The sequence below is a fragment of the Sorex fumeus genome, unplaced genomic scaffold (genome assembly GCF_029834395.1).
Source record: "Sorex fumeus unplaced genomic scaffold, SorFum_2.1 ptg000128l, whole genome shotgun sequence".
Lineage (NCBI taxonomy): Eukaryota > Metazoa > Chordata > Mammalia > Eulipotyphla > Soricidae > Sorex > Sorex fumeus.
In genome coordinates, this window is record NW_026606185.1 from 1,773,528 (window position 1) to 1,911,483 (window position 137,956).

The following is a 137,956-nucleotide window of genomic DNA, read 5'->3' on the forward strand; positions in this document are numbered from 1 at the left end:
CCTTTGGTCTTTGCACCCAGCAGTGCTCAGGGGCCACTCCTGAAAGACACCCTAGAAGGGGACTAGAAGGGGTACCAAGGATAAAATTCAGGTGAATCACTTGTAAGATGCCTTACCCACAGTCCTATCTCTCCGCCTGTTTTGAGACTTAATTATTTCATTACATTGCTAAGCATGGTGAATATGGCCATCCCCATAGGCCAGTATCACAATTAAACTAACATTTACACACGTGACCTGGATTACCTCAAAGTCAAATTAAGTATGCATCTAGAGCTGGAGAGATAAGCACAGCGATTAGGGTGTCTGCCTTGCATGCAGCCGACCCAGGTTCCCCAGGTTCGATTCCCAGCATACCATATGGTCCCCTGAGCACCACCAGAAATAATTCCTGAGTGCAGAGCCAGGAATAACCCCTGAATATCGTTGGGTGTGACCCAAAAAGTACATACACACAAAAAAAATTAAGTATGCATCTGTCCGGGTTATATCACTGCACTGCAAAAAGGCAGATCACTGTCACTGAGGCACTGCTCAAAAACTCCTGTATTTTTTTCCTTTAATTTTATTTTTTATACTGGTGCCACATCTAGTGATGCTCAGAGATTACTCCTGGCTGTGCATGGGGACAGTATGAAATGCCAGGTCATCGAATCTGGGTCAGCTGCAAGCAAGGCAAGTGCCCTACTCGGGCCCAAGGATTCCTTTTCTCTTAGGACTTATCTGTCTCTGAGGTTGAGGACATAGCTCCACAGGGGTGGCAAGGTAGAATGCAAAGCACCTGGTGCAATCCCAGCTACCACGTGTACCCCAGGTCTTGTAAGCATTACCTTGCCGTGCCCTAGCACTGAACCCACAACTGAGCCAAATGCTGCCAGGAATGCACCTCAGGCCTGAGGAATACTGGGAAGCACTCCCCATCCCAAACATAAACATATGAATGCAAAACCAAGAGTATGGTTAAGTGATGGAGGAGGTGCCTTGACATGTGAGGCCCTGGATTTGATTCCTGGCACCATACTAAAAACTAGCGAAGAAAAATTCTATCACGTGACAATTCTTAGACTTAAAAACTAACAGGGGGATGGGGTGGGTCAGAGTGATAGTATAGCAGATCAGGTGCTCACCTTGCACACAGCTAACCCAGGTTCGATCCCTGACATCCCATATGCTTCTTGAAGCACGGCCAGGAATGATTCCTGAATGCAGAGCCAGGAGTACCCCCTGAGCACTGCCAGGTGCAACCCAAAACCAAAGCAAAAAAAAAAAAGGTGGGGCGGGGATGGGTATCAGAGATAGTACAGAGAGTATAAGGGTTAAGTCATATGCCCTGCACACAGCCAATAATTGCACCAGTCACGTGAGCACCTTCAGGAGTGAATCCCCAAGCACAGGGTCCCTGAGCACTGCTGGGTGTTGTCCAAAACTGCCCTTCCTCCCCTGCAGACGAACAGAAATCAGGTTAATCTTAAAAATTACACACTGAGCCAAGTATCAATATGCTACAATGTACTATGGCAGAGCTCTTTCCACACCTTTGTCTCTGTCTTTAACAATTCCAAGTTTTCCTATAAAGTAACTGGCAAATGCTCAGATGACGTTAGTTAATTCCTCTAACTTGCATGGTTAGAGAAAATCAAATTTAAGTTCAAAATCAAGTTCTCAGGCTTGTTTTTCAATACTAAATTTTGGACATCGCAAAATTCCATTATTAATAGTATCTAAAGTAATTAAGAGGTGGAAGGAGAGTATAGTCAACTAGAGCACATGCGTCCATGCAAGAAGTCCAGGTTAGATCCCTGACACCATGTTCGACTTTGAGCATCACCAGATATGGCCCCAAAACAGAGAAATGTACTTATCTGATCTCATCAAGGAATTCTGCAGGAGTCCCACTTTTGCTTATAAATTATGGAAATAAATTGGTAATGCTATATCCACAGGAAAATAAAAGTTCAGTTGATTCAAAAAATTCAGAGCAGCCTGGGAGAGAGTACAAAGGGTAGGGAGCTTGCCTTGCACATACCTGACCCTGGTTCAATCCCAGCACCCCACAGGGTCTCTTGAACCCTGCCATAAGTGATTCCTGAAGACAGAGCCAGGAGTAAGCTCTGAGAACTATAAGGTGTGGCAAAAAGAAATTAATTAAAAAACCAGGTATCTTAAGGCAAAATTCAAAGGACTCCTGCTTTCTTTGAGGAAGCTCATTCACCAGACTAGTCAGTATGTTAAGAACAAAACCAAAAAACACTGGACTGGAGAGATAGTAAAGTGGGTAGAGTACTTGCCTTGCACGCAGCCAACCCCAACTTGATTCCTGGCACCCAATATGGTCCCCCAAGCCCAGTAGAGGTAATTCCTGAGTAGAGCCAGAAGTAACCCCTGAGCTTTGCAGAGTGTGCCTCCCCGCCACCAAAAAAAACAAAAACAAAAAAAAACCCAACCATATTGCAACAAAGGAAGTGAATTAATAAAGCATATTGGTAGTGAATTGACAAAGTGTAACAGTTCATCAGTCAAAATGATAAAATGATGTAAGAGGGGCTGGAGTGATGGCACAGCGAGTAGGGCGTTTGCCTTGCACGCTGCTGATCCAGGTTTGATTCCTAGCATCCCATATGGTCCCCCAAGCACCGCCAGGAGTAATTCCTGTGCATCGCTGGATATGACCCAAAAAGAAAAAAAAAAAAAAGATGTTAAGAGGGCCCCGAGCAGGACTACAGCAGTTAGGGCGTTTGCCTTGCACACGGCTGACCTGGGTTTAATCCTTGGCATCCCATACAGTCCCCCGAGCACCGCCAGGAATACCTGAGTCACTGCCAAGTATGATACAATTTTTTTCTAAAATCCTTAAGAAAAATCTAAGTGGGATTTGGTTTCTTCGACATTGAAGAATACCACAGATACCTGCTTCCTCATCTCGGATTAAAATCCCATCATCTTCATCTTTCCCGCTCCAGTATTCCACTTACTGGTGCTATTACTGTGACCCTTCCCCACACCTCTGTATTTTTCTAAACTAGGGCCATTCCTACAGCACTCCAGGCCTGACAGACCAACTCTGCTGGTGCCAGTGGCTCATAGGCCAAGGGAGGAGAGTGCATGGGCCGTAAGGGACCACAAATGGGGCCTGACTATGCTTGGCATGTTTACTGCTTGAATTGTCTCCACCATCCCAATATATACAGTAATTTTAAAATGCTAGTGGCCTGTATATATTTAATACTGTGAAAACACATGTAGCATTTGTATTATTTCAGTTTTTGGCCACTCAGTGATGCTCAGGGGACCCTAGGGGATGCTGGGCATCGAACCTGAGTTGGCCTTGTGCAAGGCAAACACCCTACCTGATATACTATCAACTCCGGCCCCAGTAATATTTTCTAACCTAAAATTAAAATGTTTCTGGGGCTGGAGCGGTAGGTAGCGCAGCAGGTAGGGTATTTGCCTTGCACGCAGCCAACCCAGGAATAATTCGAGTGCAGGAGTAACCCTGTGCATTGCCAGGTGTGACCCAAGAACAAAAAATAAATAAAATTAAATAAAATGCTTCATAGAAGTTAGGGAGTATGAACTGGTCAAATGGTTAGATTTTCAATAGGGTTGGTAAAATTACCTTTCCCAAATTCCACGTTTTACCCCATTGTACCTCAAACAGTGATTATAGAAAAGTGTAAGGAGTTAAGTCCGCAAGAAAATATATTCAAAACATTATGACCCAGTTTCCTTTTGCAAATCAAGCTGCACATTTGGAACTGCCTAAGCTTTGTGAACAAAGAGGCCTTGCTTCTTCCTTGAAATGTTACTTCTGCTTCTTCCTTAAAATGTTACTTTTAGCAGACCTATCCTTGTCATTTCCCCCCCACTAAACTTCAACTTTCTTAGTATTTCTCAGAATAAAGAAAACAGCTCATTTTAAACAAGAAGTTTATTTAAACAACAAGACGCTTGACTTGAAGGGAAAACTATCTAGGATTCATTTCTTTTAGAGTAATTTATCCCTACTTAAAGACAGATTGCCCTACATGTAACAGCTACGTACAAAAAAGTTATAAAATTGTCCTTGGTTTTACAATGATAAATGAAAAACATTAAAATTCTCCAATCAAACAAGGTATGCAAGAATTTTTATGTTGTTCTTTTTTTGTTAAACATTGAGAGCAAAATAACTTACTGGAATATAAAGATAAGAGCTGAATGAGCATGCCACTAATGGAGAAAGGGGGTATTTTCACAGAACCAATATTTTTTCCCCATCCCATCTCCATCTGATGTCAATCAAAACATACCATTGGCCATTTAGTTAAAAAAAAAAATGCAATGCTTGTGCACATACACCAGTTACTTTATGTACAATAAAGGAATGGGGAAGGGGAGAATGAAAGAATAGAGAAAACTATACTGTAGTAGTCAGGATGTGGTGGAACCAAATTGCGGTTTTCGAATTGCGAATGTCTTCCTGGTCTGGAGGAGCTGAGTTCTGGAGGAGAGTCGTGGGCTCTGTTAGTAGACACCTCCTGTCTGCTGCTGGAACACATCAATTGTATCTTCATCCTCCATTTCCAACTGCGTGAAAGAGAACAAAGGTGAAGAGCCCGGACTATTGGGCATTATACACGAGATCACTATGTTAAATTTTTTCTGGTTTTCCTCATTCAGGGGAGGGCCACTCTTAGCTTATGACTGAACCCAGGGCCTTCCATGCATGGTATATGCAGGCTCTGTAATTCGAACGTCCCTAGCACCCTCACTAAGAAATGACTCCATCTAAGGGGCCAGAGTTGATAATACAGCAGGTAAGGTGCTTGCCTTCTAACTCTGGCATCTAATATACCCAACAAACAAATCCCCCACCCCACAAAACAGACAAAGGAATATTTCAAGGGCCAGAAAACAAGAACTCAATAGAAGCTCGTGCTTTGCATGCAGGTCACCTGCATCACATGGTCCCTCAATCAACGCAGGGAGCATCCTCTGTGTAGAGCAGTAGGTGTCCCCAACCACCACCAGGTATAGCCGCGAATAATCAAGGTTCTCCCACCACTCCACTACTTTTGTGCTCGGGATGTACTCAAGAGCTCCCACAAACAAAGCATGAGCACAGGTCCTTGAAGTCATTCTCGTGGCCCTCATTCTATGTATTTTTTGAGATTCGGAATGGCAAGTTAGAAGTTAAAAAGCTGAGTATGCCTTCAAAGGATAAACAAGCTTTTATTCTCATTTGTGAAAAGAATTCAGCTCCTCCTTGTGGCTATTGAGGGAGTTGCTGCTTTTCTTCCTTTTCTTTGGCCTCCCCATTAATCCCAACAGGTCAGTTATATCTCTGGGAAGCATAATAGGGCCTCACTCAAGGTGTAAGTTCCAGGCATTTGAATTTTCTTCCAAGGTCTGTAATTTTTCCTTTGGATTTTGGGACACACAAGGAGATGCTCATGGTTCATTCCTGTCTCTGTACTCGGGGATCTCTCGACAGGCTCATGAAACCATATGGGGGTGCTGGGGATAACCCTGGATTGACTGTGTATAAGGCCAATACCCAATCCACTGGCCCCTCAAAGTCTACAATTTTTTTCTTTTCTGTTTTGTTTTTGGTTTGGGGCCATACCCGACAATGCTCAGGTTACTACTGGCTCTGCACTCCAGAATTACTCCTGGTGGTGCTTGGGGATCGTACGGTCAGCTGATGATTGAGGTTGACCTTGGGAAAGGCAAACACCCTCCCCTATTTCTCTGGCTCCTCAAAGTCTGTAATTTCTTAAGAGAAATTCAAAGGTGACTTCTTCAAAATAATCTTTCAAGTATAATTCAGACATAAAAAATTTGTTCTAAAACACCCCTCCCAAGATTAAGTACATCTAAGACCAAAACAATGACCATGAAAAAAAGAACTCACAGCCAGGTTTACAAAGGAACAGAACTCATATGATAAGAAGTGATTAAGGCATCAGACAGGTTTCAATTTTGCATAGTTGATTTTAGAAAGCTGCCTGTTCAGTTCAGCTATCAAGACTCTTGTTACAGGGCCAGAGATAGCACAGCGGAGCGATAGTATAGCTGGTAGGGCGCTTGCCTTACACGTGGTCAACCTGGGTTCCATCTCCGGCACCTTATATGGTCCAGAGACCCTTCAGGAGTGATCCCTGAGTGCAGAGCTACGAATAAGCCCCGAGCACCATCACGTGTCCTCCCCAAACCAAAACCTCAGAGCAAGAGGGTTAGAGTAAACCGAGTAAGGCACTTGGTCTGATGTGGCCAATCCAGGTTCAAACTCTGGTATCCCATATGGTCCCCTAAGGCCACCAAAAGTAATTCCTGAGTACAGAGCCAGGAGCTACCCCCTGAGCACCAAGGGGCGTGGCTCCTCCCCCACATACACCCAAAAATAAACCCCAGATCATCACAGGGTTTCTCTAGAGTGGAAATAAGCAGAGAAAAGAAATACGCGTCGAATAAAGAACACAGGCTTGAAAAGTGTGCAAGCTGGGGCTGGAGAGACAGTAGAGGGTAGGGTGCCTGCCTTGCACACTGCCCACCAGGGTTCAATCCCTGGCATGCCATGCAGGCATGGTCCCCCAAGCCCTCTGATAGTGATTCCTTCTTTTGTTTTTTTTGGGCCACACCCAAAATGCTCAGGGGAACATATGGGATGCCAGTGACTGAACCCAGTGCAAGGCAAAATGTCCTACCCACTGTACAGTCTCTCTGGTCCCTGACTGGGAATGATTCCTGAAGTGCAAAGCCCGGAATAAACCCCTGAGTATTGCCAGGTGTGGCCCAGAAAAAAAGCAAAAGAAAAGCAAACAAGCAAGCCAGATACTAGAGTTCTTAATTATTATTCTCTAATAATAGTAATAGGTTGGGGGGAACGAAACAGGGCAACTAATGATTAGCTTTACTGAGTGATAGCCAAATTATTTCAAAACTGTTGGCATTCTGGGGCTGGAGATAGTACAGTAGGTAGGATGTTTACCTTGCACACAGGTGACCTGGGTTTGATCCCCAGCATCCCAGATAGTCCCCCAAGCACAGCCAGGAGTGATTCCTGAATACAGAGCCAGGAGCAACCATTTGGGCACTGCTGGGTATGACACAAAAGCCAAAAAGCACTGATTGCATTTTGGGGCTCGAGAGATAGTGGGTAGGGTGTTTGCTTCGCAATCAGCCTGGTGTTAATTTCCAGCATCCCATATGGTCCCTGGAGCACCAGGAGTTACCCCTGAACATCGCCAGAAAAAAAAAAAATCGGCATTTTGAGAATTTAACCCTATTTTCATCTTAACTTCCGCTCTGGTTATATTCCCTTAAACTATGAAGGAAAAACACTCCAAAAGCCCCAGTGACAGTCTCCAAGGCCCTGGATTCAACCTTCCCTCAGGCCCCACAACGATCCCCTCAACAAGAAAAACACATTCCAAATATGATAATCCACAAATTCATCAACAAAACAGTTTCATTTCGCTAATAAATATATTTACCTGTGCAGGTGTATCTGTTTCATTGATTGGCTGCCCGTCAAATCGGAATCTGATCTGCCTCATTGACAAACCCTGTATAAGTTTCAAATAAGCATGCAAAGAAAATAAAAAGACAGAAAGAACCATGTTTAGATAAAACTATGTATATTCAGTTCAAAATACATTGAGTTGTTTTAATTTGGGGGGGCACTGGGGTGATCACACCAAGGTGCTGGGTGACTCCATGTGGTGCCAGGAACCCAACTAAGGTCATTCACATGCGAGCCAACCCCTTAGCCCCATACTACTTATTTGGTCCCCTGTAAAAACATTTCCAATAAATTTCTGGGCTACAACTGGTGATGCTCAGAGCTTACTCCTGACTCGGCTCAGAGGACCTTATGGGGTGCCAGGGACCAAACCTAGGTCAAGCTCTGGGCAAGCCAAGAGCCACATTATGCAAAGCTGGGAGCAGCTCCCGTGCACCACCAGAGGCAACTCAGCCCAGCTCGCCTCCCAATTCTAGAACCCTAACCTGGGAAGTGTGATCACAAACTGAAAAATGTTAATTCAGTTTCAATAAATTTCTATATGCATTTTAGGAGACAAATTAACCCAAACAGGTACTTTCTGCAAGGTGTTTCTAACATATTACTTTTCAAACACTACCTAACTTAACACAGGACTGGGTAGTAAAGGTAAAAGGTAAAGGCCCTCCCGTTGATCGTCAATTTGCTCGAGCGGGCCCAGTAACGTCTCCATTGGAGACTTTGTTGTTACTGTGTCTGGCATATCGAATACTCTCGGTAGCTTGCCGGGCTCTCCGAGAGGGGCGGAGGAATCGAACTCGGGTCGGCCATGTTGGCCGCGTGTAAGGCGAACGCCCTACCCACTGTGCTATCGGTATGTGAAAGTAAAGGCCCTCCCGTTGATCATCGACTTGCTCGAGCGGGCCCAGTAACGTCTCCATTGGAGACTTTGTTGTTACTGTGTTTGGGGACTGGGTAGTATTAACCTGCAAATTGCTTTCTAAGAGCCATTTTATATTCCTCATACTCTGTGCAATGATCAAAATGACTAACTTATAATTGCTTTAAACATTATCTGCCACAAATAAGAATTTTTTTTTTTCTTTTTTTGGGATCATACCCGGCAATGCACAGGGGTTACTCCTGGCTCTGCACTCAGGAATTACTCCAGGCGGTGCTCAGGGGACCATATGGGATGCTGGGAATAGAACCTGGTTCTGAGACTAAAAATACTGATGCAGTGTTCAATGTACACTTTCTTAAAAACAAACAAACAAACAAAAACACCCAGAGTGCTCAGGGCTTATCCCTGGCTCTGCACTTGGGGAATCACTCCTTGTAGGCTTGGGAGACGATATAGGGTGCTGGGATCAAACTGGTGTCTGCCCTCTACAAGGCATTAATGCCTTAGCCACTGTACTGTGGCCCCTAAACACTTGTATTATTTCCCTCATGTAATGGATGTACAGAATCTACCTTTAAACCTCCAGAAGCTAGACAGATAGTACAAAGGTAAGGTGCTTGCCTGGCAGGGGACAAACCTGGGTTTGATCCCCAGCACTGGTTATGGTCCAGACCCAGCAGGAGCGATTCCTGAGCAGAGGCAGGAGTAAGCCCTGAACACAGTTGGGTGTGGCCAAAAACTGAAGTAAAAACAAAACAAATTTACCTAGTAGGGTGGGACATATAATAGATATTGAGAGTTGCTCACTACTAGATTAAGTTAAGGACTGAGAGCTGAGCACAATGCTAGGAGAAACTGAGTACTGTTGGATGAGGCACCCGGCCCCAAAGGAAATTAATTAAAAAATGAAACTCCTGGGTAAATATATATGGGCTGGGTAGATAACTCAAAGGGTTGAGAGTATGCTTTGCATTTGGGCATCCTGGGTTAGATCCTCAGCACTCAAAACACTGCCCAGAGCAATGTCATTCCCCTCAGCTATTATATCAAACTCCTAGTGTTTACATGGCATATGAGGATCACAGCGCTCTCCTTTAAAACTTTAGTCTTGGGGGCTGGAGAGATAGCACAGTGGGTAGGGCGTTTGCCTTGCATGAGGCTGACCCGGGTTCAATTCCCAGCACCCCATATGGTCCCCTGAGCACCGCCAGGAGTAACTCCTGAGTGCAGAGCCAGGAGTAACCCCTGTGCATGGCCAGGTGTGACCCAAAAAGAAAAAAAAAAACTTTAGTCTCGGGGCTGGAGCAATAGCACAGCGGGTAGGGTGTTTGCCTTGCACGCGGCCGACCTGGGTTCAATTCCCAGCATCCCATATGGTCCCCTGAGCACCGCCAGGGGTAATTCCTGAGTGAAGAGCCAGGAGTAACCCCTGTGCATTGCCAGGTGTAACCCAAAAAGCAAAAAAACAAACGAACAAAAAAAAAAACCCCAACTTTAGTCTTGGACTCAAAATAGTGCTCAACAGTTCAATCGTATTTTGTGATGTCTAGTTTGATTACTGACATTATACGGTCCCTGAGAACCACTTGTGTGTGACCCCAGTAACAAAAATAGCACCAGTCGTGAGGCCAAAGAAATAAGTCAACACGCTGAACATAGGCTTTTCTTGTGCCCCAATTCTGAACGGTCTCTATGCACTGCTGGGAGCGACCCCAGGCACTGGACCAGAAATGCCCTGGGTAATTCCAACCAACTACCTGTCAATTCCTCTAGGATTCAAGTTTGCAGACACAATGCAAAGATCCTAATTACTTTATTTATAAACATAAAGTAAAGTAAAGGCCCTCCCGTTGCTCATCGATTTGCTCGAGCGGGCCCAGTAACGTCTCCTTTGGAGACTTTGTTACTGTGTCTGGCATATCGAATACTCTCGGTAGCTTGCTGGGCTCTCCGAGAGGGGCGGAGGAATCGAACTCGGGTCGGCCATGTTGGCTGCATGTAAGGCAGCCGCCCTACCCGCTGTGCTATCGCTCCAGCCCCATTTCTACATTTATAAACATACTACTAAAAAATTCTTTGGGCCACAATACCACACAGAGGGCACTTGCCTTGCATGCAGCCAGCCCAGGTTCGATCCCTGGCATCCCAACACCGTCAGGAGTGATTCCTGAGTGCAGAGCTACAAGTTACCCCCCAGTTACCCCTGAGCATCGCCAGGTGTGGCACACACAGACACACGCGCACTCACACACACTTATAATACGCTAACACCTGGACTCTAACACATAAAGTGGATTCTGAGGGCCAGGTAATAGTACAGCAGGTAGGACTTTTCTTTGCACAGCCCCCACCTCCCACCCCCCACCCCCAAACAGAACCAAAGCAATCAACTTGTGTGCTCCAAAACCACCTGACACCTGCAAGAAATAGGATCAATTTGGGGTCAGAGAGAGAAAATGGGGGTTAAGGCACTTACTAGCCTTGCATGCAGCCGACCCTGGCTGGATTCCCTAGCATCGCATATGGTGTCCTAAGCATCACCAGGAATGACCACAGCATAGAAATAGCCTGAATGCTAGGTGTGGTGCAACACCCTTCACAAACAAACATACATGTAAAAAAACCTGCGCCGCGGGCTGAAGAGATATTATAGCAGGTAGGGAGCCTGCCTTGCATGCAGCCACCCCTAGTACCTCATATGGTTTCTGAGCCAGGAGTGAATCCTGAGCACAGAGATAGCAGTCAGGCCTGAGCACTGCCAGTCTGACCTCAAAACAATCAACCTGGGCTGGAGAAACAGCTTGCCAGCCTTCGCAAATGCTTCACATACAGGAACCCGGGGTTTGATCCCTAGTACCACAAGAATTCCCCATGCACCACCACCAGAGGTTTGGCCCCAAACAAAAAGTTACAAACTGGTAAAAACTGAGGCTGGAGTGATAGTACAGTGGGTAGGGCGCATTTGCTTGCACGTGGCGATCTAGGTTCAATTCCCTGTATCACATATGGTCCCCCAAGCATCACTAGATGTGATTCCTGAATGCGGAGCCAGGAGTAACCCCTGAGCATCAACAGGTGTGACCCACAATATAAAAAGGGAAAAAATAAAAACTGGTTAAAGCTACGGTCATATTTCAAGAGATAATTACACGTGGATCACGACTACTCTATCAGAAGCATAGGGTAGAGAATAGAATCACTGTCACTGTCCTCCCGTTGTTCATCGATTTTCTCAAGTGGGCCCAGTAACATCTCCACTGTGAGACTTTGTTGTTACTGTGTTTGGCATACCAAATATATCATGGGTAGCTTGCCAGGCTTTGCTGTGCAGGCGAGATACTCTCGGTAGCTTGCTGGGCTCTCCAAGAGGGGCGGAGGAATCAAACTCGGGTCAGCCATGTTGGCTGTGTACAAGGCAAACGCCCTACCCGCTGTGCTATTGCTCCAGCCCTGAGAACAGAATACGCTGATGAATTTTGTGAAGCCCCATGTATCAAGGATAACGCCACAGGTTGTTCTTTTATGACAGTTTTGAACTCACAAGTAGATTTAGAATAGTGGTAATTAGTGAAAAGGGACACCAGAGAAAGATTTCTAGATAGAGGCCTCTGAGATACCTATTAGGACATCCAACATCTACCAGAACTTCAAAAATATACTACCAAACTCACTATTTAATGAACCTTGATAGGAAATCTTTGGTCGATTATTCTCAACCATAGTAAATCACAGTGCCTAAATTAAAAAAGTTCACGAGAGCTGAGATAGGGCTGGCGAGACTTAAAAAGCACTGGCCTCAGCGGTGGGGTTCTGGCTGGATCTTAGGCACAGCACCATACAGTCACCCAAGCACCACCAGGGGTCACTCCTGAGCAGAGCCAGCAGTAGTGTGAGTACTACTGGGTGTGGCCCTAACCTCCCTGCCCCCCACAAAACTAATTTGTAATCAGATGAATTCTTTTGTCTCTTGCATTGGGTAGAAGTGCATGCTTTAGTAAACTATGGAGCAGGGTTTCATCCACAAGCACAATCAACTGGTACTGTGCTTTCAACCACCCTCATTGGTAATGGGTGACCAAAAACCAAAACTGAAAGAGACATTTCAGGGCTGAAGCAATAGCAGAGGGTAGGGCGTTTGCCTTGCATGCAGTTGACCTGGGTTTGAGTTCAAGCATCCCATACGGTCCCCTGAGCACTGCAAAATTCCTGAGTGCAGAGCCAGGAGTAACCCCTGTGCATCGCCAGGTATGACCCAAAAAGCAAAAACCAAAACAAAACAAAAAACCAAAACAAACAAAAAACAAAGAGACATTCCAGTCTCCTGATAGCCTAGTACTTAAACCTAGAGACGGGGAATTGGGAGCTGGAGAGAGTGCAAGAAAAGAGCTTGGCAACTGACCCATGTTCAATGCCCAACACTGTCAGTAGTGATCCCTAAGAACTAGGGCTAAGACCCAGCACACCTGAGCATGCCCCCCACCCCCGCCGCCAAAAAAGACAGGGAATTGGCCTAATTATGTAACACTTCCAATTCCCTTTCCCTGGATTCCACACCAATGTGTGACCCCAAGATGTTTGAACAACTGTAAACATCTGCACAAGAAAAATCCGAGAAAAGGTTCAGGTTGGGGGCCAATCAGTGATGCTCCCACATGCACTCCAGCCCTTTGAGCAACCCCCCCAGTCCCAAGGAAAATCTTACACTAGGAAGGACCACTAAATTTAACAAAGCAGTAGGTACCCCTCTCGGAGAGCCCGGCAAGCTACCTGTGATGTATTCGATATGCCAAACACAGTAACAACAAAGTCTCCAACGGAGACGTTACTGAGCCCGCTAGAGCAAATCGATGAACGGGAGGACAGTGATACAGTGATTAGGGGCTAGAGCAACAGTACAGCAGGGAGGGCATTTGCCTTGCACCTGACATGGATTCCATCCCCAGCATACCATATGGTCCCCAAGCACCTTCAGGAGTAATTTCTGAGTGCAGAGCCAGGAGTAACCCCTGAGCATCTCTGGGTGTGACCCAAAAATTAAAAAAAAAAAAAGCAAAATCACTGAAGTGTTCTGGATCTAATAAGTCAATCTTAGAAACCAAACTTTCTAAGGGCCATCAGAAGTACAGAAGTTGTGCAGTCTGCTTTCCTGACACTGTGCAGTGCCCCAGTACATGGTGGGTATGTATGTGGCAACCATCACACCAAACTTTGAGGTCCTCACCAAGAAAAATACAGTATCTATTTCTATAGAACCTGGTCCAATAGTCCCAAGCACCACCAGGATCAATTCCTGAATACAGATCCAGGAGTAACCCCTGATCATCAGTGGATACCCCTCCACTCCCCAAAAATTCGTATCAACTAAAGTTAAAGATATGCAAAGATTCTAGTTGAAAAGCCTTAAATCTAAGTCATGTCTTTCTGTTTTGTCTAAGGTTTGACTGCCTAACTCTACAAAAAACCTTTACAAATCCCCAGTAACCTGAAGGGGCGCTATTGTTCAAATACGGGAGATGCTAGTGCAAGAATTCTTCAGCACCTCTACTAAAGTTCATTTTCACTTCTTAGTAAATTGATTTCACTAAAATTCTTCAAACTGTGGAATGAGATTATATCTTTGTCAGGAAGTCTAAATTATATTGCAAATTTAATATAAACCAGACTGAGTCCAGAGCAATACAGCGACAGGGCGCTTGTCTTATCAACCAAGTCAGGTTCCATCCCGGGCATCCCATATGGTCCTCCTAAGCACTGCCAGGAGTGATTCAAGTGAAGAGCCAGGAATAACCCCTGAGCACCATCGGGTGTGGACCAAAACCACAAACTCCTCCCCCCCAAAATTTTTAATACTTTTAAACAAAAGTTTTTATTTTTGGTTTATTTCAAATGCTTTTATGTTCCCTGGTATAAGCCGAGAATCAATTCAAACCCTATACTGTATAGGTCTAGCTTTTATCTATTCTGAGTCTATTTTGGACAACTTTTAATGTAGATAAATTATCTTACACTTTTTTTTCTTTTTGGAAGTATCAGGAGGAACTGCACCTAGAGCCTCACAGATAGAAAGCCATACGCTGGCCCTATTTTTATTATAAAATCATGTACACAACTCATCAATTATACATCCAGACAGATCAAGAAAAGCATTTCTGTACCAGAAATAGTATAGATTTTAATGTGCACTTCTTGTATTTGACCTACATTCTTCTCACCCCCAAAACCTACAAAAAAAAAAATCTAAAGTATATCAAGTTATTGCTGAACGGATCTAAATGCCTTCTCAATTCCTTACAAAATATCTAGTTAAAGTTGCATTTGTATAGATTTAGAAGCAGAAGCACTATTGTTATTTTAAGGTTTACATTTACCTCCCAGAATCTGCTTTTTCCTATTTTCTTTTCTTGAAGTCTACTACATTACCCAGTGAAATTTTTTTTTGAGTAAAATGACATCCATTTGAGTACAAACCAAGTGTGGAAAAAGTTTGACACATTTATGGCACAGGATTAGAATCATAGAACATTATCCAAACCCTTCATATACAAAACATAAAATAAAAGCTATGCCAAAAAAAAAATTAAACAAAAGCTCTATCAATTACCACAAATACACATCACTCTACTAGAGATAGTCAATTCTAATACTAGGCTTCTCTAGTTCTATTAACGGAAATGTTTGTCTTCCTTAAATTTTTATTTCGTGGAAAAGCACGTGTGCGTTCCTCACCTGTCGTTCACAATAGGCTTTCATTAGTTTACTAAGTGGTGTATGCCTCTTAATCTTAAACTGCACCACAGAACCATCCTGACCCGCCACCTTCAAATTAATATGATCGTTGTTCTCGGTCTTGACGCCTTCCTGTTGAAAGAAAAATAAAAGTGCAATTTTGAAAATGTGGGAGTGGGAGGTGAAGGAAAATAATAATAAAACATGGTAATAATGATGAAACGAGTTTTAAAGCGGCAGTCCAAGTTTGTTCCCGAATTCAACAGGTTCCTCGTTCAGCTGTTTCCAGCGGCTGAGCCCACGTGAGAGGAGACATCCCAGAGCCCCAGCACCCCAGAGCTGTCAGCGACGGGGCATGGGTGGGCACCCCCGTCAGCAGCGTCGGCGTGCCTCCTTCACCCCACACCTCCTCAAACGGCCCCTCGCCGCCCGCCCCAAGCATTGCCCTCCTCCCGGGAGGGCTCCAACGAGCGTGTTCCCTCCCGCCGGCGCGCTGGGTGCGCGGACACCCAGGGGCGGGGAAGAGAGCGGGGGGAACTCGCCATTCAAAACTCATCCGTCTCGGATTCAAAAGTTCCCCAGCACCGAGGACGCTCCCGACTCTCCGGCGACGCGCGGGAGCAGGAGCGCCCGGTGCCCGCTGCAGCGGCGGCCGTTGACTCGGAATCCCGAGCCCCGAGCGAGCCCCCGGGAGCCCCGGGAGCCGCAGCCTCATTTTGTTTATTTTCAGCTCGGGCCTCCCCTCCCCTCCCCTTTGTTGTCATGGGGCACTGGCACCATTTCCACCCACCCCCCCTCCCCAAGTCTCCCTCCGGGCCGACGCCGACCCCGACCCGAAGTTCCCCAGAACCGAGGGGGCGGAAGAAAGCGCGTCCCGGGGCCCCGAAAACCCTCTCTTGGCCCGGGCGGGGAAGGCGGGCGGGGGGCGCGCCCCCCACGCCCCTCCGCGCCAGCGACCCGAGGGCCCCGGGCCCCTCCGCCAGCCCGCCCGAGAAAGTTGTGCCCGACAAAGTGTCCGGCCGCGCATCTGCCCCAGCCCGCGAAGCCGCATGGCCCGCGCGGGGCCGGGGTGCCGCCGCCGCCGCCCCTCCCCCCCGCCCGGGACCCCGGGGGTGCCCCCCGGAAAGCCCCGCTCCCGCGCCCCCGCCGCGGGTCCCCGCCCGCCGCCCCGCGATGGACCGGCCGGAGCCCGCTCGCGGCCGAGCGGCTCGATCCGGGGGTCCCCGAGCGGGGGAAACCCCGGGCGGGAAGGCGGGGGGCCGGCGGGGGGAGGGGACTTCCCGCCACGGCGGAGGCGGCAACCCCCGGCGCAGGGTCCGCGGCCGGCGGCGACCCCGCGCGCCCTAACGCCCCTCGGCACGCGCGCCCAGCCGGGCCCGACCCGCTCCGCTCCGCTCGCGCCCCGCGGGCCCGAGGCGCGGCGCCCGCGACCCGCCCGACCCACTCGCGACGGCCGGGGGCGGGGGAGGGCGGCGGGGCCGCGGCGGGCGCGGGAGCGGGGAAAATGGCGCGGAGCGTCCGGGCCCGAGACGCGGCCGGCCCCGCGGGGGGCCCAGGAAGGCGCGGGGAGTCCGCGGGCGGGCTCGGGCCGACCCCAGCCCGCGCCGGGACCCGGGCCGCGCGGCGAGGCGGCCGCCGCGGCGCTCACCTTGGGCTTTTCGTCGGCCATGGCGAACGCCGGAAATCTCCTCAGCGACCGCTTCACAAAAGAGGTACCAGGTCCGCACCGAACGCGCACACAAGCAGCACCAGGAGCGGCAGAAGAAGGAGGCGGCCGCGCTGGAGAGGCGGAGGGCGCGCGCACGTCGTGCGCTCCTTCCCCCCGCCCTGCGTGCGCGAGCACGAGCGACCGGCGCTTCCCATTGGCCGCCGCCTCGCGGGAGCGCGCAACGCTTACATAACCACCCCCCGCCCCCGCCCCGCGCCGCCGCGGCCGGGGCCTGGCGCCCGCCCGAGCGGCGGGAAGACGCGCGGACACGCGCACCCGGCCCGCCGCGGGGGCGCGCCTGGCTCTGGGCGGGGCTGTATTGTCCTCCTTCGGTGGTGGAGCTTAATCAAAATGGCTTCCAGCTGGTCCTCGGTGGGGACGAGGAGGCCCGAGGCCTAGACGTGAGGCACGGGCCCCGCGAGGCCTCCTGTCCGGCCGCACGGGGGGATGCCGAGATCAAAGGCCCAGCGTGAGCTTCTGCCTCGAAAAGGCCCCGCGTCCAGTGGCCCCACTGTGTGGCTTCCCGCTCTGAGGCACCTCAAGCTCCCCTCGGCCTTTGAATTGCAAAGCCCCCGCCTCGACCCGCTTCCCACGGGGCTCTCGCCGTGGGGACGCCTTCCGGCACTCGCGACCCCCAGCCCCAGCCCCGGAGGCGCGACCCGGCACGGGGCCACACACCCGGGGACAGCCGGGAGGCCCCGCCAGCCAGCAGGCAGTGCCTTGGCCATGCACGCGGCCGACCTAAGTTCGATCCCCGAGCACCCCCGGGACCGATGATCCCCGAGCACGGCGCCCAAGAGCCAGAGCAGATCTAAACGGGGGTCGGTCCCTGAATCCCAGAGAGGATCCCGTCCCGGCTGCTCCGGCTGTGGGATGACTTTCCATCTTTTCTCTCTTCTCCTGACAGAAAAATTCTTAAGTTCCCCTCTATTCCACTCTCCATTCCCGGCCAAACATCTTGGGGAAAACGCCCATGCCAGATGCCTGTGCTCGCCCACCTCCCCGCTCGACCCGCCGCAATCTGTCGTATTCCCGGGGAATCCCGCAAAACTGGGCCCCCGTGGGGGGGGGGGGGACGCGGGCCGCGGCAGAGTCCTGTGCTTCCAGCTCCTGGGACGCCTCTGGCCCGTGATCCTGGCCTGTCCTTGAACCCTTTGCCATATGTATTTTTTCCCCTTTTTGTGTTTTATTTTGCGTTTTGTTCCCCATTCTTTTTTTTAATTTGTATTTTTTGGGGGTTTGGAGCCACAACCGGCCATGCTTAGCGCTGACCTCTGACTATGCACTTAGAAATTACTACTGGTGATTCTCTGGAGGACAGAGGGATGCTGAAGATCAAACCTATGGCTGCATGGAAGAGAAGCACACTATCAGCTGCACTATCGCTCCAGCTCTTGTTCCTCAGCCTTATCACCACCAAGTTGCTATTTCTCTGAGCTCCCAACTCCTAAATCCTACTGACTTCAGTTTTCTTTTGGAGAGGGGCCTTGTCTTCAAGAATGACCCCTGGTAGTGCCCAAGGAGTCATATGAGGTGTTAAGGATTTGAACCATAATTGAGGCAGACAGAGCCATTTTCAAGGCAAAAGCTTTACCACACCCTACAGTACTCAGGGCCTAATCCTAGCTCTCTGCTCAAGAATGACCCCCAGTGATGGTCAGGGAAACTTATGAAGTGCCGGGAATCAAGCCCAGGTTGGCGGCATGCAAAGCAAGCTTCCCCATCACACTATTACTCCAGCTTCACTACTCACTACTTTTTTTTTTTTTGGCTTTTTGAATCTGGGGATTGTAGCCAGATCTCGTGTATTCAAGGTAAGAGAGCTCTACCGCTGAGACACAACCCTGGCCCCCTACTACTGACTTATAACTTACTGTGTGTATGTGAAAAGTAATAAAGGGAGGGAAGGTGAGAAGTAGATAAACACAGTAGAACACAGGCTTCTCAAAAGTGGGGATGGGGCTGGAGCGATAGCACAGCGGGTAGGGCGTTTGCCTTGCACGCAGCCAACATAGCCGACACAGGTTTGATTCCCAGCACCCCATATGGTCCCCTGAGCACTGCCAGGAGCAATTCCTGAGTTCATGAGCCAGGAGTAACCCCTGAGCATAGCTGGGTGTGACCCAAAAAGCAAAAAAAAAAAAAAAAAAAAAGTGGGGAAAGCCAGTCCTTATCTCAAACATGGATGAGCATGCCATTTCCCAGAATGAGGAAACCTGTCTTTTTTTTTCCTTTTGGGGTCACACCCGGCGATGCACAGGGATTACTCCTGGCTCTGCACTCAGGAATTACCATATGGGGTGCTGGGAATCGAACCGCGGTTGGCCATGTGCAAGGCAAACGTCCTACCCATTGTGCTATCGCTCCAGCCCCGGAAACATCTCAAACTCTGAAAGTTCACACATCCCTGGGGTTGGAGAGATAGCACAGCAGGTAGGGCATCTGCCTTGTATATGGCCAACCCATCGATCCCCAGAATCCCTCCTTGCTCCCCAGCACCACCAGAAGTAATTGCTGAGTGCAGAGCCATGAGTTACCCCTGAGAATGACCAGGATGACCCCGAAAACAAAAAAACAGAGAAGATGAAGGCATATTCTCCACTACTGACCTCTGAACATGTCCCCTTGGATGGCCCCAAGACACCTGCAATTCAGGAAATCTCCAATGAAATTCCTTGGTTTACCTCATTCCACTTGCTTCTCTTGGAGTTCCTGGTTCTCTGAAGGTTGACAAGGAGGGCTACTGGTCAGGAGTGGCTGGGAAGCCTCATATTTAAATGAGTTCTCTTCAGAGTAAAGAAACAGCCTTCAAACTGGTTTGATGTATTTTTTTTTTTCATTCCCCTGTGGTTCAAATCCTGTAAATTCATCTTTTTTTCACTTTCTGCCTTTGATAGGAATCAAATCCAGGGCCTCACACCTCACACTGGGTGTAGCTCAAAAAAACAAATAGGGGGCCCGGAGCGATAGTACAACGGGTCGGTGTTTGCCTTACACTCGGCCAACCCAAATTCAATCCCCGACATCTCATATGGTCCCCCAAGCACCACCAGGAGTAATTCCTGAGTATAGAGCCAGGAGTAACCCCTGAGCATTGCTGGGTGTGATCCAAAGAGCAAAAAAAATAACAAAAAACAATATATATATATATATATATATATATACATATATATATGATCATTAGTAGTAGGTAGTAGTAGTATATATTATTCCCACAGCCTAATTGCCAAAAAGATACATTTGGTGTGTGTGGGGGGGGAGCACACCTGGTGGCATATACTCCTGACTCTGTACTCATGGATCACTCCTGATGGTGCTTAATCCCAGGTTGGCCACATGCAAGGCAAGTGTCTTGCCTACGCTATTATCTTTCCAGCTCCCACTGGTAAATTTTTTTGTTGGTTTGGTTTAGTGACCACACAGCTATGCTCAGGGATTACTCCTGGCTCTGCACTCAGGAATTACTCCCACAGTGCTAGGGGAATCCCATTGGATGCCAGGGATTGAACCCAGGTCAGCTGTGTGCAAGGCAAGCATCCTACGCCACTATACTATAGTTCTGACCCCACTTAGAGATTTTAAATGCACTTTGGGCCTCCCCAGTAACACCAAGGGACCCGGGGATCCCTCCCAGCTGTGCTGAGCACAGACATGCAGGCCTGATGAATCATGCTCCAAGTCCATTGGTCCTTTCAGAGGCCACCTGGGCCATACCTGAGGTGCTGGGTGGGACCCCTAGGGTGGCAGGGATTTTGAACTCAGGACCTGCACTCCACCCCTGTGAGCTATCACATTTTCTGGGAGTCTCCTTTTCTGTTGGATTTTGAGCTACACGCCACACTAAATGGTCCCAGGCCTCCTGCACGCATGCGCCACACAAGCTCTTGGAGCTCTCTCTTCCGCTGCAGAATCCTCCTTTTACAATTTCCCTGTTGATTCTTTGTTCCTTTCTTTTCCTTTTTCTTTTTTTTTTCCCCCTGGGGGTGTTGGGTTCGGGGAGGACATACCCAGCACTGCTGGAGGGAAGGGATTACTCCTGGCTCAGTGCTGTGGGGAGGCGGGTGTGTGGATTGGGGGAGAGGATGATGGGGTAGGGGACCGTGCCAGGGGTTAAATCTGGGACTCCTGCATGCAAGGAATGCACTCGAGATGCTGAGTTATCTCCCCAGCCCCTCCCTAGCGATTTAGCACACTAAAATCCGAGAGGCACAAACATTCCAAAATAACAATAAGTTTCTGTCTCTCCTTGGTTCCAGCGGCAAGCCTTCATCCTTCCAGGAGAAAGTCCAAAATTCTTATAAGCCAAACAAGTATCTTTGAGAATGAATCTGGCCAACTGTTCTAGTTCATATCTCATCATTGCTTCCCGGAAGCATCTACTTGTCTACTTCTTGTCTACTTCTTTTTGTTGATTTTTTTTTGGCTCTTTTGGGGTCACACCTGGTGATGCACAGGGGTTACTCCTGGCTCATGCACTTAGGAATTATTCCTGTCAGTGCTCAGGGGACCATATGGGATGCTGAGAATCGAATCCAGGTCAGTTGCGTGCAAGGCAAATGCCCTACCCGCTGTGCTATCGCTCCAGCCCCACAAGTACTTGGACTTCTGGGATATGCCTGCTCTCTTTTCTTCTTCTTTATCTTTTTTCTTTTTCTTTTTTTGAGGGGGAACATCACTTGGTGATGCTCAGTGGTTACTCCTGACTCTGCACTCAGGGATCACTTTCGGTGTGCTCATGGGGACCATGTGGGTTGTGGGGGATGTAACCAGGCAAGTGCCTTAGCATTGTACTGTTGTTCCTGGCCCTCTGCCCGCTCTCTTGACGTCATATTTCTGTCCAGTGTAGGAACTCAAAGATACGCTGGAGGAGAGAGGAGAGGACGCTCAGGGTGCTGGAAGGTCTGCTTCATATGCGGGACACCAGGCAAGGGTCGGTCCCCCACAACGCAGAGATTCAGTAGGCCAGATGATCATACCTGGGGTGACCCCAAGAAGCTAGTCAGGAGAAGCCCTGAGGCAGGCTTAATGGGTAGTAGAGAAAATTGGAGATAACGGTGGTGGGAAGGTGGAATGGTGGTGGGATTGGTGTTGGTGTGTTGAATGTCTGTAACAAACGGTCACAAATAACTTTGTGAACCACAGTGTTTATATAAGGGGAGAATAAAATTTTTTAAAAAAAGAAAAAAAAGGAAAAAAAGGAGAAGCCCCTGAGCACAGCTGGGTGTGGGCCAACGGCCAAAAGCAAAGCACTGAATGAGCCAAGAAATGGAAACTTTAGCTAAGTCTAGCATCAATGTGGAGGCTTTGGGAGGACAAAGAAGGGAGGGACAAAGTCCTTGACCCCAGTCCTTATCAGTGGGCAAGGAGGCAAGGTGCGAAATACAGGAGGAGTCCAAGGGACAGAGAAGCAATGGCCAACCATCAGGACAGAGCTGAGTGGCTTTACTAATATTAGCGCCTTTCTCCTGAGACAAGCCCTCTCAGGTGGGCGGGGTTTACTTGCTACTGAAGCTCAAGGGAGTTAAGGCACTTGCCCAATGTCACACACCTGGCGAGGAGCGTTGATTGAGTGCCTTCTGGGTGCCAAGGCATGAATCTGCTGGACTTGGTGCCAAGTTGTGGTGAGGAAGAGCAAGTGATGCTTCCCGTCCTTCCCTCTCCTGCATCCCGTCTCTCCTCGGACTACAGAGCCACCAGCCGGAGATCACTTCAGCACACCCCCATTCATACATGGGGGCCCTTTGAGGACCTGCAAGGAGCAAAGAACTGTGGAGTTATGGTCGAGTGAGCATCGACCAATGTGCCCCACCTCCTCCCCCACTGCTAAAGTCATGCTAAGTCGCAAAATCATTTTGGACAAGGGCTGAGTTCCTAAAAATAGCAATTAAACACACATACACATACATGCTCACACACATTCACACACACATATATGTTTATATTTGTTTTTTGACCACACCTACTGTGCTCAGGGCTGACGCCTGCTCTGAGCTCAGGGATCACATCAGGCAGAGCTCAGGAACCATCTGGGACACCAGGATCACCAGGGTCAGCTACATGTAAGGTAAGTGCCCTATGTCTGTGGCCCCTAAACTTTTGTTTTTTTGGCTTTTAGTAGTCACACCCAGCAATGCTCAGGGGTTTTTCATTCATTTCATTTCATCATCCTGTTATTCGTCGATTGCCTCGAGCAGGCTCAGGGGTTACTCCTGACTTTGCACTCAGAAATTACTCTTGGGGACCATACAGGATGCTGGTTGGCCTCATGCAAGGCAAACACCATACCCACTATACTATGGCTCCGGCCCCCCCTAAACATATTTAAAGGTGTGAGCAACAAAGGGAAATTGGAATTCCGAGTTGAGCCTTGAGAATCTACTGAAATTGTATCATGTGTACAGTTCCCTGGGGAGAAAATGAAAACACCCAAATTTCCCAGCATCCTTTGCCCCAGCGCCAGTTCCCCTTCCTACATGGCTGCGCACACGGAGGCCACAAGCACATTGCCTTATGTGAAGGACCGTTGTTCTACCACTGGGACTCTGCCATAGTTTTATTTGGGAGTGTCATGTCCAGTAGTGCTGAGGGGTTACTCTGGGCTCTCTGCTTGGAGGTCAGTCCTGGCAGCGTTAGGGAGTGGTGCTGGGGTTAGCTGCATTGGCTGCATGCCTGGCAGCACCATAAGCCCTGGGCTCCTTCCGGCCCCTGGAACCCAGAACTTCTTACTGAGGAACTAGGAGAGAGGCAGCTATGGACAGCTACAGAGAGAGAGAGAGAGAAAAAAAAACCCACGGGAATGGCACTGGAAGGGCCACTCAAGGTTTCAAGGGTTTTAATCTTTTTTGGGTTTCTTTTCTTTTTTGGTGAGGGGGACTAGAAGGGGGGTTTGCTTTGGTTTGGAGGCCACACCCAACTGTGCTCAAGGCTTACTCCTGGTTCTGTGCTCAGGAGCACTCCTGGCAGAGCTCAGGGGTCCATATGTGGTGTTGACGATCAAACCTAGGTCACCCACATGAAAGGCAAGTAACCTACCCACTATACTATCTCTTTGGCCCTCCTTTTTGTTCTTTGTTTGGGTGGGTGGGGACGGATTGTACCCAGTGGTGCTCAGAGGTGACTCCTGGTGATGCTCAGGGGACCAAATGTGATACCAGGGACTGAATTGGGCTCAGCCACTTGAAAGGCAAGTGCCTCACCCCTTTGCTATCTATCCCTCTGCTTTTAGATTTTTTTTGGGGGGGGCACACAGCCCATAATCAAACCTAGATTCACCTACATAATTGATAGGCCGTCTACTACTGAACTGCAGTCCTGTTCTCATCAAATTTATATTTTTGATTGCTGGGGGCCAGAGAGATAGTACAGCAAGGAGGCTCTTGCCTTGCACACAGCTGACCTGGGTTCAATTCTTAGTATTCTGTATGGTCCCCTGAGCCCACCAGGAATGATCCCTGAGTACAGGGCCAGAATTTAGCCCTAAGGACGACCGAGTGTTCCCCCAACTGTTTTTTGATGATCTTTCTTAACAGAATGGACTTTTCATCAAACCAGAGATGCATCTCATTCAAAGGTTCTTCTCAGCACCTACCCCCGTTCCTAAATCTTAAATGGCTGGGGAAGGAATGAAAGAGCAGGAGGGACTTGTACAGGAAGCCAGCTAGGAGTTAATTAGATTTAGTTTGGGGGCACATCAGCTGTGCTCAGGAATTACACCTATGCTCGGAGATCACTACAGATGATGCTCAGTTGACTGTATGTAGTACCAGGTTTGATTTTTTTGTTTGTTTGTTTCTGGCCTTTTGCCCACAGCTGGTGGTACTCAGGGCTTACTCCTGGCTCTGTGCTCAGGAATCACTGCAAGTAGGAGTCGGGATCACAAAGTCATGTGCAGTACTGGGGATCAAACACAGGATTATTGCATGCTAAACAGCACCTATATGCTCTATTTTCTCTCTAACCCAAGGAATTAAATAGAAACTTGAACCAGAAAAGCCTAATTTGGGCCAGAGCTGTGATGGTACAGTGAGTAGAGCATTTGCCTTGCATGCATCCAACCCAGGGTCGATCACCAATGCCCCATATGGACCCTGAGCACTGCCAGGTGTGATTCCTGAGCAGAGAATCAAGAGTCATCCCTGAGCACCGCTGGGTGTAACTCAGAAGCAATTTTATTTTATTTTTTTTGCTTTTGGGGTCACACCCAGCAATGCTAAGGGGTTACCCCTGGCTCTGCACTCAGGAATTACTCCTGGTGGTGCTTGGGGGACCATATGGGATGCCGGGGATTGAACCCAGGTCAGCCGCATGCAAGGCAAACGCCCTCCCAGCTGTGCTACTGCTCGGGCCCCAAACAAGCAAGTTAAAAAAAGAATTTTTTTCCTAATTCTTCTAAAACTTAAACTCGGTATCAATCATAGGCATTAGGAGTAGAAAATGAAAATACATCAAGTGAGCTGGCCAGAAAATACTCCCCCGGGGCCACGTCTGAGGAGGAAACATCATTCTAAAATGGGGAGGAAATTAAGAATCACAGTGTTTGAATCACCGGGTCTGCAAGAATCAGAGGTCTACACCCTTGCCAGAACCTCTCAGAAGCATGTAAGTAAATTTATATCTCAGGCAGCTAAACCGCATCAGCAGCCATGGGACCAAGATGAGTTGAGCACTTGAGCAGCCTCTGTGAATCCTGGAGCTGGGAATAATGACCAACTGCAGGAAGCCTGGAGGCCCAGCGGAGACGCACAGGAACCTCCAACTTGCTTCTTTTGGGTCATGGGAATGAAGATGGCACTGAAGTTTGTATCAGTCACACCAGGAACCTACTACATGTAGCAATTGAACTGAGTCAATGGGGGCATCAGAGAGAAGCAAACACTCTCATTTCACAATGCTTGAACTGAGCATTAACAGGCATATTGCACAAGCATGATTTAGAGCGAGCATTTTAAGGGCCAGTATCACCACTGTATTTTTGTTTCTTTTTTGGGCCACACCCAGCAATACTCAGGGCTTGGTCCTGCTCTTAGGAATAACTCCTAGCAGTGCTTGGGGACCATATGAAATGTCAGGGAGCAAATCCTGGTTGCTTGGGCAAAGCAAGCACCCTACTTTGTACTATGCTGTGGCCCAACCACTGTTCTCTCTCTCTCCTCCCCTCTTTTCTTTTTTCTTTCTTTCTTTCTTTCCTTTTTTTTTTTTTTGCTTTTTGTGTCACACCCGGCGATGCACGAGGGTTGCTCCTGGCTCTGCACTCAGGAATCACTCCTGGCAGTGCTCAGGGGACCATATGGGATGCTGGAAATCAAACCTGGGCCGGCTGCGTGCAAGGCAAACGCCCTACCCGCTGTGCTATCTCTCCAGCCCCTCTTTCTTTCTTTTCTTTCTTTCCTTCCTTTGATGAGACTGGTAAGATCTGAGATACTCAGAAGCTATTCTTTTTCTTTTTTTAAATAATGTAGGAGTACTGCTATTTGTTTAGTTATTGATTAAGCTGATTGAATTGGGCATGAAATACACATTGCTTTTTTATTTTATTGTATCACCGTGGGATAGAGTTACAAAGCTTTCATGTTTGAGATTCAGCCATACAATGATGGAACACCCATCCCTCCACCGGTGCATGTTTTCCACCACCAATGTCCCCAGTGTCCCCCCACCCCCCATCCCAGTCCTCACTTTGCCTCCTTGGCAGACAATTTCCCCAATACTCTCACTCTAATTTTGGGCATTATGTTTTGCTTGAATTTTCCCACCACCATTCAAGCCTACCTGCACAGGCAGACACTAGATAATTTATTTTCCATAGCTCATTTTGAATATCACAAGAGCACGCGTAGCCGCAATTGTAAATGTAAATTTCTAGATTGTAAATGGTTGGGTTCCAGAGATATCTCTGTATGGCACTAGTTCATTTTAGGATTCAATTGGAAATCTCTAGGCCAGGGCTGTTGGCGCGCTATGATGGCACCTGGAGGCAAATGGTGGGTGTGACAGTCAGAGACTATGCTTGACTCTGTGCTTGGGAATGATCCCTGATGCTGCTTGGGCGACAATATACGACTCTGGGGATCAAATCCAACTAGCTGCATATAAGACCTTAGCCTGTGTACTATCTCTTGACTCCAGATCCAATAATTCTGACTCCAACAATGCTCCATATCCTTTCTATTATTGAATTCAGATAGAGTCTAGTGACTTCAGACTGTTACTCAAAAAAAGCATAGAAATAGGGACTGGAGAGAATACAGCAAGCAGGTTGCTTGCCTTGCACATGGCTGACCCGGGTTCAATCCCAAGCATGCTGTAGGGTCCCTGAGCATCACCAGGAATGATTCCTGAGGGCACAGCCAGGAGTAACCTCCAGCATCACCTAGTGTGGCCTTCCCCTCCCCCCCAAAAAAGGAATGAAAAAAGAACAGAAGTAAATAGCACAAAACTTGCTTATGTTGAAGAAACATTTAACTGGGTTGTCCCAGATATGCCTGGTCTCTGGGCTGACATTTCTGGAATCTTTTATTTAATTTTTATAAAGTTGCTCACAATAATGTATTATGTTCAGGGCTGGAGCGATAGCACAGCGGGTAGAGCATTTGCCTTGCATGTGGCCAACCCAAATTCAATTCCGAGCATCCCATATGGTCCCCCGAGCACTGCCAGGAGTAATTTCTGAGTGCATGAGCCAGGAGTAACCCCTGTGCATCGCCAGGTGTGACCCAAAAAGAAAAAAAAAGTAATAATAATAATAATAGTAATGTATTACATTCAATATTACAACACCAATCCCTCTACCATTACACTTTCTTACCATCATTATTTCAAATTTTCCCACCACTACCCAAGCCTTCCCCAAAAGTAGGTCCTAAATGATTTATTTTGTATTGCTTGTTATGAATGATCTGCTAAAAATGATCCAAAAATGTTTTCTTAGAGAAAAGTGTGTGAAGATTGTTGTATTTCACCCTGGAGCCATTAAGCCCTTGTATAAGAGATTACTAGCATGTTGTACAGGTTGAGCCTTGTGTGCTAATATTCTTTTTAATCAAGATTGGTTGCCATCTACTTCATACCCCATGAAATTTGGTGTGCTACTCTTGGTACAACGGTGGCATAAAGTATGAGATGTTGTGTGGCTGTGTGGCCACGTGCTCCAGGAATTCTAGAATTGTAAATAGGGTGCTACAGCTGGAGTTAAATTCTTTTTCTATTTCTTTTTTTTTCTTTTTGGGTCACACCCAGCAATGCTCAAGGGTCACTCCTGATTATGCACTCAGGAATTACTCCTGGTGGTGCTCTGGGGACCATATAGGATGCTGGGAATCGAACCCAGGTCAGCTGCGTGCAAGGCAAATACCCTACCGTCTGTACTATCACTCCAGCCCCTGGAGTTAAATTCTTAACTAGATGGTGACTTTGGGTTCTGGAGCCATCTATGAAGCTTATTTCTCTCTTCAGAGATTTATTTATGAGTCTCTGGATCATGGATATTAATGGTATGTAGCACCAAAGGCGGTTTGTGGGCATGACCGCCAGGCTCCCAGAAGAACAGGGAGATGGGGAGAGGTCACCCACTCTGACCTCATAAGAGCCTAGAGGTTTCAGTCACAAAACCCATATATCTGAGTTTTTCAGCAGATTCATTCTCAGACCTGAGGCTTGTCCTGAGCCTGTGGAGATTGGCCATGAGTATGGCGGCAATTGGGTCGGAGGCTTTTGGCTTCCCTCTCTGGAGTCTTTTTTGGGATGAGGTCAGGCCAAGTCCCTGGCCCGCCTGAAGGTCCAGCACCCTGCTACACCTGATTTCCTCCAGCCCAGCTCCAGAGCTAATCTTAAAGAACTGCCAAGCTGCTGAGTCATCCAGCTCCACAACTGGAGTGTGCTGCCGCCTATGTGGCCGCTTGACATCTCTAAAATTCAAGGTACAAAAAAAAAAAAATTCAAGGTACTGACATCCCAGTAGGAGCACACAAAATTAGATGGTAAAGTTGTATAGCCCAGGGAGGTCAATGAGCAAAAAAATAACACAGAGATCTTGGACTAGTGCAATAGTACAGTAGTAGGTTGCTTGCTTTAGATGTGGCAGACCTGGGTTTGATACCAGGCATCCCTGAGCCTGCCCGGTGTGATCCCTGAGTGGAGAGCCAGGAGCCAGCCCTGAGCATTCCCAGGTATGGCCTCAAAACAAACCAAACAAAAGCAAACAAACAAAAACCACCCTACCTTCTGTGCTGTTGCTTTGGCCCATTTATTTATTTATTTATTTGCTTTTGGGGTCACACCTAACCATTTTCAGGGAATACTCCTGACTCTGCACTTAGGAATTACTCCTGGCAGTGCTTGTGGGACCATATGGCCTGCTGGTGATCAAACCCGGGTCAGCTGCATGCAAGGCAAACACCCTCCCTGCTGTACTATTGCTCCGGCCCTTTATTTTTAAATTTTATTTGATTAAAGTACTATGACTTACAAAGTTATTCATTGTTGGGTTTTAGACACACAATGTTCCAGCCCCGACCCACCACCATTGTCAACTTTCCTCCACCAATGTCCTCAGGTTCCCTGCCACACAACTCTTCCCGTTGAACCTGCTATTTGGTTGCCTTTTTAAGTTTGGTTGTTAAAATTAGGGTCTCATGAATTCAGTGCTGGTGACACTGTGTTTTGGATATTTAGCTCTACCATTCCTTAACACCACCAATGTACCCTTGCACTCTGTTACCTCTTTCCTTCCTTCCTTCCTTCCTTCCTTCCTTCCTTCCTTCCTTCCTTCCTTCCTTTCTTCCTTCCTTCTTTCCTCCCTCCCTCCCTCCCTCCCTCCCTCCCTCCCTCCCTCCCTCCCTCTCTGGCTCTGCACTTGGGGAACCATGTAGGATGCAAGGGATCAAACCCGGGTTTGTTGATCCGGGTCTGCTGCATGGAAGGCAAACATCCTACCTGCTTTACTTATTGCTCACCAGCCCCCGCCCCCCGCCTTTCCTCTCCCCCATTGCTTTTCTTTTTTTTTCTTTTTTCTTTTTGGGTCATACCCAGCAATGCACAGGGGTTACTCCTGGCTCTGCACTCAGGAATTAATCTTGGCAGTGCTCAGGAACCATATGGGATGCTGGGAATCGAATCCAGTTCAGCCTCTTGCAAGGCAACTGCCCTACCGACTGTACTATCGCTCCAGCCCTGCCCCCTGTTGCTTTTCAACTGCCTCTTCTCCCCCTCCCCACTCTGACACTCAATTTCTTTTGTTATTCTCCCTATACTCTGGGGTCAAGAGTGATTTAGGGGGGCCGGAGAAATAGTACAGCGGGTAAGACTTTTGCCTTGCACATGGCCAACCCGGGTTCAATCCTTGACATTCTATATGGTCTCTGGAGTCCCACCAGCAGTAATTCCTGAGTGCAGAGCCAGAAGTAATCCCAGAGCATTGCCAGGATATGACCAAAAAAACCAAAAAACATAATATTTATTCACCCAGCTATTCTAAATATCACATGTTAAGTAATACCATTCTGTGTTTATCTTCCTCCTGGTTTACTTCATTTAACATAATATCTTCCAGTTCCATCCATGTTGCAGTGATTGCATGATTTATCATACCTCACAGCGGTGTAGCATTCCATTGTGTATATATGCCACATCTTCATGATTCATTTATCTGTTATTGGACATCTAGGTTGAAGGGCTAGAGGGATAATGCAGCGGGGAGGGTGTTTTCTTTGCATGTGGCTGATCTGGCTTCGATCCCTGACATCCCATATGGTCTTCGAGCAGTGCCCAGAGTGATCCCTGAGTACAGAGTTAAGAGTATCCTTGAGGACCACCAGGATATGACCCTAAACAAATAAAATAACCCCACAAAAACAGAAAGACATCTAGGTTGATTTCAAATCTTAGGTATTGGATTGAGGAATCAGTATTTTAATAAACCCTGTAATACTGAAATTTACCAAAGAGTATCCTGGAGTTAAAGGTTTTGTTTTTTTTTTTTCTTTTTGGGTCACACCCAGTGATGGTCAGGAGTTACTCCTGGCTCTGCACTCAAGAATTACTCCTGGTGGTGCTCAGTTAGGGCACCATATGGGATGCTGGGACTTTTATTTTTTCTTTTTGGGTCACACCTGGCGGTGCATAGGGATTACTCCTGGCCCTACACTCAGGAATTACTCCTGGCGGCGCTCAGGGGACCATATGGGATGCTGGGAATCGAACCTGGGTCGGCCGCGTGCAAGGCAAACGCCCTACCCGCTGTGCTATCACTCCAGCCCCATGGGATGCTGGGAATTAAACCTAGGTCAGCTGCATGCAAGGCAAATGCCCTACCCGCTGTGCTATGGCTCCAGCCCCATCTATTTTAATTTATTTCTGTGTCACTCTTGGGGGCTTCTCCTCCCATGGTCCCCAGGGGTCACTGCCACTAATTTTCACAGGGCATCCCATAGGGTCCCTTGTTTTATCTCCCCAGTCCCTCAACCTTTTTTTATATGTGTTTTCTTGGGTGATGATCAGGGGCTACTCCGGACTCTGTGCTCATGAGTGACCCCCGGTGGTGCTCAGGGAACCATTATGTGATGCCAGGGAATTGAACTGATTTAACTGCATCTTGCAAGGCAAGCACCTTACTCCAGTACTATCTCTCAGCCCTATCTCTCAACTTTAATTCCCAATCCGTATCCAACTTTAGTCTTGTTTGACTTTTTATTTTATAGAACTGGGGATGGAACCCATGAGCAAACACATACAGGGCAAAAATCTCAGCTGTTGGGCTATATCCCTTAGCCCATCTGCAAGTTTTAAAATGAATTAATTTTGGAGCCAGAGAGATAGCACAGTGGGTAGGGCATTTGCCTGGCAGGCAGCTGACCCAGATTTGATCCCTGGCATTACAGAGGGTTCTCTGAGTCTACCAGGAGTGAGCCCTGAGCACAGAATCAGGATTCAACCTTGGGCACAGCCCCCCCCCAAAAAAAAAAAAAAAACAAGTAATGTATTTTTGTTTTACCATAGCCAGTGACACCAGGACTATACCGGGCTCTGTCCTTGGGGGTTTCTCCCAGCTGTGTTTGGGGGGGAAGGATGAAACTGGGCCATCCACCCACAAAGCAGGCCCTCATCCTGTTAAAATATCCCTCTGGCCCTTTCTGGTAAATATTGTAAAAGATAACTTTATCCCTATAAATAATAACTCATTCCTCCAGTTTTTTTTTTCTTTTTGGGTCACACCTGGCGATGCACAGGGGCTACTTCTGGCTCTGCACTCAGGAATTACTCCTGGAGGTGCTGGGGGCCATATGGGATGCAGGGGATTGAGCCCAGGTTGGCCACGTGCAAGGCAAACGCCCTACCCGCTGTGCTATTGCTCCAGCCCCTCCACCAGTTTTTTAATACACATATATCAATATCTTATTTATTTTTGGTTTGGGAACACACCAGTAGTGCTCAGGAATTACTGACCCTGCACTCGGGAATTACTCCTGGCAATCCACAAGGAATCATATGGGGTGCTGAGGATGGAATCGGGTGTCCGTATGCATGGCAAATGCCCTGTCCACTATACTATTGTTCTGGCCCCTGTTATTTATTTATTTATTTATTTATTTATTTTTAAGGAGTTTCATGTGATATTTATTTATTTATTTTGCTTTTTGGGTCACACCTGGCAATGCACAGGAGTTACTCCTGGCTCTGCACTCAGGAATTACCCCTGATGGTGCTCAGGGGACCATATGGGATGCTGGGAATCGAACCCGGGTCTGCTGCGTGCAAGGCAAACTCCCTACCTGCTGTGCTATTGTTCCAGCCCCCCCTGTTATTTTTTTAAGACCACACCTGGTGGTTCTCAGGGATCACGTCTGATGCTGCTCCGGGAACCATATGGACACTATAGTTCAAACCTAGGATGAACATGTGGAAGGCAAGGGTCCTACCCACTGTACTATGTCTCTAGCCCTATTTTTCACATTGAGAAAATTTTCAACAAAATACCACCATATTTTAGGGTCAGAGAGATTGAACAGTAGGTAGGGCTCTTGCCTTTATGTGGCAGCCCGGATCAGATACTCAGCAGTGGAACTGTGTGTTAGGTGGAGGCTCAGCTCCTGTTTTGTTTTGTTCTTTTAGGAGTGTTCATATACTGTTTTCCAAAAGATTGAACCAGTTGACATTCCGACCAGTAGCGGGTGAAGATTCCATTTTGCTCACACCCATACTGACCATGATAAACAAACGTGGGCTGGGAAAGGGAGAACAGTGGGTAAGGTGCTTCCCCGCCTTGCATGTCGACCTGCCTTGTGTATTGGCCAACCTGGGTTTGATCCCCAGCACCCTGTCTTGTCCCCTGAGCACCACCAGGAGTGCTTCTGAACCTCTGTACTGTCTCTCTGGCTCCAGGTCTTATGTTTTGAAATGAATTTTCAGAAAGGACTTATGGGATCACAAGACAACAATAACCGGGGCTGGAGCGATAGCATACCGGTTAGGGCAGTTGCCTTGCACACGGCCGACCCAGGTTCGGTTCCCAATATCCCATATGGTCCCCGAGCACCGCCAGGGGTAATTCCTGAGTGCAGAGCCAGGAGTAACCCCTGTGCATCGTTGGGTGTGACCCAAAAAGAAAAAAAAAAGGACAACAATAACCTATTTATAAGACTCTTGAAAATAAATTTCTACTGTTTTTCTAGAATATCTCTTAATTTTGTTCTTTTAAAACATATTTTTTTTAATTTTATGGAATCTCCATGAGAAAGAGCACTACAAAGCTGTTCATATTGGGTTTTAGCCATACAGTGTTCCAACACCCATCCCTCCATCAGTGTAATTTCCCAGCACCAATGTCCCCAGTTTCCCTTCCAACCTGCCAAGTCACCCCCATACCCGCCTGCCTCTGTGACAGGCACCTCTCTCTCCTCTCCATTTTGTCATTCTTTTCTGCAGATCACAGCAGGTTGGCTGTGCTCATAACTTCCTCCGGGGTCTACATTCAGGGCGACTCCTAGCTGGACTTGCGAGACTAGGCACTGTGCTGGAGACTGAACTCAGATTGGCCGTAGGCAAAGCAAGTGCCTGACCCGCTGTCCCCTTCCCTTTCCCCTCTTTTTTGGTTTGTTTGATTTGGGGCCACACCTGGTAATGCTTGAGGCTCACTCCTGGCTTTGTGCTCTGCAGTCACTCCTGCTGCTGCTGGGGAACCATATGCAGTCAGCGACTGAACTGTGCTTGGCTGTAGACAGGGCAAGTTCTTGAAAGCCCTGGAGGGGTTAAAGGATCTGTATACCTTTGGGGGGCTGTATGTTAACTTGATGATTTAGTTTCCTGCATCCCAGCCCCTCTGTTGATGATATTGATGGCCAGGTTTGCATCCACGCGATTACTATGAGCTGTGCTGCTAGCAGGGGCCATTATTAGGGAAGTGTGCGTGCCTGCAGGAGTCACACTCTGGGCTGGTACCTGACCACATCCCTCGCTGAGCTGCTCACCATGGTTTCAGTCTTTCCACTGTGGTTCTGGAACACGCCTGACTGCAATGCAGCGCCAGATCTTGGCACCAGGGATCGGCAGCACTGCCAGGACCGGGCTTCAGTGCAGGGCTGGTGCCAGGCAGTTGTTTTAGCCACGGTGCATTCTCCCATCTTGGCCTTTGTTTCTGGAGGGGCACATAACTAGCGTGCTCAGGGGTCCTTCCCAGAGGGGCCCCGCAGTGCTGGAGATGGGACCTGTCCCCTGCATTCAGAGTATGTGCACTTGGGGCTGGAGAGAGAGTGTAGCGGGGAGGGTGCTAGCCTGGCTCAAGGCCAACCCGAGTTTGATCCCCATTCTGCGTATGAGCACTGCCAGGAGTGATCGCTATGTGCAGACCCAGGAGTTAACCCTGAGCAGTGCCAGCGGAGGCCCCAAAGGAAAACAAAAAAATCAAAGTATGTGCCTTGAGCTTTAAGTGCTCTCCCTGGCAGCACCCCTGCCCCTTTCTGGGTGGTGCCAGTGATCAAACTCAGAGCCTCAGACTGAGTCCCATTCCTTGATGCCCGTCTTTTTCTTCGAAGGGGCCTGCTAAGTGGTGCTTGGTTTGTCTCCTCTGGTGCTCCTTTGGCCTCCTTTGGGAGGCCAAGTGCAGCTGTGGATTGAATTCAGTCTCAAATACCTTAACTCTTGAGCAACACCCCCAGCTTCTGTGTGCTAATTAATTTTATTATTTAAATTTAAAATTATATGTATATATATATACTTTTTCTTTTTGGGTCACACCCTGCGATGCACAGGGGTTACACCTGGTTCATGCACTCAGGAATTACTCCTGGTGGTACTCGGGGGACCCTATGGGATGCTGGGAATTGAACCCGGGTTGGCCGCCTGCAAGGCAAATGCCCTACCCACTGTGCTATTGCTCCAGCCCCTTAAATTACATTTTAATAAATTATTAAATAATATATATTTTAAGAAAAAGCAATTTTTCCCCCAAGTGCTAATTTTTTGTTTTGGGGCCACACCTAGAGGTGCTTAAGGATCAGGGATCACTCCTGGAGGTGCTGGGGATTGAACCCGGTTGACCATGTGCAAGACAAGCCCCTTACCTGTTATATTCTCTCTTTGGTGCCTTAACTTTATTTCTTTGTCTGTTTTTCTGACACACCTGGAGATGCTCAGGGGTTACTCCTAGCTCTGCAGTCAGAAATTACTCCTGGTGCCTGGGGGACCATATGGGATGCTGGGGATCGAATCTGGGTTAGCTATGTGCAAGGCAACTGCCCTCCCCATTGTACTACCATTCCAGCCCCAATTTTCTTTTCTGTTTGTTGTTGTTGTTGTTTGAGGAGGGGTTTTGGGGTTACACCCCTAAGTGCTCAGGGATTACTCCTGTGTGCTAAGGGATCACTCCTGGTGGGAATCTGAGGACCATATGGGCTGCTGGGGATAATCAAACCCAGGTCAGATTATCCCTCTGCATCTTAATGCACGTGGACAATGCTGGTTTGATCCCCAACACCACATATGGTTTCCCGAGCACCATCAAGGGCGAACCCTGAACAAAGATCCTGGGAGCACTGCAGGTTTAGCTTCCAAAGGACCCAGAACAAATAATACAAATTAAAGAAGGATGCAGGTGGCTGAGAGACAGCTCAACGAGCTGGGTCATGCTTTGCATGTATGAGGCCTAGAATTGAACCTCAGAGAACAAGGTACAAGGTACCCTGAGAATCACTGGGTGACATTCAGGCCACTCGCTCCCAAAGACAAAAAAAGAAAGACCAGGAAGGACCAGGAAGGATGGGGGAGGTGGGGAGGCGTTGGGGGGGAGATGGTTCAAAGGGTTGATCTCACGCTTTCTTGCAGCAGTCCAGGATTCCACCATATGATGCTGAGCTGTTAATTGTGCCTCCCACACCCCCAAATACAAAATGGTGAACAAAAAAGGACGTATAAATGACTTTATTTAAATCCCATTCTCAGAAGATTGAGAAAGGGGCTAAGAGGAAAGAAAAGAAAAGGCTCATATGTAGAAAAATAAAAGAACTGTTTGTGGGCTGGAGCGATAGTACAGTGGGTAGGGCTTTTGCCTTGCATGCGGCGGACATGAGTTCAATCCCCAGCATCGCATATGCATATGGTCCCCCAAGCAGCCAGGAGTAATTCCTGAGTGCAGAGCCAGGAGGAACCCCTGAGCATAGTTGGGTGTGACCCAAAAAGAAAAAAGAAAAAAAAAAAAAGCACTGTTTGCTAGTTTTCCTTCTATTTTTTTTCAGCCCTGGCACCACACCAGTTGGTGCCCAGGGCTTTGTCCGGGCTTTGTGGTTAGGGAACAATCTTGGTGGGCTCAGAGGATAAAACTAGGGTCCATTTTTCGGTTTTGCTTTAGGGTTACACCCAGCAGTGCTCAGGAATCACTCCAGCTGAGGGGTAGTCCTGGAGGTGCTGCAGGCTCCTTGTGGAGTGCTGGGGTTGCTGCCCCTAAGGCAAGTGCCTGAACCCCTCTATTCTGTCTCCACTGCTTTCTTTTGGGTTTTTAACAATTTGTGCCTCAGAACAAAGTATTTGGTGACAAGCTTTTTCTACCCAGCCCCACTCATTTCCACCTATTCAAAGAGCTCATTGAAAATCATTCCATGGGCGGGGGCCACGTCTCCATGGCAGGCCCTCCTGCTCTGCATACAGGGGTCCAGACCTCTGATCCCCGCCGGTCCCCAGAGCAGAGAGCCTTTAGAACACCAAGCAGCACCCCCACAGCCAAAAAAAAAAAAAAGAAAATTAAGAAAGAAAAACGAAAAACCAACCGAATAATTTCCAGGGTACAGGCATCCTCCACTGAGTAATTTTAGTTTCCAGATCTAATTTATTTTCCCACATAAGGTAAGAGCTTAGGTTTTCAGACTCTTTTTTTCCTAAAACTTCTCTTTATTTTGGGCGACGCCTGTCGTTGTGCAGGGCTCACTCCTGGCTCTGCGCTCAGGGCTGGCAGGACCAGGGCGTGGGCAGGTGGCGGGATACGGGGGTGTAGGAGAGCGAACCCGGGTGGGTCATGCGCAAGACAAACGCCCTCCGCGCTGTGCCATCGCACCGGTCCCCTAAGACTTTCCAATCGATCATCGTCGATTCAATCTCAAAGTTGCTTATTGGAGACGGTCCACCAGGCTCCGCTCTACGCCACCGCAGCGTATGTGTCTGTTAAGCTGATACTCGGACAAACCAGTAGTTCTTGCCAGCGCCTGCAGCACTGCCGAGCTTCCCGGGGGCCGGGATTCCCCGATCGATGCGCGCCTTCAGCGTCTCTGCACCCCGCTCTTGCCCGGGCAGATAAACCCGCGGTGCGTGCAGCTGTGTCGATTTCACAGCGCTTTCGTGGGCAGAGACACTGTCCCTTCGCCTGCCCCACGAGGGGTGGGCGTGGGGGGTCCGTCCGCGCACACAAGCCCAGGAATCCGGGGTCTGGCGGTGCACGGCGCTGCGCTGGGAGACGGCCCGCGGGAGCGGCTCGAAGGACGCCCACCTGGACATCAGGAAGCGGCGAGAACCGCCCGAGAGCCGCGGTGGCGGAGAGGCCACGCCCCCTCCCCTGCCCTGCCGGCGCGCCCGGGTCCGCGCACGCGTCGCACCGCTCCCGCCTTCTCCGGGGTCCTTCCCCAGGCCCGGTGCGGGGCTGTCCGCGGCGGCGCCTGAGCGGGCGGGGCAGCTTTTTCAGGACGGCCGGTCCCCGGACGCGGTTTCCCTGGCTGCGTCGTCGCAGGCCGGCAGGAGAGACTCGTGTCGGGACACCGCAGCGAGGTGTGGCGGTGGGGGAGGCGCGGCCGCCGTGCGTGCCGGCGCGGGTCCTGCGGGCAGTGGCGTGGGCGCCCGGCGGGGGCCCTCGCTCGCCGCGGCTCCGGGGCGGGAGGCTCGAGGCGCGGCTGGGGCGGCTCGCGGGCTCCCGGCCGTGCGGCGCGGCGCGATGGAGGAGCTGGACGGCGAGCCCGCGGTCACGGTGAGCGCTCCCCGAAGGGGTCCCGGGGTGAGAGGGAGTTTCGCCGCGTCGCCGCCGGCCGCTCCGTCCCCTCGGCTCCCGGACGGACCCGGCGGAACCGAGGTGCCCGTGCCGGGCGCGCGTGGAAGCTGCTGCGCTCTGCACCCCCGTGTGCCCAGGGTCCCCGCACCCGGGGCTCCTCTGTCGCCTCGCCCAGACGTGCCTTCCCGGAGCGCACGGTGTACAGAGCGAACCAGGGGCGTTTGGGGCTTTCCCCCCGCCGGCAGATTAAATCTGCACGGCGCGGCTCCCAGAAGTCGGCTCGGGGTGCCCCTAACATCGGTCCTTTGACGTTTAAGGGGGCGCGGGGAGGGGCGCTGCAGGGGCCGTGTTGGGGGTCGCCCAGGGTCTTCTCGTCGTGTGTAGTACGGGCCGTAGCGCTTTGATCTATCTCCGTCCGTCCTGCCCCGCCCCCTTCCACACCCACAGAGTGCTTTCCCGAGACCATTCTTGGTTTTCTGTTCGGGGGCCACATCTGGTGGTATTTAAAGGCTACTTGCAAGCCAGTGTTCGGGTGCAGCCGCCAGCACTGTTGGAGGACAGTGGATGCTGGGAATGCAACCTGGGGCATTCGCTCTGCCAAACAACCACCTCCATGCCCCCCTTTTGTTTGCTTGTTTCTTTTGGGGTCACTCCTGGCTCTACTCTGGGATCGCTCCTGGTGGGGCTCAGGGGACCGTGTGTTTGTGGGGAGCGATTGAATCCTGGTCGGATGCATGCCAAGCCTTGGGGAACCTTATGGGGTGCTCAGAATCAACTCAGGTTGGCCTTGTGCAATGCAAGTGCCCAACCCCCATTCTATCTTTCCAGCCCCCTCAGACTTTTAAAAAAATAACACTTGGTAGGTGGCAGTTCGGGTTGAAGCATCTATCAAAACTCTTTCCGGGCCAGTGATGAGAGAGCACATTTCTGGGTAGTAGAGCACATGCCTTGCTTTTACTGGGCTTTAGGTTGACCTCTTAGAGTACATTCCTTCCGTTACCCCTCCTTGTCTCTGCAGCGCTGTGGGGTACGGCCCTTATTGAAATTTTAAAAACTTGGGGCTGGAGCGATAGCACAGCGGGTAGGGCATTTGCCTTGCATGTAGCTGACCTGGGTTGGATTCCCAGCATCCCATATGGTCCCCTGAGCACTGCCAGGAGTAGTAACTCAAGTGCAGAGCCAGGAGTAACCTCTGTGCATCACTGGGTGTGACCCAAAAAGCAAAAAAATAAAAAAATAAAAAACCAGAAGCAGTTACTCCTACCAACGGCTTCACTTGCAAGCACAACCCTTTCACATGACTGATCCCTCAAGTTCAGTGACGTCTATGAAGAAAGCTGTGTGTGGCTGACATTAAACCCAGTCTTCCGGGTAGGGCGTTCGCCTTACAAGCGGCCAACATGGCCGACCCGAGTTCGATTCCTCCGCCCCTCTCGGAGAGCCCGGCAAGCTACCGAGAGTATTCGATATGCCAGACACAGTAACAACAAAGTCTCCAATGGAGACGTTACTGGGCCCGCTCGAGCAAATCGACGATCAACGGGAGGGCCTTTACCTTTACCTTTACCTCAGATCCTGAATGAGTTTTATTTTGGGGTCACCCCAGTGGTGCTCAGGGCTTACTCCTGGCTCTGCTACCCGCTGTGTTATTGCTCCAGCCCCACAGCTTCTGTTTTTTAAGAAAATTAAAAATTGGGGGGCTGGAGCAATAGCACAGCGTGTAGGGCATTTGCCTTGCACGCAGCCGACCTGGGTTCGATTCCCAGCATCCCATAGGGTCCCGTGAGCACTGCCAGGAGTAATTCCTGAGTGCATGAGCCAGGTGTAACCCCTGTGCATCGCTGGGTGTGACCCAAAAAGCAAAAAAAAATAAAATAAAATAAAAAAGTGTATTGGAAAGGTGCAAGAATTTCTCCACCAGGGTTGTAATTTAGTATAGGACTAAGTACTGTGCTCTGTTGTTTACTTACTTAGTTAATTCCTGGCGTGAATTCCAAGAAAAATCAAATATGTTTCGACTGGGGGCCTGGAGAGATGCTGGTGTGTGAAACTTCCTTCAATAGAAAAGGTCAGTTTGCGTGTCGTCACGTTCATGTAACTCATGTAACTCACCTTGGCACATTGGCTTTTTCTCCCGCCTCTACCCCGGATCTGATTGTGCCCAAGGCAGGCGCCCTCCCTGCTGTGCTGTCTCCCCAGACCCCTAGGGCTCGCTTTTCTTCTGGGTGTGATGGGGATAACTCTTCTTGCTTTATTTCAGAAAAGTCACCATTGCCTGGGTGTCCGTTCATCTACATCGTCCGAAAGGATGAAGAGATTTACTCTCAAATCTTGAGAAAACTCTTCAATGAATCCCATGGAATTTTTGTGGGCCTCCAGAGAATTGAAGATGAACTGACTGGGAAGTCCAGGAAAGCTCAGTGAGTAAGCTGCTTGTTGTCCGCTGCCTCTGAGCTTTGCGAAAGCACCAGGAAAGGTGTTCTGGTACCGGAATAAGAAGGAACTCCTATGTCCAGTTTGGGCCTCTGGTGGCTGGAGCAGTAATCCAGCGGGGAGATGCTGCCTTGCCTATGGGTCACTCGGGGCCCTCCCCAACCACACACGGCCCCACCATGTGGTCAGGATGGTTCAGTGCTTTGCCTCCGCACTACATGGCTGTTCATAGAATGTCTAGAACATTCCTTAATCCATCCCCTGCGGTTGTTGCGGAGGAGGAAAGTGCAGGAAGGTCTGTTCCATCTGAGGGTGGATGGCAGCTCTTGTGTGTTGGGGTAGTGTATTAATCATCTGTTTTTTTTTTCTTTTTTTGGCTGGGGAAGTTTTTTTTTTATCTGGACCTAAATCTTGACCATGTGTAACAGGGTTCAAATGGTGTCACCTTTTGCCAACCCAGTTATCAGACACACATAATGCAGTGCTCGGGAACTATTCCTGGCTTCGTGTTTATGAGTGACCCCGGGTGGTGCCAGGCCTTGAACTTGGTTGACCGCATGCCAGGTCAGCACCTTCACCTCTGCCTGTCTGACTCTGTCTCCCTTTGTCTTCCTCTGAGATGTCCCGAACTCATCTGTCATTTCTCTCTCCGTAGATTGGTGCGAGTGAGTAAAAACTACCGATCCGTAATAAGAGCATGCATGGAAGAAATGCACCAGGTTGCAAGTAAGGATTTTATCTTAATTTTTTGGTTTAAGGGCCACACCTTAAGGGCTGGAGCGATAGCACAGCGGGTAGGGCGTTCGCCTTACACGCGGCCAACATGGCCGACCCGAGTTCGATTCCTCCGCCCCTCTCGGAGAGCCCGGCAAGCTACCGAGAGTATTCGATATGCCAGACACAGTAACAACAAAGTCTCCAATGGAGACGTTACTGGGCCCGCTCGAGCAAATCGACGATCAACGGGAGGGCCTTTACCTTTACCTTACCTTTAAGGGCCACACCTGGAGGTGCTCAGGACATACTCCTGGCTCTGTGCTCAGGGATCACTTCTGGTGGGCACAGGGGACCATATAGGGTGCTGGGAATTAAACCCACGTCAGCCATTTGCAAGGCAAATACCTGCTGTATATCTCTACAACTCCTGCAAGTAAGAATTTATGTTCACAGTAGTGGTTGAAATATTTGACTGATACTATCAGGTAAAATCTGATAGACATTCCAGTTCAGAACTCTTACTTGCAGGGCTGGAGCGATAGTGCAGTGGGTATGGCATGTGACAGACCCAGATTCGATCCCCAGCATCTCGTGGTCCACTGAGCACCTCCAGGAATGGCACCTGAGCATTCTGGGTGTGGCCCCGAAAGCTCCCCCCCAAACTAAATACTCTTGTTTATCTGATGTAATCCTTATATAAGCTAGTTTCTTCCCTGCTGTGCTATCTCTCCAGCCCCCAAATGGGGGGTGTTTTGAAGAAACAAAGGCATAAAGTGTAGATCTTCAACTGTGAGGCCGTGACGGGGTGATTGGGCTCCGTTGCTCACTGACATGCTCTGTCTTTTGTTAGCTGCTGCCAAAGACCCCGCCAGTGGCCATCAGTTCAGCTCTCAGGTAGGGGCTCTGGGCGGCGCCTTTACCACTCTTCACGGTACGATGTCTGAGGGTGGCTTTGCCACCATTGGGGATGTCTAAGTCGCGAATATTCTCCTCGCTCCTCGGGAGCGCTCCGTCTTCGGGAGACTCCTCCAGATCCTTCGCCTGTGAGTGAGCGCAGCGTCGGGCTGTCTAACTTCGGTCTGTCTTTCCTCCCTAGATTTCCATTCTGTCAGCCATGGAGCTCATTTGGAATCTCTGTGAGATTCTCTTTATTGAAGTCGCCCCAGGTGAGCCAGAATGCTGCTGTCGGGGTGGCCCTGGCGCTCTCCACTTTCTCTGGGGCCGTGCTCTCGCCACCGGTAGCCTCATGGAGCACTCACAGATGCCTGCGGGGTGCGGTGTGGGGCGTGGGACGGGGACCGAGTGATAGGCATCCGGGGTTCCTTCCCTGCCATCCCACTGGGAGTGAGTCTGGAGTATGGCCTAGTTTGGCCCCAAACATCACATGCCCCCCAAAAACTGAAAGAAAAAGACATTTTCTGCCCTTTCCAAAGGAAGTTCCAGCGCCTGTGCTGGTCTGCCTCAGTGTGAGCCCGTCCCTCTCCCCACTGCCGGCCCCAGGGAAGACGGAGCGGGGAGGCCGTGGCAAAGGACCAGAGCTACACAGCAGGGCTCTTTCTCGTGCCTCCCGTCTCCGTGGCCAGTGCTGCTGGCAGGGCGTCTCAGACCTGGGAGACACTAGCTCTGTTGGGTTTGTGAAAGGGACAGGCCAGGCGAGGTGGTGCCGGCGGCCTCACTGCAGATGAAGTGGTGACGGGTGAGGGTTGGCGTCGCCCCTCTCTCCAGGACCTCCTGATCCGGCCTCCAGTTGGCAGGGCCGGTCTGAGCTGCACCCTGTCCTTTACCGCTGGGTACCAGAACTGTGCCTGCTGTGCAGAGAGGGTGCCCCTCAGCTGAGTGTAAAGAGGGTGCTGCTCAGCTGGGTGCAGAGAGGGTGCCCCTCTGCAGGGTGCAGAGAGGGTGCTCCTCAGTTGGGTGCAGAGAGGGTGCTCAGCTGGGTGCAGAGAGGGTGCCCCTCAGCTGGGTGCAGAGAGGGTGCCCCTCAGCTGGGTGCAGAGAGGGTGCCCCTCAGCTGGGTGCAGAGAGGGTGTCCCTCAGCTGGGTGCAGAGAGGGTGCCCCTCAGCTGGGTGCAGAGAGGGTGTCCCTCAGCTGGGTGCAGAGAGGGTGCCCCTCAGCTGGGTGCAGAGAGGGTGTCCCTCAGCAGGGTGCAGAGAGGGTGCTCAGCTGGGTGCAGAGAGGGTGCTCCTCAGCTGGGTGCAGAGAGGGTGCCCCTCAGCTGGGTGCAGAGAGGGTGCTTCTCAGTTGGGTGCAGAGAAGGTGCTCAGCTGGGTGCAGAGAGGGTGCCCCTCTGCAGGGTGCAGAGAGGGTGCTCCTCAGTTGGGTGCAGAGAAGGTGCTCAGCTGGGTGCAGAGAGGGTGCCCCTCACCTGGGTGCAGAGAGGGTGTCCCTCAGCAGGGTGCAGAGAGGTTGCTCCTCAGCTGGGTGCAGAGAGGGTGCCCCCTCAGTTGGGTGCAGAGAGGGTGCTCCTCAGCTGGGTGCAGAGAGGGTGCCCCTCAGCTGGGTGCAGAGAGGGTGCTCCTCAGTTGGGTGCAGAGAAGGTGCTCAGCTGGGTGCAGAGAGGTTGCTCCTCAGCTGGGTGCAGAGAGGGTGCCCCCTCAGTTGGGTGCAGAGAGGGTGCTCCTCAGCTGGGTGCAGAGAGGGTGCCCCTCAGCTGGGTGCAGAGAGGGTGCTCCTCAGTTGGGTGCAGAGAAGGTGCTCAGCTGGGTGCAGAGAGGTTGCTCCTCAGCTGGGTGCAGAGAGGGTGCTCCTCAGCTGTGCCCCACCACCCGGCTCCTGTCCTCCTCGAGTGCTTGCACCCTTTCGGTCACTGCCCCTCAAGCTCTCGCTGTGACAGCTGTCGAGCACTGTGCAGTCGAGATTTATCGGGAGGCTGGGAAGGTCATACCGGGGCGCCCCCGACCCGTTTGATCCTGCAGATGGTCCCTCCAGCCATGCCAGGAGTGATGTGTGTGATGCCAGACACAGAGCTAAAATAGTCAGAGAATCTTTGGCGTTTGGAGGTGTCAAGTCCCAGGGCCTGGGTGTGACCCGGACTCCCCCGCCACCGGGCAGACACTGGGCCCGGCCCCTTCCAGCGCTGTCACTCCCCCGCCTGCCACTTCTGTTGGGGTGTCTGCTGCAGGGGCCACCGAGGTCTGTGTGTGATGTGTGTGCCTCTTCCCAGCGGGGTCCCTCCTCCTGCACCTCCTGGACTGGGTCCGGTTGCACGTGTGCGAGGTGGACACTTTACTGGCCGACGTACTGTGCAGTGAGGCTCCGAGCAAGCATGAGCACTTCTGGAAGTTGGTAAGGACCCCCCACTCCTCCCTCAGTCTCTCGTCCGTGGGGTGTGACCGGGGCGCAGGAGAGATGGGTGAGTGTGTGGCCCGCCTGGCGTCAAGGCCGGGGTGGCAGATGCTGCCTTAGAAACATGAGGCGGGGCTAGAGGTAGCAGAGCGGGGACCGATCCCATATGGTCCCCTGGAGTATCTCCTAAGTGGTGTCTGAGGGTCAGAGGTGAGACGTGAAGAGTCAGAAACTGATCAATGGGGGCCAGGGAGATAGGACAGCGGGCAGGGCACTTGCCTTGCAGATGGCCAACCTGGGTTTCCCAGCACCCCAAATGTACCCCAGGAATGATCTTTTAAGCATAGAGCCAGGTGTAAGCCCTGAGTGATTGTGAACCAAAGAAAGAAAATACTGGTGCATTGAATACAGTGTTGGTTCAGGAGGCAGGAGCCAGCAGGGTGGCAGATGCGGCCTTAGAAACACGAGGCAGGACTGGAGGTAGCAGAGTGGGGACCAATCCCATATAGTCCCCTGGAGTAGCTCCTAAGTGCGTGAGTAAACCCTGAGCACCACTGGGTGTGGCCCAGAAAACAAAAAAACAAGAGAAACGTGAGGTAGTGGGCTCTGTCCTGGGGATGGAACCGCCACCCAATGTGGTGTAAGCGCAGACATGTGGGACCGCAGTGGGATGGGTGTGTGCCTTGGACATGGCCAACCCAGGTTCAATCCCTGGCATCTGTATGGTGCACTTCAGGAATAATTCCTGCGGGCAGAGCCAGGAGTAACCCCTGAGCATCGCCCAGCATTGCTGGGTGTGACCCAGAAAGCAACAGCCCCCCTCCAAAAAAAGCGAACAAGTTTGTGGTGACCTGCAAACAGTTAAGTTATAGCACATGGTTGAAAGCCTGGTGCCGGCCAGGAAGGCAGCTCAGAGGGGCTGGGGCCACCCCACCCGTGGGAGCCTCAGGGTCCTTCTGACACCCTGTGTTCACTGGAGTCCTCTGGGTGGGCGAGACCCCTGAGCACTTGGCCAGGAGTAACTCCTGGCTGTGCTGCATGTGGGCCCTCCTGGCAGATGGGGCTGCCTCAGGGCCTCTGGAGGGGGTGAATGCTGTGGGGGGGTGAGGGGAACCTGGACTCCCAACCTGGGGAACAGCCTGTCTCGGACATCCTTGCAGGTGACCACGCTGGTGCTCCAGGGCCGGCTGGACGAGGCCCGCCAGATGCTGTCTAAGGAGGCCGACGCTACCCCCGCCTCGGCAGGCACGTGCCGCCTCATGGGGGAGCTGATGAGGACGATGCCCATCCTGAGTGTATGTGGGACGTGGGGCCCGGACCAGGGTGGGTTGCACCAAGGTGGCCGAGGGTCTTACGGCCGTGTCCCTGCAGCCGGGCAGCACTCAGACCCTCACCGAGCTGGAGCTGAAGTGGCAGCACTGGCGCGAGCAGTGCGAGCGCCGCCTCCAGGATGGCACGTTCGCCGCTAGCCCCCCCCTGGAGACGCTCTGCAAGGTGTGTGGGGGCATCGGGCCAGAGGGTGCGCTGGTGGAGGGGGGCGCGAGTGTCAGCTGGGCTCCACGTTCCCGCAGGTTATGCTCGGAGATGAAGAGGCCCTGCTGGGGCAGAAGGAGCTTCTGAGCAACTGGTACCACTTCCTGGTCACCCGCCTCCTCTACTCCCACCCCACGGTCAAGCCCAGCGACCTGCACTTCTACGCCCAGGTGAGCCCACACTCCGGCGGGCGGAGCTGATGACTGGACCCTCCCGAGGCAGGCGCTTGGCCTCTGACGCCCCCGGAAGCACCCCTGGGAGCCTGATCTCGTCCGGGGACTGAGGGGGCCGCGCACTCTTCGCAGTCCAGCTTTGACCTCTTCCTGGGCGGTGACAGCAGCCCAGAGCCCCTGGACAACATCTTGCTGGCAGCCTTTGAGTTTGACATCCACCAGGTGATCAAGGAGTGCAGGTAGGCCCCGCACCCTCCGGCTCCTCCTAGGCCTGTTGGGCTGGTGAGAAGGATGCACAAAGCCCGTCATGGCAGGCCTGGCAGCATCTGCCGGGATTCTAAGTGCTAATTTGCCCTCTGAGGAACGGTGAGAGGGACAGTGAGGGACAGCCGCTCCGTCACTCCCAGCCCATTCTGTGGGGAGCCTGGCCAGCAGAGCTTGCTGAATTCTCCCCGCTGAGGGGCTTGGAGCTGGGGTTTTGCTGATGGGGAAGTCGTCCTGGAAGTGCCTCTGGCATAGGAGAGGGCTGACGTGTCCTTAGGGCGGGTTGCAGGTTTGCCATCTAGGATGGCAGGGGATCGTGGGAAGCTGTTTCCCGCACTCAGCGTCAGATCCGAGCTCCTTCCCCACTGTTCCAGGCCTACTGTCCTGGGTTCCTGAATGGGCCCCCGTAATGACCTTGAAGGGGCTTCTGAATGGGCACCCTCACCCATGTGTCAGCTCATCCGGAATGTAGCGAGCGGACTGGCAGGAGGGTGAGGCGCTTAACAGCCTGGTTCCTGCCGGGCCTGCTAAGGGGCCGCTCTCCTAAAGGCCTGTCCCTTCTGTCGGGCGTATGGGAGCAAGGAACAGGGCAGCAGGGGCAGGTGGCAGCCACTTCCTGGTGCCTTTGGGAATTGACTGCAGCCCCGAGCGGGTAGTGGGGGAGGTGAGCCCAAGTGTCCCTGATCTGGAGTCTGATCTGATTTCACTACACACATGGCAGTGCTAGGGTTGTGGCGGGGTCAGCGTGTTCACAGCCTGCCTGGCAGAGGGCAGGGCAGGTTCCTTCAGAGCTGCCAGGGAGCAGCTGCAGGGCTCGGGGTAGCAGGCGCTATCCCACCTGCAGGCAGACGGGCCACTGCGGGTGGCCACTCTTCCCTTGTGGCCATTGTCCCTTTTCCAGCAGAGGCCACAATGCAGCCATGAGTTGCACCTCGGGGAGGGGGGGCACCTTGGAACCCCGAGGCCGCTTGCTGAGTGGAGGCGTCCCCTAATCCTCCCCCAGGAGGCATGTGAAGGGTCCAGGCTGTCCTGCAGACTTGCTCGGCCGTGCAGGGAGCTCTGCCCCGACCGTCCATTGCTGTTCCCTGACCCCCCTGGGGAGTCACCCGGGTGCTTGCTCATGCCTCAGCCTTTCACCCCCGCAGCATCGCCCTCAGCAACTGGTGGTTCGTGGCGCACCTGACTGACCTGCTGGATCACTGCAAGCTCCTGCAGTCGCACAACCTCTAGTATGTGCCATGGGGTGGGGGCTGGGGGGGAGGCAGGTGTCTCGTGTACCTCACGTGTGCTGTGCTTAGTTTTGGGTCCAACATGCGGGAGTTCCTGCTGCTGGAGTATGCGTCCGGGCTGTTCGCACACCACAGGTAGGGCCTGGCCTGTGGGTGCTGGGGGCACGGGTGGGTCTCAGGTTCCGGCCCTCATGGTCCCTGCCTCTGCAGCCTCTGGCAGCTGGGGGTGGATTACTTTGACTACTGCCCGGAGCTGGGGCGCGCATCACTGGAGCTGCACATTGAGCGGATCCCGCTGAGCACGGAGCAGAAGGCGCTCAAGGTGCTGCGCGTGTGTGAGCAGCGGCAGATGACGGAGCAGGGTGAGTCGGTGGCCTGGAAGCAGCTGCCTCGGGGATTGGCACACCCGGCCCTGCCCCACCCCGTTCCCGCAGGCTCTGGAGGCATGGCGAGCTCTACCCTGAACTCCGTCTAGCCCTGTTGGCGGGTCACGTCCTGTGGGCCTGGTGCTGCGCAGGGGGACATGCTACTGGGCATTTGCCCAGACTTCCAGTCTAAAAAGTGTGTTCTTAGTTCTTTGAGGGTTTTTTTTTTTGGGGGGGGGGGTTTGGTCACACCTGGTCATACTCAGGAGTTACTCCTGGCGTTGCTCAGGGAACCCTATGAGATGCCAGCGATTGAACCTGGGTCGGCAGTGCTCCAACCCCTTTTCTGTCCTTTAAGTTCTGTTTTCTTTTGGGTGTTTGTGTTGTGCCAAGCCTGACTCTGCTCTCGGGTCTGTGGTGCTGGGCCCCTCCTTCACAGTGCTCGCTCCAGCCCCGTGGTGCTTTTATTCCGTTCTCCTTTTGGGGAAGTGTGTAGGGGTGGGTGTGTCATGCCTGGTTGTGCTCAGGAATCACTGCTGGCAATGCTCAGGAACCGTACATGGATCAGTCTGGGGATCAGCTTGGGGTTTGCCAGCTTGCCTGTGCTGTGGATCTGGCCTCTTGTGCGTGTCTCTGGAAAGTTACTGAGCCCTGTCTTCCATACTGCCAGAGGCCAGGCCTGGGCTCAGCCTTGCACTCACCTGAGGGACTGAGGCTGTTGAGGAAGGTGTCGAAAGTGGTGGGGGTAGCCCAGGCAGTTCTCTCTCCCCTCATGGTCAAGGGACAGGACAGAAATCTAGATTGTTTTTTGTTTTGGGACCTCACCTAGCAATACTCAAGGGTTACTCCTGGCTCTGTGCTCAGGAGTTATTCCTAGTGGTGCTTGGGGAACCATATGGAAAGCCAGGGATCGAACCTGGGCAGCCGTGTGCAGGGCAAGTGCCCCACTCACTGCACTGTATCGTCATTCCGGGCCAGCAGAAACCAAGTCATGTCTTTCTTGGTTATTGCCTAGGGCTTTTGAGCCAGAGTTTGCCCTTGGGGGGCTGGTGCCAGGGATGGATCCCAGGGCTCCTGCATACAAAGCCTGTGCTCCAGGGCCCTCGACTCCGGCCTCGCCCAAATTTCTATTCTCCAAGGGCATTGCGGTGTTTGACTCTTCTGAAGACTGTGGCATCCCACATATGAAGGACAAAGGATTCTGAGCACCGGGTAGACAGAGCTGATTGGGGGGCGGGGGGTGGCGCACTAGAAATCTTGCCGACTTGCCAAGGTAAAGCTGCTGGGGCGGGTGTCCTGTAGAGCCCTGCCCAGGGCATGGCGGAGGCTGCGGGCTCAGGCCGCCTGTGTCCCGCAGTGCGCAGCATCTGTAAGATCCTGGCCATGAAGGCCGTCCGCAACAACCGCCTGGGCTCTGCACTCTCCTGGAGCATCCGCGCCAAGGACGCCGCCTTCGCCACGCTCGTGTCCGACAGGTGCGTCTGGCTGGGGCTGGTTTTCGGGGGCTTGCGGTGGCCCTGGGATGGCCCATGTGATTGTCAATCCCGGCCCCACAGATTCCTCAGGGATTACTGTGAGCGTGGCTGCTTCTCAGATCTGGATCTCATTGACAATCTGGGCCCCGCCATGATGCTCAGTGATCGGCTGACGTTCCTGGGTGAGTGTCCCCACGGGGTGGAGCCTGTGCCCTGGGGCATGACCTGTTCAGATCTGCTCAGTGTCCTGCAAAGTCCAGAGTCCAAATCCGTTAGCTGCACTCTGGAAAAATGAGTTTTAGCAACAAAATTTATGTCTAATGTTAAAACTTCAGTTTCCCTCGACGAGGAAGGAACAAGAAATGACTCCCCTGGCCTCCACGCCCTTTCTCGTGTCCCTTTTGATAGGGTATCTTGTGAGGTCCTTCAGGAAAGATTGAAAAATCAGTTTGAAATGTTTCTTTTCTTTCTGTGTTTGGGCCACACCTGGTGGTGCTCAGGAATCACTCCTAATGGGGTGCCAGGGTCCCAGCCTGGCTGACCCCACCTGCTGCACTATCACTCCAGCCGTTTTACTCGTCATCATTTTCAGGTTCTGTGTTAGGGGCAGGAATGTGGCTGAGGGGATGGAGTCGTGCCTCTGTGGGGTTTGTGGGGTTCTTTGCTCTCCCGAGCCCCTCCCATGGTTGGAAGGATGATCTGCATAGTAGTCCTTGGCAGGAGGGTTCCTCCTTGCTCAGGCTCGCCGTGGTCCCTGTGCTCTTGTGGCGTGATCTGGGTGAGGCCCCGTGGCTGTCCGCAGCCACTCAGCCTTGAGGCTTCCCCTGCGGGACCGGGTGAGCTGGGAAACCACATGCTCCCCTTGTCCAGGGCCAGAGGTGAGGCAGTGCTCCTTCTCCTAACTAGGGAAGTACCGCGAATTCCACCGCGTGTACGGGGAGAAGCGTTTCGGTGATGCTGCGTCCCTCCTCCTGTCACTCATGACGTCGCAGATTGCCCCGCGTTCCTTCTGGATGACGCTCCTCACGGATGCCCTACCCCTCCTGGAGCAGCAGCAGGTGCAGACAAGGCGCAGGGGCCCCTGGGGCCGGGAGCGCAAGGGACACCGCAGCCCCCAACTCACGGCCTGCCCGTCCTAGGTGATCTTCTCGGCCGAGCAGACATACGAGCTGATGCGGTGCCTGGAGGACCTGACACTGGAGGCGCCAGCACGTGGGGAGCCCGGGGCGGGGCCGCTGCAGGTGCGTGCGGTTCCTGGGTCCAGGCCTCCATCATGGGGGACAAGCAACACTTGCCAGGTGTTTTTTGTTTTTGCTTTTTGGGGTCACACCTGGCGATGCACAGGGGTTACTCCTGGCTCTGCACTCAGAAATTACCCCTGGTGGTGCTCAGGGGACCATATGGGATGCTGGAAATCGAACCCCGGTCGGCTATATGCAAGGCAAACACCCTACCCGCTCCAGCCTCCACTTGCTGGTTTCTGGAGGGCCACACGGCTGCTTTTGGGGCTCACTCCTGAGCTCCTTGGGGGACCATGACATTCCTCCAGGACAGAGCTGGGTTGGCTGTGTGAGGCAGATGCTATGCTGCTGGCCTGGGGCCTGGTGGTGCTTGGGACCTTAGGCAGTGGTGGGGATTGAACCCAGGCCTGCCATTTGCTCCCTGCCGTGCCATTGCCAGCTCTTGGCTTGGCCCTTTTTGAATTGTGCCGCTTCACTCCCTTGCCTGAACCTGCTCAGCCTCCAACAGATGCAGCACTTTGAGGGTGTGAGGGGCTCCCAGTGTCCTGGTCTTATATGTCTTTACCCTTAGGGCCTCCGCCCATCACATTCCCCGCTTCATCTAGTCACATCACTAACTTGCTGGAAGCTACCATCAATAGGTGTGGTTTGGGGGCCATGCCTGTGGCACAGGGGATACTTCCCAGTGATGCTCGCAGGCTCCAGACCCTTCCTCGCAGAGCTGAGGAGGCTCAGGCCCTGGTCAGGAACAGATGGGGCACGTGACAACCCCCAGCTGAGACCATCATTCTCCCCACCCCAGAAGACCATTTGGTTTCTTTCTTCTGACCCCGAGACCTGAAGGCTTCTGCTGCCCTCATGCTGGCTAATCTTGCTTTCAGGATGATGACATAGAGACCACCAAGGTGGAGATGTTGAGACTTGCCCTGGCACGGAATCTTGCCCGGGCAATTATAAAAGAAGGCTCGTCAGAAGGCTCCTGAGGCCAGCCTGGAGCTGCTACCTCAGGGTGGATTTGTAAGGCAATGTATATAAAATAATAAATATTTTCTTTTTCAACTGTAAAAGCAAGTTCTTAGAACCAGCTAGGGGGTTTCGACCTGCCTGAGGTAGTGAAAATTCTCTTTAGAGAAGGAGCTGGTCCATTCCACATGCCCTCATCTTTCACTGAGACCCTGAGTTTTTTTTTTTTTAATGATGCTCAGGGGTCAGAGTCACCTGGGAAACTAAGTATCTAGGAACCTTATTTAGCCTTTATGTAGTAGTTTGCCAGAGCTGCTCTTGGCTGGACTTGGAGATCAGTCCTGACAGTGTTGCAGATCAGACTTGGGTCTCCAGCCCTTTGGGATCTCTTGGGCCCTGACCCTGGCATCCCCACTTGTGCATCTGGGAACTCCCTGGGGTTACTGGGACCTCCAGGAGCCCAAGGAGAGTGAAAATGGTTTTATTAATCATGCAGCGAAGATCCAGCACAGCTGTAGGGACACTCACATACACTGTCCAGAGCTCAGGGAAGACAGTTTCCACCTATAACCCCCAACCTCTCAAGGGACGCCGCAGCTGGACTTATTCCTAAGGACTGAAAAGGCTCTTCCTTTTGGGCAGGGAAACCTGCTTGCTCAGTCCTGGCTGGAGGGCCTCCTGGAAAGGGTGGGGCCTGGAGCCAGACAGGAGTCACTGCAGCCCAACCTCAGCAGCAGGGTCTGGTGACTCGATTGAGTGTGGCCCCTAATCTCACCACCTCCATACCCAGCATCTCTCTCGAGTTCACTGCAAGCTGGGGACAGCTGGGGTCTGGCAGCAGGTTGGACATCAGCCTAGTGCCTAGGCTGGCCCAGTTGCCTGTCAGATGATGGCCCAGAGGACACAGCGCAGGACCAAACAGGAGCGTATTTCATGCTAAGCAAGAGGTAGTGATGGGGTGGCCTGTCCCCACAGGAGGCATGTGCCTCAGAACACTGCAGAGCACTACTTCTGGAGTCGTGGCCCTGCCACTCTCTACACCAGCCTATTCCAGCTGCTGTAAGCCACATTCCGTAACAGCAGACCCCACCTCCCACCATGTCCCCAGGACACTCCCTGCCACCATCAGGGACAAGCACGAGCTTCGCCCACCTCCTGGGAGGAGCAGGGGCACGTGGCAGTGACCGGGAGGCGGCCGTTCCCTCACTGCAGATCCTGCATCGGGACACATTCCCTGGTGCAGTGTGGGGCCCGGGGCCGTGCCCACTGAGGCCCTGTGGCCACTTCAAGTCACACAGGTAGATAAAGCCAGGTCCTTTAAGGGGCACCGGAGACTCCTAGCAGCTGCCCGCGGCCCCCATTACCCCACAAGCCGTGAGTGCCCGCCGGGGCTTAGAGGGAAGCTTCCAGCCGCGGCCTCGGGGCTCAGAGGTTCCCCCACTGCTCTACAGGCGGGAACTGGTCCACCTCACCCACCTCCGTGTTCTGCTGCTCCCCCAGGGCAAAGGTCAGCCTGTACCGCAGCCTGGCCTTCTCCTGTGGACAGAAGGCAGTGGGTGAGAGGCCTCTTGTGCGCAACCCCCCCAGCCTGGGCCCCACCGGAGCTCACCTTGAGGGGATTGGCCAGCAGCATGACCTGTGTGATGGCTGCTGGGGGCTGCGCTGGGCTGAAGGGGGCCAGCTCAGTCCCCGAGGGCGGCTGCAACTTCACCTTCATGGACTGGGGAGAGGGAGAGAGGCAGTTTGGGGGAGACACGGCGGGGGCCGAGATGCACAAGACCCACTGCTCAGCCGGGCCCCCAGGTACCTTCGGCACAGCAGCCTGCAGCACGATGCCTTTTATGGGTAGGGGGGCCGTGTTCAGCATGGACACCACCACCACCAGCACGTCGGGCCGCCCTGGTGGGCTCTCCTTGGCAAAGTGGAAGAGGATGCGGAAGCCGCTCTTGTCGTAGGCCGTCACGGGGAGCGCGCTGCCTGAGGGGGGACGGGCAGGCCTGCAGCCACTGTGGCCATGCCTCAGTCTCCGCCCGCCCGCCCTCACCCTCCACCTACTAGGCTTGATGGACTCCAACGGAACGTGGACGTTGGCCAGGGAGAGCTCGGGACCCTTCACGGGGCTTCCCTCGGCCTGGAAGAGGGGGCTGCCGGGCCCTGCAGAGAAGGGGAGGAGGGGCCTCACTGGGGGGGCCCCGGGGAAGAAGCTGGAGGTGGCGGGCTTCACCAGGCCGGAGGTCCTGCGGGCAACGGAGAGGCGTCAGGGCAGAGCGGGGGCAGCTGTGGGGGCGCCCTCGGCCCCAAGACACCGAGTCCAGCTGGCTGGGTAAGACCCAAGAACCCCCTGGCTGCAGGGCCCAGCCTGTTCCTTTCCCGCTCCTTACACTTGTGCTGGCTCCAGAAGGTGGCTGGGGGCTGTTGGTGGCGGCACAGCGCTGGGGCCAGCCTGCCCGGGGGCCTGACACTCGGCCAGAAGCAAGGAGCCTGCATGGGCCAGGCCACCAGCGGGCGCGGGGCACAGGGGTGCCAGGGCAGGGGGGCTGTAAGAAGCAGGCTTGGGGCTGAGGAAGTCCAGCTCCGGCTGTTTGCTCTGTTGGGAATGGAAGAGTGATTCGGGGGTCTGTTGGGGGTTCTGGCTTCGGCATCCCCAGGGGAAGGCTTCGGGGATGTCACTGGAGCCCCTACCTGGAACACGGGCCACTGGCCGTTTGCAGCTGGCTCTCTCGGGGGGATGCAGGGGGCTGGGTCAGTGAGGCCTGGAACAGAGGCCACCCGTCGTGAGCACAGGGACAAGCCGGCCCCCACCCCCACCCCAAGCAGCCTCTAAAGGGAGCAGGACACACCACCCACCCTGGGGTCCCAGAGGGACCCCCACAGCGAACACAGGACACACCCAGGCAGAGCAGCTCCTCATCCAGCAGGGAGAGGCTGGTGCTGGGCGGCCCCACGGGGGCCTCGGCCTGGCTGGATGTGCAGCTGCGCGTGGGCACCGAGGCCTGGGGGGGCGGCGGGAGGATGGGGATGCTGGAGGAGGGGGGCGAGGGGGCCGGGCCCGGGGAGGAGCAGTCCGGCGTGTTGGGCTCAGCAAGGTCGATAAGTGTGCCCTGGACAATGCAGCAGTTTCCTGGGGGATGAACGGGACAGGGAGTCAGGCCCAAGGGAGCCGCGGGCGGGGCAGCCTGCGAGTGCCCACCCTTGAGCACTGGAGCCAACCAGGTACCTTCGGAGTCAGGCCCCACGGAGGTGGTCACGTCCCCATTGAGGACTTGTCCTTCCACCACCGCCTTGTAGGAGTTGATGACGCGGGACAGGTTGTCGCTGGCCTGTAGGATGTCCCCTAGAGCAGAGGAGAGACTTCTCGCCGCTGTGACACCTCTGCAGCCACACCCCCGCACAGCCCAGCTCCTAGGTCTCCTGGTCTCCTTCCCGCCGCTCACCCAGGCTGCTGTCGTTGTCTTCCGTCTCGCTGGCCAGCTTGAACAGCGCCCGCCTCTTGCTCTCGCACCGGTCACACAGCTCCTGCCGGCCGCCCGGGCAGACATCAGAGCCGGCTGTGGGCATGCGCTTCGGGTGCCCAGAAACGCCCTCCCCCTCCCACCTCACGGGCTGGGCCCCCCCAGGGGTCAGCGCCCCCGCTGCTGCCTGCCTTCATGAGCTCCTTGTCGGCCTCGGATGAGCCATCACGGCTGTAGTGCAGCAGCATCTCGTGCAGCAGCTTGGCGTTGTTGTTCACCTCCTCCAGCGTGTGCTGGCGCCGGGTCACCTTTTGGATCCGTGCCTCGTCCTGCGCCGGGGCAAGGAGGGAGGGGATGAGCCGTCACCGCGCCCAACCCCCAAGGGAGCAGTGCCAGGCCCTCCCGCGCCTCGTGCTGCCACTCACCTCCTTCACCATGGACTTGATGAGCTTGTTGGCCTCCTGCAGGTCATCTGGGTTCTTGCTTTTCAACAGCTTGGCTAACAGCTGGGAGAGAGGTGGGGGTCTGGTGAGGGCACAGAGTGCCTGGTGGGGGGCAGGGGGCCCCAGGGAGCCATAGCCCATGAGGTCACTCACCTTCGATTTTTCCTCATCATCAAAGACGGGGTTTTTGGGACGTGGCGGTGGGGAGGGGATGAGCGTGCGGTCCATGGGGATGGGGGGGTCACTCTGCACGATGCCTGGAGGGGCAGAGGGCAGCAGAGCTGGATCCGGTGCCTGAGCGGCCCTGCCCCCACACTCCCCACCAGCAGGACCCAAGGAGGCAGGGCCGGTGGCCCTGCCCCCTTGCTGCGCACGGACCCTGTCTCCTCAGCATGTGGTATGCGTCCTTGATCTTGCATTCCTCGGGCAGGGCCAGCGTCCAGCTGAACAGCAGCTCAATGACCTTGGTCCTCACTCTCTCTGATACCCTGTCCCCCAGGTACTGGGGCCGAAGGAAGCGAGTGGCCACATCAGCCTGGGCCGAGGCAGAACCCAGGACAACAGGGTCCCCACAGAAGGGGGGCTGGACAAACTTCAGGGGATGGTGATGGCCATGAATGGGAAAACCAGACTGGATTTGACAGTATCCCGAGCACCACCAGGAGGGCCCTGAGCACTGCTGGGTGTGGTTCAAAAACTAGAAAAACAAACCAACCCCCAACCAAAAACCTAAAAGTGATAGGTGGTCGGTGGGGGAGGGTCCCGGGCCTGGAAAATGGTGTCAGGCAGGGTCTCACCCCTGCACTGCACCCACCACCGGCCAGACCCCACGTGCCCTGGCCCCGAGAAGAAAGCCCGTCGTTCTGTGGCAGTGCCTGTCACGGGGAAAGCAAGGGGCATGGGGGGGTGTTCCCTGCTTCAGCCAGGCCTGCCCACGGGGCACAGCAAGAATAGGCTCTGGGAGCTGCTTGCGGGCAGTGGACTGATTGGGTGGTGGACAGGGGACAGGACAACACCAAGGGGTCCAGAAATGACGGGGCGGTCACTGACCTTTGGGGACACGACCTTGATCAGCTCATTCAGGAAGCGGAATTTGCCCACTTCATTATGAAACCGCCTCCCGCAGTTCTTCATGCACGCCTCCAGCACCTGCAGTGGGGCGGCACTGATGGGCCAGAGAGCACAGGGCCGGGGAACAGGGACAGAGAGCACAGGGTTGGGGAACATGGGACTCGGGGGAGTCAGAGGGCTGGGGAGAGTGACAGGACCCAGCCCGGCTCAGCAGTACCGTAACCCTGAGCCCAGACAGGAGGTAGGTCAGAAGGTCAGTCCACTGCCCACAAGGTTCTGCCGAGGGAGCCGGGGAGCAAGCCCAGGGTATCTGCACTGACGTCCCTCGGCCTCTCTCCTCCCCGGGGAGAGAACGTACAAGGCTCAGGCCACAGAACTACCCCACCCACCGACACGCCCCCCTCCCCTCCCCCCACCGGCCCAGGCCGCACACAGCCCGTGGGGCTGGTCCTGCTCACATCTGGACAAAGGCCCAGCTGTGGCAGGGTCCTGGGGGTAGAGCCAGCCCTGGCAGTCTCCAGGCCTTTGTTCCAGGTGATGCGGCAGACCCAGGGTCCCCTTGACCACCCGGGTTTCTGGGACCATGGGAATCCGGCTGCTGGGGCTCCGCCCGTGCGACCCTCCCTGTGGGCAGTGGCGTGGGTCACGGGACACGGCTGCTCCGGGCCCCCACAGCCCCCCGAGGCCCGAGGGCTCTATTCTGCTGCCCCCACCGGGCTGCTCGCACCCAGCCCTCAGCACACACGACCATACAGCCGGAGCAAACGGTTCCTACCGTCAGCGCCTGCACGGCTTCCCACTCCTGCGGGGATTGGATCTTGTGGGCCAGCAGCCGCACCGCGATCTGGGGCCTGGGGAACAAGCAGAGCCCCGTGGTGAGGTGGCAGCTGGCCGTGCCCCTTGCTCCCCTCCCGCCCCGTGACTCACCCCTCCAGCTCAGTGTTGATCTGGTCGCAGAAGCCAATGATGTACTCCCAGTCCTCCTGGCGGTTGGAAGGGTTGGTGGCTTTATCTGGGGACAAACCGGAGGGGACCAGGGTCACAATGAGCAAAGCAGTGGGTGGGCTGGCGGCATGAAGAAGGCTTCGTTTTTTTTGGTGTTGTTTTTTTGGGGGGGGGCCACACAGAGTGATGCTCAGGGGCTACACCCTTTGGTGCCCAGGGGATCATATGGGATGCCGGGGATCGAACCTGAGTCAGCCATGTGCAAAGCAAACACCCTGCCCGCTGTACTATCACTCCAGCCCCAGGGTGAGGTGCTTGGCTCCGACTCCCGTCCCCTAATAGATGTTCCCTAGTTTCAGTCCCGGGCACTGCAGGTCCCTGGGCAATACACTGGGAGAAGCCCCCCGAACACCACCAGGTGTGGTCCCCAAACAACCAAACCATGCACAGGCGGACACGGATGCACACACGACAGAAACGGTCCATGCTCGTCAGAACAGTTTCCGGGGGCCAGAGAGACAGCACAGGACAGCGGGAGGGCGCTTGCCTCGCATGCGGCTGATGGTTCAATCCTGGCACCCCATAAGCCCCCCCCCCCCCAGAGAACCACTAAGAGTGATTTCTGAGCACAAAGCCAGGAGTAAGCCCTGAGCTCCATCGGGTGTGGCCCAAACACAAAAACTAAAGGAAAACAAATGCAAGGCTGATGGCCTCTGTGCCTCTGTCCCTCCCTGACCTGGCTGCGGGACACACGTGTGTGCGTGCACACACACACACACACACACACACACACATACACACACAGAGCAGGGGTGGCCACAACTGCCCTTGGTATTGCCACCTGACAACGATCACAGCTTAAGGTGCTGGCATTCTCTTGCTGCAAAGAGCTGCAGGAAAGGCATCATCCGGTGAGAGCAGCACCCCACACCCAAGCTGACAAGACACACATACGCACACACGTACTCACACATGCATACACAGAAAAGCTTTTTCAAGGAGAGTCAAGGACAGGCGCCCCCCGCACACCCCAGCTCTGTGCTCACACACAGCACAGCTAGGAAAGCTTTTTCCCAGGATACTTTGGAAGATACCGTCAAGCGCAGGGGCCACCCCCTCCCCGCCCCGCCCCCAACACAGACACACACACTCTCTCAAATACACGTCCTGTTCTCAGGAGCACACAGAGCCCCCCCCCCCCCCCCCCGCCCGCCCGCACGTCACACTCCCCCCTCCACTGTTTGCCTGGTCCCAAGAGCCCCACTTCCTGTCACCCAGACAGGCCTTCTGGCTGCAGGTCTGTAGGGGGCGCTGGGCCCACGCGTGGCCCTGATTCAGGGTTTCAGCTTCACAGCACCCACCAGCCCGGCTCCTGGAGCCACCCCTGGGGCTAATCCCAGTCAATGGGCTCCTCCTCCCACCTTGAGCAGACATAGCAAGCAGCAAACCCGGTGCCTGCACACGGCCTCCTCACCTGCAGCCCTGCTAAGGCCCTGGTATGACCAGAAACCTGGCCTGTCCCCAGGGACTCGGGACAAGTTCTATGGAGCAAAGACCCAGAAGCCAGCTGCGGCCAGAAGCTGGGCAGGCGCTGAAGTGACAGTACAGTGGGTACAGCACTAGTCTTGCACGTGGCTGCCCCGGGTTCAATCCTAGACACTCCACAGGACACCCCACCCCATGATGCCCTGCCAGCCGTGATCCCTGAGCCCTGCTGGGGGTGGCCGCAAACTGAACTAAAACGAAGCCAAAACAGAGAGAGGACTGGGGCTAATGCCTGAATCTGCTCACAAATGCTGCTGCGAGGTTCCTCCCACTCAGAAAGCTTAGCCCAGGGCAGGGGCTGCGAAGCAACTGAGGCTCTGCCCGGAAGCCACACACCCCCACCCCTCCTGCAGAAAGCACCTCAAGGCAGGGCACTGCTCCATCACTCTTTGGAGAAACGTGGCCCCCTTGCGAAGGCTGCTGCCTCTTTCACACAAACCTTCCTCTCTCCTTCCCTTCTCAGGCAGGCTGTGTCCCCGACTGGTCACAGGAAATGCCAAGCTCCCCGCTCACTGCCATGAGTGCTCACTCCCGCCTGTGAAAGCCTCTCCTGCCGGCAGAGCCTGTGTCCGTGGGGCCCCCAGAAGCTCGGACCCTCCACTCTCTGGGGTCTCCTCGGTCAGGTCCAGCAGTGCAGGGGAGCAGGAAACGGGGTGAGCCTGCAGGGTGAGCATTGTGTGCCTGGGCTTCTCTCCAGCCACTTCCGGCCTTAAGGCTGGGCTCAAACGCTGGCCCTCACTAACTCGCTTTCTCCTCCACACCCCACACCCAGGCTCCCACAGTATCTGCGCTTGAGTGCTCCAGGATATTGCCTTTGTGTCTTTGTAAGCTGGGTCACACCTGGTGGTGTTAAGGGGATCAGGGGGCCTGGGGATTGAGCCCACCAGCGCCCACACTCAGCACATGCCCAGGCTGCCAGGCCATCTCCCGGGGCCCTGGAGCATTCTTTCCTCCTCACACCCAACTATGCCCAGGGCTCACTCCTGGCTTTCCATTCAGGGGTCATTCTGGAAGACTCGAGGATCAGACCGAGTGCAGGGGACCAAACCCAGGACAGCCACAGGCTAGTGCCTTCGTCCACCCTGTACTATCTCTTCACCCCAAGGATCTGTATCTTTCACTTTATTTTTAATGAAGCAACAACATGGTTTATTGAAACTTATTTAGAAAGACAGAGAGGAGAAAAAGGGAGAAAATGTGTTCAAGAGAGAACATGGGCCGCAGAGAAATGCAGACAAGCGAGACTCTGTTCCCGGGAACACACGGCTGGTTGAGCAGCCTCTCCCCAGCTTCTGCCCTACCCACCCCCATCACCTTCCCCCAGGACAAGCCCAGCTCCAGCAATCCTGGTGACAGGTCAGAGGTGACAGAACCGCAAGCTGAGCCTCCACTGCACGGTCACTCCATCCTCAGAACCATACAAGCCAACAGATGCTACCCAAGGAAGGGCCTCCCTGCTCCAGGAGCAAGCAGTGACTTGGAGGCCAGAAAGATAGTACAGTGGGTAGGGTCCTGGCCTTGCACCCGCCACACCGTAACCCCATATGGTTCCCTGAGCGGTGCCACGAGAGATCCCTAAGCACAGAGACAGGAGTAAGCCCTGAGCAGTACCAGTGTGTGCTCTCCCCTCTCCGCCAAGAAAAAAAAAGTGCCAAATGGGCACACAGTCTTCCAGGTACCTCCCAGTGTGTCCCACGACCCCCGTCCCCACCCTCAGGGCTCCCTCAAAACACCCTCTACTCCAAACCCTAACCCTGGGCTGGCCCATCGCGACGGCTATTATCTGAGCATCCGCGCGTCTGAGCCAATTACGGTGCAGGGCGCCTGCCGGGTGGCTCCGGGCAAGGGCTCCGGTGACTGTCACGCTGCCCTGCTTCTGCGACCCGATGATGGGCACTCGATACAGGGACGAGTCTGGAGCCCTGAGGACCTTCCTGCAATCGCAGATCTCGCCCTGGCAGCCCAGGGGAACCCCGCGGAAGGTGCCCGGCGAGGAGAGGCCCCAAGGGACCCCAGCTTCGGAAGGGAGGTGCCAGCAGACGTGGGGCTGCCCGCCCGGGGCCGCGTCTCGCCGTCCCCGCAGCCCGCCACTGTCCAAGGTCTGGAGTCACTGAGCGTGGCCCCCAGGGCCCCCCCAACCTGCAGAAGAACGAAGGCGCGAACCTTCCGCGGCTGGGCCGGGCTCCCCTAAGAGCGCGAAGTGCGCTCCTGGCGCGCCTCGGAGCGAAGGCGGCGAGTGAGGACCTAGGGATGCTGCGCGGGGGAGCGCGGGGCGCGGCGGGGCCCCGAGTGCCCGGGGCGGGCGCCCCCTCCGGACTCTTCCCACCGCCGACGTTCTGCCGGCGGAAGCCCCCCTCTCTCTTCAAGATGCCCGGCGACCCTCTCCGAATTCGCGGGGCGCCGTTCTGGAGCGCGGGGTCCCCGGGGCCTGCGAGTGGGCGCGCGGCCCCGCCGTGTCCCGAGCGCGCGGGGGCCCGTTCCCGGCAGCCCCCGAGCTCGCGGCCGGCGGGGCGCGCGCGGGCAGGCAGGCGTGGGCGCGAGGCGCGGGGCGCGGGCGGCGGCTACTCACTCAGCCAGGACTCCAGGCTCTCCCCTTCCGCCTCCGCCATATTGCCGCCTCCCGGGCCGGCCCCGAGCCCTCAACGCTCGCGAGAGCGCGCGCGAGCCCGGCGCGGGCGGGGCCTGCATGGGGGCTTGCGACGAGAGCGAGCCGCCGCCCCGAGGCGCGCCCGTCTGCGGCGGGTGGCGGGGCGCAGCTGCTCTCCTTGGGCGCTTCCTTTGGGACCTCGGAGCAGGCGACCTTTAACGCCCTGGCTCATAGGATGCTGCGCTGAGGCCGGGGCCGGGGGCGCCTTCTCTCGCCGTCTCCCGTCATTCGCTCAGGCACGCCGCGGACAGCCCGCGCGGGGTCCTCGCCGCCAGCCAAGATGGCTGCCCCCGCGGGGAGAGCTGCGCGAGGGTGGTCGCGGCTGGTGCTGAGCGTGCGCGGCGCCGCTCTGCGGCTTCCAGGGTAAGGGGTCGGGGCGACAGCCGGGGTCCGCGCAGGCCTGGACGTCGAGACCTGCGGGGAAGGAAAGGCGCCACGGGCAGGTCGCGCAGGGACGGGAGAGGGCCCGCGGGCCGCGAGTGCTGCAGCCTTAACGCGCTGCGTGACCTTCGGCGGGGCCGGTCTGCAGCCCGAGCGAGGGTTCGGGCGGGTGCAGGGCTCCGCTCGGAGCTGAGTGCGGCTGCTCAAGGGCTCCGCGCTGGGGTGGGGTGGTCGGTGCGTTGCCGCGTAGGGGCTTAGGGACCCCTAGGCCGAGCTCGGGAGCCACTCTTACCGTTTTCTCGGGCGGAGGAGCTCTCCCGGCCCGTTGGGGAGAGGCCCTCGCCTCTTGCCGGGTCTCCTGCAGCTCCCCCTTGTGCCCGGGCTGGCATCTGTGCCCATTGTTGAGTCAAGCCCTTTCACTTGTGGGGTCAACTTTTGTCCTCTGCATACCCCCGCACCCCCAGGCTGACCCAGGTGAGGGGGAGCCGCTATGGTCCCGAATATAAGGACCCCCAAGTTGACAAGGCGTATTACCGCAAGCCGCTGGCCGAGCTCAGTGAGGAAGACAAGTATGAGCGGGAGCGTAGGAAGACGCAGCTTTTCAAAGCCACCCCGGCCAAGAGCATCATCTCCGTGTTCGAGGACCCTGTGATTAGGTGCGACGGGAGCGCACGCTTTGGTTCTGTTAACTGGGACTGTTTGGGGAGGGTGGGATGCCACCGACCGGAATCTGGGGTTCAGCCCCCAAAAGCTGAACGTGTCGTTTTTTTCCCTTCAGTAAATTCACCAACATGATGATGAAGGGAGGAAACAAAGTGCTGGCCAGGTCGCTCATGACACAGGTAAGCAGACATGACACAGGCATGGATTTCCAGGGGGCCAGAGAGATGGGTTAGCAGGTAAAGTGCTTGCTTTGCATGCGGTCCACCTGGGTCCAGCCCCCAGTATCCAGCATCCCATATGGTGCCCTGAACCCCACAAGTGATTCCTGAGCGCAGAGTAAGGAGTAATGCCTGAACATTGCTGGGTGTGACCCCAAAACAAAACAACTTACTGGGTCCCAGGAGAGCACAGGAGAAAGGCATTGCCTTGAGTCCTGCCCACCTGGCTCAGTCCCTGCCACCACATGCAGTCCCTTAAGCACTGCCCAGCGTAAGCAGAAACAAAAACAATGAAAAGAACTTTGTATTTGCAGGCATGCTGGGCCCAAGTCACATGCCACCCCCTGACACATCTCAGCCCCTCCCCCACAGCCTGCTTCTGTCCTGTTCCACTCAGACACAGAGCACTTTGGAACTCCCAGACTTGTTGGCAGAGGGGATAGCTGGGAATCACAGGCCAAGGCACTGGCCAAGGTGACGAGCTAGGCAAAGGCTCCAGGGAGCCGGGCCAGCCGCTGCCACCATGTCCCTTTGCAGACTCTGGAAACTGTAAAGAGGAAGCAGTTTGAGAAGTACCACGCGGCCTCCGCCGAGGCTCAAGTCAGTATTGAGCGCAACCCCTACACCATCTTCCACCAGGCACTGAAGAACTGTGAGCCTGTGATCGGGCTGGTGCCCATCCTCAAGGGCGGCCACTTCTACCAGGTGAGCGGGTGCGACCAGACTGATAGATCTGAAGGGCCTGGACCCACCAGGAATGCCAGAAATGGTAGCCAGACATCGGGGTCCTGGTGTCCCCCCACACCAGTCAGGAGTGCCCTTGAAGAGTAGCTAATAATCAAGAGACATAATGGAAAGTGGAAAACGAAGCATTATCCTTATCTTTTCTGGGGGCTGGAGCGCTAATACAGCAGGTAGGACATTTGCCTTCCACACAACTGACCCGGGTTTGATCCTCGGCATCCCATACTGTTCCCTGAACACTACCAAGGGTGATTCCTGAGTACAGAGCCAAGAGGAATAACCCCTGAGCACACTAAGCGTGCCCCCCCGCCCCAAGCACATCTCTTTTTTTGGACATCCCCCGTACCTCCATTCCTCTGTCCAGTCCTGAGCCCTAAATCGGAAACTTGTGTTTCCAAATATTACCTGGTGTCTGGCCTGGTGCGGACGGTGACTGATGTTTCATCGCTTTTGTTGATCTGAGTAAGGGGTCTATGTTATAGGCTTTAACTGTACTTGTCACGAGTAGGGCTTCTTGTTTCTGTCTTAATACAGTTCCCATCCCGTTTGGGAGATACTGCAGGGACGATGCACTGTAGTGCTGGGTGCAAACCTGGGCCTCTCACCGGCACAGCATGTGCTCCAGTGAGCCAGTGATCTCTCTGGCCCAATCACGGAAGCTTAGGACAGTGAGCCAGTGCATCTCTGGCCCTGTTACGAAAGCTTAGGGCATGGGCTCATTATATCTGTGTCCCGGGCCCGGTGTACAGCGTATGTCAGGGCCCTGACCAATGATTCTTGGCTAAGTCCCAGCCAACTTGTACCAGTTGCTGCTTTAATCAACTTGATTGAGCTTCCGTTTAAGGTTTGGACTTGGGGCTACTTCTGACTTGGTGCTGGGGGTGGGTTCGTTGCCAGTGGTGTTCAGAGGAACATGCAGTGCCAGGGATCGAACCCAGGGTTTCCACATGCGAAGCCTGGAGCTTCCATTTGGTGCTGAAGGGCTGCATGAGAGCCAGGCCCTTCGCGAGGCTCACCGGGGCTGGTCCCTGGGAACTGGCCACTTGGAGTTGCAAGTCAGGTGGTGGCCTCTTGGCAACCCCGCGCCCACCCTGCCACATGCTGTCCCGGCAGGTCCCTGTGCCGCTGGGAGACCAGCGGCGGCGCTTTCTGGCCATGAAGTGGATGATCACCGAGTGCCGAAAGAAGAAGCCCCGGCGGATGCTGATGCCCGAGAAGCTGGCACGCGAGCTGCTCGAGGCCTTCCACAACCAGGGCCCCGTGGTCAAGAGGAAGCACGACATGCACAAGATGGCCGAGGCCAACCGGGCCCTTGCCCACTACCGCTGGTGGTAGGGGCGCAGGGAGAGGGACCTGAGCTCTGTGCGGGCTGCAGCCACCCGGCCCCATCACCCTGCAAGGAGGGAACATGGCGACTTTGGGTTCCCCGAGTCCTGTGGCAGCTCAGGGCCCCTCCGGCCCTCTGCCTGGAGACCCAGGGACGCCTGGAAGGAAGCCGCTTTTGTGTTAGCAAAGGTTTATTAGAAAATCTCCCCAGCTCCCGCAAAGCACCTGCCACCATTAAACCTGCAGCTGGGCTGCTCCCAGGCCCCGCGTGTCCCAAGTGGTGTCTGTGACCTGTGCGTGCTCGGCCCCAGAGGTGGGCAGAGGGTGGCTAGCTGGCGTCGTCGGAGACCTCACTGTAGTAGTAGCGGTGGGCGGCAGGGGTGGTCTTCCAGCCGGCCGCCCGGAACTCGATGATCTCCAACAGCAGCAACTGTGCCAGGGAGCTGAGGCCGGCGGGCAGCAGGAAGCCATCGCGGAGCAGCATAAAGAGTTCGTCCATGCGCTGCCCGTTCACCTTCTCCAGCTGCTCTCCGACCCGGTGCAGCTGCAGCACCAAGCAGTCCACCTGGCGGGGTGTGGGGTGAGCGGGCGGCCGGGACAGGGCCTCTCCGGGGACCAGCCGACCCCTCCCTGTGGCCACCTGGCGGGAAGGGGCGAGTGTGTGGGCTCCTCGCCAGAGCCATCCTGTCTTTAGTTCGGGGCTCACACTGGTGGTGCTCTGGGCTCACTCCTTGGAGGGACTCTGCACCTCAGGAATCAAACCATGATCTTCCCCGTGCAGGCAAAGCATCCTCCCTCCTGGCCTTTCTGGGCCCTACTTCTACTCCCCTACCTCCTACAGTTTGACTTCCGGGCTGGCCCCCGTGACTGCTGGGGGTCCTCTGCATCGCCCCTGTGCGGGGGCTTCTCACTGAATTCCAGGCCTGGCAGCTCCAAGCCCAGAGTGCTTATCCCTGAAGCACCCATGTGCCTCCGAGGGTGCCTGTGCCCACCTCACCTCCTCCTCCACGCTCAGGCTGTCAGGCTGCGCCAGCCGGAAGAGACAGTCATAGATGGGGTTCACCAGGGCCATCATGGGCATGTTGCTGACCTGCCGGAGTACAGGAGTGACCCAAGGGCCCACGTGGTGGCATGGGGGGACAGGGAGTGGGGCCTCCAGGGCCTCACCCTCAGGTAGTCGAAGATATTGCAGATGAAGGTGACGTAGCAGACCCAGGCCTGCGGGGAGCGGGCGCGCAGCTGCTCCCGGGTCTGGAACTCGTGCTGCAGCCGGTTGAGGAGACCCCGCCGGAAGACATTCTGGCCTGTCTGCTTGCCCTCAGCCTGCGGGGGACAGGGTCTGAGCAGCTGCAGCGCGGCCCCTCACGCCTCCCCCGCGCCCCACGCACCTGGATAATGGCGTTGCACAGGCGGCCTGCCTCCCTGCTAAACACACAGTCCCGCAGAGATTGATCCACCACCACGCCAGCCACTTTCTCCAGGTCCACAGCGCCCGGGTCTGCAGGGGAGGAGGCTGCTGAGTGCTCCTGAGAGGACTCGGGTGCTGACCGAGCAGCTGCCCCTTCGTCTCTTCAAGGCAGGAGGCCAGGGAGCCAGGCTGTGACAAGGGGGCGAGCAAGGTCCAGAATTCTGTCTCTAGACCCAGGGACCCCAGTTAGCTTGCTGCAAGCAGGGCTGAAGATCTCTGGGTCTCTGGGGGTGGTTCCCCCAAGCCCTGGAAGCACAGCATAGGAAACCCCCCCCCAAAAAAACAAAATTAGGTAAAATATAGCACAGCACATGTGTAGCATGTACCGGATCAGGGGCCTATTCAGCATCATGGCCTCCCAAGCCCTGGTGGGGGTCCCCTGGGGACCCATGACCTTGCGTCACGTCTGGCCCTTGCACTGTGTGGCCAAGAATTACTGGGGCTGAAGCGATAACACAGCAGGGAGGGCATTTGCCTTACACATGGCAGACCCAGGTTCGATCTCTGGCATCCCATATGGTCCCTCAAACACCACCAGGAGTGATTACTGAGTGCAGAGCCAGGAGTAACCGCTGAGCATCGCCGGGTGTGACCGCCCCCCCCCCAAAAAAAAAAACTACTGTAAATTACTGTTGAGAACCTGAACCTCCTAAGCACTGGTTGTAAGGTTCTTCCCTAGTCACTCAAGGCCCCCGGGCCAGGCAAGGGGCCCAGGCAGGCCAGCTGCTTCTCAGTGGGGCTGAGTGAGTGGCGGGGTTGACCAAGAACTGGGCTGGCCTCTGACAATGCCCAGCACATGCCCACCTTGCCTGGCACAGACGCCCCTACACTTTCAGTATGCACACAGGGACGCAAGGGGACAGGAGAAGACCCTCTGCCCCGCCCCTGCCCCAAAGCAGGCTGACAGCCTGTAAAGCTTCCTAGTCCACAAGCTGAGCTGATTCGGGGCCACGCCCCCCAATATCAGTTTTCAAGCCGCCTGTCTTCCAGCTAGGGAACTGCATTGGATCTTGATTCTCAGAAATGAGGTGGGCCGGGCACCCCTGTGCTCAGATGGGCTTCACTCACTTTTCTTTTGCGGGGTGGTGGGGGGGGGAGTCTGGTGAGGGGGTGTGTCACGTCCAGTGGTGCTCAGGGCTTGGGTACGTGTTCAGGGATCGTCACTCCCGGTGGGGCTCAGGGGACTCTGAGGGTTGGTGCCCTCCCGCTGTCCCATTGCTCTGGCCCCGCACTCACCCTTGAGGGCCGTCTTCAGCAGCTGCTGAGTCTGCGCGTCGAAAGACTGGATCCTGTACTCCTCTCGCCCCTGTTCCCCCATCGCCCGCACACCTGTCCTGGGGTGGGCCTAACTGCCACGCCTGCAAGGGGAGCCAGGGACCCGGCTCAGGGAGTCCCCTCCAGCGAGGACACACCTGCGACTCAGCCCAGGCGCCCCGCCCACTGCCCCGTGGCCAGAGGGAGACTGGCACTGCCTGGCCGAGAGCGGCCCAGCGCGGTTCCAGGAGCTGGACGGCCGACCCAGCCCCGCTCCCCAGGCTTCCGGGCCGGCCCGAGCGAGTGGATGGGTGCAGGAGCCCCAGCCGCGCGGGGCCCGGGCCCCTCCCAGGACCAACTGGTTCAACTGGCTCCCCGCGGGGCGAGCCCGGCCCAACCGGGCAGAGGAGAGCCCGCAGGTGTGTCCCGCTGAGTTTGCTCTGGGGCCGCGTCCCCCCGCTCCGGCCACGGGAAGCGATCTCGGGTTGGGGGGAGCTTCAGCCTGCGCGGCCGCCCCGAGCTGGACACTCCCCCGCGCGAAGCCCGCCGCCGGGGACCTCAGCGCCGGGCCCCCACCTGCTGCCCCGGCGCCGCGCCCGCGTGCCCGCAGGCCGCCCGGTGGACATGGTGCGCGCCCCGCATCCACGAGGAGCCGCCGGTGCGGTCGCCGCTTAGGTCACTTCCTAGCGCGGCGCCGTGGCGGGTCAGCGGGGCGGGACCACGGGGCCGGGGGCGGGCTCTGGGTGGGACTACCGGTAGGGGGCGGGGCCTAGGGACGAGGGGCGGGGCCTTCTTTGGAGGCGGGTCTTGACGGGGCGGGCCTTCTCCTTAGCGCCACCTACCGGGGCCCCGACGGCTCTGCCCTTGCCGCGGGCCGAGGACGCTGGCCTCTAGCCCAGGCGGGGGCCGCGCTGGACGTCAGTGGACACTGCCCCTGCACCGCCCTGTCTCCCCCTCACCTGACACAGGCCGATTCGCGACCAACGATGGCTCGTCGGCGCTGGGTCGGATATGCTCTCCGGCCTGCATGAAGCTCCGGGTGTCCTGCGGGGACAGCTCTCCGCTGCCCCCCCGCCAGGGGCTCGGAGTAAGCAGGTCGCAGGAGGACACGGGCGGGCGCGCGGCGTGGGAGGAGCCTGAGCGGGGCGTGGCCGCGTCGGGAGAGCAGGGGGAGGGCAGTGGGGCCCTGCCCTGGGGCCCCATCACACACTCCTTCCCCTCCCACGCCACTTCCCACCCGTAGGGGTAAAAGTTGAGGACCCACAGGCAGCCAGAAGCGCCCAGGTGACAGCTTGCCAGATACAGGGAGTGACCATGACGCTGGCCAGCAGTCACACTCCGTCCCTCTAGGCTTGGAGCTAGGGCAAGGTGAAGGACATAGGCCCAGTTCCCTCTTCAGATCCAGCCATGGGTACACCGGACCTTAGAAGCTGACCCAGAACTGCTTGCCTGAGACAAGTGAAGAATGTCAGGGGCATCTCCAGCTGAATGAACCCCACAGTGGTCCCCGAAAAACAGGGGCAAGACCTGAGCGATGGCACAGTGGGAAGGGCACTTGCCCTGCACGCATTTGACCTGGGTTTGATCTCCAACACCTTATAGGGTCCCCGAGCCTGCCAGGAGTGACCTCTCTGTGCAGAGTCAGGAGTCAGCCCTGAGCATGCGCCAGGCATAGCCCCAAAACCAAAAATAGAAAGGAACCTCTCAAAGGAGGGACCTTTCTCTGAGAAGTTCCTATTCCCCAATGCTGTGGCCACATCTGCGCTTTGCCTGGGCCTTTGGAACAGCAGCCGGGCACAAGGAAGCAGCTCACAGGGCCCCCGACACAGGCCAGCCGCAGCAGCAATGGGCACAGGGTCCTGAGCTGTGCCAGGGAGTCCCCCTGAGCTACCCGACAGACTGGGGAAGGGACAGGGAGGTGGCTGTGTTCAGTGGTTTCGCCTTTGGTGCCCAGAATGGAACCTAGGGCCTCACAGCAAGGAGCTCCACCCCGAGGTCCAGACGTGTCCAACCTTCAGTTTTGTCTCGTGTTTTTTTGTTTTGTGTTTCTGTGGGGCTGGGAATGGAGTCAGTGTCTCCTGCAGAGGCTGCCTGCAGGATACACTGACTCCATTCCCAGCCCCACAGACACACACACACAGCACACCAAGAGCATAGTAGGGGCGGGTGCCCGACCCTGGCCTTCTGCCCCCTTTCACCGAGCTGTGACACAAACACAGTGCCATGCTGAGCCGGGCCCAGGTGCCCTGGATGGGCATGATGCCACCTGGCCCGGCTGGAAGCGTCCAGACTCAAGGAGATGGGAAGACACAAAGCGTGTGGCACACGGCGCCTGTCCTGTGAAGAGGGAGGAGCAAGGTGGAATGTGCTAGCAGCTTTAATGTCTGTCAAGGGAGTGCGGGGCATAGCCCCAAAACCAAAAATAGAAAGGAACCTCTCAAAGGAGGGACCTTTCCCGACAGCACACCGCCACACTCCTACAGAGAAGACGGCATCCTTGGGGGTCCAGCTCCCTCTGGTTCTCCCAGGTCCGGAACTCAGGCCTTCTGGCAGGTGTTTTGTGCAGCCCACCCTGGGGCTTCTCTTCCTGCAGACGCCTGGCAATGAGGGATGCCCAGGTGGCACAGGGCAGAGCAGCTGGGGACGGACACCTTTGTGCGGGGGCCCTCGGCTATCTGCTGCTCTTGTTCACGCAGTGGAAGAGGCTGCAGATGAATTCATACCAGAAGAACACGAAGCCAGTGGACATGGCGGCCTTCAGCAGGCTGGGGGACAGGCCTTTGAAAAAGCCCCGAGGGCCCTCCTCACGCAGCACCTGTTGGGCACAGTCCCGGAGGCCCGTGTACCTTCGGACCTGCAGGTGGGGCGGGAGAAAGTGCCAGGGCCGGGGGAGGGGTGTGAGCGCAGGACCAAGCCCCAAATACGCGCGCGGCTCCACCGCTGTCTACTCTTCATCTCCCTCTTCATCTCCTCAGTCCAGGAGACCCCCGCTCGGTTGACCCCACACTCCAGCCTTCCTCCCCGCCAACCGCTCCAGCAGCTGCAGGCCAGGAAGGTGGCTCAGCCAAGAGCATGTGCCTCCTTGCGGGATTCCACCCTGGGTTCCACCCAGCGCCATAGATGCCAAAACCCAAAACCTTGGGGCCAGAGTGGTGGGACAGCGAGTAGGTGTTTATCTTGCATGCGGCTGACCCGGTTCAATCCCTGGCATCCCAGAGTGTTCCCCAAGCCCTGCCAGGAGTAATCCCTGGGTGCAGAGCCTGGAGTAAGCCCTGAATCTCATGGGGTGGGGCCCAAAACCAAAACCAAACCACGAATGAACGAAAGCTCCAGTTCCAGTAACTCCCTATAATGACAATGATGTCAAGAACCAAGTCCAGCTCGCTGGCCAGCTGGGCGGGGTGAAGCCCATGCCCTGTGTCCCAACTTCCATTTTCCCTCCTTGCTTACCTCCCCTCTCCTCTCCCACAGATGCCCGCCCCCCCCCCCCAGGTGCAATAAATAGTACAGCCAGGAGGGCATTTCCCTTACATGCAGCCGACCCAGGCTCGATCCCATGGTGTCCCGAGCACTGCCAGGCGTAATTCCTGAGTGCAGAGCCAGGAGTGACCCCTGAGCATTGCCCCATGTGACTCAAAAAGAAAAAAAATCAAAAAAGGAATTCAAACAAATTGGGCTGGAGGTCCCTGGCCTTGCAGATTGCTGCAATTTGTCCGTGTGTACAGATGTGTTTATTCAGACCATCCGCAATGCTCTGTCAGATGGAGTGACTGATGAACGTGTCTATCTGACTTCTCTGGCATTTTCAACCATGGAAAAAGGATCCCAGCTAAGAAAATCGATTCTCTGGCTGACCCCCGGGGCTTCCTGACTGTCCTGGCCTTGTGCTGTCCCCTCCTCACCTGTCAGTGCTGTGTCTGGGGCTGTGGTCCCCATCACTCTAGGACACAGCCCCATAATGATCCTCCTCCACCACACACAAAAAACCCGATCCAGTGGGGCCAATGGGAGGGACGGTTTCTATTATAGCTAATTAGCCTCACACAATGATCTGGGGGACCGAAGCCATAGTAGAGCAGGTAGGGCATTTGCCTTGAACATGGCCAACCCAGGTTTGATCCCTGGCACCCGTAGGGTTTCCTGAGCACTGCCATCCTGAGCACTGCCAGAATAATTCCTGAGTGCAAAGCCAAGAGTAAACCCTGTGCGTCGCCAGGTGTGACCCAAAAAAAAAAAAAAAAAAAAAAAAAGAATGGCTTTGGGCTCCTGGAGGGGTGGGAGGGCATAGAGTTTTCTAAAACACTGAAAATGGCTGACAGGAAATTCTGTGCTTCCCTTGGGTCTAACCGCTGAGAGTTGAGTCTGAGGTGTGTCTCCGTGCTCCCAACCATCCAGGGCCTCCCTGTGAAGAGCTTTTGGTCCCAAACTGAGCTTGATTCTTTGTGTCAATGTTTTTAATTGGGGCTAAATCCAAGGGCGCCTTGGGGGCCACCAGGGCTACCTGGCAGTGCTGGAGGGCCACATGCCGCCGAGAATCAAACCCATGGCTTGGCACAGGCTGGACATATGTCCCACCACTCTGAGCATCTTCCGGGTCTTGAACCAAACCCTGTGTAAGAGATACCATAGGTGGTGGTGGAGCCCGGTGGTTAGAGACCCAGCACTGTCAAAAAAGAAAAACCCATGGGCTGGAGCAATAGCACCACAGGTAGGGTGTTTGCCTTGCACGTGGCCAACCTGGGTTCAATTCCCAGCATCTCATATGGTCCCCTGAGCACCATCAGGGGTAATTCCTGAGTGCAGAGCCAGGAATAACCCCTGTGTATCGTCAGGTGTGACCCAAAAAGCAAAAAAAAAAAAAAAAGAAAGAAAAACCCAGAGCAGAGGGGGCCAGAGAAGGAGCACAGCAGGAGGCCTGGTTCCATCCCCATCATAGCCTGTGGGACTGGGAGCACCACCAGGAGTGAGCCCTGAGCACTGCCAGGTGTGGACCAGAGCTCCCTGCCTGGATCTTTCCACAATACCCACAGCATGTAAGACTCAGTGTGTGAGGGGCTGGAGCGATAGCATAGTGGGGAGGGCGATTGCCTTGCATGTGGCCGACCCGGGTTCGATTCCCAGCATACAATATGGTTCCCTGAGCACCACCAGGAATCATTCCTGAGTGCAAAGCCAGGAGTAACACCTGAGCATCTCCAGGTGTGACCCAAAACGTCCCCCCCCCCAAAAAAAAAGGCTCAGTGTGTGCTGGGGAAGCAGGGGGGTTGGGCTGGGTCAAATAGCAGTCAGGGTCACTGCCAGGCCCTTCCAGGGCCCAGTGATGGGGGGCTCACCTGGCCGAAGTTGGTGCGCGCGTGCTCAAACCCGCGGACTTGCAGGCGCTTCTTGAAGAGGTCGAGAGGGTACGTAAGGGTCTTGCTGATGACTCCAGCTCCGCTGCCACATATCAAGTTCTTTAAGTTCCCTGGGCCAGGAAGCAGAGTCTTTAAGGCCAAGGCCTAAGTCCCACCCTGGGCCCCGCCCCCCTGTCAAGTCTGCAGGCAGGACGGGCTGCTGGGGGGCACAGGCTCGGCCCTGCCCAGTGATCCCTCAGTCTAACGCAAAAGTGATCAGGTATGACTCAAGGTCCTGATTCTAAAGCCAACGTGCCCCTCCCCCAGTTACTGGTGCTGTGAGAGGTACACTTGCAAGCGGTGAAATAGTGTGGGAGAGGCCACTGGGCACCAGGCCGGAGGCCACATGGGGAAGAGGTGGGCAAGGCAGGACGTGGGGTGTGGCCTGGATGAGGGTAGGGCTTGTGTGGGCGGGGCTTTGCAGAGAAGGGCGGGGCTTAGCGCAGGCGTTATGGGTGGGACTTGTGGGATGGGGCTTCCTGGCCGGGGAAGGGAGGTCCAGGAATGGGGGCACATTGGACACTGGCACTGGGTGTATCTGTGCCTCAGCTGGGCCTGAGCCAGCAAGCAGTAAGGGCGGCCTCTGGCAGGGAGCCTTGTCCCCAGGGCCCCGATGGCCCTCCCCAGGGGACCCTTGTCCCATGAAGGCCCTCACCATTGGAGCTGTCGCTGGGCAGAAGCCATTCATATGCCTGCTTCAGGGAGCTGTAGAAGGAGAACTGGAAGCCGGCGTACGGGAAGATGGCCATCAGGGTGGGCTGCAGGCCACGGTAGAAGACCAGGGGGCCTTCCGTCCTGTACATTGTCACCACCGCGTCGAGCAGTGTTTTATAGACCTGGGTAGGCACAGGGGTGTTGGGGGTGCAGTCTGGCCACTCGGCCCAGCACCCACCGTGTCCCTGGGCCAGAGTCCTCAGCCCAGAGAGACAGAGCAAACAGGACTGAGGGCCACGCCCCGAGGGACTCACAGGAACGGCCACAGGGTGCTGTCCTGGGGCCAGGGGCAGAAGTCACAGCTGTCCCGAGGCCAAGCAGAGCTGGTGAAGTGTGGGGCAGCAGTTGCAGAAGTGGCTGCCAGGATGGCCCAGAGGCTGCGGTGATGGGGAAGGGATCCATAACCCGATGACCACCGGTACGGCAATTCTGGGGGTGCCTTTTTTGTTTTGGGCCACACCTGGCGGTGCTCAGGGGTTGCTCTTGCTCTGCACTTAGGATCACTCCTGGTGCTCAGGGGGCCATATTGTGGGGGGGAGGCGAACCAGGCCCAGCCAGTGCAAGGCAATTGCCCTCGCTGCCGTATGAAGGCGGGAGCATCTTTCTGGACAGCCCCCAGGCTGCCGGTCCTCCAGAGCACACAGATGACCTTCAATCTGGCCTTTCTTCACTTTCCTCTCAACCCCATGTTCTCCTCCAGATTAGCATCTTCCCACAACAAAACAGCTTTACTCTGGCCTCCCCAAGGCCCATCTTAACACCTGCCTTAACGCTGGACCCCATCCTGGACCCCCATCTTAACACCTGCTGGGCGCCATGGGGCACAAAATATTTTAAGAAAGTCTTCAAAAATGAGGGCAAATGCTTACCTGGGGGCGGGAAAAGTACCATGGGAGGCAGAGCACAGAAACCACAGTGCAAAAAAAAAAAATCCATCATATGAAAGTAAATACCTGCAGAGTTCACTAGACTGATATAATTAAAATTAAATTTATAAAAATGTAATGGAGTGATATGTATATTTATAAAAATGTAATGGAGTGATAGCACAGTGGGTAGGGCATTTGCCTTGCACTCGGCCAACCCAGGTTCGATTCCCAGCATCTCATATGGTCCCCTGGGCACAGCTAGGGGTAATTCCTGAGTTCAGAGCCAGGAGTAACCCCTGTGCATTGCCGGGTGTGACCCAAAAAGCAAAAAAAGAAAAAAAAAAGTAAGTCTCACAATTTGTTATGAGACATTACAGGAGCCCACTGGAGCAAATTGATGAATGGGAAAACAGTGCAGTAGTGCTACAGTGCTATACTATTATCTGGAATAAACAGTTTTTGTAAAAGCTAAAAAAAAAAAAGAAACTATAGTGCAGGAAACAGAAAGAAACCTTTGATGCAATAATAACTAATATTCTCGGGCCTTAGAAGATTCCACCACCTCTGTAATCTACTGAAAACTGTGGAGAGATCTATATCTTCACATTTTTTTAATGGGGAAGGTGACGCCGCTTGCTTTGTACACTCACCAGTCAGTCCCTGGCACCCCATAAGGTCCCCAAAGTTCTGCCACAAGTGTTTCCTGAGCGCAAAGCCAGGAGGAAGCTCTGAGCACCAGCAAGTATGGCCTCCCCACCCAAAATAAAACCAAAAACAAATTAAAAAGAAAGGGCTGAGTCAGTGAGTCAGAGGGAGCACTGTGTGCTGAGTGCAGACTTTGCATGCTGGGGCGGGCCAGGTGATCCCCAGGCTAGCATCAGCTCACAAGAACTTCCAGGTGTGGCTCCCAAACATATCTACATATCCATAGGGCTGGAGAGCTACTAACGGTACAGGAGAGAAGACACTTACCTTGCACGTGGCCAACCTTGCTTCAATGCCAGCACCATATATTCTGAGCACAGAGCCAGGAGTCAGACCTGAGCACTGCCGGCTGTAGCCCATTCCCATAAAATCTTTTTTGAAAAAATAAGAGCCAACATGAAAATGACTCTTTCTGGTTTTGTGGCCACACGAAGCAGTGCTCAGGGCTCACTCCTGGTGGGCTCAGGGGACCCTCTGTGGCACGAGGGATTGAAGCCAGGTCGGCTGCATGCAAGGCAAGAGCCTTACCTCCTGTACTATCTCTCCAGCACTGAAAAAGAATTCTTTCCCAGCTGAAATGGCATGGCAGGCACATGTGCCCATTCTCACACCTGTGCTGGGGGGAAAGAGATCATGGTGGGTAGCCTCTGGGAGTCTCCAACCCCTTGCTTGTGGGGCTGGAGTGATAACACAGTGGGTAGGGCGTTTGCCTTGCACACGGTCGACCTAGGTTTGATTTCCAGCATCCCATATGGTCTCCCAAGAAACACCAGGAGTAATTCCTGAGTGCAGAGCCAGGAGTAACCCCTGTGCATTGCCAACTGTGACCCCAAAAAAGCAAAACAAGTAATCCCCTGTTTTCACCCAGTCTGGGCTTCTGAAGTCTCATGCAAAGCTCCTGTGTCCTGTAACCGGGTCTTAGAGGAAACCAAAGCTGCGGAGCTCTTTGGGATGAAGTGAGGTGAGCTCTTACTCTCCCACTCACCTTCCCCCCCTCCCGCCCCTCCCCTTGCTTTGCACCTGCAGGGCCTGTTGGCTTGGAACCGAGAGCCCCACACCCCTGGGCAGCTGAGCAAATCCACATTCAAAGGAACAGGTGCGACAGCCCTCAGAGATGCAGGCCAGCTACAGCCCAGGTGGGTCTCCACTTTCCTGACCAGAGAGAGAGCACAGCGGGGAGGGCGCCTGAACAGGTTCCATCCCTGGCATTCCTTAGGGTCCCCTGAGCCCCACCAAGAGTGATCCCTGAGCACAGAGCCAGGAGTCAGCCCTGAGCACTGTCAGCAGGGATGGCCCAAAAATGAGAGAGACAGACTCCACCCTGGGATCACACATCTCCCCCCCAGTGCCCCGTGGCTCCCAGAACGCCATGAAAGCAACCCCTGGAGAGCCAGGCTGGGAGCAGCCCCTGAACACAGCACAGGTCAGGTGTGGCCCCCAAATCGAAAACAAAAAAATAAAACTTGGAGCCGGAGCGATAGCACAGCAGGTAGGGCGTTTGCCTCGCACATGGCCGACCCAGGTTCGATCCCCGGCATCCCACATGGTCCCCCAAGCACCGCCAGGAGTAATTCCTGAGTGCAGAGCCAGGAGTAACCACTGAGTATTGCTGGGTGTGACCCAAAAGACAAAAAAAATTAAATAAATAAATAAATAAATAAAACTTGATCTTAGTCGGGCTGGAGCGATAGCACAACGGGTAGGGTATTTGCCTTGTATGAGGCCAACTCGGCCGATCTGGGTTCGATTCCTCTGCCCCTCTCGGAGAGCCCGGCAAGCTGCTACTGAGAGTATCTCGCCTGCACGGCAAAGCCTGGCAAGCTCCCTGTGACGTATTCCATATGCCAAACACAGTAACAAGAAGTTTCACAATGGAGACCTTACCGGGCCCGCTTGAGCTAATCTATGAACAACAGGAGGACAGTGCTACAGTGCTACAGATTTTTTTTTTTTTGCTTTTTGGGTCACACCTGGCGATGCACAGGGGTTACTCCTGGTTCTGCACTCAGGAGTTACTCCTGGCGGTGCTCAGGGGACCATATGGGATGCTGGGAATCGAACCCGGGTCGGCTGTGTGCAAGGCAAGTGCCCTACCCGCTGTGCTATCTTTCCAGCCCCAGTCCTACAGATCTTAGTCAAGTTTTTTTTTACAGCAAGTTTATTTCCAGCAACTTTATTTAATTAGTCAAGTTTATTTATGGCAGAGCCTGGCAAGCTCCCCGTGGCGTATTCGATATGCCAAAAACAGTAACAACATGTCTCACAATGGAGACATTACTGGTACCTGCTCAAGCAAATCGATGAACAACGAGAGGACAATGCTACAGTGCTACAGTGATCTTAGTCTTATACTAAGTTTCTCCCCAGATGAGGAGTTTCTTTCTCTCCTACTTCTATTTTTGTTTTGGTCTCACCTGACAGTGATCAGGGCTGACTCCTGGCTCTGTGCTCTCCAGGATCACTCTTGGCAGGCTCAGGGGACCACCTGGGGTGCTGGGGGCCGAGCTGTGTGCAGGTGAGTGCACTACCCACTGTACTATCTCTTTAGCCCCTCTCCTACTTTTCAATAAACCTTTCTATTTTATCGTTGTTTATTTTAGGGTCACACCTGGCAGGCTCAGAGGACCATATGGAGTGTCGGGGATCAAATCCGGTTGGGCACACGCAAGGCAAGCGCCCTCCCCACTGTACTATTGCTCCAGCCCTAAAATTTTCTATTTTCTAAAAAAAAAAAAAAGACAAAAACAAACAAACAAACAATTCAACAATTCAAGAGCACTTCCCGGGTGGGGCTCCCGGCCACTCACCTTGGGTTCCCCCTGGGCTGCTAGGCGGGTGCGCAGGACGTCCACGGGCTGCACGGTGAGGGTGGCCATGCAGGCCGACAGCCCGCCACACAGGAAGTGCACTGAGAATCTGTTGGGGCTGAGCTCCTTGCCTCTCTTCTGCACCAGCTCAGTCAGTATCTCGAAGGACATGAACTGCAAGAGCAGCGACAGCATCACTGGAGGGGCCCCCCATTACCAGAAGCCCCTGAGGAGAACAGGGACGTACCCACGGCCGTGTGCACCAAATCCACATTATCAGATGCTTAATGGGCCAAAGGGCCCAAGACTGTAACACGGGGCGGGGGGTGGGGTGGGGCAGAGTGATAGCACAACGGGGAGGGCATTTGCACGCAGCTGACATGGATTCAATCCCCAGCATCCCATAGGGTCCCCCAAGGACACCAGGAGTGATTCTTGAGTACTGAGCCAGGAGGAACCACTGAGCATTCCTGGGTATGGCCCAAAATAAGAAAACAAAACACCAAACAAACAAAGAAAAAACATGAGAGAAATTCTATACCAAAAAATCCTTCCAGGAGAGCTCCCCCACTCCCCCCAGGTTTAATCCCTAGCCAGTATATAGTCCCAGCCAGGTGTGGACCTCAAAACAAAAAAAAAAAAATGTTTTGGGTGAGAGCAAGAGTAAGGGTAGGTAAGCTGCTAGCTTGGCACACCCAGGCTCAAGTCCGGCACCCCACATGTCACCCGAGCCCCACTAGGAGTGACCTCCGAGGGCAGAATAAAGAGTAAGTTTTGAGCACCACTGGGTGTGGTCCCAGCCCCCATCTGGCTCCTCCAAGACAATTCTCCGCAGTAATTTCATGTCCTGAGTTCCTGCGGGCACGCCTGTCCTCCAGCCCCCGGCAGGGGCAGCTGTCCTGAGAGCATGGGCAACCCCGGGCCCTAATAGTCAGCCAGGACAGGAATCAGCCCCCGCAGCGAGAAGTGAGCGGTGGGCTTCCTGCTGCCCACTCCCTGCCCCGTGCCTACCTGCACCGCCCCGTAGCCCACAGAGAGCAGCTGGGCCGGGACGTGTCCCTTCCAGAAGGCCCTGGGGCCCTCCTCCCGCAGAATCTGCCTCGCGGCCTGCAGGATGCCGTGGTACTTGGCTCTGGGGTCCCTGGGGGACAGACGTTCCACCTGCAGCTAAGAACCGGGATGGGCGCGATCAGGCCCACGGTGTGAGGGGAGCGGCCAGGGAGGGCAGGACGAGGGGCTAGAGCATACCTGGAAGCGGATCTTGATGACGTCCATGGGGCTGATGAGCGCCCGAGTGATAAGCCCGGCCATGGAGCCGGCCACTGCCACCTGCACGCTGGACACTGTCCTGTCTTCGGCCTTGGGGTCGTAGCCGACCATCCCTGGCTATGGCTACACGATGTCCATCAGCTTGGAGCTAGATGCGAGAGACAGAGACACAGGTGGGGGTCCGCGCCAGCACCCCACCCGACACTCCCCTCTGAAGACCAGTTTGAAGTCCCTCCCCCCACCCCTCCCTTTTCTGGCAGTACTGAGGCTCGAACCCATGTCTCAGGCAGGCAAGGCACATGCATTACCACTGCGCCACGTCCCCGGCAGCCCCCACCCCTACACGTCTCGTGTGTGTGTGTGTGTGTGTGTGTGTGTGTGTTTGGGGGGCCTCATGTGGTGGTGCTCAGGGCTGAGTCCTGGCTCTGTGCTCAGGATTCGAACCCAGGCAGCAGCAGCCTATATGACCACACGCAGGCTCAGGCCACAGCCTCCCCAAGCCCCCCATGTCCCTCCTTCTGCCCCACTTTTTCACTCACCCAGACCCACAGCCTGGACCTTTGTCCTGCACATCCCTTTCCGGTCCCCCCTGCCCACCCCCATCCCTCAGAACATGGTTATGGTATCATTTGGCCACCCCTGAGCTTGTGGGGCCAGAACAGAACCCCTAAGACCACAGCCTTTTAAAATATATTTTCTGGGGCTGGAGCGATAGCACAGCGGGTAGGGCGTTTGCCTTGCACGCAGCCAACATGGCCGATACTGGTTCGATTCCCAGCATTCCATATGGTCCCCGAGTGCATGAGCCGAGAGTAACCCCTGAGCATCGCTGGGTGTGACCCAAAAAGAAAGCAAAAAAAAAAATTTTCCCCCCAGCTTTATTTTATTTTTATAAAGTTGTTCACAATAATGAACTACATTCAATATTCCAACACCAATCCTACCACTAAGACCGCAGCTCTTCCCAGGACACCCGAGAGAGTGTGAGTGGGGACCCTCGGGCACCGTGCCCATAGGAAGTGTCCGAGCCTGACCCCTTGGCGCCCCTTCCCCTTCCCATTCCCTCTGCACCCACAGGCCTGTCTGCCATAGAGGGAGGGTGCAGAGGGCGCGCTACACTCTGACATGCTGCTCCCAGGCCCCCCAACCCACCGGCCTCTTCACATCCTCCTCCTCTACCCTGTTCTCCTTCCTCTCCCAGTTTCCAGCTATTTCCCACCTTAGGGCCTCACCCCTGCACGTCTTGTTTCCAGGGTCAAAGGGTGCCCCCCTACCCCCCTAGTCCCCAGAGCCCTAGAGAGCCCAACCCCTCAGCCAGTGGCCCCCACACCAAGTGACCCCTCCCCAGCATGACCAGGGCTGTGCAACAACACAGGGACAGGTGGCCGTGATGCAGGTCACACACACACAGCACACAGCCTGTGGGCTCAGCTGGCCCAGCACCCCGGGACCCCATCAGGGCCTTCACCCCAGCCCTCCTCGCAAGACACACCATGTCCCCAACACCGCAGGGGGCTTCTGCAGGAGCCCGACCTGGCACTCCTCAGCTCTAAAGTAAGAGAGGATGTGTGTGTATATGTGTGTATGTGTGTGTGTATGTGTGTGTGTGTGTGTGTGTGTGTGTGTGCATGTCTCCTCCCCGTAAGAAACACCATCTCTCCAATACCGCAAGGGTCTTCTGCAGGAGCCTGACCTGGCGCGCCTCAGCTCTAAAGCAAGAGAGATGTGTGTGTGTGTGTGTGTGTGTGCGCGCTTGTGCCTGGCCTGGCCCTCCTCAGACTAATAGCAAGAGAGTGTTGTGTGTGTGTGTGTGTGTGTGTGTGTGTGTGTGTGTGTGTCTGTGTATGTCTGTGTGTCTTTGCATTCCCTGAGGGACGTGCTATGGTGTGTGTGTGTGTGTGTTTACATTCCCTGAGGGACACGCTGGGTTAACTCTCTGGCACCACACAGGGTCTCCTGAGCATTGTCAGGGGTCACCCCTGAGCACAGAGTCAGGAATAGCCCCTGAGTATTGATTGCCGAGTGTGGCCCAATACCCCCGGCCCACCAAAACTAAGCCAATGAGTGTGGGGAGAGGCTGACGTGGTGGGACATATCTAACACGTAAGTCTCTGTGTTCCCTCTCCGCCCTCCTGGGCCCCAGCACCGCCAGTAGGGCCTTAGTGAAAAATAAGGGGCTAGAGAGATAGTACTTGCTAGCACCTGCCCTGCATGCGGCCAACCAGGGTTCTATCCCTGGCATCCTATAAAGCCCTGAGCCCACCAGGAGTGAGCCCTGAGCATCAGTGAATGTGGCTCCAAAACAAACAAAAAATAATAATAACTGAGATAAGTTACAAGAAAATTAGTTGGGGCTAGAGCAGTTGTACGGCAGCTAAGGCACTTGCCTCGCACGTGGCCAACCCGGGTTCGATCCCCACCATCCCGTATGCTTCCTACTCCCACCCAGCACCGCCAGGAGTAACCCCTGAGTGCAGAGCCAGGAGGAACCCCTGAGCACTGCCGGGTGTGCCCCCAAACAAAAAAAAAACCAAAAAACTAGAGAGAGAAAAAGAAAAAGTAGTGAATAAGTGAGTGAAGACCAAGTTATTTAATTTTTTTTTTTTTTTGCTTTTTGGGTTACACCCAGCAATGCTCAGGGGTTCCTCCTGGCTCTCCACTCAGGAATTACTCCTGGTGGTGCTCGGGGGACCATATGGGATGCTGGGGATTGAACCCGGGTCAGCCGCATACAAGGCAAACACCCTGCCTGCTGTACTATCGCTCCGGCCCCCCAAGTTATTTAATTGAATTTTGGTTTTAGGGCCACATCTAGTGTTGCTTTGGGATCTGTCCCCGCACTGGTGGGGGGTCACCCCAACAGTTCTGGGGGCTGTGTGGTGCAAGGGATGGAGTCTGGCGCTCCTGCTGGGAGCATGCAGGCCTGGTCCTGACTCCCAGCCCCTAAAGAACTTTTCACTTTTGTCTTTGTTTCTGAGTCCCACAGACAGTACTCAGGGCTCACTCCTGGCGGAGCTCTGGGGACCCTGTGTGGGGCCAGAGATAGCACCCAAGTTGGCCAAGAGCAAGGCAAATGCCCTCCCTGCTGTGCTTCTGCCCTGGTCCTCCCTGAGTTCTTTTCTCTTTCTTTTTATCATTTTGCCTTTTTGGGTCACACCAGGCAATGCTCAGGGGTTACTCCCAGCTCTACACTGTGCGTTCCTTTAGATGAGAGAGTTAACAGTGACCTTGTAGAAAGAGAGGTAAAAAAAAAATTACTGGGGGTATGGTGCTGCCAGCAGGTCAATCTGTGCCTGTGAGGCGAGTGCATCAGCAGCCTGCTGCCACCGTCAGACTTTCAGATACCCCAAAATTGCTGCTGTGCCTTTGGCCAGACCCCAAAAACTTGGGGCAAAGTTTACCAAGAAAGTAAACAGCCAAAAGTTAGGTATGTGGGAGACACACGCACAAACCACCTCCGGCTCAGGTATATCATTGGAGGCATGGCCTCTCTGGTTCCTGATTGAACTGCTTAATGGCCATGATTCCAGAGACTCAGAAACGAATCTCGAAACCCAAAGGCTTTTGGCAGAAATGCGTCCTGTTCCTGCAGTAGGTTACTGGCGCTGGGCCACTCCAGGTGGGAATAGGCTTCGTGCCTTGGCCTGTTCCCCCTAGTGGCCCGGTGACCACCATCCTCCAGAGGACACTGGACAGTCAGGTTTGGGCCTGCACTGACGAGACACACGGGGCCTCACCAGATGGGGTTGGAACCAGCCCTTTTCCTCCCCACCCCAGCGAGTCCCCGAGCCGCTGCCTACAAATGGCCTCTCTGGCTCCTGATCAAGCAAATTAATGGCCATGATCCCAGAGACTCGGAAACAAATCTCGAAACCCAGCAGCTTTTGGCAGAAATGCATCTGGACCACATACAAGGTGGTCGCTGTGTGAGGTCACAAGCAGCTCTCTGGCACGACCATGGCTCCAGAGGCAAAAGGACTTAATCCAGAGCCCGGCAGCTTGCGGCAGAAAAGTAAATGGACCATGCGTTAAACTATGGCACCACGCCTCTCCAGGAGGACAAGGTGTTACTCCCTTCCGCCTTTTTCCCGCCCGGCAGCAAGGTGGTTGCCGCCTCAGAGCTTATAGGAAAGCCAGGTATGAGCTGGCGGTGACGGGGCAACTGCAGTCTCAAGGGAAGGGGGGCGGTACCAACTCGTCCTTCACGCCCTACTGAGGTCACAAGTTGCCCCCCACAAGCGGCTCTCCGGCACAGCCATAACACCAGATGCACAGAAAACAATCTCGTAATTATCTGGCTCTTTGCAGAAATCCAAAATCGCGAGGCTGCTATTGCGGCCACGCGAGATTGTATGGATTCTCATAACCAGCTATAGAAAACAAAGTATTTCACAATGCCTTTTCAGCAATTCTGATTGTTGGGGGGGAAATTCCAACAATAATGGTGCATCTTTTGTCAAAACAATGAATGTAATCAGTGTAGAGAAGAGTTAAGTGGAAATCATCTGCCTCACAGGCATTGGGAGGGGTGGGAGGGGGGTATATTGGGGTTCTTGGTGGTGAAAAATCAGTACTGGTGAAGGGAGAGGTGTTTGATCATTGTATGGCCGAGACTTAAACCTGAAAGCTTAGTAACTTTTCCCACAGTGATTCAATAAATAAATATAAGAAGAAAAAAAATTATGGAAAAAAAAAAGGTGGAGTTCATGCCCATTCAATCAGATAATCAGTGGCTGAATAAATAATAGTACTCCTATAAAAAAAAATTACCGGGGGCCAGAGCGATAGTGCAGGGGGGAGGGCGTTTGCCCTGCACGCAGTCAACCCGGGTTCGATCCCCAGCATCCCATATGGTCCCCAAGCACTGCCAGGAGTGATTCTTGAATGCAGAGCCAGGAGTAACCCCTGAGCACTGATGGGTGTGACCCTCCCAAAAAATTACCACCTTTGGGGGTTGCACGTGACTGACCCGGGTTTGATTCCCAGTATCCCATAGGGTCCCCGAGCACTGCCAGGAGTGATTTCTGGGTGCAGAGCCAGGAGTGACCCCTGAGCACTGCTGGGTGTGACCTAAAAAGCAAAAAAAAAAAAAACCACGTTAAGGGCCAGAGAGAGAACACAACAGGTAGGGCCTTTGCTTTGCACACAGCTCACCCAGGTTTGAATTCCTGAACCCCATATTATCCTCTGAGCCCTGCCAGGAATGATCCCTGAGCACTGCTGGGTGTGGCCTCCAAACAAAAACAAACAGAAAAAAAAATATTTTGTGTTGTCTTCCTGGCACCACAAGGAGTGATCCCGATCCCTGAGTGCAGAGCCAGGAGTGAGCCCTTCGGACCACCAGGTATGACCCTCCCCAAACAAAACCAAACAGAGACAAACATCATCTTAAGATTTTCCACTTCACATAGGTTCTTCTAGCATCTCCTCAGGTTTTGGCTTATAAAATGCAAAGTGTCAGGCTGGGGATGTGAGTCGGTGGTAGAACACATGTCCAGTGTGTTTGAGACTCTGGGCTTAATCCACAGCACCACAAAATATGCAGAAATGAAAACGCAGGGGCTGGAGAGATAGTATAGGGAAGTTGGCGTTTGCCTTTCTCTTGGGTGACCCTGGCTCAATCCCCAGCATCACACAGGATCCCCTGACCACCAGAGCCAGGCAACAGTTAGCCCTATGCACCGCCAGGTGACCTAACAAAAGCAAATTTAAAAACAGGCTTATTCCAGGCAAGGGAAATGCTCCAAGGACTGGAGCACTCTGTGGTGTCCAGCTCAGGACCTGGGAAGGTGTTTAAACCTGGGACACCAGGGCTGGAACAATGGCACTGCATTTCATATGGTCCCCTGAACATCACCAGGAGTGATTCCTGAGTGAATGGAGAGCCAGGAGTAACCCCTGAGCATTGCTGGGTTGATCCTCAAAAGTGGAAAAAAAAAAACCCACACCAAACAAACCCAAAAAACAAAACCAAAATAAACAACCTGGGCTCCTGACCACAGGTGCCTCCTGGAGACGGCTTTGTCACACTGCCCCCTGCAGGGGGAAGGAAGTACAGCTACAAATGATTCTGTAAAGGCAAGTTTAAACCTCTGAGTTACATTCCGCTTGATGTACCTGAGCAGCTTGATTTAGCCTAGGCTCCCTTTTTGTTCAGGATATTTGAGGGCACCAATGGCGACTCTCGGTCAACTGCACCAGGATTGCAATGTAAGGGTCCACAGAAGTGATTTTGCTCCAGACCTACAGTGCTTGGGACACATAGGTCACCCCAACCATGCTGGGGGCCTGTGGGGCCATGCCCTGCTCAAGGGACGGTGTGGGGGAAACTATTTCCCCAGGTTGGGCTCGGTTTGCTAGAAAATGGGATTGAGGTCTGCCCTGCCTAGTCCAGGCGGCTGCTCACGGGAGAAGCCATGTGTATTTTTCAAAATTTTTCAAAAATGGGAGAATCTGGGGTCAAAGAGATAGCACAGTGGATAAGGCTCCTGCCTTGTAGGCAGCTGAACCGGTTTGATGCCAGCACCACAGAGATTCCCTGGAGCCCTGCCAGAAGTGATACCTGAGCACAGAGCAAGGAGTAAGCCCTGAGCATTACCAAACCCCAGTCACCCTCCACCTCCGCCGTCCCAGAAGAAAAAGGGAAAATGGGGGCCAGAGTCAGCCCTGGTCTCTGTGTGTGCTCTGCATGCAGGTGGCCCGGAGCTCAACCCCTGAAGATACATGCACGGCGCCCTCAGTACTACCAGGAACCAACCATGCCCCCAGCACAATGCCAGGAGGGGCACTGAGCACTGCAGAGGGTGTGACCCCCTCACACACATACCAAAGAACATTGTGGGGCACAGCAGGGGGCACGGAAGAGCTGGAAGGGTTGGGGCCATTCCGGGGTTGAGCCCTAAGCACTCCTAGGTGTGTACAGCCATTCCACAGGTGAAAGGCTGAGTACATACAATTCGCGCTGGCCTTACTTTTCCTGCTGGTTCCAAATGTCTTTCTTGTACCAACAAGACTTGGAGAAGTTTATCTAAAGAGGAAAGAAGAAAACTGATCATAAGCATGGCTCGGGTTATAGGCATGGCACTGGTTATAGGCACGGCATTGATCATAGGCATGGCATGGGTTACAGGCATGACATTGATCACAGATATGGCACTGATTACAGGCATAGCATCGGTTATAGGCATGGCATGGGTTATAGGCATGGCATTGATCATAGGCATGGCATTGATTATATGCATGGCATTAGTTACAGGCAGGGCCCTGATCACAGGCATGGCATTGGTTATAGGCATGGCATTGATTATACACATGGCATTAGTTATAGGCAGGGCACTGATCACAGGCGTGGCATTGGTTATAGGCATGGAACTGATCATAGCCATGGCATTGGTTAAAGGCATGGCATTGATCATAGGCATGGCATTGGTTATAGGCACGGCACTGGTCACACACATGGCACTGGTCACAGGCATGGCATTGATTCTAGACATGGCAGTGGCTATAGGCATGGCGTGGGTACTCACCGGCAGCGGGCGCTGGAGTGGGTGTGAGACTGCTCGCTCCTCCGACTCAGTCCGCAGTTGTGTGGAGGCCCCCGAGTTCGGGCGCGCAGGGAGCGTGGGCAGGAGTGCCGGGTGGCGGGGCTCCGCAGACGGCCTCGCGCGTGGACACGGGTGCAGCACCCCGAGCTGGGTTCGACGTGCCGAGGAGACGGCAGGCGCCTGCAGAGCAGGCTCTGCCCCCCGCGGCCCCGCGGGCGCTGCTCGGAGAGGCGAGACACGTGTGCGCAGTGGCCGCCCCGCGCGACGCCCCGGACAGAGGACCCGAGCACCCCGCCGGGAGGGCGGAGTAGAGGTCACTCACAGGTTGCAGGACGCGCCTCCACTCGCGGCTCCTAACGTTCCTTCTCTCCCTCCCTCCAGGCACTGCCCAACAGCAAAACCCAACTGCGTGGGGCCGTAACTGACAGATTTCCGAGCCAATCGCGCCGCGGCTTCCGACAGTCGCCGGGTCACTGGTCACGCCCTGGACACTCAGCAAACGCCTCTCCGAAGGGGCCTGTGGGTAATATAGTCCTGGCGGCCGGGCCACCACCTGCCGGGCGCGGGGCCTTCTGGGAGATGTAGTCCGGCCGCGCGCACAGCGCCACCCGGAAGAAGGCGGGTCCGAATCAGGCTGCGGGCTGCTTGAGTGGCTCAGCTGAGCCTGTGGGCGGGGCAAAATCGAGGCGCGCTGAACTTGACCCCAAAACCCCTGAGTAGTGGGACACCGACCCTCTAAACTTGAAACAAATCTTGCCAAAGTCCGTAGGACGTTCACGGGAGAATAGAGAGGTTATTTTGGTTTTGGTTTGGTTTGTTGCCCACACCTGGCAGTGCTCAGGGCTTACTCCTGGCGGGGTTCCAGGGACCCTAAAGGGTCCCGGGGATCGACCAGGGTGGACCGCAGGCCAGGCAAGCTTTTTACCCACTGTACTCTCTCCAGCCCCCGATCGATTTCTTAATATCAAGCATCAAATTGACATTTCCCTATCTGATCTATAAATGCTATTTTAAGGGCTAAAGCGATAGTACAGCGGGTAGGGCGTTTCCCCAGCATCCCATATGGTCCCTTGAGCTCTTCCAGGAGTAATTCCTGAATGCAAATCCAGGAGTAACCCCTGTGCATCGCCAGATGTGACCCAAAAAGCCAACAAAACAAAACAAAAAGATATAATATATATATATGCTATTTTAAAGAACATCAGGGGGATTGGACCTGAGCTATCATACAAAGGATAGGGTGCTTGCCTTGCACGTGGCCAACCCGGGTTCAATCCCTGATACCCTACAGGGTCCCCCAAGTTTCTCCAAGAGTGATCCTGAGAGTAGAGCCAGGAGTAAGTCCTGAACACTGCCTGGTGTGGCCCCAAACCAAAAGCAAATCAGAGCTGCCCAGTCCCAAGTTAGGCCTTTACCAGTGTGTGGGAGTCACCTTGACAAGAACTCAGTCTTGGCACTGCCAGGTGTAGCCTTGAGCACCACCAGGGGAGCCCCTGAAGTAAAAAAAAAAAAAAGACTGAACTGAATTTAGACTGAACACCCCAACTGATTTGTTTTTGGGGTAACGTCCTGTGCTGCTTGGGGCTACTCTGTCCCATTGCTCCTGGGGGTGCCCAGGGCACCGTTCCACCCACTGGGCTGGAACCTGACCCTCCTGCATGCCAATCGTGTCTTTAGCCCATTGCACTCTCTCCTGGCTGTCATGTCTTCATTTTGGCTTGTTTTGTTTTTGTTTGGGGGCCAGACCCACCAGTGCTCAGGAATCACTCCCAGCTGTGCTCAGAGGCCCCTGTATGGTGCTGAGGAAGGAACCAGGGTCAGCTGTGTGCAAGGCTCGTGCCTCCATCCCTCTACTATCTCTCAGGCCCATGCTCCTTTTATAAAACATGAATTCTATTTATGATTAACACTTGGAGGGTTGGTGGTAGTGGTGGGTATCCGAGGTCGCTCCTTGTCCTGCTTGAGGGAACTAATGCAGAGGTGAAGGGTGAAGGGTGAAGGGCAGCTCATACCTCTCTGCTTAGGGCGGAATTCCTCCTGGTGGTGCTTGAGGGACCGTATGGATGCTGGGGATTGAACCCAGGTTGGCTGCGTTCATGGCAAACACCCTATGTGCCCTAGGTACAGCTGGCCACACTTGCTGTCTCGACCAATCAACTGAAATGTGGGCCCCTGAGTATCTCTCCAAAGGGGGGTCCCCCACAAACATGCCTCCACCTGGGCTTGATCAGGGCAGGGGTGGGGGAGGGAATTGGGGGGGCCCTGTGAGGGGCCAGAGGCAGCTGCAGTCCTGCCACATACATGAATGTGACTTAATACAAGTCACAGCACTGGTGTCCCTGAGTCAAAGGAACATGCCAGGTGGAGCAGAGAACCCCTGGGGTTCTGCTGAAAAGCTGCTTCTGACCTCTGGGGAGGTCCAGGCCGAAGGCACTGACACCCCCAGGCCTTCAGGGACAGGACAAGGCAGACGGGGGTGCTCGCGGGGAGGGGAGGGTGGGAGCCCCAGCGGGGGTGGCTGACAGATGCCCGCCTTCTGAGGAGGTGGGGAAAGTCCAGAGGGCTTTTTTGTGGGTCTGTGGGCGATGTGCAGACGAGGCAACCGAAGAACTCACTTCCCCAAGTTGCTGGGAACCGCTGGCCGCTTTCCGGCCTTCTCACATGACTGGGCTGACCGCACTGGTGCCACGGAGAACGGGCTCATCAGACAGGAACTGTGCCCGCACCAGCACCACCCCTCCTCCCTCCTCCCTCCGCCTCAGGTCCCTCACCGTGCTGTGAAGGCCCGGGCAGAGTACCTCGGGGTGGACAATTGACTTGCACACGCTTGACCTGGTTTGGTCCCACATCCCCACCAGGAATCATCCCTGAGCTCAGAGTCAGGAGTACGCCCTAAAGCCCTAAAACCAAACCAAACCAAAACAAAAACACAATAATTTAGCCCTAAGACCCTAAAACAAAATTTTTTTTTGGTGGAATCCCTAGAGAGTTAGTACAGCGGGGTAAGGCAGTTGCTTTACATGTGGCTGGTCTCGGTTCAATCCTGGCACTGCCTGTGGTGCCCAAGCAGTGTGCTTGCCAGAAGTGATCCCGAAGCACAGCCCCAAGTAGGCACCACGCACCAGCAGATGTGGCCCAAACCAGTTTTTGAGGAGTGGGGTGCTAGGAATCCAACCAGCACCTCCCACTGCAAAGCACTTGCTCTGCTGCTCACATGTACATCCCTCCCAGCCCATTTTCTTCTTTCTCTTTCTTTTGCTCAGATTTACTCCTGGCTCTGCTCTCAGGAATTACTCCTGGCGCTGCTTGGGGGACCATATGGGATGCTGGGAATCAAACCTGGGTCAGCCACATGCAATGCAAACGCCCTACCCACTGTGCTATCACACCAACCCCCCCCCCCCCGCCCTTCATATCTTCTTTCTCTCCTCTTTCCTTTCTTTCTCTTTTGTATAGTTATCCTACGCGCTTTCTCTTTCTTTTCCTCTCTTTCTCTTTGGGGGTTGGGATCACAGGCTCTGTGGTTGGGGATCTCTCCTGTCACACCAGACAGTGCAGGAGATAAAACTCAGTCAGACAAATGTTTTAACTCCTGTCTTCTTTCTCTGTGTCTCTGGCTCTGGCCCCTTCTTTATGGTCCAGGTGAGCTGAAGCTTCTGCTCCCATCCAGTATTTCCGGGTGTCCCCATGGCTGCCAATGTCTCAGAGGCTCAGGCTACAGGACCAGAATTTCTCCCCTCCTCACTGTGTCTCTGAGCTCCCCACATGGCCAGCTCCTCAGTGCTTCTGCTTTTGTCCGGCTGTCTGGTCCCTGCACCTCTGGAGACATCCTGGGGTTTTCCAAGCTTTAGCAATGACAGAGCTGCTATAAATACCCGGGTGGGTCTGGGCCTCCGACACTCCCATTTTGGCTCTTTTGGTCTCGAGGGCTATCATTTTGAGAAAAGGAAAGAAGAGTGAGTTTTAGTGGAAGTTTCTGGAGGAAGTTAGGCCCTGCTGCAGGCGCCCAAGATAGAGGCACTTCCGAGCCACTTCCGTTCCCTCCTTTCAGAGTCACTCAGCAGTGACCGAACTGCCGCCCTCCCACCTAGGAGAGAGACAGGTCTCACCGTCCAGCCAGTCCAGGAGTCAATTTTGTACAAAGTTCCACTGTCTCTCATAGTTTCAGAGGGCCAGAGGCCAAGAGGCTGCAGGCAGGGTTGATGTCAGCCCAGAGGAAGGGTCCCAGTTTGCAGGGGGAAGGCTAGGGCCCAACTTTCGGGGTTCACTCTCCCCCATCGGCCACTGGGCGTGGTCCTGAGTTCCTTTTTCTTTTTCTTGGGTGGAGGTGGTGGGCGGGGGGTTTGGGCCACACCCGGTGGTGCTCAGGGCTCACCCCTGGCTTTGTGCTCAGGGCTCACTCCTGACTCTGTGCTCAGGAATCTCTCCTGGCTCTGTACTCAGGGCTCACTCCTGGCAGGGCTTGCAGAACCACCTGGGGTCTCGGGGATCGAACCTGGGTCGACCACATGCAAGGCAAATGCCCACCCAACTATGCTATCCCTCTGGCCCCTTGGTCTGCCAGGTGTGATCCCTGAGCACAACACTAGGAGCAAGCCCTGAGCACTGCCAGGTGTGGCCCCCAAACACCGAAACCCACAGGGCTCACTCCCCAGGGCTCCCACTTGCGACTCCTTCTGGGGCCTTGTGGGTCACTGGTCTGGGCTCTGCATGCTGGTTCCTCTTCAGCCCAGGACCCTTTTCTCCCTCTCCAGCAACCGACCAACTTGTCAGATTAGCTCTTAGTCCCTGTGATTTTGGAGAAATCAAGTGTCCCCCAATCCCTGCACCCACCATAGTCACATGGCTCCTCCATGGGCCCTGTCTGGCACGCTTGGGCTCAGTGGTAACACCCGGAACATTCAGTACCTTGTTTTCTTCCTGTGCCGGGCATCTAACCCAGGTCCTTCCACATACAGGGCAGGTGCTTACACTGAGCTAGTGTGTGTTTGAGGGGGGCGCGGGGGCCTGTCCTGGCTGTATCGCAGGGCTGGGGCTGCTACGTTCCCTAACCAATCCCGATGCTAGGAACCCCAGGCCTCAGCTTCAGGTACTACCAGCACTGGCTGGGCCTCTACCTGCTTTACCACGGTTCCATGGGGAAATCTGACCTGGACCAAACCTGTTGGAGCCACTTCCCATGCCGCGTGTGTGCTCATTCCACCTCAGTCACACAGTTTTCTTTTCTTTTTCAGTATTTATTTTGCATTTTGGGTCGCACCCAGTGATGGATGCTCAGGTGTTATTCCTGAATCTGCACTCAGTAATTACTCCTGGCGGTGCGTGAGGGCACTACATGGGATGCTGGGAATCGAACCCATGTCAGCCAAGTGCAAGGCTGACACCCTCCCCACTGTACTATAGCTCCAGACCCAGTAATACTTTTCTCTACATCTGTGTGTGCTCTGTGTGTGTGTGTGTGTGTGTGTGTGTGTGTGTGTGTGTGTGTGATCCACTCAATGGTGCCCAGTACCAAAGCTGTGGATTCTGAGTGGAACCGAGTGTTTGGTCTCTGAATGGCATCACAGTGACCCCGTGTTCCCCTTGATGAGGTACAGGCATGACTCCTGGGCCCGGGATGCCATTCATGTGCACTCCGACCAAAACTTTAAGGTGCGCAGGGGCCTCGACATTACAACTGGCCTTATGGTGAATCTGCTATGTGGACCGAAAGCCAGGCTGGGGCCCTATGTCCTGTGGTGGCTGGGCAGGGGTCTAGGGAAGGACTCGGGCTGGCCAAGGTGCCCAGGAATGTTTTGGGAGGCTCTCTGAGGCCAAGAGGGGACCTCGCTGGCACACCAGACAGCAGAGGCAGCAGGAAGGGCAAAAGCAGCCCGAGGTGCTGGGCTGGGGCTCCCTGAGGCTGCAGGGTGGGCTTGGGCGTGGTGGTGATCCTCTCCTGTGTCTGCCCAGCGGGCTGCTTCGCTGGACTCTCAGATCTCCTGGAACTCCAGCAGTGATGCTGTGACGCAGAGCCGCGGGCAGCACTGTGGGTCTTTGGTGGTCGTCCTGTGTCGCCGCCACCGGCCTTGTGCACGAAGCAGCTGCCCGTCCCCAGGTTCTCAAGTGGTCAGTCCTATGCTGCCCATGAAGCCCCCAGGACCCCTCCAGTTTCCCAGCATCCTCTGTCCCTGCAGCGCTCTCTCCCCAGCTGTACCCTCCAGATCCCGAGGTCGGGGGCTGATGGGCTCCCAGGCCTCTATGCGCAGCCCCACACACAGGACAAGGGGTTTCGTGTCAGAGGCTCCCAGGCTGTTGTCCCAGGTGCCCGCATGGACGGGACCTCAGAGTTCATTCTCGAGGGGGTATGCAAGCACCCCAATAGTCCTCTTGGAGGGGCCCCGCATTCAAGCCCAGCTGGCCCACACTGACTCCCAACCGGAGGCAGTCTCGGCGCTGCTGGTCTCAGCAGGGGACAAACCTCAAGACAAGGCTGAGACCCTAAAATTAGACTCAGGAGGCCCCGGGCAAGCGGGACCCGCACCCCAGGCTGTGCCCAACAGCTCCAGGACCTCAATCCTGCCCTCTGGGCCCTTCTTGGGGCTCTCTGCTCAGGCCCCCTAAGGAAGCAGCTCCCTGCGCAGGGCGCCACACCCTGTAACCCGTGACCCTCCCGACTTGCCCGCAGTAGCCACTAGGGTGGGAGTGGACAGGGTACAGAGCACAGCAGCAGGGGAACCCTGGGCACCACAGAGGGGAGTGAGACCCCCTCTCCAGCGCACAGAGGCTGCGGCACTCGCCTGAAGTCAGGGGGAATTTCTCGAGGCTCACGCTCACGGTGGGACGGGGCAAGCTGGGCCTTTTTTTTTCTTGGTTGCTTTTTGGGTCACCTGGCGATGCACAGTGGTTACTCCTGGCTCTGCACTCAGGAAGTATCCCTGGCGGTGCTCAGGGGACCACATGGGATGCTGGGAATCGAACCCGGGTCGGCCACATGCAAGGCAAACACCCTACCCGCTGTGCTATTGTTCCAGCCCCAAGCTGGGCCTCTTGAGGGCCACCTCAGGGATGGGGTGCGAGGGGCGACTCCAAAACCACCCCCCCCCCCGCTCTGGGCCTGCAGCCGCTGCCCCCTGTAGCCCCCACCACTCGGTCCCCTGGAGAACTCCCAGCTGAGCTCCCGCATGACAGCCTCTGCAGGCTGGGCGCAGGAACAGAAGCCCGGAGGCGGAGTGTGAATTCATCGTGTTTATTATTCACAGTTAATCACTACCTACCGAATGCCGTCCGCGGTTAAAGGATTAAGTACATAGGTTTTTTTTTTTATTTAAACACTGATTTTTAAAAAATATATACACACAAAACTGAGTTCAGCAAGGCTTCATGATATACACCGGGTTGAACTGCTGACCGCCCCGTGCTGGAGTCGGGAGGCAGCGCTGGGCGGGCCTGGGCAGGCTGACTGGGCGGGAGGCACCTGCGGGCGGAGGTGCTGACCAGCCAGTCCCAAGGCCGCCCGGAGTCGCCAAGGAGGGGGATGGAGAGGCTCAGAGGGCGGGCAGCTGACGTGGTGGGCTCCGGCGACCCCTGTTCCTGGGGGGTGGCCCAATAGCCCACCAGGAACTGAGGGGGCGCAATTGGCAGGGGTGGCGTGGGTCAGGACAGAAAAACAAAGCAGAGCCTCAGCCTGCGCCCGGGGCGGAAAGCAGATGGGTCTCCCTATGAGCAGGTCTGCTGGGGGGGGGGGGGTGAGGGGGCAGACCAGGCCTGAGACTCCCTTCCCAGGAGCCCCATCTTCTGGGCCAGCCAGAGCCGCGTTCCCCTGTGGGAGCCCCACACCCTGGGCATGTCCACGAGTGGCCAGTGGGGCTCGCCTGGCATTCGGCTCAGCCCAGCTCCCTGGGGAGGGGTTCCAGAGCAGGGTCCGGGTCAAAGGCTCTGGACCAGCAGATCAGATCCATCTTGTCTTGCCCATCCTGTCCCCTGGACCCGTGCCGAGCCCCGGCCTCTCCTGTGGGGGGTGGTCGGGGCGGGCCCCGCCCCAGACAGTGGCAGAGAGAAAATACCAGCCCGCTTGGTTTCTTTCGCTTTATTGTTGGCATCGGCTAGGACTATATGCGGCAGCAACTTCATGCACAGGGACAGGGGAGAAAGGGAGAGACCAGGAGGGAGCAGCGGTGAAAATCTGTCATAAAAACTCTTCTCTTAATTTATAGGTAAGTTTTGGCATTTTTATATCCAACGGCCCCACCCACCCCACCCCACCCCAAGTTCCAACCAAAGTGAGAGGGTCCCGGGCGCCCCCGCGCGGCTCCGGCCTCCCTCCAGCTGCCGGGAGCCGCAGCTCGGGGAGCGAATTCATGTGTACGCGTCGGCAGCGTCTCACGTTCCTTAAATACCCTCTTCTCGGCTCCTAAACGTTTCTGCTCACGGGGGTGACGTAATTGCGGGGGAACATGCCCGTCTGCCCGTGGCAAGCCCCCTTCCACCAGTTGGGGTCCGAGTTATCCATGACGTGGATAAAGTCTCCCCGGCGAAAGCCCAGCTCGCCGTCCTCCTGGGGGTCAAAATCAAAGAGCGCCTGCACGTACGTGGGTTGCTGTGGAGAGGCGGGAGGACATGCTGCACTTGGCCGGCCGGGCCAACGTGGGCACACAGGGTCTGCATGCACACACACGCATGCACATACATACACGCACACGGCACACGGACATGGACATGCCGCATGCATACACATGCACACGGGCAGAGACAGCTCTGCTGGATCCCACCACATTCGGTCAAACGTGAGCTGTGACCGTGGCCCAAGCCCAGGGTCCCAGTGGCCCCCAGGGACCACCCCGAGCTCACCTGAGGCACCTGCTCGATGTCCCGGAGGAAGATCTGCTGGTTCCGGGACACGGATGTGGATCTGTGGTAATCCACCAGCTCGTTCAGGGAGTTGAACTTCACCACCCACAGGAAGTACTTGCCGGCCCCGTCCCGGAGAACCTTGAAGTGCTGCACATCGTTGCCGAACCTGGGGTGGCAGGGAGCGCGGGCTGGTGGATGTGGGGGTGGACCCCCGAGAAGCCCCCATCAGGTCTGGAGGGAGCCTCAGCTACACTTGCAAAATGGCTCTGACTGGGGGAGCGCGGGAGACTGGCCCCCCAGGGGTCTCGGGCTGCTCCACTGGAAAATGCCCTCGGGACAAAAGGGGGGGCTGGGGCCAGAGCATAGCACAGGGAGAGGGCACCTGCCCTGCATGCGGCCGACGGGGTCCAATCTCCACGTGGTCCTGAAGCACAGCCAGGACGTGCCCCCTCCCCAAATAACCCCGGCAGCCGCATCATGGGGATCTTCTTCCACTCCTGTGCCAGGAGCCCTCAGCAGGTGGCAGCACTGAGCTTCCAGGCTGGCACCGGGTACGGGATACCAGGGCATGAGCCGAAGCCCCTGGCATGCTGGATGCGGCAACTTGACACGTGTGACCAGGCACTAGAATGGGGCCATGACTGGGACTAAGGGGGCCTGTGCCATCGAGGCAGGAACGGCAGCAGCTGTCATGAACAGTAGTAGGTGAGGGGACACGGGTGATGGCCAAGGCCCTGGGCTGGGCCGTCTTTCAGGGCTCGTGGCCCTGGGCTCCACTTGTGTCTCTCTCTGCACACACGGACTGATGCTCGGCTCCATGCAGCGCAAGGAGACGGGTGGAGACGCGTGGAGACGCGGGGTGCACCCCTGTACCCCTGCCTGGGCCCTACTTGCACAATCACTGAATCACCAAGTCCAGCACCAACCAAACCAGGACCAGCACTTGGGAACATGGCAAGGAGCACCAGGCACCGTCCACAGTCACAGAGACAAGAACACAGGTAAGGGGACACTCAGGCTGGGCCCCAGCCCCGGGGACTCCCAGGAGTAGCCCGAGCATCACCCTGCACTCCAAAACCCCAAACAGGAATAACACAATGAACAAGCCACCGATGATGAAAGTGACCTGAGACTGTAAGCCCGGAGACGCTATTCTCAGGGGAGAGGAAGATGACGACAGGGAAATGGGAGTCAGTGTGTGAGAAAGCATCCACCCAGGCTCTGAGGGGCTCATGTTTACCTTCTCCTGGACTCTCCGACGTTCGGTCCTTGGTCCCCCTCCTGTCCCATCCCCTGCTCGCCCCCAGGGAAGCCGGAGACCCCAGCCCAATCAGCCCCAGCAGGCGGAGGTGGGGGGGGGGAAATGGGACAGGACGAAAGGGGCAACACTTACTTGACGGAGAGAGAGAAGTCCCCGGGAGCACTCTCGCTCTCCCGGATGAGGAAGGCCCCGTCGTGCCGCTGTTTGCTGAGCATTTCTTCGGCCTTGGCTCTGGGGATTTTGCCAAAAAACCACCTACGGAAGAGGGCCAGTCCGTGAACACCACAGAAGGGGCATCCCGTGTCGCATGCCGGCCGCGGGCAGCAATGGTGGCCGAGGCCGCTGACCAGGCTCCCCAGCACAGCATCTTCCAGGCCCCGGAAAGTTCTAGCGTGGACCCTGGAGGAATCCAGGCCCCTTGTGGCCTTCGGACCAGCCACTGTTTGTGACAGAGCAACAGGGCACAGGAGGACACCTGGGTGCCCAGGAGGTGGACACAGGCCTTCGGAGCAGCCCTGGACGCAGCTGCCGCTGGGCCTCTGGCAACCATCCGACTCTCCCACTTTCCTCTCCGAGCAGAGGCTGCGGTCTGGGTGGGTGGGGGTCTTGCTCCTGGGGGACCATACGGGGAGCCGGGGATCGAACTCAGGCCCGCTGCGTGCAAGGCAAGTGCCTTCCCTGCAGCCTGTGACCCCTCCCCAGCAGGCGGCTCCTTCCCTGTCCCTTGAGTACACGTAAAGAAGGAACCAGGGACAACAGCCCACGAGGGGCAGCAGTGACTCTGCTGCCATAGTGTGGTGGCAGGTGGCAGGGGAGGGAGGCGGGGTCCTCGGGCTGTGCCCAGCTCTGTAGCCCCAGGACCGGCCAGAGGGGCGTGCGGGCAGGGCAGTGGGGCAGGAGATACACCAAGGGGACCCAGCCCACAAGGTGAGGGTGCCCTGCCCCTGCCCAGCAGCCGCGTCCCCCACCATCCTCTGGGGGGGAGCGCCAAGCCAGGGAGTGCCAGTCCCCAGAGCACCCAAGGAGATGGGAGAAAGGGAAGTGAGCTTCCAGCACATTCTAACAGTCAGGCCCGACCACGAGCTCTCAGGTCCTGAGTTGCTGCAGGGCGGCTCCTTATCCCCCTCCGTCTGCAACAGGAAGACGAGGAAGCGCGGGGGTCTGTCATGGCTGGGTCCAGGCTGATCCTGACCCTACCCTTGCCCAACTCCTAACTATCCTGCCCTAACCCTGACCTGAGGGTCGCAGCTGCCACATTCAGCAGCCCGTTCCCTGGGGCCCCCGGTTGAAGACTGTTTCACGATTCTAAGGGCCTGTCAAGGAAGGGAGTTCGGGGATGGGGACGGGGACGTGGGGGGGTGGGGGGGGAGGCAGGAGAGCAGCTGGGCTCACCAGAGAAAAGGACCAGCCCGGACGTTCTACTGGAGCACAAAGGAGCAGAAGGAGCAGGCAGGCATGACGTGTGGCCAGACTGAGAGAGGAGGCATGGCACCCTACGAACCCCCCCGCCCGGCGGAGTCCATCATGCTGGCCACGAAAGCCCTCTCAGGCGCCCAAGCACAGGCCACCAACAAGCTGTGAGAATGAGAAAGGGGTCTCGAGTCCCCTCCAGGTCGGCCGCTGGGGCCTTGGAGTGACCCGGATTGGTGACTTGTCAGCCCACGTACCATCAGGCGGCTCGGCGTGGGCCTGCCTGCAAGACTGGTGTGATGGCACAGGGGGCGCTGGCCCGGGCCCAAGGCTTTCAGGTTCAGTCCCTGGCACCCCATATATGGTCCTTGGTCTCCTAAACCTTGTCAGGAGTGATCCTTGAGCCAGAGGCCTGAGCAGGCCAGGTGTGGTCACCCCACCCACCAACATAGAACTGGTACTGAGTAAACATCTGAAATGTTTGCTGTGCCACAGTGATAGTGTATCAGGGAGGGCGCTAGCCAGGCACAGGGCTGAACCGGGCTCCATCCCCAGTACCACATAAGGTCCCTGAAGCCTCACAAGGAAGGATCCCTGAGCACAGAGCCAGGAGTCAGCCCTGAGCACAGCCAATGTGACACACCACCCCCCATCCCCCAAAAATTATGTGCAAAAGCAATGAATGAATTGTAACAGTTATACCCCCTCCCCTTTATAAGGGTGAGGGAGATTGGGCAGGAGAGATTAAATCCATACAGTTACAAGGGTACAGGATAGTACAGGCACAAAAACTATCATCTGCCAAAGGAACCCCTGCACCACTCGAAGGCTCTCTTCAACAGGAAGACAGGCTCCTGGAGGGCTGCGTGGCCACAGAACCTGCGTCCACCCGGGACCCAGCCGTGTCTGTCTGGACCACTGTCTCCAGGCCATGCCCCCGAACAGCTTTGAGCAAGGACACAAGCAGCTGCTGTACCATTTCTGAACCGTGTGTTTAACATTTAAGAACTGGTATGGGGTGTCTGTTAGCCTGCGGCCCACAGGAGCTGGAGGTGGCCGTCTCTGGACTGGGCAGCTGCATGGGTGTGTGTGTGTGTGTGTGTGTGTGTGTGTGTCAATGGTGACACACACACACACGCACATACACACGCGCGCACTGGCCTCACATGGCCTCCACCAATGGCATTTCATGTTTCCCCCGCGCTCCGCCAGGATTGATTTCTGGGTGCAGAGGCGCGAGTAACCCCTGTGCACCGCAGGCTGTGGTCCCCAAGCAAAAACCAAAACGATGAAAAGTCTGGGCCCAGAAGGAGTCAAAGCTACCCCAGAAGCACATGTAAGTCCCCTCCACAGAGCAGAGTCACGGGCCCGGGGTCCACCCAGCCTGGGGTTTTAGAGGAAAGCAGCTGGAAGCCTCAGCATGGCTGCCTGATTAGCCGGCCATTACTGACTGTCCTGACAGGTCCTAAACGGTGAGTCCCCACTCACGGGGGTGGGGAAGGGAGAGGAAGCTTTTACTCTGGGCAGTGCTGGGGTGACCCAGGGCCTCATACAGGCAAGGCAGGGCGCTGCCCCCAAGCAACACTCCTGGCCCGAAACCGTCATTATTTAAAACTACAGCATCATCCACCTACAGTGAACCTCTACTCCACTAACCATTACACCTCGAGTCATGGGCTTGGTTAGTCTCTGGGAAGACAGACAAGATGTCTGATCTTTATTCCCAGTGACCATGATTTTGGGGAGAGGCGGCACTTGCCATGCCCAGCAGGCCTCAGGGAACAGACCCAGGATGGGCTGCACACATGGCCAGGGCCGGCCCCCTGCACTCTCCAGCCCCCTGGCCGTGCCCTGGAGCCCGACTTACGGATGTGGTTTCATCTCTATGTAGTTCTTGGGAATGAAGCCGTCTTTGCCATTGAGCTCTGCCTTGTACCAGTTCTGATCACATTCTTCATTCAACACCTACAAATACAAGGGGAGAAGAACACATCAGCCACGGCCTGTGCACGGTCCCGGGAGCCACCCAGGCAATGCACTGTGTTAGAAGCTCATTTGTAAAAGGCGTCACTTGAAGACGGTCAGTTACGTGGACACGGATCCTGGCACGATGTGAAACTGCGTGTTAAATGAAGCAGAAACCCTCAGCCTCCCTTGCCGACAGGGGCAGGCCCAGCCTCCCCGGAAGTGCCACTTGAGGTCAGCAGCACCAAGACCTGCCCACGCCTGCACTCCCAGCCCTACACAGGTGACCACGGAGCAGCCGCCTGCAGTGCCCAGCAGTTCTGATCCCCACGCCGTTTCCTGAGAGGGAGGCTGAGACCCGCTACCCACGAGCGTGACAGGACCCCCCACGCACCACTGCAGCTGCTGGTCTGGAAAAGGGAGAAAACCAGGTCCCCAGGGTGGGGGGCGCTGGGCCACTGGCCGTGCTTGCAGCTGACCTAGAATCGATCCCCAGCACTGCTGTGAGTCCCCAGCCAGAAGCAGCCCTGAGCACCGGGAGTGGGGCTAAGGATGGAAGGAAGATAGGGAGACACTGGCCACTGGCCGAGGGCACGGGAGACTCATCCACGAGGTGGAGCCCGCCCGCGCTCACTGGGTTGCGGGGACCCCAGAGCCATCTCACCGGGAACAGGAGCACCGGAGCACCTGCCCGTTGGGAGCTGGGCCCCGCACCCCAGCCGGTGTCATTCAGGGGGGTCAGTGTGTGGCTAATCCTGCCTGAGGTATCTCACGGGGAGGGAGATGGAGAGCTCAGCAACACGGAACCCGGGGATCCCGGCAGCCAGTGAGGGTCCCGGCAGCCATCCTTCCCTTAAGAATAAAACAAAGCAGGAGCAGCAGAGCACGTGCCCAGCAGGTATGAGGTTGAGGCTGACCACGATACATAAAAATAATTTAATTTTTATCGAACAGCAAATAAACCTGGGGCTGGAGTGTGAGTGCAGCAGGGAACTCAGGGTTAGAGCCACAGCATCCCCCGGGAATCGCCAGGCACATCTTCCTGAGGACAGGGGCAGGCGGAACCCCTGAGCAACACCACGTGTGGCACCAAAGCAAAGCCAATCACAGGCCGGCCGGGCAGAGGGCAGCAGGAGTCTGACCCACACAGCCTGCCTCAAGTACCGCGGGCAGAGGGAGGTGCAGAGGACCAGGTGCTGGCCTCACAGGGGCCCTGACCTGGGTCTGACCTAGCACTGCCAGATTCTGAACAGTGCATGAGGACACTGCAGTGCACACACATGAAGGAAGCAGCCTGAGATGGCAGAGTCAGGGCCGCGTGTCCACCAAGAAGGGTCAGTGAGGGCCACCAAGCAGCTGCTGTGGCCACCTTAGGAGGTCTCAGACACTTTCCCTAGGACAGGTGTTGAGGGTCTCGCGTGGGAGGGGTCCCGCTGAGTGTCACTGGGAGTGACCCCGGGCTCCGAAGCCGCTCCTGCAGCCACCCGCCCCTGCAGCCACCGCCAGACTCCCCGGGGGAGAGGAGGAGGACAAGGGCTGACGTGGACACGACAACTGGTGGGTAGGGGAACCTGCATTCAGAACCCCCAGGCACAGTCCCAGGTCGCTCAGAACTGCAGGGGTCAACAGATTCACTCAAGTATATGAATGACTTTAACATCGGCCTCTGGAGCATTCCGGTGCCAGGAAACGGGATCAAATCTGCAGAACTTAAGGCAAGATTCACATCTGCAGAGGGACCGGAGGGAGCGCAGAGTGGGAACTGGGCTCTCTCTCTGGTCTCATTCAAATAAAAAAGCAGTGGGCCTGAGGGGGAGGAAGGGGCCGGAAGCGCACGTGGAAGAGTCCACACCTACGGTGACTTCCCACCTCACTCTGGTTAGGACAGAAGCCCAGCCTCACCCAGGCTCAGAATGAGGAAGCTAAGCGGCTCCCCACCCCCACTCGCCTGTCACAGAGCAGAAGCCCAAGAGCAGCCTTTATCCTTTAAAAGCCACACAGATACATCCTGGCCGCACCCTCACTCCCCACGCCAGAGGCTCCGTGGAACACAGTGACTGACCAGCAGGCGAGATCTCGGGGAAGAGATAGGTACACCCAGGGCGTGTTTTCGCCCTCATTAATCTAGTCAGGGGCTGGAGCGGTAGCACAGTGGGCAAGGCGTTTACCTTGCATGCGGCCGATCCAGGTTCAATTCCTCCATCACCCTCGGAGAGCCTGGCAAGCTGTATCTAGAGTATCCCGCCCACACAGCAGAGCCTGGCAAGCTCCCCGAGTGTATCTGATATGCCAAGAACAGTAACAAGTCTCACAATGGAGACGTTACTGGTGCTCGCTCGAGCAAATCGATGAACAACGAGAGGACAGTGCTACAGTGCTAATCTAGTCAGAACTAGCTGCAGCTGAGGCCTGCCTTGCTCTCACACCTCCAAGGAAGTCAGAAATACTCTGGCCAGAGGGAGGTGCAGAGGGCCAGATACTGGCCTCACAGGGGCCCTGACCTGGGTCTGACCTAGCACTGCCAGAAGTGATCCTTGGGCACCACCAGGTGTGGGCCCCCAAACAAAAACATCCCCCCAAAACCCAAGAGACAGAGAACACACAAGTCAGAGAGAGCCCCGGCGGATGAGCCCAGCAACATCCTCCGGGATGGACCCAAGAGGAGCCTTGAGCACTGCTGGGTGCGACCCCAAAACAAGAAGTTCACTCTTAGGCCCCGCCAGACTTCAGGGGCTGTGCACCTTCCAGGCCCACCCCCAGGGAGCAGCCGGGGCGGCCACGTGATGGGCAGCCTGGCCTCCCATCTCTGAAGTGGAGGTAGTGCCTGCCCCCCCCTCCCCCCCCCCGCCTCCCAGCCACCAAGAGGCTCATCTCCTGAAAGTCGGGTGCTGAGAATGTGCCAGAAACCTAATGGCAGCAGGTCACCTGGCCCCAACTAGGTGGTTCTGGTCCTGGTGGGCTTGGGCTGTCTGCCGGGAAAGGTCAGTCGGAGAGTTACTGAGGGGCTTGAACCCTTTGAACCCTTCCAATACCCTTCCAGTTTGCAAAATTATTCAAAGTTTTATTCCTTTGTGGAACAGTCAGGATCAGGGTTAGGTGTGGAGACAGGAGTCATTCTAGATTCAGCCTCTTACACGACACAGAAACCAGCAAACGAGCCGGACAGATAGTGAAACAGAACCGGATTGACACCACGGCCCCAGATGGTCCCCCGAGTCCTCCAGCACGGAGCCGGGGGTCAGCCCAGAGCACTGCTGGCTGTGGTCCCCAAACAAAAACCGAATCTGAATAGCAACGAATGTGATTTACAGAAATTCAACGTAAGTGGGGGTGTGGGTGAGTGGTGTGGAGCTGTGCCCAGAGGTGTGAGGCCCTGCGCAGGCCCGCAGCCACCGCGACAAAGCAGAGGGCACTGAACAGGGGTCTGAGTTCCCTGACTCCCACTCCGCCCCACAGACGCAACGCGCACAGCCAGGACTGTTAGGCGGGCTTCCAGTCTCTCACTTCATCATGTGTAGCCAGTCCCTTAGAACCATTCTTTGTTTCTGTGTCACACCTGGCAATGCTCAGGGGTTACTCCTGGCAGGCTTGGGGGACCCGAATAGGATGACGAGGATGGAACCTGGTCTACACCCACCTGCTGTACTCTCTCTCTGATCCCCGGTTCTGTTTGGTGGTGTTCAGGGTCCGTATGGAATGCCGGGGCTGAGCCGGCAAGTGCAAAGCAAGTGCCCTGCTTTGCAGTACTGTCTTTGATCACCAGCAAAGTGTTTCTATTCCACAAAATGCTACTTGTAGTTCCCTTTTAAATGAGTGCTTCCAGACTTCTTTGGGGACTGGGAGAGCATATATCATTCTCGTGAACTCCTCTACTGCAATTTTTCTCTTGGCCTCCCCAGAGGTGCTGAGGGTGCCAGGGGCAACCCCCAGTGACCTCCCAAGTGTTCGGCTGGCCAGAGCGCCCACAGCACCGGTGCTGACAGGGGTCAAACTTGGAATCTCTTGCACCCAGTCTAGTGCTCAGCCCCTTCCCTGTTCAATGAAAGGATTCAACAGGCCTGGAGAGATGGCGGACTGAGGGGGCGTGGCGGTCATGGGCCAAAGTGCTCCATCCCCGGAACCACAGTCCCTGGGCAGAGGCAGGCATGACTGGTGGCTCTGGACAGGGCCCGAGAACCACCCTGTCCTCCAGCCTCATACTCACCAAGAATTGCCAGAAGGGAGGGGAGGGGCCCTGGGCCTTCTCAGCACTGGTGTCCCTTGCCAAAAAAATTTTACTCAAGGAATCCAAGGCTACTGTCAGTTCACTGGCCTCCTGGTCACTAGCGACACAACCATGAAAAATGTCAAAGAAAACAGAAGGCGGGAGGGGGTCAGGAGGGCGATTCCTTTGCCCCAGCTGCGGTCCGTTCCTGGGGACAAGACTGCTGTACCTGGGGCAGCACCGCTTTCTGTGGCCCTTGAAGGATCTCAACCATCTTCAAGAGCGCCCTGAGGGGTGTTGGCCGCCCAGTGTCCCTGCCATCCTCGGAGGCTGGATTTGTCCGGTTCCAATCTAAGTAGCGCCGCAGTCAATCCAAATAGTCATTTGTTCTGCTGAAAAGGCCATTCCCCCAGTCCTGGGGATCAATGTTGGGGAATGTGCAGCACCCTGACCCCCACTGCTGAGGTCTGTTTTCAGAAGGGGCATGAAGGGGCACTGCCCTCCGTCTGCCCTTCCACCCTTTCCTGAACGACCCTGAGGTTCCGGCTGGCCAAACCCAGCCTCTGGACGCTGAGCCCATCCTGCTCCTCCTGGCCTACCCGACACCTTCGCAGCTCAGATCAGGCTGGGAGTCGGGAGGAACAGAATCTCTGTGTGGTTTGGTCTGAGCCACACCGGGTGGTGCTCAGGAGCCTGTGGGGTGAGGACTGGAGTGACCGCACAGCGTGGAGGGCGCCTGTCTGGGTTTGATCCCTTGGCATCCCACAGGGTCCCCGAGCCCCGCCAGGAGTCAGCCCTGAGCACTGCTGGGTCTGGCCCTAAAGCAAAACCAAGATGGGGAATGAGGGCATGGCAGGGGAGAGAGTGGCCCTGAGGATGAGTGTGGGGGGGGGGGGGCCTCAGGGAGGCTCAGGGGCCTGGTTCAGGGGTCATGTCTTGGGGTGACCTTCATGGAAGACAGGCTGGGTGTTGGCCCTGCGTCTCCTGGCGAGAGCCAGCCCAGCTGATAGGGGAAGAATATCGGCCTCATAGGCCAGTGTGGGCATGGAGCCACTCCTGCACCTCAGGGGACACTGAGGGGGTGGGTCAAAGGGCCCAGCAGGAGTGAGAAGGCCTAGAACCCCCCACCCTTGCAAAGACACAGAGACAAACGCTGCCCGACTACCTTAACCGCGAGGCCTTTCTCGTTCTGACAAACGGTCTCAGATGCGCTCCTGGTTCAGCTGTCGCCAAGAAAAGCTGCTCGCGGCATTTCAACAAAACAGGAAGGCGGGCCGCACTTCTGTGCCGCGCCCCACCCAGATCGGTCTGGGGGCAGAGGCGACACCCCAAAATAAACGCGCTCCACCCGAGGGGCACCAAGTGTCCCTCCTGCTCGGGGCTGTCTGCCGCGTGGGGGGTTGGGGGCTGAGGACGCGGTGCTGCATGAGCTGCTCGCAGGATGCCAGAGAGAAATGGGGGGTGGGGATACGGACACCAAGGAGGCCTGGGACCCGGGAGACATCTGGGTCCCTCCCAAGGGAAGGAACTGAATCAACAGAGAGCATCTGGTCCCAAACATTGCGGCCCGGCTTCCAGCACGGGGGACTGGGGAACGGGGGGAAGCGCGCCAGGGAGACTGGTCAGGGAGCTGCCCCGAAGGGAAGCAACCGGCCCAGAATCGCCCCGCTGGCACAGCCAATCCCAAGCCAGCTCTTAGTTTCTGGGCCATCTCTGTGCTCAGGAATCCCTCCTGGCGATGCTGGGGGCCGGGCAGCAAGCGCTGTCCTGCGGCTCTGGTGCCCACACCCCGCTGCCCTCACCACCCCCGATCCCAGGCGCACACTTGGCAGTGACGTGCCCACGCCTCTGGTAGGGCCCCAGGCTGTGCCAGGGCCACACCACCAGCCCCCTACGGAACATTTAACCCCTGACCTCAGGTCGGGTTCAAAACAGAGGTTTCAATCTCTGGTCTAATGCTGCCACCTCTCCCGGGAAGCGAGCATTTCCAAACAGCCACACTTCCCGAAGGACGCAGCAGAAAGGGCTGGAGAGAGGGCAGGGCGCAGAGCCAGCAGCAAGGCCCACAGCACTGCTGCGTGCCTGCTGCCCCCCAGCCCAAAACAACGAACAGAACACGAGTTCCCAACAGCCATCGACACTTCCCAGTCAGCAAAGGCCCAGAGCCAGTGCCATTCCTCTTCTCCCCCAGCGCTGAAGGGCGGGTCACTACTCCTGTGACCGGGAGAGGCCCACGCTGGACAAGGTGGCTGACAGCTGCCACTGGCGAGTGGCTCGTGGGCACCCGGGGGGACTCCCCGCAAGGCCCCGTCTAGGTTCTACTTCCACACCCATATCCTGGCTCCGAGACACTCCTGGGAGGGGGGGAAAGGGAGTGCAGTGACCAGCAACTGCTGAGATCGCGGTAGGGACACGGGCCTCAAGCTAATCTGGCCACGGTTTTGCTCAGTGTTGGGTGGGAGAGGCCAGGGGCGTCCCTGGGGGTCCACATGACTGTCCAAGGACGGTACCAGACTTGTGTGAGGAAGGGAGAGGAGCGGGAAGGAGGCGAGTCCAGGAGAACTTCTCGGCCAAAAGGGGAGCCGGGAGCCCACAGGTGGATGTGCCAGAAGGCCGACGGGAGGGGACGGTCAGGAGTCTGTTTGGGCTCTAAGAGTGACTTGAACCATTGCTAAACCTGACGAACGATCAGGCAGGACGTGGCTTGGCGGCAAAGCCCTTGCTTGCCACGCGTGAAGCTCTGGGAAGAACCTCTGATGGCACCTGGCTCCCGGACCCCCATGTACAGGAAGACGAGTGGTGGGGGTGTAGCGAGCAATCACTTCAGGCCGCTTCTTGCCAGGGGGCAGAACTCAACAGTCAGAGAAAGCCCATTCCCCAACACGGAGCCACGCAGTTAAACGCTTTCTGTTCTTTTCTGGGTCACACCCAGAGGTGCTCGGGGATCCTATGGGGTGCTGGGGCTCGAACCCAGACCACTTCGTGCAGGACAGATGCCCTCCCCGCTACGCTGTTGCTCTGCCCCCTTACATGATCCCTTCCTGAAGGCCAGAGGAGACGACAATGTGACCAAGGGAGATGGACACTGCAGGCGGGCGGCCTTGGCAGCTCAGCCCTGGGAACCTGACGAGCCGTCTCCACCTCCCGACCCCTGTCCTCAAGAAAAGGGCCGTGCGGGGTGAAGTGGGCTGAAGCGGAGACGACTCCTCCGCGGTGTCGGGGGGCTGGCAGCAGATGCAGCAGCTGCTCAGTGACTGGGCGCCACCCCGTCAAGTGTGGAGTCCCGGCCCGTGGTAATTATCTCACCAGCTGCACAGCTCCTCCAGAGAGGTTCGGGTAGGCCTGGGCGCGGGGGCCAGCGACAGACAGGCCCCGCCTGGCCCGGCCCCCCGCTTTTCTCTCTCTGTACCTACACACTGTTCCTTGCAGAAAATCAGCACTTGCCGTCCACAGAAATGTCACAACCTGCGGTGAATTGGGGGAAAAGCCGCGAACTAAATAATAGGATGCGCGCACTCCAACAACAGGGTGTCAGGCCTGCGACTCCAGCCCCCAGGAACCACTTCCTGACTTGATGTGGTGGTGAAATCTGGGAACTTGGGGCCCAGGATGGAGACCGGTGGGAGTGCCCAGGCCGCGACACACGAGGAGCCAGTGGCACCCCAGGAACCCCAAACCCAACCCAGGGTGGGGGGTCACACGTGCCACCCTGCAGTTCTGAGTCAGCAACAGAGGAAGGAAAGAGCAATGGGCGGGCAGGGGCCTGCGCTCCTGCAAGGGTGACAAGTAGTTCCCCAAGGCACCGGACCAGCCATGGCTCAGCAGGTTCTGAGGGCCGAGCGGGGCCCAGAAGAGCTGCTGCCTTCGGGGGCACAAGCCCCTCTCCCTGGAGAGCAGCTTTGCGACGTCTCTGCAGCTACCACACGGGCCCTCTGGTCCTTTAGGGCGGGACTTTCCCTTTGCTCTTCATCTAGTTTTCCAGCCAGACCCAGCGCTGATGCTCAGGGCTTCGTTATTCCTGGTTCTGCTCTCAGGAATCATTCCTGGGGGGTGGCCTGAGGGAACCAGACAGGGTGCTGGCAATCAAACCCAGGGTGGCACGTGTAAGGCAGGTGCCCTGCCCACTGTACCCCCAGCCCTCTCTCTGCCACTGTACATTCTCTATAGATTTAGATTTAGTATTCTCCTACAGTAAAATCATTTTACCTTTCTTATTTGGGGGGGGGGAGTTGGGGTCACACCTGCCAATGCTCAGGGCTGACTCCTGGCTCTGCACTCAGGAATTACTCCTGGTGGTGCTCTGGGGACCATATGGGATGCTGGGGATTGAACCCAGGTCAGCTGCACGCAAGGCAAGTGCTCTACCTGCCGTATTGTCGCTCCGGCCTCTAAGATTTTATTTGAAAAAAAAAAGTAAAATTCACACTTCCTTTACAGACAGCCTTCTGCTTCTCCCAGAGTTCTAACAATAGCCTCCAACCCCGCTCACCGCGTGGGTGCAGGAAGATGGCTCCTAGGGCTGGGAGCCCTGAGTCTCAACCCGGCACCACGTGGTGTCCCCAGCGTGGTGGGAGCAGCTCCAAACCCAAACCACACCCCCTTTATTACGCATTAAACATATCAAGCCATATCATCACATTATAGGGCTTCATTATATCTATTTTCAGTCACTGCAACTCTTGAAGGGTAGCAAGAGTCTGGAACCCACTTCCCGGCTCACCCTGTGCGGTTCCTGGGCTCTGGGTTCGCACCCGCTGTGCACGGGGAGTCTGGGTGCTGGGAAACACCTTGACCCTGCTGAGTGCTGGGTGAAGCACACAGGGCAACTTGCTCAGGGGCCAGTCGGCCAAGCAGCACTGCCACCCTGAGCGGGATGATGCTCCATCTGCATTGTTCACGGCTTTTACCAGAACACGGGCTGCTTTTCTTTCTTCCTCTTCATCCTCTCTTTTTTTTGCTTTATACCCAGCAATGCTCAGGGATTACTCCTGGCTCTGTACTCAGGAATTACTCCCTGCAGTGCTCGGGGAACCCTATGGGATACTGGGAATTGAACCCAGGTCGGCCGCATGCAAGGCCAAAGTCCTCCCTGCTGTACTCTCACTCTGGCCCCTTTTCTTTCTTCTTCTGATGTGCCAATTCCTGTCCTGGAATTTCACCAGCTTGTATCTGTGCGGACCTGAGTGATGGAGGGGCCCGGGACTTGCAGGCCAGGCCAGGGCTGACCACGGCGCTGACCCCTGGGCCCCGAAAGTTCTCATCAGGCTGAGCCGTTGGAGAAGTCACCATCACCAGCCATGAGCATTTTCTTTCCTTCTCGTTTGGGGTCACACCACGCAGTGCTGGGGGCTGTTCGGGTCCCACACCAGCTCCCTGGCCCCGAGTTTTGGCATCTTTCCTCCCTGACGCGGCCTCTCTCTGTCCCGACCCGCAGGGCTGTCTCCTGTTCTGCGTTCCTCCTGGCCCAGGACCCGACAGGAATCCAGACAAGGGCCCTTCCCAGTCCTCGCCCTCTGGCCCTGCTGGTCCTGCCCTTCCTCCAAAGTCCAACTCCATGGAGACCCTGTTCCTTCTTACCTGCCTGGGAAACCGAAACGTCCTTTTTCTTTCTCCTGCCCCTTTCTGGTCTTTACTGGGCCTTCCTCGTCAGTAAATGAAATACAGATGTTCCTCTGTCTTTGGCCTAGGGAGAAGAGACTTCGCCTGGTTCTACCAGGGCTTCTCCCACTTTCTACCCAACCCCCCGGAACTGTATTTCTACAGTTTCCAATTTCTTGGCTTCTGCTGTTCCTTACCCCCATCCTAAACGGCCATGAAAACTTAGCATGAAAGTCATGAAAACTTTAGCAAATACCACATCAGTCACCCAAGCACTGAAATCACTTGATTAATATGTTTATTAATAACATATTAATATGCACTTACTCATATCTATCCATCTTCAGCCTTCCACTAATTGACTTTACTGTTTTCTTTTGGGGGGTCACAATGGGCAGTACTTGGGGCTCTACGTGGTATCAAGTATTAAACTGGGGCTGGTCACTGCAAGGGAGAGCCCTAACTCCTGGGCCATCTCTTCAATGACATCAGCATACCTTCTCCTAAGCACTTTCTCTTACATTGTTCATCATAAACATGATATGCAAAGTTTCCTTTGGGTGTGAAATTCACACAACCCAGCTGGCTACCCGTAGCCACGTCCCTCACGTTCCTTTTCCTGGGTGGGACGTACCAAGCACACTGCCCGCAGCCACCACAGGCCCTGCTGCCTTATCTGATGTGGGGACTAATTTCCTTCCCTGACACATTCTTCTTTGCTTTTCTTTTTTTTTTTTGCTTTTTGGGCCACACCCAGCAAAGCCCAGGAGTGTTGCTCCTGGCTCTGCACTCAGGAATCACCCCTGGCGGTGCTCAGGGGCCCTAATGGGAAACGGGGGATTGAACCCAGGTTGGCTGCGTGCAAGGCAAACACCTTCCCCGCTGTGCTATCGCTCCCCGCCAACACTCTAACTCCTAGGAGCCACTTCTTAGGCGTCCTTCCCACCACTGGCCACTCATGTGGTTTCCTTGGCTGGCTTCTTTTTATCTCGGTAGCTTTTGTTTTCGTTGCTCTTCTGGTGCCTGGGATAGAACCCCACCCAGGCTCAGGGCCCTGGGTGCTGAGAGCCGCGTTCATCCCTGCGCCCTCCCGGCAGGAACCCCTCGCTCGGTGTCCTCAGCTGCTCGCCTGGCTCTGCCCACCCCACATCATACGACCTCGCTCAAGCCCCGGAGCCCCCATCAGACAGAGACTTCCATCTCCCAAATGTGCTTCTCCAGCCTGCAAAGCAGAACAACATCACTGACGTGTGACCCGAGGGCCTGGGCAGGGACTCATCGGGCAGGGCGAATTCCTGGCCCCACATGGTGCCCTGGGCACAGCCAGGAAAGGTCCCAGAGTGAGAGAGCCAGGGTGCCCCTGAGTACCAGTAGCACAAAAATCAGGACCAGGGATAGTCCAGTGGGGCGGGCGCCTGCCTTGCACACAGCTGAGGAAATTCAACTCAAACCCCATGGTTCTCCAGGCCCCCCAGCAGTGATCCCCGAGTGCAATACCAGGGGGGAGCCCTGAGCACCGTCAATTGTGACCGTCTCAGGAAAACAACAACAACAACAAAATAAAAACAAAAAACCCCGCAAAACAACAAAAAGTCTTTAAGTTTATAAATGAAGGGTGAATCGAACTTCGAAGCAAGACATTTAAGCAAATATGATACTAACTTCTCCTGGGGACCGGGAATGGGAAGGAAGCATGGACCCTAGTTCTCGGTAACACACCAACCCTGGTCACTTGAGGGGCAGGAGAGACAATACAATGGGGTGGTCACTGCACACGGCTAACCTGGGTTCGACGCCTGGCACCACTTAGGGTCCCCTGAGCACCAGCAGGAGAGATCTTGGAGAGCACAGCCAGGAGTAATCCCCAAGCACTGCCTGGTATGCACCCCCCGCCCCCCAAACAAACAACACTGGCCCACTTGCCGGGAGCAAGATGCCGCCCGGAAACAAGATGCTCCTCAGGAGCAACCCGCTGTGGGGACACTTGAGCTGGGCAGAGTGGCCCGAAGTGTCTGAGAGCAGCTCTCCCTATCCGAGACCCCATGTGGGGGAGACTGTGGCTGCGGGCGGGGTCCCCTCCAGGCAGGCACTTGTAACCTGGACCTTTGTGAGACAACTCAGCAGAAGTAAGGACCTAGACCCTCGGGGACAGTACCTGGGGGCGAGGGAGAGACTGCAGGGCCTGCTCTGTAGCAGGAGTGATCACTGCGTACTGCATTAGGCACACCCCCTGAGCACCACTGGGATGTGCCCCCCCCCCCAAACCAGGTTAACCGAATCCAATCTCTCAGCATAGCGTGACTGGGGTTTTGTCTGACTTTTGTGAAGCGCGAACCCAGTTCCGACGCACGCAAGGCCAGTGCTTCGCCCAGCGCCTGCGCCAAGACTGTTCCTGGTGTTTCTCGTGAAACCCTCACTAACCACAGTGAGGCAGGAATGGGGAACCATCCCCCGAGAGAGAACGCCGCTGCGGCTTGACCTCAGCTGGGTGGAACTAGGGCAGGCGGGGCTGTACGCGCCTCACCCCTGCAGAGTCTGGCTTCCACTGGGGCCAGGACCCACGGGACGCCACCCGGAACAGAAGCGATGAAAGTGTTCAGATCTTTAGATCAGAATGTCTAATGCCTGGAACCCCCTTAGCTGTTTAGGTTCAAACACCACTGGAAACGCATTCTCGGTTCACCCTTCCTTTCTGGGTGGGGCCCTGGGAAGGTGGGAGCCCAGGTCCTGAGCCCCTGCCAGCTGCCCCTCCAGCCTTGCCCCGGGAGCCCTTCCTCGACCGACCAGGCTTCCAAGGTGCTACAGTTAACATGCGCAGGAGCTCCCTGACTGCCAAGGCACTGGAAGGTCCCCACCTGGGCGTGCGCCCGCTGCCCCCGAGTGGGTGCCTTTGAGTGTGTCTGCGCAGGCCGGGCATCAGCACCATGGCCCAGCAGGTCATAAGGACCTGCCTCCTCTCTGTCCAGAGTCTCCCCGATGGATGGGCTGCAGAGATGGCACAGCGGGCAAGGCGCCCGCCTGCCACGTGGCTGAGTGGTCTCCAAACTAACCTCCCCCCATCTCCACGGGTTGTACGAACAGGCTCCCAAGACCAAACTCACCAAGCAATCACCTCCCATTTTTAAGGGACTCAGGAGAAGCAAGACTCCAGCCCCACCCCGCTCCTCACCTGGCGCCACTCTCGCCCCTGGGATCACCGCAGCACCCACCCACCTTGGGGGCTGGAACCCCCACTGTGGGAAGCAGGAGTCAACTCCATTAAATCCCCCTCAAGGGCATTAAGTCAGTGTTTGACAGTTTGGTTCCTCTTGCAAAGAAAATTCTTTGTTGGAGAAACAGTATGCTACAAAAATATTCGAGTTCTTTCTCTCATAAAGGAAATGATAAACTGTCTCCCAAATGCAAATGAGGCACTGTGATTATTACATAATACACTCTAGGCCTGATTTTCATTACTAATAAGCAAGTGTTTCGATAGCTTGAATCTCAAATATGGTTTCCACAGACTGCCACCCATCTCCCCCACCCACACACCTCACAGAGGCAGTTCTGGGCAAGGGCCCTTTCTGTCTGTTGCTGGTGTGTGTTTGTTTTAGCTTCTGGACAACGCCCAGGGGCTATTCTGAGACTATCCAGCCGGGTGTCCCTCCTGCCAGTGGTCAGGGCGAGAGGACCAACCCCAGCCACCTGCAGGCAAGGCAGGGGTGCAGCTGCTGAGATACCTACGGCCGACCCAGGGCCCGTTTCACTCAGATCTGGAATAAGTCCTGGTTTATGACAGAACCACAAAGACCTGGGCAGGACCTGGCCTGTGAGAAAGATTGGTAAAGGAACTCAGAAGAGTTCAAAGGTCATGATCTTCGGGGACCCCCCTGAGGACAGGACGGCAGCCACCCGCCCTCCAGGCTGGCCTAGGCCCTGGCTCCTGAGCATCACTGAGAGAGAAGGCACGACTGTTCTGGAGTGAGGTAGGCCAGAATTTCTGGGCTACTTAAAAAAAGAACCAGATCCGCCCCCCACCCCCAGCCCTCCACTGAACATTTCAAGCCTTTCCTAGGCCCACCCCCAGCAGTGCCTCAGGCCCCTCGCACACGTAGGCCTCATTATGCATCGTTTATATAAACGATGCAGGAGGAAGGTTCCCACCCCAACCCCCAGCCCCCAACCATGGCTTGCTGCAAAGGCCAGCTCCAGTCCCGGCCTGCCAGACCCCTCAGGACATGCACAGGCCAGGAGGCGCTCACACGGGGAGTGGGGCACATTTTTAAGATTGAGACCCAAGCTGGCGACACAGTGAACGATCCCCATTGTACTCTTGCTCTTCTATATTAACTGTGGAACGGAGGAAAAAAAACCCTGACACCAAAGGCTTGTCTGCTGCCCAATGCACCATCACTCCACGGGCCCCATCAGGGGCTTTGCGTTGCCTCTAGGAAAGCTTAAACCGGGATTGGACAGGTAAGATACCCGAGTGGGATGTTTGCCTGGCACACAGCCAATCCAGGTTTGATTCCCGACATCCCAAGGGGTCCCCGGAGCAGCACCAGGAGTAATTCCTGAGCTCAGAGGCAGAAGTAACCCCTGAGCATCGCCGGGCGTGACCCCAAAAAGCCAAAAATACAAACAAGATCCAAACAAAGCCCCACCAAGGAGCTGGAAGAATCCCTGCTCCCACCCACGAGCTCCTGCGGCACCGCCCTGCAGCCCCCTTGCTCTGGGTCTGTGTGGGGAACACAATGGCATGTGGGCCATGCGCGAAAGGGCAGGCCGGCCCCCCACCTCCAGCTCCATCACCCCGTTATTGGTGTGACAAGGCCTGACAGCCAAATGAGGCGCTATGGTTAGGCGCCCGGCTTTCCGAGGGTAGGAGCGAGAACCACCAGTCTGGAGACCAGACAGGAAACGCAGGCAGCGGGGCCGGGAAGGACAGTCATCGGACACCACGCCCGGGTCCACGGGTGTCTGGGTCCGGAGGAGATGCCGCACAGATCTCCTGGCTCCTGACGTGAGCCCCCCGGGAATCCAGGGCTGGAGGGCGTGGCCCGGGAAGCCAGCTGGGGGGAGCCAGACCCCTCAGGGCACCGTCCAGCATTCTCCCAGGCCGAGATAGCTCACGCAGTGCCCCACAGAGCCTCCTCCAGAAGCTGCCCTGTCCCTGGCGCTCAGCACGCAGCAGCAAGGGGCGCCCTGGGCAGCTGTCGGAACCCCGCTCGCTCTCTCCCGTGGCACGCACTTCCCCCCTACTCCTTCCCAGCACAGAACCCTCCTGCCGACCCCCTCCCCACTCCACCCAGCCCAAGCGAGCTCCAGGCCCCAAGACCCCCTTTTTTCTCTGAAAGCCAAGCCTGACGAAGCCCCCTCCTGGTCCGCCCTCCTGGATAGCACGTTATGTCAGCACCCGCCCTGGCCCGCCGGTCTGAGCGTGCGGTCTAAGCATGCGTGTGGAGAGACACCTGCTCAGGCACAACCCTCCTCTGATGGGGACCATGGGCTGGGGACAGGTGGTGAGGCCTGAAGGGGCAGTCGGGCTGTGCTCATTATTTCTAACTCAGAGCCCCCCACCCTGCAGACATTCTCTGTCCAGGATCTATTTTCTCTGCAGCTGCAGGGTGGGGGGTTATTCTGGGCTCTGAACGTGACAGATGAGGCCTGCGGGGACAGGATGCTTTGAACCCAGGGACCCAGAGGCACGCAGGGCAAATAGATGCTGGATCACACCCCCACGGCGACGGCTCTCTGCACGGCTCCGGTGCCGGGGTAAGGGGCCCGACTCCCCAAGCCAGGGCCTCTCCCACTCTCCCCATCCGCATCCTGAGAGAGCGCTGCCCTAACCCCGCAACTCCTCACAGGGTCAATTCTGAATTCACTTCTGGTCTTCCGACATTGAAAATTCTTCAACTGGGGCCGGAGCGAATAGGATAGCGGGGAGGGTTTTGTCTTGCGTGCAGTTGACTCAAGTTCGATCCCCAGTTCCATTTGGTCCACGGGGCACTGCCAGGAGTAACTGAGTGCAGAGCCAGGACTAAGCCCCGAGTACTGCTGGTAACTATTGCTTGAGAGAGTATAGGGGGTTAGGTGGCAAAAAATTAGAAAACTTGAACTGTTGTCAATTTTTTAATAGCCCTCAAGATTAGATTTCATGCGCGGGTGCTATAAAGTCAACTACCCCTCATGTCAGTCTCAGGGGAAGCAGGACTTGGCTTCTGCAGGGCAAGGTTGTCTGGACACACGAGGAGTCTTTGCATTTGGCGCTCCTGAATCAAAGGCCCAAAACTTTGGTTGACAGAGCAGAGGCCAGAGTTAGCCAAGAACTAACCACGCTTGTTTTAAGGGCTCTCCCTGGCAGTGTGGGGGTGGGGAGCGCTGCCCATCCAGCCACTTCCATTCACACTGGGAGGTGTGGGAGCTAAAGCAAACAGTCAACTGAACCCCAGTGACACAAAAACCACCCCCAGCAGCCTCAATTCAGAAGCAGGCGAAGAGATTCGGCACTCTAATGCAGGCTCCGGGAAGAAATGGAACACGGCGCCGTGCATCCTGGATCTGGGCCAGGGCGGGGCACGTGCCCTGCAGACGGGAGTGTGGGTTCATCCCCGGCTCCCCGTGCTCCCCCAGGCACTGTGCCAGAAGCAACCCCGGAGTAACACACCCTGGGGTCCCCGAGTACGAGCCACACCGAGCAGTTCTTGGGGTACTGCTACACTGAGGAGCTGACCCTGGGTCGTGAGCTACCTCTGTCCCAGAGGCCTGCATTGAACAGACCCTGGCGAGCACTGGAGAGACGAGCCACTGCGGAGGAGGCTAAGCCAGACTTCTTCAAACCTCCCCCTGCTAACTACCCCTTTTGCCTTTCCTCTTTTTTCCCCCTTGGCCGTGCTGGGGGCCACCTCCAGATCCCACGCAGGCACGGCACGCATACCACTACTGAGGGCCAAACTGCAGCTTGTGACCCTTCCTAAGAAATGCAAGCCAGGGGACTGGGATGACAGCACGGCAGGGAGGGCGACTGCCTTGCTTGTGGCCTGGGTTGGATCCCTGGCACCCCGTACAGTTCCCTGAGCACTGCTGGAGCAATTCCTTGAGGGCAAAGCCAGGAGTAACCACAGGTGTGGCCCCAAACCAAACAAACCAAAGAGCAGCATGGCTCAGCTCTCTGTGCAGTTCTCAATCAACTGTCAGCCGTGGGGGGTCAAAGATCTTGGGCCACTGCCAAACTTTACACCCCGGCAGTCAGGCAGCCCCCTATGGGGGACGCATAGTTGGAGAATCGACGGTCTGGACAGTGACTACTGGGGAGAAAAGCGGTCCCCATCTCCTGGAGAGACACCGACAGGGAGGGGAGGCCCCTCAGAAGGTGGGAGAGAAGCACCTGGGGCCGCGCTGGGGGGAGGTCTCCCGAGGCGCTGAGGGACAGTCTCACTATCACTTCTCCTTTCCCTTGTCGGCCCAGCCCGTGTCTAATCAGGCATCAAGTCCTCCCCTGCGTGAAAGGCCCCTAAATAGAACAAACATGTACGAATTACAGAAACACAGGATGTTCACCCCCAGCTTTCCTTCCAACAGTGTGAGGCAAAGGAAACATCAGAAAGTGTCCGCTGGGGGCAGGAAGGTTAAGTTGGGGGCGGAAGGGTTAAATCACTTGGGGACTCTGCAGCTGTGAGAAGTGGGTGGGCGCACTGACAGGAACCACCCCCGCCACCCTGACCCACGCAGCGGCCCACGCAGTGGCCCCCGTCCCTGCAGACTCAGTACCAGCCGCACCCCCTTTCCTCCTGCTGAACCCACCATGCAGGGTCCCTGGCCAGGTAGCCAGCATACTGGTCACGTGGGAACAGCCTTAGGACAACACTGGCACAGGGAACTGGCTACAGAAATGATCGCGGCCATACGAAGCCAGAGACGTGGCCACACCAAACCTGCCCCCAGCCTGTCTCTGCTCTTACTGTTGTTATTCAGGCCAAGGTGCTCACATTCATGTGGCATCTACCTCCTTGGGTGGGGGGTGGGGGGGTGGGTGGGGGGTGAGTGCCACTCTGTGCTCCCGAGACACAGACCTGCTGGCAGCAGACAAGGAAAGTGGCCCAGTGGCACTCAGGCTCAGCCTGCCCGTGGATCTCTCCAGTGCCCCAGGAAGATCAGTGTCACCCACCTGGGGACAGGGTTTGGCCAGACACGACAGACCTACAGTGGGAGCGACCCCCATTTGCCAGAGATGATGGAGTCACACAATGGAAAAACATCGTCCAGAGGCAACTTTGGGAACTGCAGAGAGGAGAGTAGCAGGCTCTGGCCCTGAGCAGCCGACCTGGGTTTGATCCCCATATGTCCTAGAGTATGTGCAGAGCCAGAAGGGTCCAAGTTTACCAGGAGCTGCCCAAACAACAACAAAAGCGACTCCACACAGCGTACAGCCACAACCTTTCCCACGCCCTGAAGAATAAACGACAATAAAGTATGTGACAGTGTTTCTGTGCAGACGGTTGGGCCAGGCCTGGGCAGACAGGAATGAGCAAGTCGGGCGGTGCCCCTGCGTATATCACAGCAACTGTCGGGGCTAGACGCTCGGGCCACCATGGGAGGGACGCTGCAATCCTGGTGAGGTTCACTCGCTCCTCTGGCAATTCCCACCACCTGCACAGTCCTCTCTGTTCTAGCACCATCCTCGAGTCTTGGTCCCACAGCCCAGAGCCCCCCCCACTCCCCCGGACTCTTCTTCCCATGACCCGTCCCCCATCCGTCAACCTGCCTGCCACAAAACTGCTCCCTACTTAGGAACAAGACATGGGCGTGCACACTGGGGAGGTCGGGCTGGGGGCTCGTGCCTGGCCTCCACTTGAGGGTCAAGGCCTGCTGGTAGCTATCGCTCTGGCTTACAACTTCAAGAGCCGACATACTCAACTTTATCCTCAACAATCTACTGAAGCAAGTCCTATCCCCATTCTCCAAGAAGGGAATTCTAGCCCCGAGAGATTAAAGCAGCTTGCCCGGTTCCGTCACCTGACATGCAGCCCGGCGCTGGATGTAGGGGCCTGGCCCTCGATTCTCTTCCCCCCACTGAAACACCCGCAGTGGCCTTGCGGCAGCCCCGCCCCAGAGGGTGCAGCCCCACCACCACGCCCAGCCCAGTCCTCCAAGAGGGTGAGTGCAAAGGCCCTGGGAGGGCAGCTGCCTGGCTCCGACGTCCTGCGCCAATAAAGCTACAGGACAGTGACTCCGCACACGGGTCCACCACGGGACGGGCATTCTGTCCTTGGTGGGAAGCTGTCGTTCCATGAGTCCTCGGGATCCAGAACTATTTAGCTGCAGCACACAATTACCACATTCAGTCCGACCTTACTCTAAATCCTCTAGATCAGTGTTTAATTAGAAGATACAGTCCATGCCACCGCATTCATCACTTTGCTACAAATTACTCTGGGCGGGGGGTGGGGGGGGCTGGGATCCTCAGCAGGGTCCCTGGGGCTACTCTTGGCTTAGTCCCCAGGCTGGCCAACGTGCTGCTGATGGGGACAGAGGCCACACAGTGCTGGGCCCAGTCCGTTCCTGACCACTGAGCAACACTGCCAGCTCCAGTCTTCACTAGAAAACATGGGGGGGGGGGGGGGGTGCGGCACTGTCTGGAGAGGGTCCAGGTGGGGAGGGCTTTTGTCCTGCACACGGCTGACTGGGCTCGATCTGACACTCTATGGGCCCCTGAACACTGCTAGGAGTCATGCCCGAGCACAAAGCCAAGAGCAAGCCCTGAGCTCCTCTGGATGTGGCCGAAAAACAAACAAGTGTTTTATATCGGGAGACAGGGTGCTTGTGGGGGCGCAGGGCCACTCTGCAGCCCAGCTGGCCCGGGGCAAGCACGGAGGGGCTCTACCCGCTGAGCTGTCCCCACTCATTCCCTAGACGTTCTCACGCCTTCTGACCCAGGGAGCCTGACCATCCCAGCACACGGTCCAAGAGGGGGGTCAGGACCCGTGACAGTTTCCCCACTCTGTTAACTTCCTGCGCGAGCTCCAGAGTCCACGAGGCAGGTGACAGGACTGAAACCTCGAGTCCAACAGCTAAACGTCCTGCACCATCAAAACCACAACAGGAGCGAAGCTGGGAACATTGACAGAAACCTCAGCCCAGGGAGAGGGTCCGAGCACCAGGCCAGGAGCAGTGTGAGCACTGAGCAGGGGGACCCGTGTTCTCAACCTCAAGAAGCTGACAGCAGAAAGATCGCGAGTTCTGCCCTTTGCAGTGTCTTGGTCAATGCAGAGTAAAAGCACAAGTCGCTGCCCCTTTGTCTCTCGAGGCCATCGCTGGCCCCGATGCAGAGCTTTGTTTGACCCTCTCCGTAAACATTAAGCTCAGGAGCATCCGTCCACGTATAAATAACTGGCCCCGAGGAAATGCTCAGCCCATACAGAGACCTCTGGACTGGTTTCACTCACTGCAGCCAGTTTCCACGGCTTCAAGCACGAGTCTTCCACACCTGTTTCTCAGACCACTGGCCCCTTAAATTTTATTGTTTTTGTTGATGTTTGGGGCCACACCCAACAGCGCTCAGGGAATCAAACCCAGGGTGGCTGTGTGCAAGGCAAGCGCCCTCCTCACTGTGCGGCCACTCTGGACTACACACAAACTGACTAAATATAATCGCTTCCTGCATCCATCCTGTTTCTGTGGTGCTATTAGCTCATGTTATTTTCAAAACGTGGAAAGTTCTAGTGAAGAAAGCACTGCACTTGCGGGCAGAGAGATAGTACAGCAGGTAGGGCGCTTGCTCTGCGCACGGCCAACTGGGCTTGACTCCCCAAACCAGACGGTCTCCTGAGCCTGCCAGGCAGCAGCCCCCGTGCACCACCACCAGGTGCAGCCTGGCCCCTGCAAAAAAGAAAAGAAAGTTGAGTAAATGGGCAGAGACGAGAGGGCTGAGGGGATGGGGCAGAGGGCAGAGGAGTGGAGCCCCGGTGAGGATGTGAAGACACCCAGGGCAGCTGCTGGGACACGGACAGCAGCTCAGCGTCCAGTGCTCCGTGTTGGAGGACAACCCAACAAGCCTCCGGCTGACACTAAGCCCTGCTGAAATAAGAGTCCCACCCCCCCAGCACAGCTGGACCTGCAAGTGCCCCAGTACGGCTCAAGGCCACCTGCGGGGCTCTGCACAAAGCTGGGAGATGCAGGACCCAGAGCACACTGGGCGTGCCCTCCCCGAACTCTGGGTCTGTCCCCCACTGCCCACTCTGGACTTGGCACATCCTAACTCAAGTGCACGAGTTTGAATTTCCAAAGTAACACTTTGGTGCTTGTTCGTTTCGGGTTCTGGGCCACATCAGGCAGTTATACCTGGCAGGTAGCGGGTGTGGGGGGGTGCCACATGGGGTGCCAGGGACTGAACTTGGATGGGCCACAGGCAAGGCATGTGCCTACCCACTGCATTGTATCTCCAGTCCAGTAAAAGTATTTTTTAAATTATCAAGGGCTGGGGAGGCAGCTGAAGGGGCAGGCAGGAAGCAGGGCGAGGGCATCGAGACCCCCGGCATGGCAAGGGCGACTCTCAAGCAGAGCCTGGGGTACCCCTGAGCACCACCAGGTGTGGCCCATAAATGGAAGAACGAAATAAAAAATCATGCAACCTGTACCACTGGCACAACATACTCAAGGAAGAAAACCAATCAACAAGACATCCACTAAACCGTATTACCCCAACAGCAGCAGAGTCAACATTCACCTCAAGTGCAGAGAACATTCTCCAGGGGAGACCATTTTCTGGGTCATAAACAGGCTTCTATCAAATTAAAGAACTGAAATAAAACTATAATCGGAAAGCCTGGTGGAATTTAAAAAGAAACCAACAACAGAAGGAATTCTGGGGAGGGGGTTTACAAATAAAAGAAACTTAGCAATCCTAAATAGGCCAGGGCCAGAGCAATAGGACAGCAGGTACGGTGCTTGCCTTGCACATGGCCATCGGGTCCAATCCCCGGGATCCCATGTAGTCCCCCAAACTTGCCACAGACCTCTGAGCACAGACCCAAGAGGAACCTCTTGAGCACTGCCGGTGTGCCCCTGCCCGCAAAAAAAAAGAAAAAGTGGTCAAGAAAAAAAAAATAACAAGGGAAATTAGAAAATATTTGGAATAACCGAAATGAGTAAAAACAAACGCTGCATGCCCACATTTATGGGAACAATTAAAGCATCTCAGAGAAAAATTTAGAGCTGTAAGTATCTGTAGTAACAGGAAAAATATGGCGCCAAGCATGAATACAGCGGGGAGGGCACTTGCCTTGGACATGGCTGACTAGATTCAATCCGGCATCCCAGAAGGTCCCCTGACCACCGACAGGTGTGGCCCAAAACCAAAAAAAAAAGGGGGGGGGGGGGGAGTGTACTGTAGCTCTCATGAAATTTAGATGTCAACTCTTTTATATGTGAACCCCAACCAAGAAGCATGTGAAACAAGAATCATTTTGACTCAGGCTCCCTGAGAATACACAGAGGCAAGGCCTTCATGGAGGCCGCTTGCGTGGGCAGGCACACGGGAGAGAGCGGGCAGTGATCTCACACTTCATTGTACCACACCGGCAAACACCTAAATTAACAGAGCCTCGCCTGCAGCTGCTGGAGCAGAGGGCAGACAAAGGGCTGCAAGAACAGGCTACTCTCCTGGTCAATGAAAACAAAGTAGCAGCTCTTTCTGTGCCAGGATCTAAATTTAGGAGACCACGAAAGTCACAAGTCACAAGTCCCCAGGGGGAAGCTCCAGTGACCTGCTTCCAGTGCCGGTGTGGCCACTGTCACCAGCTCTGCGCGGCCTCTCGGGAAGGTCTCTGCCAATCTCGGGGCGAGAGCGACTGAGCTCAGTGACTTGGAGAAAACTCTTAATAATCAGGATCGTCTCTAACAGCCCAGCACAGAGATCCTTTGCGAGGTCATCAGGGATGTGCCCAGGGAAGAGAAGCTGCCGCGTGAGCATGAGGGCCTGGCTTCTGCCCAGGCCACCACCGAGAAAGGGCAAGAACCGAGTGTGTCTGGGATTGAGGAGTCGGATCAAGGGCTGGAGCACATGCTTTGCATAGGCAGAAGCCTCAGATTCAATGCTCTGAGCACTACTGGGAGTGACCCCTGAGCACTGATCCTGGAGTACCACTCTAAGTACCACCACCTGTGGACAAAAAAATTTTAATGTACATACTAGGCCCACTCGAGCGAATCAATGAACAACGGGAGGTCAGTAATAGTGACAGTGACAGGTGATAGAGGTGTGTGTGTGTGTGTACATACATCTATATAAAACAGCGGGTAGGGCACTTACCCTGCATATAGCCAACCTGGGTTCAATCTCTGGCATCCCACATAGTCCCCCAACACTTCCAGGAGTAAGCCCTGAGCACAGAGCCAGAAGTAAGCCGGGTGTGGCCCAATGAAACAACAACCAAAAAGCAAATATACACAGTAGACAAGGAGAAATGGATAAATGAAAAACTGCAATGTGGCTGCACTCATAGTTTTAATGCAGTTTAGAGGATGACCAAAGTCAAAATTAAGTCTAGAAGCAAGCCGGATCACTTGGGGAAAAGCTGAAATCTAGAGGCAGAGCTGACGGCAAGGCTGCCCCCATGAAGGCTTGGTGCAGCCGGCCAGTGTCCACACCCCGGAGAATTCTTTTTTGGGACCCGTGCCTGAGTGTCGCCAGGGCCACCACATGCATTCCAGGCCTGAGCCTTCACCCCAACCCAGACCGAGGAATTTTTTTTACATGAAACAAACTTGCTTCAGGAAGCTGGAAAGTGTTCTCTCTTCTAAGAAATTAACTTGGCCCTAAAAGTTGATGGGCTTTCTCTTTTGGTGGGGGGAGGGGGGGAATGACACAACACACCCAGAAGCTCTTCTATACAGTAATCAGGATCTCTCCCATTAGTGTGAGAGTTCAAACCTGGGGTGCCTGCATGCAAAGTATCATTCCAGTCCTCTGAGCCATCCCTGCATGCATGGAGGGAAAATGGAGGCTGAAGCCATAGAACGGTGGGTATGGTGCTTGCCCTGCATGTGGCCAACCCCGGTTTCACCCTTCATAGCCCATCCAGTCCCCCGGGACCTGCCAGGAGTGATCCCTAAGTACTGCAAGTGTGGCCAGAACAAAAAAGAAAGACTGCTGGGTTGCACACGGTTGGCCAAGGTTTGATCCTGAACACCTCTGGGTCCCAGAGTGGCCCAAAATCAAAAACAAAAAGGTGAGAGGGTGAGAGCGCAGTACAGAAGGTAAGGGGCTTGCTGTGCCCACATCTGACCTGGGTCCCATCCCAAGCAGCCCACACGGTTCTCCAAGCACCACCAGGAATCAGCCTCGAGGACCCCGAGGACACTGAGTGCACCCCCCCCAAACAGAAACAATTGTAAAAGGTCAGCTCACTGGGAAACTGACACCTGTAAAGTTACTGCAGTGGGGTTTTCCATATTGCGTTTGTGCTCATGAAAAGCATCTACGTTTATAAGGACATCTATTGTAGGGCCCAAGAGATAAATCAATGGACTATTCAAACCACATGGTCCCCGAGCACACCAGGAGCCGGGAGGAGCTCCAAACGCGGAACTTTCATCACAGAAATGTCCATCAGAGAAAGCAAAGGTCCTCTCTGGTGCCAGCACGCAGCAGAGACCCACATGACCCAGAAGCACTCTTGCTTGCTTCCTGTCTCGCTGACCTCGGCTGTGGCTGCGAAGTCCCACGACTCAGCCCATCTCAAAAGCTCCCCGCAGGGCTCCAGCACAATTTGCATGAAGGAGCCACTCGACAAAGCCTCATCTGTTTCCGTCTTTTCCTAAATCTGAGTTATGCCCTAAGATCGCTCTCCAGAAGGGAATTGCTTAGCCAGAATGACACCACACTCCATCCCTGAACACAAACCAAACTTCCCCTCTATCAAAATGACTTACAACTCGGCCTGACACTTAAGAGCAAACTCCTGGCCTGAAGGAACAGCACACACAGGCCCTGCTGTCCAGTCTCACAGGGTGGAGACACGCTCCCTGGATCTGCTCCACACCCCCAGGAAACGTGCAAATGTGGCACACTGGTCTCTGTCCAACAAATACAAAGAGGGAGGCCAGCATCCGTGTAACTGTGTCAGCCTGGACCATGGCACATCAACCTCCCTGGAGATCTGGATCGGAATTATTAATAATTATGCAGAATGTTTAGCAATAAAGAGTGGCTGGCTACAAAGCATGACTTTGGGGCCGGAGGAAAGTGCAAGGGCGAAGGCGTGTGCCTTCCCTGCAGACGGTCAACCCCAATCCAATGCCCAACACCACACAGGGTCCTGAGCACGCCCAGGGACGACCCCCAAACAAGCAAACCAAGGTAACCTCAAGTAACATTCTAAAGTATAAAATTGTTTTAAACAATCAGCAAAACTATCATGGAAAATGGTGCCCTGAGTTGTAACTTAGGTCCATCATGAACGCGGCATCCAAACTGTCTCACCTGGGGCAAAGCACTAGCACAGCAGGCAGGGTACCAGCCCCACAGGTGCCCACCCAGGTGTTCCCCCACACCCGAGCCCAGCCTGGAGGGATCCCTGAGCACAGTCAGGAGTAAGCCCCACACACTGCCGGCTACAGCCCAAGAAACAAAACAGAAAATGTGTGCATCGCAACACGGCTGGAAGAGCAGAGATGATACTGCCATGGGCTGGCGCAAGATCCCGAGTCTCCTGTGTCTTTGTATGAATGCACGTTAAAGTGACTGGGGACATGGGTGCCAAGGCCTCCTGCAGGCAAACCTGCACTCTGGGCATTCAAAAAGAACTGGGGGTGGGGTGTGGGGGGCTGTGGGTCACAACTGGTGGTGCCCCCTGACTGCGCTCCGGGTTACTCCCAAGGACCCTATGCAGACCCTATGAAGGTCGAACCAGGCAAGCAGCCTGAACTCTGAGCCACCCAGTCGGCCTGCTCAGAATGATTTTTAACGTTAAGTTCAGAGTATAATGGAGGGCAAAAGACACAGTACAGGTAGGGAGGAAGGTGCTTTTGTGTCCATCGCGGGTCATCCCTAGTTCTAATTCTTGGGACCAGACTGGTTCCCTGAGCACCATCAGGGGTCACTTCTGAGCACAAAGGCAGGAATCATCCCTGCGCACCAGCAGGTGTGGCCCAAACCGCATCCTCTTCTCAAAATAAAAAAAATGGAGATTTAGTGGGATCACAAGCACCCTGTCCCACAACCACAACAAATGCAAACAAGGCCAGGACCAGTCTGCACCAGGGTTCGGTTCGGGTGTGGGAACAACACAGGTGTCTTCATGCCACACGGGTTGGCGGAGAGAGGGGGAACGGCGGGCTTTCTGAGCACGGGAGAGAGTTCTCTAGAGAGTGTCAAGTGGGTTTGGATGTTGTTGGTTTTTTTTTCTGAAGAGAAAAAAAGTCTGGGTACCTGTGATCTACAGAAACCAGGGGCAGAAGAGAGCAAGAGAGACAAGGGACTAATGTCCTCACCAAGAAAGAAACCTGGGGGGGCTGGAGCAATAGGCACATGCCGACCCTGGCTCGATTCCCAATTCCCAGCATCCCATATGGTTCCTTGAGCACTGCCAGAAGTAATTCCTGAATGCAGAGCCAAGAGTGACCCCTGAACATCACCGAGTGTGACCCAAAAAGTAAAAAAAAAAAAAAAAAAAAAAAAAAAAAAAAAGGAAAAGAAACCCAACGCCAGAGTGATGGTACAGCTGGCAGGACACTTGCCTAGCCCTCTAGGTGCCATCTGTGATACCCCAAAGGGTCCCCTGAGCCCCTCAGTCCAGCCAGCAGCAGTGCCATCTCAGTGACCTCTCGGGGTAAGCTGGGGGGGCAATCCCTCTCTCCAGACTGGGGCACCCCAAGGCTGAGAAACGTGGTCCAGAGGCCCATCCACATCCACCTGTTAGAAGGCAAGCTTCCTGCCCCCCACCCCAGCACGGCCAAGGGGCCCCAGTTGTCACCCATTCCCAGCCGGCCTCGAGGCACCACCCCCGCCCCCTCCCACCACTGTCCAGGTCTGCAACGACAGACCGTGGCAGCCTTGTGGGCATCAGGCAGGGGCACCCTCAACCTGGTCAGCACCCAGGACCGCCTCTAGTCGGCAGCAGGGAACAGCTGGGGCCTCGGAAACACAGGGCCCAACGAGACCCAGAACTCAGGCAACTGCATGAAAAGCCATGTCCTGCGTGGTGGGAAACGGCAAGGCCACAGCTGGAATGCCAAGCAGGCAGCGGAGAGCTGGGAACTGTTACTGACCCAGACGCCAGCACAGAGACATGAAAAGGCATCGCAGGGCACATGCTGCGCCCCATGTTCCACCCCGGGGCTCAGCGTGGCATTGCACAACCAGAGGCACACGCGCACACACACAGAAGTGCCCAGATGAAACCCAGGCTGCACAATGGCGAATGATGCACACGCACTACCTCAAAGCTCCATCACTGGGCTCCCAGACACGTAGCAGGTACACCCACAGTGCTCAGGGGCCCCTGCAATGCTGGGATTCAAACACGGGACGGCAGCATACAAGGCAGGTGCCCTAGCAGCTGCACACTCTCTCTGGGCCGAGGCTGGCCCCCCCCCCCCCCCCGCACACCTCCCGCTGAGAACCTGAGGTGCCGCCCAGGGCACACCCAGGGTCAGCGTGATGGGTCATGTGACTTCACGATGACTCAAGTTCAGCAGGGTCGGCACCGTCATATCAAGGCGGTGTCCTGGATAACCTGAACAAAACAGGCAGCCACATGACTTTCTTTGGGAGTCTAATCACACACACACCGGCGGGGCCCCCAGTCACCCCCAGATGGTCCCGATTATCCAGGTCAACTGTGATCCCAACAGAGTACCGAAATTAAGACACACACACACAGAGATCGTGTTCACATTACTTCTATTACACCGTTTTTTGCTTCCTTTTGGGGACATACCTGGCAGTGCTCAGGGGTTACTCCTGGCTCTGTACTGAGGAATCACTCCTCATAGTGCTCGGGGAACCATACAGGACTGCCATGTGCAAGGAGAGTGCTCTCCCTGCTGTGCTCTCTCTAGCCCTTAACTGGCCCACTTTATATTTAGTTGCTGATCTTCAACAAGGCCTGAGGAGTCGCTCAGACTGACAGAGGTGAGGAGGCAAGGAGGACAGCCAGAGGCGGCTCCAGGTCTCAAAAGAGTTGGGGACAGACACCCGGACATGAAGGGGGCTGACAACCACATGCTGATGAAACCCACAGAGGAACCCCCGCCCCCGTTTCATGGACAGGGAGCACAGTGCCAAGTCACAAGCCAGAAATGGTGACGGGGGAACTGGGTACAGCAGAGCTGGGCATCAGGAAAGAGACCGGGAGACATGGTCCTTACCGCAACTTGCTGCCACCCCTATCAGTGTTCACAAGGAGGGTGACAACTGACGAATGACCTGCCCGAAGGACTCACATTTCCTTCACAACGTCATTCTGAGTCACTTTTTTTCCTGGAGGGGGAGGATGCTTTTGGAGCCACATGCTATGATGCTGTGCTCAGGGGCCACTCCCAGCTCAGTGATCGTGGACTCACTCCCGGTGGTGCTGGGGATAGGACCCAGGTCTGCCCTCTTCCACCGAGCTGATCTATCTCATCAGCCCCTGGAGACTCTTCTGGAGGTCAGGGAGGGCCACACCCAGAGCGAGAACGAACGTGTGCCAGGCGCCCTGGGCTCGGTTCTTGGCAACAAAAAATTGAATATGAACTGAATATAAAGTAGCTCCCTGGGAGACTAAGGATATCCTCCTGAACTTTAGCACTAAGATGCAAAAGGCAGCTCTGAACCTCAGCTATTGAAAATCCAAACAAGACTGGAGGCAGGTGGAAAAGAACCTGGAGGGGCGGCAGAATTCAGTGGCTAAGCACTCCCTGTGCCTTTGGGACACTGGGCTTCCCTCCCCAGGACCATAGTCCCCCAAGTCATGGTTACAGCCACCCCCCAAAAAAGAGCTGAGCACAGCAGGCCCTAGACAGAGGGACCCATCACCTGTAACTTCCTGGAACCACCATCAGGGTGAAAACAGGCAGAAAATGGCAACTCCTCATTCAGATACAATGTTACTATTCTGTTGTTCTTATAAAACCCATTAAATGGGGAGGCACAGGAGTGCAAAAAAGGCCTTAAGAATCACCTGAAAGCCCAGTCACCCAGAGATCCTTGCAGTAGGTACCTGTTACCCATGCTGGAGCCAAGAGAGCACAGCAGGGAGGGCATTTGTCTTGCAACCTCCCCACCCCCCCACCCCCGCCCCACTCGAGCCCTGCACTGAGCACTGCCAGGAGTGATTCCTGAGCGCAGAGCCAGGAGTAAGCCCTGAGTACCGTGGGATGAGGCAGGCCCCAAAGCCAAAAATAAAAACAAAAAGAAGTCTCTAGCCAGACTTCAGTGGATCATGAAAACGCCAGAGCAATGGTCAGAAACATGGAATTTGGACACAAACTGGTCTGGACTTGAATCCCGGCTGGTCACCTGGGCAAGTCCTCCAGCCTAAGGGCCTGATACATGCCGCAAGCAAATGGTCTCTCCTGGCGGGCGAGAGAACCAGCACGTCGCAGCCCTGAGAGTCACCAGCAGCCAGGAGGGCTGGGAGGCCCAGCACCAAGCCTGGAGCCTGGCGGGGTGGGGGGCTAGAGCCCCAAAACAGAACAAAAAAACACACGTTCCATATAAAGCAGCATAGTAAGGGAGTAACAGATGGCCCAGAGCAACAAATCTGAGATCTGCTCTACAGAACTCAGCTTGCCGTGCTGGGGCGTGGGGGGCGGGGGAAGGGCTGGGGAGGCGGACCCGTAGGTGTGTGTGTTGTGGTGGAGGGGTTGGAGTGCCATATGCACGAACTCCTATCATGGACAGTATTATGAATCATGGGGAGTAAAATATAAATATGTATATATATTTTTTTTTACTAGTACTTGCATTTCCCCCCTGATTTGGGGGCCACACCCAATGGTGCTCAGGGCACCCTACGGAAGTTGGGGCTATACAGCTGAACTGTCTCTTCCACTCACACCATTACTTCCACTTCTGGTGGGAGCAGGGCTGGCCCCGCCCAGTCTTTGTTTTGATTTGTGGCAATGCCAGAAATCAACCAGGGCCTCAGAAGTGCAAGGCAAGCGCCCTCCTGGGAAGCTACATGCCCACACATCTGTTTACTCTTTTTTAACTTGTTTGGGGGGTGGGCGGGTGAGAGGACAGCTGGGGGAGGGAAGCTGACACTGGTGGTGGGGCTGAAAACTCAACGATAAGTAACTTTGAATCACAGTATATTTAAAAAAAGTTAAGACTCATCTGGAAAAGAAATTTGAGTGGCTGGAGGAACAGCACAGTGGGGAGGGCATTTGCCTTGCACGCCGCCGACCCGGGTTCGATTCCCAGCATCCCATACAGTCCCCCGAGCACCGCCAGTAGTAATTCCTGAGTGCAGAGCCAGGAGTAACCCCGAACATTGCTGGTTGTGACCCCCCAAAAAAAATCCTGTTTGAGATGTGCTTGGCATTCTTAGAGAAGCACCACAGTGTAGGGGTCACTCCGCACCATCCCAGGCTGGCAGGCAGGATGACCTCATCTCTTTTCCCTTTGCACTCACGGGAAGAAGCCTGTGGCCGTGACACAGACTGCGTGCCAGGGAGGCGTGTGAAGCAGCCCTGAGCTGCTGGTCCGATCCCAGCAGACGTCAGGAGAGACAGTCAAGGGTTCACTGTGAGTTGGTGGGAACATCCAGCCCAAGTCCCTCTGCACCTAAGTGGAGCCCAGAAAGGAGGGCGGCAGGGTGGCCACTGCTGGGGCCACCACACACAGGCTCCCAGGTGAGGTGTGACAAGACCCCAGAGGAAACGCTTTGATTCCCTGACTCATCGCTCGCCCCAGAGCACCTGGCCCTCCGCCCGCCCCCAAAGGGAGCCTTGTAGAGGAACTGAACGTTCATTCTTGGCACCTATTTGGAAATGATCCACTGAGCTGACAGGAAAAAAAGGCAAGAAAGGCAAATGAACTACTTTGCTGAGAGAATTCAGTCATTCTTCAAAGATGAGATGCAATATTCTGGGTTTAGACAACAAGGTTGATAAGAACGCTTATCAATCAGCAAACCAATCCTTCCATAAATATCCTGATAGGATTTCAACATACCAAGTGTGAAGGACTGGAGAGCAAGAACAGCAAGCAGGGCATTTGCCTTGCACGCCAATCCAGGTCTATCCCCGGTACCCCATATGGTCCCCCGAGCACTGCTAGGAGTAATCTCTGAGTGCAGAGCCAGGAGTAACCCCTGAGCACTGCCAGAGGTGGCTCCCAAACAAAAATTTAAAAAAAATACTAATAGTACAAGGTTAAGGCTAAAATATTGGGTGGGGTGATGTGAGCATAGAGAGAGAGCACAAGGTGAAAGCACCTGGCTTGCATGCAGCAAACCCCAGTTCAATTCCTGGCACTACATATCGTCCCCTATCCCGTGCTCAATCTCTGAAAGCAAGCGGCCTCCGAGCAGGGTCCCAATCCAGAGCAGCACCCACAAGACAGGGAAGGGCTCTCATCGCTCTCGGAAGGAGAGCATCTGCCTTGCAAGTACCACTCTGGGTTGGATCCCTGAACTGCCCAAAAATAGTGTTTAAAAAACATCAAATAACACTGTGAGAAGCCGACCCTAAAGAGCCCTTCAGGAGACAGGCAGAAATCTCGTCATCTATTTTGTTGTCGTGCCAGGAATCAAATCCCAGGCCCCAAGGAGAGCTAGGGCTCCCCCCAGCCCCTCTCCGAGGATGGCATAGGTCTCTGGGCTCCCCCTGGGGCGCCCCTTCCAGGACAGAGCCCTGCCTGGTCGCTGCAGGCCTCCAGAGGCTTCCCCCAGGAACGGGCACTTTCTCGGCTGGCGCCCTTCCACCAATCCCTGTGTTCCTGTCTCCGAGGCCCGTCCTGGCCATCTGCAGCCAGCCTCCGGTTCAGGTGCCACCTGCCACAGCAAAGTGTGGTGTGTCCCAGTCACAATCCAGCTAACACCCGCTATCAGCTCCACCTGGCCGGGCCGCCCCGTCTCCACATCGGGGTCTCAACGCCCAGCTCCTGAAAGCGCTTTCCATGGGAAACTCCTTTTTATCTGTCTGTGGGGCACACCCGCAATGCTCAAGGTTTACTCCTAGCTGAGCTCAGGAATCACTCAGCACGGGGGGTGGGCACTATGGGGTGCCAGGAACTGAACCTGGGTCAGCCACATGCAAGGCAACCTAATGGCTGTACGACCACCCAGGAACACAGGGAAGGTGTTCCACACCGGGCAGAGACACTCGATGCCACAACGGGTACTCCAGCGGCAGCTGGCCGGCGCAGGGATAGACATCTTGGGGGTGGGGGGAGAGGAAGAGAGGGAGGGAGAGCAAGAGAAGGGGAGAAGGGGAAAGGGGGAAGGGAGAGAGCGAGAAAGAGCAAGAGGGGGGAGAAAGGGAGAGGGAGAGACAGGGAGACAGAGCACGAGGGAGAGAGGGAGAACAAGAGGGAGAAAGAGCGAGAGAGAGGGTAAGTGAGAGCGTGTTCCAGGAAGGACGGCAGGAGGGCCCCCAGAAGCCCGAGATGACAGTGGCCACAGAGGACCATCGCCCAGGGAAAGAATCCTGGGAACTAGCCCCAGCCTACCCTGCAAGAGTGGAGAAAACTGAGGCTCACTTCAGAAGAAAGGGTTGGACTCCAAGAGCAATTCCCTCCATTTCTAGGCCAAGGAGCCCCCACCCCCACCCCCACGCCCAGCCCCCAGACACTCAGGAGAGAAGGACTGGGGGCTCCCGGCCTAAGGGCAGCATTTCCCGGTGTGGACAGGAGCCAGGGGAAACAGGGAAGATGCAAGTCCAGGTGTGAGCCGGGCGGTGCTTCACCTGTGCATCATCTTCAAATCAAGCATTCAATATCTCAGGCACGTTTTCTTCAGGCAGAGAGGGCAAAGACAGACCGGAATGACAGACAGCAGGGAGCGCGCTGGCCTTGCATGCAGCTGACCCGGGTTCGATCCCTGCCACCCCATTCAGTCCCCCAAGCACAGAGCCAGTGGTAAGCCCAGAGCACCCTGAGGCTGCCCCAACAACAACAAGGAAAGAAAGGGTCCCGAGTAAGCGGGGGCCCATTCCATGAGCGGGCAGCTTCCCTCCAGCCCTTCCCATATTCTGGCTCACACGAACAGCCTGAAGTCGTCAAACCAAATCAAAGCCACACAAATAAGAATCACAAGGAAAACCTGTAAGCTTTGTTCTTCCTCCAGAAGGCGCGCAGGGCCCAAGCCTGTCCCTCTGCACGGAGCTGGAGACAAAGGGCGACCACTGCAGGCCACGCTTTCCTTTCTGGAGCAAAGCCACGCGATCACTAACAAACAGCTAATGGCCACCATTCAACAGCAATAATGGCCCCATGACTTCATCCACCAGTCTGCTACCAAATGGGAAAGAACTTAACAGATTTTTCTTTCGCCTAAGAAAACGTGAAAGGGTGGGGGCTAAGATTCACATACACCTCTCCCAGAAGGGTCACAAACATCTACAAGGTTAGACAGGATAACTGCTTCTAATTACAAAACCGGACAAAAGGGTCTACAGGTGTGACAGTTTTAGCAGGGAAATTAGCAAAAACAATCACCGGGTCATAGCAACAGTACAGCAGGTGGGGTGTCTGCCTTGCACGAAGCAAACCCTGATATCCCATAGGGTCTCCAGAGCCCTGACAGAAGTGATCCCTGAGCACAGAGTCAGGAGTCAGCCCTGAGCACTGCTGGGTGTGACCCCACAAACACACCAGATAAAAAAACACCAGTTCTATCCAGGTCTCTGATAAACGTCAATGACAACAGGTACAGTTCCCTAGGAAATATTTTTAAAATAGACCTCAAATCCCTAGTGTCACTTTAATTTATTGATGAAGGGCTAAGCATACAATAGGGTAAACAGAACAAGGCATGAAGCTCCCCAAATACATTTCCTGGGGAAGTCTCAGTTTCTCTGAAAGTGAAACTGACATGCTCCTGAGTGGGGTTCCTGGTGTGGGCAGCGCACTCCATCACAGGAACAGGCTGTCAAGCTCCTACCCAAGACCAGGCCGGCAGAGAAGCTGTCAGCTGGGGTCCTTGTGCTCTGATTTCTGCTCTCACGGAAAACAGGCATGTAGGTCCCACTGAAATCTAAGCCCGCTGCCTGCTTCCTGACAAGAGGATGCCTCTGAGGATGTGCAAAGAAAAAAACCTGACCCATGAAATGGCCTTGCGAAGAATACACAGGTTCTCCTGTCCCTCCAGGGCTCTTCCATCACACCTCCCATGAGGGCAACTTGCACGACCTCTACCTCCGGAAGGTGAGGTGTGAGTTAAGACTCAGGTCCAGGACTCACTTTCCTACAGACTGTCCTACCACATCTCCACTTTCTTCCTCTTGACAAAATACTACTCATTTCATTCCGGGCAATAAATACCCGCATGGCCAACTCCCAACAGCCAGACCAAGGCTGGGGGGCGGGGAGGAGGAATGTCGGATTTGGGACCCTGCAGCAGGGGCCCACATTTCCCCACAGATTTCCCCCATTTAGGAATGACACACTACTCGGTAACACCCACCGCTGGAAAGTAAATCACACAATCAAAAGGGCATGCTGCCCGGGTCGATTGGGTCAACACCTAATTAGCAGGGGCAGCGGAAAGCAGGCCCGGGTAAACAGTGGGCCTCAAAATGCGCTGCAGAACACCAGGATGCGCGTGTTTTAAGGGGGAGGGGGGGTTCTTTTCTGCAATTAAGGCTCTCAGGCCGGGTCAGCACTCAAGCTTCTTTCCAGAAAATCCAAACGGCACGTAAAACAGCAAGCGGACCCGTTCTGGAGGATTCTGTACGCTCTCTCCACAAAGAATAAAATAAGCGAGGTTCTTTCTTTACCGCGTGCTGTCACCGACTTAGAACCACCCCCCGAAACGCAGAGCCGGCTCACTTCCCACCCCCCGGGATCCAGCGCGAAGGCAGAATAACGCCAGGATCTTCGGAAGATGGAAAGCAAGGCTGCTCGTTTTTTGCGGGGAGACGGCGGTCTCGAAAGGAAACCCACGCGGGTCTCTGAACTCCACGCGCCCGGCCAATCTGCTCCCGTGTTCCTACCCCCGCCCCCCACGGCCCCGGGCTCCCCGAAACAGCAGCTGGATCAACAGGCGCGCACGGCGGCCACACAAAGGCGCCGCGGCGCACGCAGCACGCCCACCCGCCAGCATCCCCCGGCGCCCGGGGGTCGCGCGCCCCGGCCGGCCAGCGCCCGCGGCTTACCTTGAGGATGTCCCCGCGTTTGAAGCTCAGCTCGTCGTCCGCCGTGGCTTTGAAGTCATACTTGGCGATGGCTTCCATCCTGCGCGCCGCGCGGGGCCCGCAGCCCGAAGCGGGGGGGAGGGCGGCTTCCCTGCACCAGCGGCCCGGCGCTCCAGGACACACCAGGCCAGCCTGGATCGGAAGAGCGAGCGTTGAGAGACGCGGCCCGGATCGGCGGCAGCCCCGCCCCGCCCTGCCGCGGCCCCAGCCCCCACGCCCCCCCGGCCCCGCCGCCTCGGCCCGCCTCCCTCCCCGCAGGCAGGAGCCGGCGCCCGCTTCCGCTCCGGGCCCGGCCCCGGAGACCGACGGCCCCGCGGGCCAATGGCAGCGGCCGCCCCGCCCCCGCCGCGCACACTTCCTCTTCCGGCGCGGCGGCGCGCAGGAACCGGCGGTCGCACTCGGCCTCCGCCTTTCCTCCCCACTCCCTCGCACGCCTCCCGGGCACGGCAGCCCCAGTTCTTCCATTAAACAGGCCCGTCTCCCCCCGCCTTATTTTTTCCCCCTGAAAGCGCCGGGGCCGCTTTGGAGAGCGAGCAAGGCATGCCTGGGCCCCGAGCAGCGCTGGCTCTTCCTGGGAAACGGACCCGGAGAGGCTCCGCGCCCAGGAGAGCGGACACCGCGGCCTCCCCGGCCGGTGCAGTACAGAGCGCCGCGGGCACCGGGTCCCGCGGTCCCGGCGGGGACCAGGGCAGAGCCTGCAGCTGGGACAGGCTGGGACCCTCTTCCCTGCAGCCGGCCCCAGGAAGGGTCGTCCAAGGGTCAGCGTTCCAGAAACTACCCCTGCGTGATTTCTGCCTCGCCCCAGGAGGTCTGACCGACACGTGAAAGGCACTGCCCGGGTGCGAACACGAGCTGGAGAGGGGCAGGTGCTGTAGAGACTTGGCGATGAATTACCCTCCTAGGTAATTCTTGAGTTGCAGAACTGACAAGTGGAATGTTACTCGGCCATATCCGCAAACACGACAAGCAGGAAAGTAGTGAAGATGAAGGCAAGTGAGAATCACGAAAAAGGAAAGAAATCATCGGGAAGAAGACCTTCTGCCAAAGCGTGAACGCCAGGGGCTGGTGCTATAGCACAGCGGGTAGGGCGTTTGCCTTGCACGCGGCTGACCCGGGTTCAATCCCCAGCATCCCATATGGTCCCCTAGCACTGCCAGTAGTTCCTGAGTGCAGAGCCAGGAGTAACCCCTGTGCAACGCTGGGTGTGACCCAAAAAGCAAAAAAAAAAAAAAAAAGCGTGAATGCCAACACCACTGCAGTTAAACTCCCAAAGCGAACCAGGTGAACGTGCACTGTCCTCAGGCCACCCTGGGTGATCCCAGCATTGCCCGGAACCAGAGGGGCTGGAGCAACAGGCCAGCGGGCAAGACCCTGCCTTGCATGCAGCAGCCGGCTCCAATCTCTGGCGCTCCCTGAGCCCCACCAGAAGGGATCCTCTAGCTCTGGAGTAGAGCCCTGAGCACCATCAGAATATTAAAAAGTGACGAAAATTAGTCTCAGGAGTATTTGCTTCTTATACGTCCTTAAACATCATGGAGGGGGCCAAGGTGCTAGCCTTGGCATTGACTAACCCCAGTTCAGTCTCTGCATAAGGACAGTCCCTTAAGCAAGGCCAGCATGGAACTCCTGAGCACCACCGATGTGGCTTCTATCCCCATCCCCACCAAAAAATGAAACAAAACAAGAAACCTCCTTTACTTACACTCTCTGGAGGCCACACCATGCAGTGCTCAGGACTTAGTCCTGGTTCTGGCCTCAGCGATCAGTCCTAATGGAGCTCGGGCGACCATACATGTTGCCAAAATTTGAATCTGTACGGCAAGCACCCTACCCTCTACTATGGATCTCTCACTCCAGCCCTGGAGTTTTCTGGGTTTTTTTTTTTTAACTCAAACTATGAGAAACAGCAGTTCCCCAACCCCAACAAGCAATCATTCCCCCACCTCTTTTT

The 137,956-nt window shown here is 55.4% G+C and overlaps 7 protein-coding genes across 9 annotated transcripts; 2 read left to right on the forward strand and 5 right to left on the reverse strand.

Moving 5' to 3' along the window:
* Positions 1-3,910: 3,910 nt before the first annotated feature.
* Positions 3,911-16,946, reverse strand: SUMO2 (small ubiquitin like modifier 2). Its single transcript, XM_056137888.1, has 4 exons — positions 16,762-16,946; positions 15,114-15,245; positions 7,476-7,547; positions 3,911-4,566 (listed from the first exon to the last, which is right to left on the reverse strand). The coding sequence occupies exons 1-4, from the start codon at positions 16,780-16,782 to the stop codon at positions 4,504-4,506; spliced, it is 288 nt and encodes a 95-aa protein (XP_055993863.1). The 5' UTR covers positions 16,783-16,946; the 3' UTR covers positions 3,911-4,503.
* Positions 16,947-38,127: 21,181 nt separating this feature from the next.
* Positions 38,128-52,029, forward strand: NUP85 (nucleoporin 85). Of its 2 annotated transcripts, XM_056137872.1 has the most exons (19): positions 38,128-38,254; positions 40,250-40,343; positions 40,536-40,695; positions 41,364-41,434; positions 42,276-42,319; positions 42,522-42,591; positions 44,590-44,711; positions 45,872-46,006; positions 46,083-46,205; positions 46,283-46,414; positions 46,550-46,656; positions 47,827-47,910; positions 47,980-48,045; positions 48,121-48,272; positions 49,633-49,750; positions 49,832-49,932; positions 50,657-50,808; positions 50,890-50,991; positions 51,873-52,029. In XM_056137872.1, exons 1-19 carry the CDS (start codon positions 38,222-38,224, stop codon positions 51,972-51,974), a joined length of 1,968 nt encoding a protein of 655 aa, XP_055993847.1. In that variant the 5' UTR covers positions 38,128-38,221; the 3' UTR covers positions 51,975-52,029. The 2 variants fall into 2 exon arrangements, with proteins under 2 accessions (XP_055993847.1, XP_055993848.1); XM_056137873.1 differs by lacking the exons at positions 38,128-38,254; positions 40,250-40,343; positions 40,536-40,695 and adding an exon at positions 41,189-41,272.
* A 1,127-nt stretch (positions 52,030-53,156) lies between these two features.
* GGA3 (golgi associated, gamma adaptin ear containing, ARF binding protein 3) lies at positions 53,157-62,121 on the reverse strand. The gene is made up of 17 exons (XM_056137889.1): positions 61,980-62,121; positions 57,848-57,932; positions 57,696-57,771; positions 56,900-56,998; positions 56,228-56,351; positions 56,003-56,106; positions 55,832-55,912; positions 55,598-55,735; positions 55,389-55,470; positions 55,172-55,288; positions 54,845-55,075; positions 54,637-54,707; positions 54,336-54,541; positions 54,010-54,191; positions 53,762-53,931; positions 53,564-53,674; positions 53,157-53,490 (listed from the first exon to the last, which is right to left on the reverse strand). The coding sequence occupies exons 1-17, from the start codon at positions 62,017-62,019 to the stop codon at positions 53,380-53,382; spliced, it is 2,028 nt and encodes a 675-aa protein (XP_055993864.1). The 5' UTR covers positions 62,020-62,121; the 3' UTR covers positions 53,157-53,379.
* Positions 62,122-62,174: 53 nt separating this feature from the next.
* On the forward strand, positions 62,175-65,652 carry MRPS7 (mitochondrial ribosomal protein S7). Its single transcript, XM_056137878.1, has 5 exons — positions 62,175-62,420; positions 62,903-63,094; positions 63,217-63,280; positions 63,857-64,024; positions 65,177-65,652. The coding sequence occupies exons 1-5, from the start codon at positions 62,338-62,340 to the stop codon at positions 65,396-65,398; spliced, it is 729 nt and encodes a 242-aa protein (XP_055993853.1). The 5' UTR covers positions 62,175-62,337; the 3' UTR covers positions 65,399-65,652.
* Positions 65,570-69,313, reverse strand: MIF4GD (MIF4G domain containing). 2 transcript variants are annotated; one of them, XM_056137880.1, is made up of 6 exons: positions 69,071-69,313; positions 68,094-68,215; positions 66,778-66,887; positions 66,557-66,712; positions 66,387-66,479; positions 65,570-65,954 (listed from the first exon to the last, which is right to left on the reverse strand). In XM_056137880.1, exons 2-6 carry the CDS (start codon positions 68,173-68,175, stop codon positions 65,718-65,720), a joined length of 678 nt encoding a protein of 225 aa, XP_055993855.1. In that variant the 5' UTR covers positions 68,176-68,215; positions 69,071-69,313; the 3' UTR covers positions 65,570-65,717. The 2 variants fall into 2 exon arrangements, with proteins under 2 accessions (XP_055993855.1, XP_055993854.1); XM_056137879.1 differs by lacking the exon at positions 69,071-69,313 and adding an exon at positions 68,688-68,843 and having other exon boundaries at positions 65,571-65,954.
* A 1,159-nt stretch (positions 69,314-70,472) lies between these two features.
* On the reverse strand, positions 70,473-87,741 carry SLC25A19 (solute carrier family 25 member 19). The gene is made up of 8 exons (XM_056137876.1): positions 87,395-87,741; positions 86,840-86,895; positions 79,848-80,016; positions 79,611-79,766; positions 78,600-78,773; positions 74,160-74,340; positions 73,445-73,575; positions 70,473-70,965 (listed from the first exon to the last, which is right to left on the reverse strand). Exons 3-8 carry the CDS (start codon positions 79,977-79,979, stop codon positions 70,783-70,785), a joined length of 957 nt encoding a protein of 318 aa, XP_055993851.1. The 5' UTR covers positions 79,980-80,016; positions 86,840-86,895; positions 87,395-87,741; the 3' UTR covers positions 70,473-70,782.
* Positions 87,742-94,624: 6,883 nt separating this feature from the next.
* GRB2 (growth factor receptor bound protein 2) lies at positions 94,625-136,133 on the reverse strand. The gene is made up of 5 exons (XM_056137882.1): positions 135,967-136,133; positions 100,783-100,880; positions 97,638-97,760; positions 96,242-96,410; positions 94,625-95,990 (listed from the first exon to the last, which is right to left on the reverse strand). The coding sequence occupies exons 1-5, from the start codon at positions 136,042-136,044 to the stop codon at positions 95,805-95,807; spliced, it is 654 nt and encodes a 217-aa protein (XP_055993857.1). The 5' UTR covers positions 136,045-136,133; the 3' UTR covers positions 94,625-95,804.
* Positions 136,134-137,956: the final 1,823 nt, after the last annotated feature.

Excerpts from the sequence above, each read along its gene's own strand:
- NUP85 (XM_056137872.1), top strand. The coding sequence starts at position 38,222 with ATGGAGGAGCTGGACGGCGAGCCCGCGGTCACG. Across the intron at positions 40,696-41,363 it reads GGGAAGTCCAGGAAAGCTCA|ATTGGTGCGAGTGAGTAAAA; the intron begins GTGAGTAAGCTG and ends CTCTCTCCGTAG. Across the intron at positions 44,712-45,871 it reads ATGAGCACTTCTGGAAGTTG|GTGACCACGCTGGTGCTCCA; the intron begins GTAAGGACCCCC and ends ACATCCTTGCAG.
- SLC25A19 (XM_056137876.1), bottom strand. The coding sequence starts at position 79,979 with ATGGTCGGCTACGACCCCAAGGCCGAAGACAGGACAGTGTCCAGCGTG. Across the intron at positions 78,774-79,610 it reads TGGGCTACGGGGCGGTGCAG|TTCATGTCCTTCGAGATACT; the intron begins GTAGGCACGGGG and ends CTGCTCTTGCAG. Across the intron at positions 74,341-78,599 it reads CAGCCCAGGGGGAACCCAAG|GTCTATAAAACACTGCTCGA; the intron begins GTGAGTGGCCGG and ends GTGCCTACCCAG.
- MIF4GD (XM_056137880.1), bottom strand. The coding sequence starts at position 68,175 with ATGGGGGAACAGGGGCGAGAGGAGTACAGGATCCAGTCTTTCGACGCG. Across the intron at positions 66,713-66,777 it reads TGTGCAACGCCATTATCCAG|GCTGAGGGCAAGCAGACAGG; the intron begins GTGCGTGGGGCG and ends TGTCCCCCGCAG. Across the intron at positions 65,955-66,386 it reads GCCTGAGCGTGGAGGAGGAG|GTGGACTGCTTGGTGCTGCA; the intron begins GTGAGGTGGGCA and ends ACACCCCGCCAG.
- MRPS7 (XM_056137878.1), top strand. The coding sequence starts at position 62,338 with ATGGCTGCCCCCGCGGGGAGAGCTGCGCGAGGGTGGTCGCGGCTGGTG. Across the intron at positions 63,095-63,216 it reads TTCGAGGACCCTGTGATTAG|TAAATTCACCAACATGATGA; the intron begins GTGCGACGGGAG and ends TTTTCCCTTCAG. Across the intron at positions 64,025-65,176 it reads AGGGCGGCCACTTCTACCAG|GTCCCTGTGCCGCTGGGAGA; the intron begins GTGAGCGGGTGC and ends CTGTCCCGGCAG.
- GGA3 (XM_056137889.1), bottom strand. The coding sequence starts at position 62,019 with ATGGCGGAGGCGGAAGGGGAGAGCCTGGAGTCCTGGCTGA. Across the intron at positions 56,352-56,899 it reads TCAAGGTCGTGTCCCCAAAG|TACCTGGGGGACAGGGTATC; the intron begins GTCAGTGACCGC and ends CTTCGGCCCCAG. Across the intron at positions 54,542-54,636 it reads GCCAGTGGCCCGTGTTCCAG|AGCAAACAGCCGGAGCTGGA; the intron begins GTAGGGGCTCCA and ends CATTCCCAACAG.
- GRB2 (XM_056137882.1), bottom strand. The coding sequence starts at position 136,044 with ATGGAAGCCATCGCCAAGTATGACTTCAAAGCCACGGCGGACGACGAG. Across the intron at positions 100,881-135,966 it reads AACGCGGGGACATCCTCAAG|GTGTTGAATGAAGAATGTGA; the intron begins GTAAGCCGCGGG and ends TTGTATTTGTAG. Across the intron at positions 95,991-96,241 it reads ACATCGAGCAGGTGCCTCAG|CAACCCACGTACGTGCAGGC; the intron begins GTGAGCTCGGGG and ends GCCTCTCCACAG.
- SUMO2 (XM_056137888.1), bottom strand. The coding sequence starts at position 16,782 with ATGGCCGACGAAAAGCCCAAG. Across the intron at positions 7,548-15,113 it reads AAGCCTATTGTGAACGACAG|GGTTTGTCAATGAGGCAGAT; the intron begins GTGAGGAACGCA and ends AAACTTATACAG. Across the intron at positions 4,567-7,475 it reads AAACAGATACACCTGCACAG|TTGGAAATGGAGGATGAAGA; the intron begins GTAAATATATTT and ends TCTTTCACGCAG.